Below are 140787 nucleotides of genomic sequence, written 5' to 3'. Positions count from 1 at the left end.
CTCACCAGGGGTGATGGTTGGATTTGCGTTTATAGTTGAAGGAATGAGCGTTACACCGAGGCCTGTACTCTGGAGCGGGATTGATTTGGAGGTGGAGGGTCCGTCATGGTCTGGGGCGGTGTGTCACAGCATCATCGGACTGAGCTTGATGTCATTGCAGGTAATCTCAACGCTGTGCGTTACAGGGAAGACATCCTCCTCCCTCATGTGGTACCCTTCCTACAGGCTCATCCTGACATGACCCTCCAGCGTGACAATGCCACCAGCCAAACTGCTCGTTCTGTGCGTGATTTCCTGCAAGACAGGAATGTCAGTGTTCTGCCATGGCCAACGAAGAGCCCGGATCTCAATCCAATTGAGCACGTCTGGGACCTGTTGGATCGGAGGGTGAGGGCTAGGGCCATTCTCTCCAGAAATGTCCGGGAACTTGCAGGTGCCTTGGTGGAAGACTGGGGTAACATCTCACAGCAAGAACTGACAAATCTGGTGCAGTCCATGAGGAGGAGATGCACTGCAGTACTTAATGCTGCTGGTGGCCACACCAGATACTGACTGTTACTTTTGATTTTGACCCCCCCCTTTGTTCAGGGACACATTATTCCATTTCTGTTAGTCACATGTCTGTGGAACTTGTTCAGTTTATGTCTCAGTTGTTGAATCTTGTTATGTTCATACAAATATTTACACATGTTAAGTTTGCTAAAGATAAATGCAGTTGACAGTGAGAGGACGTTTCTTTTTTTGCTGAATTTAGTTCACAGATTTTGCTGCAATGCATGTGCTATATAAGTAGGGAAATTTGTTTTTTCTGACCTTAAAGTGACCTCACTGGGAAAACACATTAACTGATAACAGAGGGCTCGTTTAAGTGGTGAGGCAAAAGCAACTGACTGTAGACAAAAGTCAAAGAGTGAAGTCGGCAATATGCATCTGCAACAGTTGAAAGTTGGACACTATAGGGACAGGTCGAAATTTACTGAGGGGAGGGTTGTGTGTATTTTTATTGGGTACAAGGGAGGGTAGTGCGTTTTTTCCTTGGTTTACATTCACTCTTCTGTTGGAAGCAAGTCCACGCAGAAATGTTCCAACATCTAGTGGAAAGCCTTCCCAGAAGAGTGGAGGCAGTTACACCCAGCAAAGTGGGTGTAACCGGTGTGAAATGGCTAGCTAGTTAGCGGTGTGGCGCTAATAGCATTTCAATCGGTGACGTCACTCGCTCTGAGACCTTGAAGTAGTTGTTTTCCTTGCTCTGCAAGGGCTGCGGCTTTTGTGGAGCGATGTGTGACGATGCTTCATGGGTGAATGTTGTTGATGTGTGCAGAGGGTGCCTGGTTTGAGCCCAGGTAGGGGCGAGGAGAGGGACGGAAGCTATACTGTTACATTGATGCTGTTGACCCGGATCACTGGTTGCTGCGGAAAAGGAGGAGGTCAAAAAGGGGGTGAGTGTAACCAGTGTGAAATGGCTAGCTAGTTAGCGGGGTGCACGCTATCGGTGACATCATTCGCTCTGAGACCTTGAAGTAGTTGTTTCCCTTGCTGTGGCTGCGGCTTTGTGGAGCGATGTGTAACAATGCTTCAAGGGTGACTGTTGTCTTTGTGTGCAGAGGGTCCCTGGTTCAGTGCAAAGAGAGGGACGGTAGCAATACTGTTACATGGGGACCAACAGATCCGACCTGCCTCTGGTTGAATCTGAATGCATATGGATGTCTATGACATTTCTCAAATGTCCGGTAAATTAAAATGTTCCTTGTCGTGTTGTCTGGCACCAAATTTTTCTAAAGGAAACTCTGATATGGCATATTTTTTTTGAAGATTTTAGAATATTCGCATGAAATCTGTCACCAATTGGATGGAAACCTAGCTATAGACACCCTAAAGACGCGCTAGTCCAGTGTCACTTGGATTTTGTCTGCACATCATGGTTTACCAGCAGCTCCAAACATCTAAAAAATAAGCTACCTGCCAAACAAGCTTGTAAGAACTGTACTTAAACTGCCCCCTCATACTCATCTGTAATGTGTCTGTATCTATGTAATTGTACATGTATTTATGTAAAGAAAATAGGGACAACATTGGAAATAAGTCCGCGACTTTATTGTGCAATCCCTGTCACTTTTAAAATTCTTTGTGTGTACTGGATATATAGTATGTATTTTTTTAAATGACAAATAAAATCTTTCTATCATTCCAAACTGTGCAGCGGCCAATTGATGAATGGAAAGAGACTGTTACAAACACCAAAAAGTTTAATGAAATTCGGAGATTGTCAAGCCAAGCCTTCGATACTGGATAAGCCTGCATGGTAGGGAGGGATGTATTTTCTTTTTGTCGAGATTGACATGGTCTATTTGTTGTGGTGCTGAAAACGCAAACCATGATACTGAAGGTCCCAATGTCAGTATGCTTTGTTTATTGGTTGTGTGGTGCATTGGCTCAGAAACCTGCTGGTGGACAATTCATTGCATATATTTTATATAGTTATAAATATGGCATCAAAATTTAGATAATCAGATTTCCCCCTAGCTGATCAATGTTTGCCGCAGGCTCTGATAGTGAAGTAATGAAACAGGCAGGGAGGGTGAGCTTGACTGTGGTGGTTGGCGAACCCTCAACCTTCTGGCCTGTAACCCTGTGTGGCATGGACTGTGCCACAAAAGCATGCTGAAGTGGCAAAGTCGATATCCATGTTAATAAACACAGGGTTGCTAGTTATTGTTATTTTTTTTATTTTATTTTATTTATTTTTTTTATTAAAATTTTTATCCCATTTTCTCCCCAATTTTCGTGGTATCCAATCGCTAGTAATTACTATCTTGTCTCATCGCTACAACTCCCGTACGGGTTCGGGAGAGACGAAGGTCGAAAGCCATGCGTCCTCCGAAGCACAACCCAACCAAGCCGCACTGCTTCTTAACACAGCGCGCCTCCAACCCGGAAGCCAGCCGCACCAATGTGTCGGAGGAAACATCGTGTACCTGGCCCCCTTGGTTAGCGCGCACTGCGCCCCGGACGACGCTATGCCAATTGTGCTTCGCCCCACGGACCTCCCGGTCGCGGCCGGCTGCGACAGAGCCTGGGCGCGAACCCAGAGACTCTGGTGGCGCAGCTAGCACTGCGATGCTAGCTGTGCTCTAGACCACTGCGCCACCCGGGAGGCCCGTTATTGTTATTTTTGGTCATAAATATTAGTTTGAGTTTGTAATATTTGTGTTGTGGAGAAATGACCAGGCAGGAGACGGGAGTACAGTTAGTTTTCGTTTAGTCAAAACCTCTCATGCTCTACAGCCCCCGGCACAATTGTGCGCATGTGCATTTCCTATTAGGTGTAGTAACGTCACACTGCCGTAATGCATCACTGCTTAGTAACAGCATAGTAACTAAAATAAACAGATGTAGATCCCAGATACTACAGAGTTAATTCTATGAGGAGGGAGGGTGTTCAGTTTATTTTACAATACAAGGGGAGGGTCATGTGAAAATATGTTTTATGTTGGGGAGGGGGGTTCATTTTTATTTTGAGTTGTACCAGCCCCTCCCCCCCAGTAAATGTTGATCTGTCCCTAACCACGTTTCCAGCCACAGTTTTTATGCAAGTAAAGTCATACATATAACACACATCACAACAGCTGTGCCTGTGATGGAAAAAAGGAAGTTACGGTACAATTTTGTAAATGCTGACAGATCATTTGTTCGTTCAACATGGTGGAATATTTTGTGTCTTTTTAAATTAGTTATGCGAGAGATGGTGGTGAAAACACTGTAAACTTGGAGTCACGCTATGATATGGTGTGTGGTCCTCCCACTACTACTTGGGAAACCATGCAGTTTATTAGGCAACAGATGAAATAAGTTATGAACTTCAGAAAACTTGCTTTTTTCAGAGAATTCATTTGTAGACACTGAATTGATCTGAGGGTCAAAGGGCTATGGTGAAGCTCATATAATTAAAGATGGAGTTTAAAATATAACTCTGACTTGTGTGTGGTTTGTAAACTCTCATAATTTAGTAATACAGGAAATTACCACGACAGGTGTAATTGTAATACAGGAATACATACAGGAATTCAAGTCCTTTTGTTCACCCAACCTAGAATACCTTACAATCAAATGCCGACCGTATTATCACAGCTGCGTATATCCCCCCTCAAGCCGATACCACAACGGCCCCCAAGGAACTTCGCTGGAGTTTATGCAAACTGGAAACCATATATCCTGAGTCTGCATTTATTGTAGCTGGGGATTTTAACAAAGCAAATTTGAGGAAAAGGCTACCTAAATTCTATCAGCATATCGACTGTAGTACTCGCGCTGGAAAAACACTCGACCATTGTTATTCCAACTTCCGGGATTCATACAAGGCCCTCCCCCGCACTCCTTTCGGCAAATCTGACCACGACTCCATTTTGCTCCTCCCTTCCTATAGGCAGAAACTCAAACAGGAAGTACCCATGCTAAGGACTATTCAACGCTGGTCTGACCAATCGGAATCCACGCTTCAAGATTGTTTTGATCATGCGGACTGGGATATGTTCCGGGTAGCTTCCGAGAATAATATTGACGTGTACACTGAGACGGTTAGTGATTTCATCAAGAAGTGTATAGGAGATGTTGTTCTAACTGTGACTATTAAAACCTACCCTAACCAGAAACCGTCTATAGATAGCAGCATTTGCACAAAACTGAAAGTGCGAACCACTGCATTTAACCATGGCAAGGTGACTGGGAATATGGCAGAATACAAACAGAGTAGTCATTCCATCCGCAAGGCAATCAAACAGGCAAGACATCAGTATAGAGACAAAGTGGAGTCGCAATTCAATGGCTCAGACACGAGACGTATGTGGCAAGGTCTACAGACAATCACAGACTACAAAAGGAAAACCAGCCACGTCGCGGACACCGACGTCTTGCTTCAGGACAAGCTAAACACGTTCTTTGCCCGCTTTGAGGATAACACAGTGCCACTGACGCGGCCAGCTACCAAGGACTGTGGGCTCTCCTTCTCTGTGGCCGACGTGAGTAAGACATTTAAACGTGTTAACCCTCGCAAGACTGCCGACCCAGACGACATCCCTAGCCGCATCCTCAGAGCATGCGCAGACCAGCTGGCTGGTGTGTTTACGGACATATTCAATCTCTCCCTATCCCAGCCTGCTGTCCCCACATGCTTCTAGATGGCCACCATTGTTCCTGTACCCAAGAATGCAAAGGTAACTGAACTAAATGACTATTGCCCCCGTAGCACTCACTTCTGTCATCATGAAGTGCTTTGAGAGACTAGTCAATGATCATATCACCTCCACCTTACCTGTCACCCTAGACCCACTTCAATTTGCTTACCACCCCAATAGGTCCACAGACGATGCAATCTCCATCACACTGCCCTATCCCATCTGGACAAGAGGAATACCTATGTAAGAATGCTGTTCATTGTCTATAGCTCAGCATTCAACACCATAGTACCCTCCAAGCTCATCATTAAGCTCGAGGCCCTGGGTCTAAACCCTACCCTGTGCAATTGGGTCCTGGACTTCCTGACGGGCCGACTCCAGGTGGTGAAGGTAGGAAACAACATCTCCACTTCGCTGATCCTCAACACTGGGGCCCCACAAGGGTGCGTGCTCAGCCCCCTCCTGTACTCCCTGTTCACCCATGACTAAGTGGCCATGCACGCCTCCAACTCAATCATCAATTTTCAGACGACACAACAGTAATAGGCTTGATTACCAACAAAGGCGAGACAGCATACAGGGAGGAGGTGAGGGCTCTGGGAGTGTGGTGTCAGGAAAATAACCTCTCATTCAATGTCAACAAAACAAAGGAGATGATTGTGGACTTCAGGAAACAGCAGAGGGAGCACCCCCCTATCCACATCGATGGGACAGCAGTGGAGAAGGTGGAAAGTTTTAGGTTCCTCGGCGTACATACAGTTGAAGTCGGAAGTTTACATACACCTTAGCCAAATACATTTAAACTCAGTTTTTCACAATTCCTGACATTTAATCCTAGTAAAAATTCCCTGTATTAGGTCAGTTGGGATCACCACTTTACACAGCCTGGAGGTGTGTTGGGTCATTGTCCTGTTGAAAAACAAATGATAGTCCCACTAAGCACAAACTAGATGGGATGGCTTATCGCTGCAGAATGCTGTGGTAGCCATGCTGGTTAAGTGTACCTTGAATTCAAAATAAATCACTGACAGTGACACCAGCAAAACACCCCCACATCATCACACCTCCTCCTCCATGCTTCACGGTGGGAACCACACATGCGGGGATCATCCGTTCACCTACTCTGCGTCTCACAAAGACACAGCGATTGGAACCAAAAATCTCAAATTTGGACTCATCAGACCAAAGGACAGATTTCCACCGGTCTAATGTCCATTGCTCATGTTTCTTGGCCCAAGCAAGTCTCTTCTTCTTATTGGTGTCCTTTAGTAGTGGTTCCTTTGCAGCAATTCGATCATGAAGGCCTGATTCACGCAGTCTCTTCTGAACAGTTAATGTTGAGATGTGTCTGTTACTTGAACTCTGTGAAGCATTTATTTAGGCTGCAATTTCTGAGGCTGGTAACTCTAATGAACAGCCTCTGCAGCAGAGGTAAATCTGCGTATTCCTTTCCTGTGGCTGTCCTCATGAGACCCAGTTTCATCATAGCGCTTGATGGTTTTTTTTTATTCTTGAAATGTTCCAGATTGACTGACCTTCATGTCTTAAAGTAATGACGGACTGTCGTTTCTCTTTGCTTATTTGAGTTGTTCTCGCCATAATATGGACTTGGTCTTTTACCAAATAGGGCTATCTTCTGTATACCACCCCTACCTTGTCACCACACAACTGATTGGCTCAAACACATTAAGAAGGAAAGAAATTCCACAAATTAACTTTTAACAAAGGCACACCTGTTAATGGAAATGCATTCCAGATGACTACCTCATGAAGCTGGTTGAGAGAATGCCAATAGAGTGCAAAGCTGTCATCAAGGCAAAGGGTGGCTACTTTTGAAGAATCTCAAATGTAAAATATATTTAATTTGTTTAACACTTTTTTGGTTACTACATGATTCAACGTGTGTTATTTAATAGTTTTGATGTCTTCACTATTATTCTACAATGTGGAAAATAGTAAAAATAAGAAAAATCCTGGAATTGAGTAGGTGTGTCCAAATTGTTGACTGGTACTGTATATATATATATATATATATATATATAGTTATTATTATTATTATATATATTGTTATTATTATTGCTATTTTTTTATTGGTACACGGGCCTACATAAGGGTGGGGCAGCCAGTTGCCCATCCCTGCTCTAAGTGGTAATTCATGACGTCTTATGTTTTTGAATATGGTGTGATTTTTCATTTATGCCACAAGATGGCGTCATGCTCGCTTTTGGAGAAAAGTCTCTCCTGGACACACTCAACATGACTAGGTATTCTAAACTATAAATTTATTTTGGTCCTCTGTAGTTAACATGTGGTTTGACGTAGACTCCTTGGAAATGTGCTCCTTCATAGAGATGTAGTATTTGTTTATTTGCCAAAAGCTATTTGAAACTGAAGGCATGGGGGGTAAATGTAATAGCACACAACAATTTCATCAGATCAAGGCTATGGTGAAAACTCTAGTAAAGAAAAACGTACTGACCTGATGATTTATGAAATTCCAACCTCTTCTGGATCCCTCCTAAATGCAGAGAGAGTGAGTCAAGCATACACACTCACTCATTCACAGAATAACACACATGCACACACTTCCCGTTATTTCGTTTCTTACATCACTATTGTTTGGCTCAGCAGTTCCTTAAATGTGGATGAACTAGTAATTCATGATATACAATGCCTCTCACATTATGCCTGAGTCATTCAACACTGCACTGCCAAGGTTTTAAGTGGATAAAGCTGAAGAGGTGTTTATGTGAAATTGACAGAAAACATCCTCAGTCTTTGAAGTGCTAGTCAATATTTCCTAATAAAAAGCATTTGTTAGTCTACATTTTTTGTTTTCAGTTTGATCAGGCTAACACATTGAAGGGATATTTTGACAGAATTGGAAACAGAAATATGTAGACGAATGTCTGAAGAATAATCGTTTTAAATGATTTACTGTGTGCGTGTGTGTTTGTGAGTGAGAGAGAGTCTGGGGTCTGAAGAACAAATGAATGGAACGCCTATACTTCAAATGACTAAAAAGTTAATCAGCAGGTGAATTTAACTTGGGTTTAGCTCTATTTCTCTGTAGGACTTAGCTGCTTTAAATATAATTTACGATGTGGTATGACGATGCACTACAACTTTTACGCGACAGCATCATCTTTTATGTCGCATCTAATAACAATATCGGATGGGGCGTTAACTTTCAATTGTTTCTTATAATGAACTGTCACTTAGCCAATAGGCTATCTCAGTATAGGGCCTTTGTTGGTTTGATCATTTCCATCTCTGGTTTCTCAACGAGACATTTCAACGAGAGAAGAATTATGTTTCTCGTGCCAGCTATTGTCATTTTAGCGCCATATCTGTGGAAATTCAGACGAATTTCTATTATTATCCGTTTTTGTTATTGAAACCACACAACGCGTTTTTCCGCCATGGCATTGGACCTGTTTCCAATCTGAATACATGCGTGATGAATTTGGCAAATCATCTGCAGCTTTTGTCGGTAACGTAGCCCACCCACACCAGCCCAGTCGCCCGCTGCCCTGGGGTATCAATAGGAAATGTGGAAATCCCAACAAAGGACTAAATCATTAAACATAAACAACCCAGGGCCTTCGAACAATACAAAAGTGCCCTCCGCTTCTGGCATTCCTTTTATGTATTGGCAAGTGCAAATCTATTACTTTCAGCATAATACCAGTTTATTCTCAGTTGGCTATTAGGCCTATATAAAAGGCAATTTAACAGTGTCATTACGGACTGTTATATATTTAAAGGTGTGTGTTTTCAATTGAGTAGCAGGCCGATGGTTTCCTTGTTAATGAGAAATAAGGCATATCAATTACATTTTTCTCAGTGTGTCATTTATGACATTAAGACCGTCCTGTTACCTCTCGCTAGGCTACTATCCATTTCTATAGGCTACATTTCCCTCTATAAATTGTAAAAGTTGCAAGGCGCCGTAAATTCTTTATCTATAGGGATAGACACCTTCTGAAGGTGACCTATAGGCCGACTGGTCCACCAATTGTTTCTGCCACCATAGGTATAGAATATGGAGGTGGCTCATACTTCTCTTCCGTCACTGCAAGTCCCCAATATCAACACAACTATTGTTAATCTTCACTCTCCTTTGATTTGCCTCACTTACCTTGGCTAAAACGAATAGGCCTACCACATTTATTTTTGATCGATCTAGATTGATTGATTTAATCTAGCCTTTAAATTATTGTAGAATTTTGAATGTGGGCCTCGCTGTAGTATATGAAGTGATATTTTCACAACCATTATGCCTTTATCCAAAGCACATCATTTCTTGAAAGAAGCATTAACCTAACAAAAATTATTCCTCACTTTGATTTTATTAAACTTCATGTCAAACTTCGTATTATCAACATTTCTAACTCAACACGCTTCCCTACATTATAGTTGTTTAGTCAGTGCCATTTGTGCAAAATGTTCGAATTTATGCCTCGATCACACCTATAGTGTTTACGCAAAATGTACGCAGCATCATCTGGATATGTGTGCATCAAAAGTTCAACATTCACCATCTGCTACTGTTTCTGTCAAGCCGTCTATGCATACAATAAGATGCACATGTTCAATAAATCCAGCATATGCACCACACAGAACGCACTGCAACTGCCTCTGTAACACAATGCTGCAAGGTAAACGCAGAGTTCCATTTGAAAGGAATGTACTTTTGGTGTACCAAAACACAATAAAGCTGTCGGTGTGATGGAGGCTTTAGGCAAATTTTTATTGTGTAGCCTTTCATTCATACTCATACTTCAATTCATACTCTCCTCCATGTTTTGCACATGGGCATATGTTGCTAAAATAGTACAAGAAAAATGTTCGAAGCGGCCTTAGTAGAGCATTATTATTTATTCAGAAAAAAGCTTATGTTGAGTTATCTTTGCTTTTGGCGCTTCACGAAATTACAATTATAGGCCATTTTGTTTTTGAAAATGTGTTATTGATGTGGTGATAGTTCAAATGATCTAGGGCGGCTATATGTCTACTCCTACATATATTTGATATTTCGAATAGCCATCTACAAGTAGGCCTTGGTCTAATAGGATAACATAATTTCCCCCCACCATATTGATATTATAGTTGTCCCTTATTAAACGAATGGTAATTTACTGAATGGAATTTGAAATATGATGTTGATTTTGGAGTGATGGGATGATGATAGTTAACTTTGGTACCGATTGCCTTGTTTCGATTGGTTAAGAGCTTCTCCTCGAGCATAACCATGACATCACAGTCACCTGATCCAATAGGGTTACAGTTCCAACAGGAAACCAACGGGAGAGGATGCTGGACATCTTGGAAGACTCACGGTGCTTCAGAACTTTCTCAGCCTCCCTTTTCTCCGTTTAAGGATAAAAAGTTGTTCCATTTCATGTTTGTTTGGAGATAAAAAGGCGTTGGATTTTTTGAAGGATTGTTTTTTAAAATCTTGAATAACTAACGTGAGAGGGGGCTGAGCGCACATATTTTAAGCTTGTTTTTTTTTTGTGAATGGAGAGGGCAAAGCCTTGCGCGTGAGCATCTATCCCTTTCAAAGAACTGACCCTTTCCCATCTGTTGTGGCAGGTGGTATTGGCTCTGCCCGTGGACAATGACATTGGACTTGGAGCCCATGGAAGATTTTGTTATTGACGTAGTAGGAGAGGGACTCAGGGATAACGGAGAGGAGCATCTCGTGTCCTTACCTTTGGAAGAGGCGAGAAGCGCAGAACATGAACCTGACACTTTTTTGTCTTCGAGCGGGCAGGACGAGGATAGGGACAACTACTCACCCACATCGAAGTGTCCTCCAGCAGCAAGTAAAAGCCCGGCGTCGGTAAAGCCTCCGTACTCCTACATCGCTTTGATAACCATGGCCATATTACAAAGCCCCAAAAAGCGTCTTACCCTCAGCGAGATATGTGACTTTATCAGCCACCGATTCGCTTATTATCGTGAGAAGTTCCCTGCCTGGCAGAATTCCATCAGACACAACCTTTCGCTCAATGACTGCTTTGTCAAAATGCCCCGGGAGCCTGGTAATCCAGGGAAGGGAAACTACTGGACGCTGGACCCCAATTCTTCGGACATGTTTGAGAATGGGAGCTTTCTGCGCCGAAGGAAGAGGTTCAAACGCCAGCATTTTCGTTTCGGGGTGCTCAAGGAGCAACCCCTTGAGCCCAGTGGCTTTCACAACTTTTATGGCACTTATGGACTTGGCACAGCGGGTCTTCAGCTACCCAGTTTGGAGATATATCCTTTCGGCTTCCATCACCATGCACACTCGTCATGCGCGCCCACCATCCCACCTGTTAGCTGCCTGCTACCGGCTTTGTCGAGCCTGTTTGCCCGGAACACTTTCGCTGCCAAGGCTTTTCTTCAATCACAGCAGCCTGTCACTATCGGGTCCTTCAATCCGAGCCGCTGTGCCACCTTTTCTTCCGCTTTGACCTCCAGCGCTCCATACGCGTCCCCTGCGCTGTTCCACTCCGCGGCGTCTCCACATCTCGTCAGTTTACATCAAGAATATCAGAAATTACAAACTCAGCGCAGCACCTCTGACCTGGCTAAATGAGTAGTGCTTGTGAATATTTGAGTTGTGTTTCAGACTTTAAATTGTTTATTTGTATCTCAGGTGATAGAGATTTTTGAAGCTCTTGTGGAAAAAGGTATTTGGCAAGTGATAATTGGATGGACTTTCTTGTTGATCTAGGCCTATTTGAAAAGTTCTTAAGTATGCTGTAGATTTATGCCTTGCAATGATTACATTTTTCATAGCATCTTGCTTTTTACTTTCTAAAGTATGAAATTACATTTGTCAATTGAAATGCAAATATTTAACTGACGAGTTTCCTTTTACATTCGGAAAGAAATAAAGGGAATTATTTAAAACAATATATTTAACTCAGTCATTTTCTTATAGGCCTTTGCGTCACTGACCTGTCAATGTTAGCACAATTGAAGATCTGTAATTGATGGCTTTAACAACTGATTATTGCATAGCGTATATTTTTCATCAATGGAAATATAGCTGCATTTAAAAAATAAAAATAAAATATAGTAGGCCTAAATGCGCAGTGAACTTGATTGCATCTTTCAGCAGGAAAACCATTTAATTCAACATTTTGTTGATTGTGTAGATGATGTGTGGGTTAAATTATGTTCAGAATTTTTTACCAAATTAGGGTAAATTTAGTTCGGCTGATTAGCATTTCTCAAATAATAAAATATAATTTTATTCAATTATATGATGTTTAGGCCTACATGTAAAAATGTAAGCCTATATTAAGTCAAATAAAATTCTTAAAATAATTGTCAAATTTTGACGGTTATAGCTTTAAAAGTGTCTGTCGAAACAGGGACTGAGGATCAAGCGATGTGCGGAATCAAACGATATAAAGATCACATGAACGAGATGCAATATTGTGTTGACTTTAATCTATTCTAAATCAAGTATCCTGGAATGTTATGACTACATGTTGAGGATTTTCTGATACTACAATTGAAACATTTTATTTTTGTTCGTGTTTTTTATGCCTACAATATAGGCCCTACTGCAATTATTTATATATCATAAAAATCTCTCAATGTGGTTGTTCTACAGCATCTCGCTGTCGTTTGCCATTCATCCCCAAAAACTGACGCTTAAACACATTGTAAATTAATGCTCTTTCTAAATTTGAAGTCTAGAAGTAACGGTCTGTGCAGCTGCGCAGCTTTCAGATTGTCAGTTGAGTTACACCACATCCATCCATTAGTTCAACATCGTATTATAATTGCCTGATTTTGCGTCATTCTCCACACAGCCTGCTCGTTCTCAAACCAAAAATAGAAAAAATCTGTACAACACATTCAAAGACTTCATATTTTCATGTCAGATTATGAGGTAATTTCTAAACCCGCATTTGGTTGTCTCTTTCCAAAGCATTCCTTATAAGATTTTTTTATAGAAATGTTTTAATATGTTTGCATGGGAGATGTAGCTTGAGCCTATAGCTTACTATTCAAAGAGGTATACCACAAACGAACCGTTGCCAGTTGAGGATTTATTCAAATGTGTTTAAATAGATATCGACAAGACGTGATTTAACTCGGTTTTGCTAGAACCAGATTCGTGGAATATAGATCTATTAGTCAGAAAATAAAAGCAATATTACATTCTAAGAAAATTAAAGCCATATTAAAGCCCTGAGAATTATGGATGTTTTAAAACAATATTTTTAAGTAATTAATAACAAATAGCTTTATAATTTGATAGATATCACAATCAAGTAAAATTGTGATACTGTGTGCTATATATTTGTAAACATAAAAGGAACAAAACATAAAAGGAATATAAAGGTTTCCTTACCCTCTTAATATCGTTTGAAATATCTGGAGCCACATTGGAGATGATTCTAATGCTGTTTCAACCCAAAGTAACAGACATTTCTCATGGATTATAATGAAGATTGAGTATTTGAGACAGATTATTCATGTAAATGTTGAATTATATAATTAACCATATTTGTTGTTTTCTTTTAATGTCCTTGTTTAGATTTATTGTGTGTTTTTCTTTTACTTCTATGCCAGACCGTGCTGTGTTACACTGAAAATGACAGGAAGAAAATAATGTTAGGTTTCATGGGAGGAAAGTATTTATTTAATTATATTCTAAGTCTAGTTTAGATTGATGACTACTCTAAAGCTTTTGGAAAGGGCTGATGGATAGAAGTACAATATCCAAATCAGTCTAATGCCGTTTGGCAACCATTGAAGGAGTTAAATAAATAAAAAAGATTGTTGCCTGATGGCGAATTGTTAAGTTGCTTGACTGAGAGCGAAATACACAATGATTTTCTTTGTGGGTCCCCGTTTGAATAAGGAATACGTTTGATTCAGGAAATGTACAGACTCGCTCATAGTGGGTCACACTGTTTATTTGATCCTTTTTTGTGGTCATATATTTTTTTGCACATAAAACACTAAACGTTTATTATTGCTATTGATAATCTTAAACAGTGTGGTGGGAATTGTGGTGAACTAACCTTAATAGATTCAGCATGAGATTCGTATCATCTGACAGTAAATATTTAGTGTTCGAATGATACTTATCTGCTTGAAAGAAAACTGAAAATATCACTAATGGGTAATTTTAGCCCATGTATCGAACAGAGACTGTATGATAACAGTGTCAGAGCGGTAATGCCATCTTTTATTATGTGGTCAGTCATGATTCATCTCAGAACTCTGGTAAATTAGAAAATAGATCAAGTGTTAACTCTGGGACAGCCAGTGCCTTCATTGATTATACTAGCATCCTCAGGCCTCGGCACATATACAGTTGAAGTCGGAAGTTTACATACACCTTAGCCAAATACATTTAAACTCAGTTTTTCCCAATTCCTGACATTTAAACATAGTAAAAATGTCCTGTCTTCGGTCAGTTAGGATCACCACTTTATTTTAAGAATCTGAAATGTCCGAATAATAGCAGAGAGAATGATTTATTTCAGCTTTTATTTCTTTCATCACATTCCCAGTGGATCAGAAGTTTACATACACTCAATTAGTATTTGGTAGCATTGCCTTTAAATTGTTTAGCTTGGGTCAAACATTTCTGGTAGACTTCCACAAGCTTCCCACAATAAATTGGGTGAATTTTGGCCCATTCCTCCTGACAGAGCTGGTGTAACTGAGTCAGGTTTGTAGGCCTCCTTGCTCGCACACGCTTTTTCAATTCTGCCCATACATTTTCTATAGGGTTGAGGTTAGGGCTTTGTGATGGCCACTCCAATACCTTGACTTTGTTGTCCTTAAGCCATTTTGCCACAACTTTGGAAGTTGCTTGGGGTCATTGTCCATTTGGAAGAGCCATTTGCAACCAAGCTTTAAGCTTTAACTTCCTGACTGATGTCTTGAGATGTTGCTTCAATCTGCCCACATCATTTTCCATCCTCATGATGCGATCTATTTTGTGAAGTACACCAGTTCCTCCTGCAGCAAAGCACCCGCACAACATGATGCTGCCACCCCCGTGCTTCACGGGTGGGATGGTGTTCTTCGGGTTGCAAGCATCCCCCTGTTTCCTCCAAACATAACGATGGTCATTATGGCCAAACAGTTATATTTTTGTTCCATCAGACCAGAGGACATTTCTCCAAAAAGTACGATCTTTGTCCCCATGTGCAGTTGCAAACCGTAGTCTGGCTTTTTTATGGCGGTTTTGGAGCAGTGGCTTCTTCCTTGCTGAGCGGCCTTTAAGGTTATGTCGATATAGGACTGGTTTTACTGTGGATATAGATACTTTTGTACCTGTTTCTTCTAGCATGACAAGGTTCTTTGCCATTGTTCTGGGATTGATTTGCACTTTTCACACCAAAGTACGTTCATCACTAGGAGACAGAACGCGTCTTCTTCCTGAGTGGTATGACGGCTGGGTGGTCCCATGGTGTTTATACTTGCGTACTATTGTTTGTACAGATGAACGTGGTACCGTCAGGCATTTGGAAATTGCTCCCAAGGATGAACCAGACTTGTGGAGGTCTACATTTTTTTTCTGAGGTAGGCCTTGAAATACATCCACAGGTACACCTCTAATTGACTCAAATTAGCCTATCAGCCATGACATAAGCCATGACATAATTTTCTGGAATTTACCAAGCTATTTAAAGGCAGAGTCAACTTAGTCTATGTAAACTTCTGACCCACTGGAATTGTGATACAGTGAATTATAAGTGAAATAATCTGTCTATAAACAATTGTTGGAAAACTTACTTGTGTCATGCACAAAGTAGATGTCCTAACCGACTTGCCAAAACTATAGTTTGTTAACAAGAAATGTGTGGAGTGGTTGAAAAATACGTTTTAATAACTCCAACCTAAGTGTATGTAAACTTCCGACTTCAACTGTAGAAGCTGCAAATGCGCACCTTTGAAACGTTTACATTTTAACCAGGCGTTATGGTTGAGTCACTTTCCCTGGTCAGGTATGAGACCTCAAAGTCAAGCGCTCCTCATGCGTCAGTCAATGGGTCTGTGTAAAAGCTTTGTAGATGAGGCAGAAGTCAATCCTCTTTTATCAAGAACAAATAGAGAAAGAGACAAACAAACTATCAGAAAAGCAGAGGAGTGCTTTTGATTGACAGAGAGAGAAAGGAGTCACTGCACCTGACAAAATAAGCAAGACAGAAACTGTGCATGTATGTCCTCTTGTATGTGTTCAGCTGTCCTTTATCATACATGACTTCTCCATCCCTGTTGTAAGAGAAGAAGAAACTTTCCAATAATCAGTTGTGTTTGCCTTTATTTTCTTTCCTTTCCATCCTTCAAGATGGCTGTCTAACAGGATGTGAGAGAAACTGTTACTACCTCCTCTCTGTCTGTCAGTGGAGACCTGTTGCATTAATCCCTGGTCAGCACCACCTCTCTCCTACATTCTCTCTCTTATAGTCTCACTTTTGTTCTTGTTAAATGGCATGTGAAAGAATGTTCCTTGAGACTGCCAATTCATTTAGAAATTAAATATGTAAAAGGGCTCAGCAATTGTAACAACAATGACACTGGGCCTTAAATTGAATATGTCACTACAGAAGACTCCAATCGATGTCACATTATGGTTATTCATGACATTATGAACTTGATGAATGTAGGTTTATGTGACTCCTATCAGTGATGCGTGCCACTTTACCGCTCCAGGTTTCTACTCAGTTCCACGTGGATGATCAGTTATGACTTATTATAACTCACATCTTCCCTCTGATGTAGAGGCCATTTCCTGGGAAAAGTCTGTTGATTTAGTCAGAAGTCCATTCATGCCTGACACGGTTGCTATGCCATGCTTTCATTCTAGCATTATTAAGGCCAAGCCAAACAGGCAAGGTAAACTCATTCCTCCAACACCCACCCTCCCCTTTCTTCCTTTCCACAGCCAGATCACGGTGCAGAGAGTGGTGCATTGTGGGATAGCCTTAGCTAATTCAGTCATTAGAGGAAAAACAATGTTTCAATGTTATTCCTACATGTTATTTCTACATTTGAAATGCATCATTTGGAATGAGTTTCCTTGAATGTTTTTATTTTCCTGAACTGTTGAGAGTGGTTTGTAAGTTATTTAAACTGATTGAATTGAAATTGATTGAAAGAGACCAAAGACAATGCAAGCATTTAAGTGCAGCACAATTTCAAAGGGATTATCTGTTGGCTACAGTGATCAGAATTGAGGGTGTGGGAGTATCGATGTATAGAGGGGGAAGCTACAGTAAGTAGGTGGCATTTTTAGTTAGCCTTTGAAAAGCTAGCCCTGTGCTACGTTTGATCAGAGCGGAGGTTTTCTTCTCTCACTTTAATGGCTGACTTCCACAGGCCCGGCTTGTTGGCGTTTGCTTTTCCTGGCAGGGCTGATCCCTGCTGCCCCGCTTTTCAGAGTTATTCAATTATATATCTTCCACCCTCCGCGTCTCCCTCTCTCCCCTGCTTCACCGGTCTGTGCTTCACCCTGCCAGGCCCAGTAAAAAAGGGTGCTGCATTGGTGCACCGTTCTCAAGTCTCGTGCCCAAGAATTTATGTGTGTGGGGCGGTGGAGGGCAGTGCAGTGTGTTTTCGGAAAAGGGACCCCCCCCAACCCTCGGTGCCAGCAGATGACAATGACATATAGCAGGAAAGCCACCCAGAAGGAGAATGATCTCACACCTCAGCCACGTGCTGAGAGAGAGAGGGAGGAAGAAAAATAGGGAGATCTGGGTAGAGAGAGGGAGGGAGAAAAATAGGGAGAGAGGGGTAGAGAGAGGGAGGGAGAAAAAGAGGAAGAGAGGGGTAGAGAGAGGGAGGGAGAAAAATAGGGAGAGAGGGAGCGAGAGAGGGAGCGAGAAGGCTTTATAGAGATGGAGATAAAGAGATTGCAAGGCAGGAAAAGACAAGTAGGCATAGGGTCTGATTAGGTGCCTGATAAGACACGGGTGAAGTTCTCTGAGTTGGTGTCGAGCCTTAGATTTCCTGGTGTTAATCATAGAACCCTAATGGACTTTGCCTCTATACCCATGAATTGACTAACCACACCCTCCACCCACTGACTCCCTCTATGTTCCAGAAGAAATACCCAACTTCTCTCACGAAACACCAAGATCAAAAATATTCTCGCAAACAACATCAAAATATCCACAGTTGCGCTCTGGGTTTTATTGTTAATCGAATCAGCCTCATTATAACATCTGTGAGACAAAAACACAGGCCCTCTAATGCAGCCATTATGCAGTTCAATGGGTGGCATTTGGTCATGACCCCCCTACTCTTCCCAATGCCCCCCTTCAATCTTCCTGGTACCCTGCTGCGTCCCAGCTGGCGACCTCATGCCCTCACCATTTTCCTGCAGCCTGGCACCTCTTAGGACTGGTGGGTAAAGAGAGCTCTACCCAATGTGCCCAATGATTGGGCAACAAGAATCGGGCAATGTCATGTACTCTACCTTCTTGTCGTCATCAAGTCCAGACCCCCAGGTATGGACCAACAGCTCTAACCCTAGCACAACCGTGGCCAACAAGAAACGCTAGCTAGCGTATCCTCAGAGAGCTCAGATCAAAGGCACTGAGGGGTGATGTCACCCACAGCAGCCCCTTAACCGCCTATTGCACCAAATGAGCGCCATTAGCCATACAAACAAGACTAAAACGTGCTGTCATTTAATCAAAAAGAAGCAGGAAGCACAATTAACATCTGGTCCAAGACGTGTCAGAGTGGGGTCAGGCTAGCCGGGCTCTGATTACAGTTGTAGTAGGCCTATGGCTTAACGAGAATAACTCAGTAACCCCAACCTGGCCATGGTCTGCTCTGGCCAACTGATCTCTGAGCAAGACAGAGTGGCCTGCCTGCTCCACCAGACATCACCATGGAGACGTGATGAAATTTGGAAACTGAAGTTAAAGGGTAACAGTAGGGGATAGGTCTCTCCTACAACCCCTCTCTGTCCAGTTCTGGTTTTCTTTCTTCTCTCAATAACGTCTGCAGTGGCATATTACAACTTGGAAGTGGATTTTAAAAGGGCATTGAAAATGTTGCCAGAATGGGAAAAACATGGACTGGCTCAATCGAAGCAGATTAGGCAGGCGAGCCAAACCTCACGCTTTGTAAAAAACGTTACGTTGGTGCTCAGACCAACCGCATAGCAGGGAAGCCAAACCTAGCCCTCTCCCTTTACTGAAAAGAATGGCATCAATGACATAAAGAGAGTACATCCATTGAATTGGCACCTCATATCTCTCACCCTTTGCTACATAATGTCAACAAAGTCACTGCATCCCTGAGGGTGCTGGTATTGGAGCAAAAGCTTTATTTTATCAGTGCTGCAGGTCTGGGTTGGGGAAATTACAAAGCTAATTCAAAGGCTTGTAAACAATGGAACAGTAACATAAGTCCAGTAATTCTTACTGTATGTAATGAATGTTGTGTTATACTATGTAGCAGTGATGTGATAAAGCTGATTGCTGTGAAGATCAGAGATTAGAGAGTAAGCGTAAAAGCACCGCCCTGCCACCCAATCTGTCGGCCGGCGAGCTGTTCATCCCATGTTGCCTCCGTTGGTGGTCCCTGGTGTAAGCTACATTTTCCCCTTGCTTCTCTCTCCCCTGTTTCTTTTTTTATAGCAAACACAAAATTGTTCCTAATTCGCTGCTGCTAGAGGGGGGTAATTTGCGGCTTTTGGCTGAGTGTCGCAAGCCCCAAATTTGAAAAAGCTGCTCTGGGGAAGGCATTCTATAAGGCAGTAGAGCTACAGTAGGGAGAATCACTTCAATGCATCCAAAGGAAAACAGACACAGCAAAACATGATGATCTCCATACTCAAAAGGCATTTATGTAATAATAACTTGGGGAGACTGAAACCCTTCCTTCTGAGCTTCTGCCAACAATCAGAGCTCTTTTAATTCATTGATCATTGTAATATGTGCTCACTCCAAGTAACTCTTGTTTTTAAATTGCATACACAAACATTGTGTTTGAAATGCAGTATGGAATCACCATTGTATGTCTGTTACTTTCATTTTCATAGCAGACTCTTACTTTTGACAGTAGAGCAGCAGTAGAGTTTGTAGCATTTAAAACCAACTGGCAAAACGTAAAAATTCTGGTTAAGATACATTTGATATGTGATCGTTCCAATTTCCGGAAGGATCTATCAGATGCCAACTGAAGTCCTCCCTCATTGTGCTGACAAATGTGAGAAAACAGTTCTTCATCATAAATAGACTATTTAGTCATTTCTAGCAGGATACACTGACAAAATATGACGTCAATATCAATATTCAACGTGTTGGAAAAGTAAGCAAAGAAGAGAAAACAATTAATACAACAGAAACCTACAATTGGTTGGGGTGATATCTTGTCTGTGTGTGCGAGAGAATCTGGATCTCTCTTCACACTCTGAGCAAGCAGAGACTCAGCCCAGGGGTTTCTGAGCGCTCCTAGCTCAGTCGACACAAAGGCCCTAAGAGGTGCTCATTCATTTTGATTAACAGGGTCCTCCTCTCTCTCATCCTCTCCTCGATGGCTTCCTCTCTCCTCAGGGAAAGCCTGCAGGGATGTTTGTCTTTTTATCCGGCATGGTTTTTCACTTCCACAACAGCACGTCATTACCCAGAGTGTTTAAACGCTTAAGTACGGTTTAAAGGGGAGAGAAAAAACACTTGCAGTGCACAGCTCTACATTAACTCTACATCACTCAGGGGAGAAGTAAAACCTGCCCTCTGAGCAAAATGAAGTCAATAAATAAAAGTAGCGGTTGTCAGATGTCTGGAACAGCTTGAGAGGATTTGAACAACAGGGTAGCCCACCGTGTTGAAATGAGCACTGCTAAGTTTGGGCCGTCTCTTCAGAACTCCCCACTACCAGTTGCTGAGCGCTATTGACTAATGAGGTTGGGCCTGGTGCATGATAAGACAGAGTTAGAGGAGCATGTAATCCATTTAAAACACAGTCTGTTGAATGACACAAAGTCGCAGCAGGGCAGAAAGGGAAGAGAGAGCAACATCTTAAAACAGATGGGGTAGGTAGAGCCTGATTACTCCATTGCAAGAATATAAGAGGAACATAAAATGTGTTCCTGGGTTTAGTTTGATGGGAATAACACTTTGATAATTAAACTGTGCTCAGGATGTTGTTCATCCACAGGTTGCCTGGAACCACAGGCAAAACTCATAAAGCATGGGGCTGCAGCTGCTCTGCTACTATTTTCCCAAGTCAATGCGATTGATCATAGGTCTCAGGGTAGGTCCAGAGGAAGCTGCAGGTGTGGGGAAGGGAACACACAGTCACATCTCAAGTCAAACAAATGGCGTCTCCACTGATGGAGATGGATGGAGGAGCAGCATTCCAATCGATGCTGGAGATCTCCACTCCTCAGCCCTGGGTGCACTCGGCTGCATGGGCCAAACATCTGGAGAGGGAAGGAGGGAGAGAGGGAGTGAGGGAGGTGAAAGCTGTTAACTGATCGGCTGTGTTTATCTAAAGAGGCACGGGACTCCTGCGGAGGAGGGAGCCCACGAGTGAGCCTGTGTCAGGGAGGAGAGTTCACGCCCTCGTCCCTTTTCTCTCTCTTTTTCTCTGCATCCTCATCCCCCACACCCTCCTGGTCAGCTGAATGGAGGGAATGCCAGTCGAAGAGGGGATGCTGGTCTGGTCTCTGGTGCAGACACTGGTGGCAGGCTGCTGCAAAACACAGCATGACCACTTCATCAGCAAACTGCTCCTCTCTTCTCCGCAGTTCTTCCCTCTTCGTTCCCACTTTCCCTCCCTCTATCACCCTCCTCATGTCTCTCTCTGATGCTCAGGGAGCAGGAGACTAAACCATACTTTTCTCTTTTTTTGGGCCTTTCCCCTGCCTTTTCCCCAGCAGCCCTATAAAAGGCTGCCCCGGTCTTGTTTTCTCTACAAGTCAAGGGATGAGCTGGGGCTCATAAAGTGGGAGCTCAGAGGGCAAGCGGAGGTCTCAGGCTCTGTAAAAGAGTGCATTGGTAGTGGGGGGGGGGGTCTGGCAGAGGGAAAATATAGAGTTATACGTAGGACACCTTGGGAGCATTTGATCCCTGCGAGCGTGCGCGGTCTGGGTAGGACACGCTCTGTAAATTTCCCTCCCATGTGCTGTGTTCTCAGTAACGGCAGCCCGCGCTCGTAAAAAAGGAAACAAAAAAATATAGGGATGACAGGTGCCAAAAGCGGGAATGTGAAAAAAGTTAATGATGAAAAACTATCACTGTGTGTGTTTCTCTGTGTGTGTGTGTGTGTGTGTGTGTGTGTGTGTGTGTGTGTGTGTGTGTGTGTGTGTGTGTGTGTGTGTGTGTGTGTGTGTGTGTGTGTGTGTGTGTGTGTGTGTGTGTGTGTGTGTGTGTGTGTGTGTGTGTGTGTGTGTGTGTGTGTGTGTGTGTGTGTGTGTGCATGTGTGTTTATACTGCTGATGGCACTGTGGAGGATTTATTTAAACAGATGTGAACCCTCAGTGCCAGGTTGACCTCAGGTCCTACTTGGCTACACTGAGCCTGATCTATTTGCCCTGGAAAAATAACACTCCATTTAACAGACTGACCTGTGGAAAAAGAGCTCGCAAACACATTGTAACAAGTCCAGAAATAAAAGACTACATTCGCTCAGTTTCATATTTTGCACATTCTACTTTTGTAATTGAATTTTAATATGACCCAACATACAGTATACTGGATTGCAGACAGAAACTATATATGAGTCCTTCTTTGTCCTTGTCCTCTGTACAGGATTTGAGCAGAGTTACAGTAAACCTGGGAGGTATATATCCTTTCAGACTCAAATATAAAACACTGGATTTATACACTCATTGACCGACGACAAACTTTATACCAAATGCACTGCACGTTAACCACACTGAGCATGAGAGTGGGTAGTGCAGGGGCTGCAGACAAGAGCCATAAAGAGAGGAAATTTATGTGGCGGTGTGGCAGAGGGGAGGTCAGAGCAAGAGTGAAGTGTGGAGGGGTCAAAAAGAATGGGGAGACAGCAATGTTTGGAGAGGAGACAGGAGAGAGCAATGCTAATTTATACCCTGCTAATTGGAAACAGCACAGCTCTCCACCTGAACCGCATTCCGGGGCCCTATGGCCAGCCTAGCACTGGGCCCAGGCGGGCAACGTGGGAGGGTGATGAGGACCGGGGGATGGAGGGGTGGAAGAAGGATGTTAGGGTCAGTGTCAATGGCGGCTTTGTTATTGGGGAGGATTGCTCCCTCGCCCTACAGATGAGACAGGGGTGAGTGTGTGTTGGAAATGTTCAGGGGGTCACGTTATTGTGACAGTCCCAGACACTAGGCTGTAGAGGGACCACCCTGCCTCAAATAAGGAAAAGTCGACACAATCTGTTACTTCTTCAATCTGACACGATCTAACAATCTACACGACGCAGTGAGCGCACTGACCAACCGACTTCAGCAGTCTAAAATTACTAGGCAAATAAATATGACAGCCTCCATAGATAATTACTGTTGTACAGAGACCATGTTGAACCACGTTGAGTCATGGCAATAGACGTGAATACACAGATGAATATTTCAAACTATGGCTGTGAGTTACAGAGCTTAGTGTCTGTAATATTTCAATGAATGATGAAGTGTTCAGATGTTGGCTGCAACTCTAGTCTGGCGGTGTGATGGAAATGAAGTAATCTTGGAATGTAGATTGAAAAAACATTGACGTTTCTTGATGTGCTTCATATCTGAACTGCAGTTCTACATGATCTGTTTACAGGGCTCTGTCTGTGTCTAATGTAGGCCTATGGCCCCATTTAGGCCCATTTTCCTAATAGTGCTGTATGTGCTATTGATAAAGCAAACCATACAGTCACTGCTAAGTGATGGGCTGTCAGCATCCACACAAAGACAGGCTTCACTTAATACACTGGGTATATAAGAGCAAAGAATAGATAAATAGATATGTGCAGAAAAGCCAAATTCCTCCAAAACAAAAACAAGACCAGAGTTGAAAGACACAACGCTGAAGTCAGACATATGGGGAGCATATTGGTCGCAGATTTCTGATCACACAAATACTACTTTTCCTTCTCCTTCTGGAGGGAACATAATACAACAAAGATTGAAATGTGGTGGAGGCTGTTTTGATGCCCTTTAAAGGCGTGTCGGTTGTCTGTCTCGCTTGAGGATATTTGGGAGAAAAAGGGTTTTCTTCTTTTCTTTTTTTTTCAGTTCACGTGATTGACAACTTGAGTCTGCACACATGGATGAGTGTGAGTCTCTTGTGAGTTATTGTGCGACACACACACAGTTCTACTGTAGTGGTCTGTAGACAAACATTTGTCCATTGAATCTGCGATGTGTGCTTTTTTTCTATCGAGCATCTATTCCTAGCAGCACCGAAGCACATCAAAGTAGCCCGATCTGTCTGTTTCTCTCACGGTTTGTCTCTCACACTGATTTCTCTCCCTTTAAACAAACCATGCACAAACTGAAACACATTTGTGTAAGAATATGCTATGTGAGGGATTAAACATTTTCTTTAGATCATGTTTTGATTATATTTTCATGGCAGTCTTGCAAACGCTTTATCTCAGACTGACACATTGATTTAAATGTGACCAAAATGAACGTGCCAAAGCATGGACATCAGGGTAAAATTATATTGGACAAAATCAGGAAGGACAGATTACTACCATATTGATTATTGACTATCACCAATAATGTCTTTAGAATGTTGCCTTAAAGTGATGCTACAGAGGTGTGTATCATTTCAGCCAATAGATTTGAAAGTAGCGGTCACGAGCCAAAGCGGGTCCCCGGAAATTGTGCAAAATTGGTGTACAACCAGGACTCTAAAGTCAGCCATTTTGGTCGCAAATTCTCCTCAAAATTTGTTCATCATTCGAGAAAATCTAAATGCATATTTCCATGAAACTGATTGAGATAAAATGGCTGGCATGCAGTTGCAGCTTCGACGTTTCATCTGTAAAATGGGAAGAATTATCATTCACTATAGACAGTGATGGGATAATATGGTTATTATAAACAGCTATAATGTTGATACAAATACCTGTCATTGAAAGTCATTTGTGGAATATTTGGATTCTACAAGGCCCAATATAGGCTATATCTCAATTGATGTCAAAATATTTTCTGGTATTCCGTAATTTTGTGTTTTGCTACTATCTTTTAGAAGTTAGGAGCACCAGTGCTACCAATAAAAGCTGTACATTTTGTGTACAACTTCATCAACTTCGTATGATATGTTCCCACTAAGCAATTTTTTTGGTGCAGTCGCGACCGAATTTGATTTCAACGTCCAAGGACGTTGATTTTTGATCCGGTCCATACCTGCCTTTATTTGGCCCAAACATAGACGTCTATAATTTGTTCAGATTTGGTCCGGTCCGGACCAGCCATGATTTGGCCCAATCATAGACATCTATGTTTCACAAGTTTGGACAGCATAGCACAATACAATACATTAGAGCACAGCAGAGTACCTACAGTACATTACAGTGCATTAAATAAAAGTAGAGTATTGTACAGTAGAGTATAGTAGAGTACAATACAGTAGAGCACACTAGAGTACAGTAAAGTATGGTGTATTGTGTTGTACCCTACTGTACTTTACTCTAATGTAGGCTACTCTACTCTACAGAACTAAACTGTACTGTACTCTACTGAATGAAACTATACTTTACTGTAATGTACTCTACTGAATTAAACTGTACTGTTTGGTACTGTACTGTACTGTACTGTACTGTACTGTACTGTACTGTACTGTACTGAATTAAACTGTACTGTTTGGTACCGTACTGTACTGTACTGTACTGAATTAAACTGTACTGTTTGGTACCGTACTGTACTGTACTGTACTGAATTAAACTGTACTGTTTGGTACTGTACTGTACTGTACTGTACTGTACTGTACTGTACTGTACTGAATTAAACTGTACTGTTTGGTACCATACTGTACTGTACTCTACTCTGTACTCTACTCTGCTGTATTAACTGTGCCATACTGTACTGGGATGTTCAAACTTGTGAAATATAGCCTAGACGTCTATGATTTGTTCAGATTTGGATCTGGTCAGCACCAACCAAATGTGTACTTGTTTGGGGGTGGAGCTCATTAGAATAATACCAAGCATTCTTTGCAACTGTTTGTTTTTGCATTTCAATTTTGGTCATTCAGCAGACGCTATTATCCTGAGCGACGTACAGTCAGTGCATTGAACTAAACAATAAGTGGTCTGTTGATTTATTTTGAAGGTTGGACTGTCAGTTTGAAAGATTCTGATAAAGCTAACACACTGTAAGTGTATGTGTGACAAGTTGGAGCAATACTAATTATTCTGTTGTGTTTTTCAGCTGGCTACTCTTCCCATATAAAAAAGTATTATTGTGATATAATGCTTACTTCGTCTGGAAAAGACATCTAACGTCATTTTGCTTACTGGCTTGTGTCCTGCAAATAAATAAATGCAATTTGTATCATGTGTTACGAATTCCAATTCGTACAATATGTTACAAATTCGTAAGTGCTTAAGATCCCCTTCAACCTCTTTAAAGAGAATAGTATTCTAATTGCTATCAGAAACTGTACGTTATTGTGTTTTAACTGTACGTTATATTAGCTTATCACTCTCAGCTTGACTCCCTTGCCCTCTCTGGGGAGGCTGTGACCGAAGTGCAGCAATTGAAGCTCCATGGATTAAAACCTGTTTTCCCCAAGACCTGTCTCTGTCATCTTTTATTGTTTCCCTCTCTTCTGTAGGATGCATGCTATCAAAGGAACCACAGAACAAATCAGAGGGTCGTCCCTGAGTGCCGACGGCCTGTCTCTCATTTCAAACTCAGCTTAAAGCCCCCTCCCCCCCTCCGCGATTATCAGGGGCCTCAGTAGCACCCACCTCTCCGGGACCCCTGGTTTCAACTGCGTGGGAGCCGGACCGAGTCACACACCAAACGGCAACCAACCGCAACCACAACCGCCGCTATCCGCTGCCTGCTGCGCAGTCACTGGAAAAGCCTGCCTCGCCCGGGCCCCGTTCTCATTAGCTAGCTCAAGGTTGAGTGTGAGTATGTTTTGTGTTTGGCCCCTTTGAAATGATAATACAAGATAGGGCCTTTGAACAGGAGTTATTATGTGTTTTGGGATGGAATTTGGATGTTTCGCAGAGTGCTCGGAGATGCCTTAGTTTAGTCATAGCTCACAGTAAACGCCTCATAAGGCTCTGCTGTTTAGGGACGGTTTGGCGCATTATTCCTGGGAAGAGGTGTGATGGGTCAGCCACTAGTTTATCTGGTGCAGTGTAGGCCTACAGTAGCCCTATGTGTGGTTGTGGCAATGCAACCTTCAGAATTTCTCCAGAATAATGGTCCCCCGTTTCTAAACAGTCAAATATGAATACCCATGTCGAACCAAGTACGACATGTCAAACCGTAGCTCATGGTTTACTAGATGTTAACAGGCTCTCACATTGCCTCTGGTGGACAAGTACTTGCCATGTTAATACATCAACTTGCCACCAAGTAACTTCAGCATTGTAAAAAGGCATGGACAGAGTGTAATCCACTGAATCTTGGGCTGGGTTGTGGATCTGTGCAAACAGCAGAGCCACAGAGCTCCAAGTTGATTCTGTGTCAATGTGGCGTGGCACCATTCGTCCTACTTGTCTGTCTTCTCCTCTCGTCTCTGTAGATCTCAGTTAAGCTCTCTCAACTTTCAGATGAAATGGTATCATCATGAGCCACATGACTTGAATGTGGACCAGAGTGACATTTGACGTATGCGGTAAGAACGAGTGCGTCGCCCCTCTGTGTCTTATTCATGTGGTTGAGGCAGGATTATGACTTGATCCAATGAGTTGAACTGGAGAAGTGAGGCTGGGGTCAGATCTGCCTTGAATTAAACCAGTGTTGTAGCAGAAATAATACCATCACCTCCCCCAAGCCCAGTAATACAATTGGAGGAAAGTGTGTGCTTGTGTTGGCCTGCCGGAGCCCCTGATCGAACCACAGGTCGGTGTCCATTACAGAGAGCAGGGTCTCTGCTGATGGTTCAAACACAGCCCACGGCCCCAGCTTCAAAAGGCTCTGCTCACCGCACCCACTTATAGCCAACGGCGCATGTCAGTTAGTGTGGACCACACTATTCATCAGTTATGGCCAGCTCTGGGGCCATCCAGCACCCACAGCCCATAGTGAGTCGTCATTAGTCCGGAGTCAGGCCCCTCCCCTCCTGTAAATTCTCAAGCACTGGCTTTAGTAGGAGGTGTGGTGTAAAACCACAAACTCTTAAGAACTGTCACACAAACAACAACCCAGCCCTCCCAGCCCTTTATCCCAAATTCTAAAACTTTCACCGCAACACAGATAACTCTTTTTAAAACTCTTTCCAAAGCTGTTGGGAAATTTGGCCTGGATGTGTGTCTTTTTAAGATGGCTCAGTTTTGCCTCCTGCTCCTCCTCCTTATGTAATTGCCTCTTGTCCATCCACACCCCTCTTCCCTCCTGTGGTACCGCTCTCACACACATTAAACATCTCACAGTAGGACCATATACTGTACACTCCTCTTGACAGAGATGCAGACCATCTCTCTCTCTCTCTCTCTCTCTCTCTCTCTCTCTCTCTCTCTCTCTCTCTCTCTCTCTCTCTCTCTCTCTCTCTCTCTCTCTCTCTCTCTCTCTCTCTCTCTCTCTCTCTCTCTCTCTCTCTCTCTCTCTCTCTCTCTCTCTCTCTCAATTCAAGGGGCTTTATTGGCAGGGGCTTTATTGGGAAACATGTTTACATTGCTGAAGCAAGTGAAATAGATAATAAACAAAAGTGATAATAAACAAAAACTCTCCCCCTCTTCTGTCTCCAATTCCATCTCTCTCCACATCTGGCTCGGGTCCAAGGCAGGCCAGCAATGTGTGAGGGGATGAAAGGTGACTCTCATATTGGCTGGCTGCACCAGTCCACTTCCACCCAGTTGTGCTTCTCCCATCCTAAACATCAGTCCAGCTGTTGATGCGTGCGTGTCCCCCACTGGATCGTGCTAGCTCCCTTAACCTCGGCAGATGTACGTGATTGTAGGCCTACAGTCATGTTGGCTGTGGTCTCTTCTTTGTCCTGACACTTACATTGATTTGCGTGAAAGCATGCACTAATTGTACTCCTCTAAGGAAATTAGTGCTGTCCTTTCTTTCAATTGTGCATTATAATACATTTTGTTAATAACTACAGAATATGTACTGCATGCTTTACCAATCATAGCAATGTCAAATGGTCTGGATAACTGAAATAAACAGATTCATTTGGAAGTTCTATGTTGACTGTTCCATGTGATTATTGAAAGAGGTAGGCTTACCCCTTCTAAGGTAAAAGATGTCAAAAGCCATAATAGTAAATCATGTGTTTGGCATGACATATCACCTCATGAAGCAATAAACTGATACTACCATTCAACGTCAACTACTTTAATATTGCCAGCCAGCTATAAACATCTTCAAACCCTTCAATGCGCCATTACAATGGACACATCTTCCTTGCATTATTATTTGCTAACTTGGCCGAAGCTTTCATCTTGGCTTTATGAGTTGTCGCACCAACCCACACACGGACAGGGCAAATGTTAGCTCCTCACAGTGCTCCGTAAACAACTGCAGACACACACACACTCACGCTACAGGGAGGAACATGAAAACAGCACTAATAGGAAAAAGATGAGTGGACTTAGAGCATGTGCCGTGGAGAACACTTGGTGAGGAGAGAGGAGAGCAGGCAGGCATGCTGCTGGACCTAACTTTTTAGGCCTTGCTCTGTTGGAAGGGGAACAGCATGGGCTGTGATATAATTATTACAGTATGCCTCGCTATATGCAAAGCAAAAAAATCTATGAGGCAAAGTAACAATCAACCTTAAATTTCCAAGTTGGCATATCACTTGCTACCCACCCAGTAGGCTAGCCACCATCAAAAGGCCTTTCTAATATCTAGACGCACCATATCACCACATTATTAGCCCATATTTTTAATTAAAGTTTCTGTCTACCTTTCTCAAAACTTATTTTTGTAAATTCTGGTTGGAATGTGTAGTATTTGTTATTTCCTCTGTGATTACCTTCAGGGATGAAACAGTCTCTTTTTATATGGTCCAGATTAATTTAGCCAATGCCTTTGTAGCCTGCTGTATTTTTATTCAGATGTTCTTCTCAACAAACCACAAAGAGACCATACAGTATTTGATGTGTATTAGAGGGTATACTGTGGTTGTAATCAGTCCTGTCCTGTTGATATTTTGAGCAGTTTACGGTGAGTGCTGTGTAAGCTAGCAAAGGGAGAGGCCTTGTCTGCGGTGGAGGAAAAAGTGTGTCATCCTGTTTATTTTCCTTTGGTTTGCGCGATGATAACAAAAAAATATTGCCGTGTCCACGACTCACAGCGAGCTGCCCCCACTTCAACGGGGGACCACAAGGTCTTTAGAACAACATCTTTGCTCTGAGGGAGAGCTTCAGAAGTTACAGCCGTTGTGTTAATGATGGGTCACTAGTGATTCCATGAGCTGTTTGTTCAGATTTCTGGCTTTGGTTATGCATAAAGGCACAAATCAACTCTGCATCCTTTGCCGTCCTGATGAGGCTTCAGCCTCTGAGGACCAACCCTGGGCCACAACTGTCTACACAGACGAGATACAGCCTCCCTCTGATTTAGGCCTAACGACATGGTTGCCTCTACTCACATTGTCTGCGTATGGAAATCCATCTCCCTACTTTCTACCCCTCTCTCATCCCTTCTTATTCTTTCTTCTTATCTCCCTCTATCATTACTCACTGTCCTCTCGCTGATGCATATCCAATAAGACAGAGCAATATTTGGACAGGTGTTCTTTTTTATATGCATTATCTTCAAGGGGTCTACTGGACGGGTGCACCACGTCATTTCATTGCAGTTTCATAAGGAATGAACTGGCATCATACCCTGGTTCACTGTAGACCGCTATACTGTAGTCCACACTGTACTGTATGCGTAATTCTTAACAATAAAAAACTGTTTAGCACCAATTTTCCTTTACTTTTAAACTTTCTTTTTTTCCTGTTTCAGACAACTGTGGAGGCCACATCTGGAAGACAGATGTAATCCCTGAGCATGTTCTCTCTCTCTTTCTCTCGCTTGCGCACACATATTCACTCTCTCCTCTTTCTTGCTCTCTCCCCACTCTCTCTTTCTCATTCCTTTCCTCCCTCTCTTTTCGGGAAACATGAGAGCTGGACTAATTCTCTCTCTCCCTCCCACCCCCGGCGGACCACCCACATTCGGAAACGCCTAGCTGTTCCACAGGCAGGGTCTCTGTCAGCTTAGAGCGAGAGGGAAACTTAGAGAGAGATGTAAAGATGGGTTTGACTGATGGTTTTAACAGAGTATCAATTACATCAATGTCAAACCCGTAACCTACCCTTGCATAAAGAGAAGAGGAAGCTTTGAGAGCAGTGCTTCAGTGTTTTCCAAAGTCAGAGGCACTTTCACTTAGGACTCCACACTCATCACCACTATTATTAACACCCTCTACACGCTCCAGCAATTGTCCTCAGCTAACACACACTGCTGCAGATGGTCCACCTATAGCGGAGGTCTCCGTTATCTATCATGCGGAAATCTTATTTTCGAAAAGCATGCCTATACTCAACTCCTAAATATAGTGCTTGAAAATTTTGGCCAATAAATGGGCAAATTCAGTCTGAGGGAAATGTGTAATTGTATGCTTTAAAAGTATCAACTGTGTGACATATACAGGACACAACAAAATGCCTTAGAAATTGTATTTTTATTTCCTTTAGTTAGCAGTAAGGTATTCATTTTCAGTTGAGCTCAAATATTTAATGTTTAACTTCAATGTTTTGGTCAACGTCTCCACCAAGTGGATCATGTATGTAACTTCCCCTTTATTTGAAGTCTTTAGTAGACCCTACCATACCTTCTATAATAATTGGTTTTGAAAATATGACCAGTCAAAATAGGCATGCCAGCAGTAAAACAACAAATATTATAACAAGTATTGGGAGGACTGTACGTTGGTCAAATACAAGCCAATTGTGTTAATGCTCAATAAAATAAGTGCAGTGAAATGACAAAGGGAAACTAAAATTGTTCTACTTCATATTCACCATTTCCAGCACCACCCCAACAACAACATATGTGAAAATGGTACGTTCCTATGTTTTGTAGTAAAAAAGAAAGAGGAAGATGATTATGACTAATTGTGAGTAGGCATTATTAAAAATAGTAAATGGTTGATGTCATCATTGGAAAACACTTATCTTTCTCAATATTTTTTACTACAAGACATAGAAATGCACCATTTTCACATATGTTGAGGTGGTGCTGGAGATAATGAATATGAAGTTGAAGAATTGTGAAATGTCCCTTTAAGGTTAATAACTGGAGATATGGATCCCATTGCCATTATTTATTTTTCTCTGTCTTCGGGGTCTTCCTTCTCCCCACTTCAGTGGCTACTGAGCCCACAGTGGCCCCCAGCATCCGCCCAACGGGCCCACCTACAAACAGGCCAATGAAAGACCCCAGCAGAGACTCCATCCTCAGCATCTTGGGCAGCCTCCTCAGCCACCCTGTCAACCCCTGCCACAAGGACGAGAGAAATGAGGGAGAGGAGGAGGCAGGAGAAAGAGAGGCAATACCCTCTGTGTCTATGTTCAGGTTGTGCACACTCCTCTCTGCCTCCTCCCTAACTCTTGCCATCTCTTCATCATCTAACTCTTGCTCTGGAGGTGAGGCTGAGGAGGGCACCTCTTCATTAAGCTCCTCTCCCCCTCTTCTCTGCCACACTATCTCTGCCTGCTTCTCTCTCACCCTGGCCTCAGCCTCCTGGTAGAGGGGGCAGCTGTAGAACTCCACCCCGCTCTCTTTTACAGTCTGTTCAACCTTCTCCAGCAGCTCTTCCACACTCTTCCTCTCATCCTTCTCTCCTCTACTCCTCCTCTCCAGAGAGTGATAGCGGTCTCCACACATCACCACCAGCTCCAGTAGGTCTTTGCGTCTGGTGGCGATGTACTCGTCCAGCTGTTGTCCCAGAACCATCTGGTCTGTGTGGGTGAAGAGGACCAGGGTGTGTCCACTGACTGCAGTGGGGCCAAAAACCTTCTCCAGGGCCTCCAGGGCCCGCAGCTCCATGTCAGCCGGCCGGTCCACAGGGACACACAGCAGGAAGGCATGAGGCCCTGGGGCCGACAGGGCCACGCAAGAGGAGACATGGTGCCTCACCTCCTCCGGGGGGCGCTCTGAGCAGAACCAGTCTTGGGCGACTACCACTGATACCTGCAGGTAAAAACAGTGTGTAATGTTAGATCCTCTGGTTGACATTTAAGTCATTTGATCAGTGTGTAGGTTACTGTCCTTTTAAAGTATCAACAAAGTATCTTACCCATCTCCCTGCAATGGTTCCTCTGTGCTTCTCACATTCCTGAGTGACAGCTGGCTCACTGGCAGTCTGGGTAAAGAAAGCCTGGCGGCCCAGTATGGCGTTTCCAGCTGCACTCTGTCCTGCTCTTGTACGGCCAAGCAGAACCAGCCTCAGCTCTGCATTGGGACAGGGCGAGGAGATGGAGTGTTCTTAGAAAGGGAGGATTCAGTAGCCCGCACACATCACAAGCTTCGGTCATCTGACTGCTTTCATTTTCCGTTTACATTAGTACTGGTCAATAAGAAAATGCTTTTGTATCTCTGAAAGTTCTGCCAAAATATGTATTGTAACAATGGAGACATTGTACATATTTTTCCTGTGAGACAAAAAAATATATTAATAGAACACTCAAATCACAAAACATCTCATAGGATATACCAGGGTTTCCCACACTCGGTCCTGCCCCCAACCCTGGGTGCACGTTTAGGTTTTTTGTCCTAGCACTACACAGCTGATTCAAATAACCAACTCATCATCAAGCTTTTATTATTTGAATCGTCTGTATAGTGTTAGTGAAAAACCCCAAAACGTGCCCCAGGACCGAGTGTGGGAAACCCTGCGCTATAAAATGTAGAATACGATAAACACGTTTCATAACATTCCAAAATACAGACATCAGCTCAATCGCAGTGCGGAGATAGCCTCCCTCACATTCTAAAAACGGACAGGCCGTGAAGTGCGTTTGTGGCGAGTTAACAGTGCACAAGCGAGTATGAAGCAGTCATAAACAAACGCGAAGTCAACACTTCCTGAAACCTGCGTGAATAATTTGCAGGCTACACGTACCTGTTTGTGGGGGACCTGATGCCATCTCTTGCTTGTGCGATATTGCCAGATATTCTTGCCGTATTTAGTATGCACTCTAGTCAACTTCCTCGTTCCTACGTCCTGGCTCACTAGAAGAGGGATCGGTCTGTGCGGTGTGCTTCTGTAGTCATTGCTCTTCCAGAACAGCCTGTTTTAGCGTGCTACGTTTTTGTAGGATATTTTGACGCAGTGACAAAAAAAGTCAAGTAGGCTGACTTCAAATACCAATTATGCAACATCATTAGAATCAATATGTTCAAGGCATACTTGCTCAAACTTCCAAAAATCGAATCTGTGTAGGCCGATAATCTGCCAGAATTGAAAGGGATGTGCAATATATTATGTCGGGTATTCAACCGCGGTACTGCAGGGGTACAAGAAAATATAAATATTGGTATTTCAATGTTTTTATGAATATTGCTAGCAACAACAGAATAAACGAATTTTGAATGACACCTGCAGTAGAAAAGAGAACACTTTATTTCTCAAGTCCTAATATTTGGCAGATTAGATTAGTTTATTAATCACAATGACAGGGTCGCAGATGTAATTGCAGGGTACAGTGAAATTCTTAAGCTTCAAGCTCCAAGCTCCAACAGTGCAGGTCAAAAATATACAAAATTACACTGTCTTTGGTATTACACTCACTGGAGTGTCTGACATATGCTTTGAAAAGCACCTGCAAATAGGCTACCAGTGCCACGCTTTTTTTTAATTTGGACATACATGTTTGACAACACATGACTAACCTTTGTTTAACCAGTTAAACAGTTGCTCTTGGAGAAAATGTGTTACCTTTCTACATAATAGACTATGCTAGAGTTTATGTGGGGAGGTCAAAATAATGAAAAATGATCAAATCTATTAATTTTAAAATGTTGATTACTTAATTCACCTAATGATAAGACAAAACGTGATATTTTTCAGGGGCTAATGTAGAATGGGAGTCCCTGGAAAACCGGTTTGCCTGGGAGGGGGTCCCTGGGCAAGAACATGTTGAAGACCCTTGTGTTATGTCGATACTGATTATTTGTCGCCACTTTCGTATACACATACAGTGATTGGTCGCCACAAATGGTTTGTTTACATTTCTACCGTTGTGGCTAGATGAAGTATAACTACAGCACCATCTAGTGGTCGCATCGGGGACAACAGTTGTTGACTGAGCCCTTTTCCGAACGCCTCGATCATACCAACAGTTGTAAAACAAAATGGTACGCGGCATCATCTGGATATGTGTGCAACAAAAGTTCAACATTCACCTTCTGCTACCATTTCTGTCAAGTCGTCTATGCCTATAGTTTGACTCATACGTTCGATAAATCCAACGTATGCACCACACAGAATGTACAGCAACTGTCTCTGCAACGCAATGTTGCAAGTAAAACGCAGCGGTCCATCGGAAATGTACTTCCGATGTACCAAAATTCAAATCCGTGTCAGTGTGATCGAGGCGTAACCTTGACATCGTTCTCCTAAACTGCTACATCATTTCACCAAACCTGCTGCGTTGGTTCTCTTAACCTGACACGTTAATTATCCTAACCAGCTATGTTAGTTCGCTTAACTTGCTATGTAAACAAACCACCTGTGGCGACAAATCATCAGTATCACCAAACGTCCACTCAATTTCTAAAACGTATGAACACAAAGCTAATCACACAGTTGACCAAATTATGCTAGATTTGACTTCTTGGTTAACAGAGAATCCAAAGCACTTCAGTAGGGAATGTTTTGCATTCCTCCCTGGCTGGGGCATAGAGGCTTGTGGTAGCACAGACATAGTGTTCTAGTTGTTGTATGTGTAGAGAAAAGCATATCATCCTCAATCTGACAAGGATCCTGAAGATTCACAGCAGCTGCTGCAGTTCATGTACAATTCCCTTTACTCACTTAAAAATAGCAATTTCAGTTGTAGGTATAACTGGCCTTAAAATGTAAATTATCTTGATACACTACAATGGTTTGTTACAATAAATATAAGCCTTATTCATTCATTGGTTTGTGTAGGAGTCAGAACAACAGCTGTAGTTGAAAAAAGGTGGTGGTGGTACATACCAGTCATATAAGTCTGCTATGCTCAGTCTGCATGTTGACACTGTTATTTTTATTTTCAACATTTCCATACTGTATACTCAGAGGAAGAAATGTATTAATGAAAATGTGGCTTACAGCTTTGTGCTTCAAAAGCTACAAATACCAGAACAGTAGTTTGATTGCAGTTGCCTCAAAATGTTTCTACCGTATACAAATTTCATTCTACAATCAAAATCTAAACCTTAATACTCAGTAAAATAGCATATATACAAAAGAGCAAGTCATTATGCAATTAACTGGTAAAACAAACATGAATAGTTGTCAAAATATATTATTTTCATGGTATGTTGATGGAAGAGGAACAATGGTGGACTTGGGCCCTGGCTTGTCCGTTTGAGTAAAAACTAGCCTCTGGAGATACTGTATACACACAGAAAACACACACGCCCGCACACATTCCCACACGCACAACAACATACAGTTAAATCTGAAGATGCTAACAGACATGCCAGAGGGAAAGAAAAGAGTGTTCATTAAAATGGTTTCAGTAAAAAAGAAGAAATTAACACATTTTAAAATACATTTAAAAACATGTTGAAACTATTAATATCCACATTTTCCAATGCCTTGCTGCATAAATAATAGTCTGCATCCCAAGCCACACTTCTATAATGGGCACTCTCACTCCAAACGTTTAACTTCATGGCGAGGACACTCAGTAGACGGGAAAGGAAATGTTTCTGTTGGCTTCACAGCCCTGGCATGATGTAGGCAATGTTGTCCAAGGTGTTGGACTGAAAGAGACATAAAAGAAGGAGAGAAATGTTTCAAGCTGGCCTTATGCAACACACTTGCTGTCACACAAAGTGCTGTCACTACAGCCACATATTTTTACTTTACAGCCCAAGTGGGAGATGAAACCTTTCAGAACAACATTTCAAATAGATGGCACGGTGTGAGTGATTTACCAAGACTTGGCGGGGACATCCGTTGAGCTGGGGGATCTGTGCTGTGAGGCAGGTCAGGGGTCCCAGGGCACACAAGATGGAGTCCAGCAGTACAGAGAGACTGCCTGACACCGCCACCATCCCCTGAGTGAGGTGAGATCAGAGGCCGTTAGTCTAGTGGTCACACACACAAATCTTTGTTCAGTCTTTACTCATATGAACGTGATAATGAGACATTTCTGTTATAGGTGAAGAGAGTACGTTTGGACACAACAGCTAAGTTAGAAGATACAAGGAATAGGTGGTTGGTGTGTGTGTGTACCTCTGTCTCCTGTAATCGGTGGCCGATGAGGGACAGGGACTCTCCCAGTAGTTGCAGGTGGGCGGCCGCATCGATGGGGTCGACATCAGGGACCCGTGCTGGTGACAGGGACACACCCACAGACGCCCGGTTGGGGGACACCAGCCCTGCTCCCAGCCCCATGCCCTTCATAGAGCCTGAGACACACACAAATACAACACACGCAGTGACCAACTGACCATGAGTGTCCTGTGGGCTACTGAGAGAGAGATAAAGCAGCATAGAGAAGGGACAGGACTACTGATTGACTTGGTATCACTGTCAAAGCTGATAGAGCTGCAAGGCCAATGTGGCTGCAGATGGGCTCTTACTAGGGATGCACCGATATCACATTTTTGGTCGATACCGATATCTGATATTTTCCTTGCCCAAAAAAACCAATAGCGATATTTAACATTTTAGCGGCCTTTTAAGCATTCTAGTACAGTTAAATAGTTAATGCACACACATGGATGCAGCGGTCTAAGGCACTGCATCTCAGTGCAAGAGGCATCAATACAGTCCCTGGTTCGAATCCAGGCTGTATCACATCCGGCTGTGATTGGGAGTCCCATAGGGCAGCGCACAATTGGCCCAGCGTCGTTACATTTCACGTAAACCCTGTTTGTCTGCATCAAAGTAGCAGTCCTTGTACCTAGCATTGAGCATGGTGGTGACAGTAAAAAGGCTCAGAGAGAATGCCACCGAATTGCTTGTTCACAGCCTAAGTTATAACCCCACGGTCGGTGTGGGCAGTTTTGTTGAGCAGGCGTTTCAATGCCGTGACAGAGGGTATCTGCTGCAGACAGTTGATTAGCTTATTTTTCCAGTCAGTTGTTCGAATGGCACTAGGGGTGGGTTCATGTTTCCAAGTTTCAAACATGTTCTCATGTGCCATTGAAATGGCAGCAGCGGTATGAGAACCAGCACATTCTTGAGCATGCAATACAGCTTTCCTCAGTAGGAAATCCTCGTTGAAACACTGCTGTCAGACTCAGCATGCTCATGGGGCTGACATCGCTGGTCCAAATGTCAGTCGTGACACACATAGCAAGTAGCATAATGAATTCCATTATCTTGGCGTTAATATATTTCGCCTTTGAGTTGTCTCGCTGAAATGTTCTTACTCTTTCAAATGACTGCTCAACTTGAACTTGTTTAGTTGTTGGAAGTGTGCGCTTAGTATTTTTCTGCTTTTGTTCTGTGTAGCGCTGTATTTTTTGTGGCGTCATTACGTCATCTACTTATATACGTATGCACGTCAGCTTTGACATCGATTTTGCACATCGGCATTAAACTAGACATCGGGCCGATTCCGATGGTGGCATTTTTAGCTAATATCGTTCGATTCCGATATGCTCACCAATTTATCGTGCATCCCTAGATCTTACCTTTGCTTTTGACTCCATCTGTGGAGCTCTTGCGTTTGACTGTGGTGGCCTCAGCTTTGTTCTGCTTGTGCTGCAGGTACTGAGCTTTCTGCTTCCACACCTACGTGTATATAGAAGCAATTTAGGCCATGGACCATGACTCATAGCATAGTGCTGGCGGGCCATTCTTAAATTGATTTCAAATGTTTATAGAATTATCAATCAAATCTCTTTTTAAATTGGTAATTTCAAATGAAACTTACCAGTTTATCTTTTTCTGGGAGCTGTTTCCACACCTCTGCCAACTTTTTGCTCAGCTCTCCAAACACTGCAAACAGTAAAGTCTTTCTTTAGGTTTTGTATAGCATATGTACCACAATCATTAATAGTTACAATGTAATTATAAAAAGGGATAACTCTGCCCACCTAGTCCCGGCTGCTCTGCATTGATGTTGACCCTGTACTCTTTACAGAACACCTGGTACGCTGTTGTGTTCTTCTTCTTGGGCTGAGAGAAAGGAGAAGAGCAGAGTATATAAGCATTTCACTACACCCGCAATAACATCTGCTAAATCTGTGTATGTGACCAATCAAATTTGATATTTACTGTACATATATATACTGTACAAAATGCAGGAAACACTGTCTAAAAGCCTAAACTACCAATCTGTTTTGGTTCTTACCTTATCTTTCTCCTTCTCGTGCTTTTCCCTTTCCCTCTCCTCCTTCTTTTTCTTCTTCTCCATCATTGCTACTTCATTACTTTGATGATGGTGAGTAAGGATGGGAGTAGGGATCGGGGCCCCCATGGCATACATTCCACCAGCTGCAGAGTGATTGGCTGAGCCATGGGTATGCGTGTGGCCTCTCGATGGGTCCCCTGGAGAAAGCATACAAGGAGCACATATTAGAATGCATAATAAAAGTAACTGTTGAAGTAACCAATGTTAAACATCTTTCTGCAATAGGACTAAGGCAGACTAGAAGCAGCGTTCCAAAAGTTTCTAATCACCTCCTGATCCTTTGCTGTGCTTCTTCTCTCTCCCGCCTTTGTCTTTCTCCCTGTCCTTCTCTTTCTCCCTTTTCTTCTTGCTTTTCTTGCTCTTCTTCTTTTTCTTTGACAGATGCTTGTACGAGTCGTCTATCACCAGCTCTCCTGCCTCCAGTTCGCCCCCCGAGGAGGAGCTGTCTCCCCCCATACCCCCACCGTAGTGCCCTGACACACAAGAGAGAGGACATAGGGTTCATGCAGGAATCAACACAAATACAGGAAAAGTGGTTAAGGGCACATACAAATGTGTTTCTAATAATGTCTCTCATAGCGATAAATCTAGCCAAATGCCCTCTTACCCTCCACCTCCACTTCTTTCCCCACAACAGGCAGTGGATCTCGGCTCTGCTGCATCTTCTTGGGGACTTTAGAGAGCTGCTTCCGGTCTCTGTCCTTCTCCTTTTTTATCCCCCCTTTTGAGGATGAGGAGGAGTGGGGAGGGAAGGGAAAGCCCTCTCCTTCGGCCTTCTCCTTAGGCGAGACCATGAGCTTCATCCTCAGCCCATCCGGCTCACGTATGTTCAGGAGATCTCCTTTAGGGGTACCGGTACCACCATGGAACAGAGACGATGACTTGGAGGAGGAGTGCTTTTTGGAAGAGGAGGATGAGGACATAGGGCGGGAATGAGAGGAGTGGCTGCCTTTGCTTCCTCCGGTGCTCCCATCACGTTTGCGGTCTTTGGAGGAGTGGGAGGAAGAGAAGGAGGGGTAGGAGGGCTTCTTGTGCAGGTGTGGGCTTGGGTCTGAGCCAGTGGCCATAGGGGAGGTGATGGCCTGTAGGAGCCCCATGGCTGTGTCTGTGGGATGGGAGGAAGACGAGGAGGACAGGGAAGGGGAGTGGTCTGACGACTTTCGCTTCTTCTTGTGGGGAGGTGGGCCTGAGCCTTGCTGGTCTGGTAAAGAACATAGTGAAGGGAGAGTGAGAACATAATGAATCGGTTCAGCATAAAATTCACGCAAATAATTCAATATTTTTTATTGACAGAGCAGAATTCCTTCCTCCCTTACCTCTGTAATAGTAGTCTTCATTGTGCTTTTTCTTCTTCTTGTGGGAGTCCCCTCCCAATAAGAAAAGTTCTGAGTCCTAAATGAAAAAGTCAGGATTTGACTAAATTTACAACCAACAGAAACTACATGGCACTACATTTTGAAACCAGTGTTCTGCTGTTACCTTGGGCCGTTTCTTGGAGGACTTGCGGACCTGTGCAGCAATCTCCTCCTCCTCTCTAAGCAGGTCCTTGTATGATCTCCTCTTCTCTCTCTGACTGCGACCAGCCACAAGGCCCACTTCCCCTTCCATCCCTACCTCTGAGAAAGAGAGAGTTGTAATGCACACTGAGAACATCAGGCATTGCATGACAATTGGAATGATGATGATGACTTTTAATAACTAAATTATTGACAGATTTCTTCAAAATAACATAAGAGGCACAAGAGGAAAGAACTGGCACAAATTACCAACTACTCCTTTCTTCTTGATCTCCTCAAAAGCCATGATCTCTCTTTTCTCCTCAACAGGGTTGCTCGTCTTTCTGTGTCACTAACAAAAGCAAGATATTAGAACACAGTCATAAGGATATGGAGGAAACATCAACCACTGACTCAGCCAATATAACACTGACATGCAACTTGTGACTTGGAGCAGTTTTACTGCAAAATACAGGATATTTACATTTCACTGTGAATGGAAGGATGTCAAAAATAAGAGACAGACAACAATAAAGAAGTATTTTAACACCAAATTGATCAAACTGAGTAAGCCCCTTCAAAAAGCAATTACTGCCTTGTTACAACTCGCCACCACATATGGGTGATGAGAGAGGACATTCAATTGCTGTAATTGCTGTATTTGGATAACCGTATACACTGATAAATGGCATGCTTGAGCCTATAGTAATAATAGATACATTACAAAACTGAAGTGTGTTTAGGCAATTGAAGGATAAATTCCCGCCTACTTTCGAAAAAATACACAAACACACCCCCTTTCATTAGCTGAGAGTCCCTAACTCCCAAAATTTGCAACCTCTTCTAACTCGTATTGCTGATTATGTGCTGGGTTATCCGGAAGGTACTGCAATAGCAGTCCGTGGCTTCTGGTGCAGCTAGGCCTATGTCAGTCTAAACGGACAAATAAATAAATTTTCATGCATTTGGTTCATAAATTCTGTTTTAGCATGCTGAGGTGAAAATATGTGAATTTTACTGTCGCAAAGAGAGAAGAAATGTAAATTATATGTAATTTTACTACCTCTCCGGATTCACCAATTTACGCGGTTCCAGTCGCCATCTTTGATATCAGTCTACAACGATGAGTGTCGGCAGGGGGAGGGACTTGACTGGGATGTAGCGAATCACAACAATGAAATCGTGTACGTTATTGCAGTGCACAATGTCAATTGGCTGGAAATATACATTGCGTCTATTAATTTCAAGATATTGTAACCAATATGTAACAATTACTTTCCATTTACTAATTATATGAATGGATAATGATAACTGCATTAACTGACAATGCATATTGATGTTACACCGTCTTTTTCTTATAAAGCAGAGGCAACAAATATTTCCAAACATTTTTATTAATCCATTAACTCAGATTGTTACAACCATTTACAACAATGACCATGATTAATTTTTACAGTAAACATTAATGTACAACACATGCAAGGCAACAGAAAAAAAGGCAGGTACACAAAGATGTTGAGAGGAAGACCAACACAACAATCAAGGGTAATGAGTTCATAAAGATTTTTTTTATTTACTTTATCACAGTAGTATTCCCATTACCCCGCCATAAACAAAAGAATGTATCCACAAAGAGATCCCCCTCTACCTATCCCCCAAATTCTGCTTCTGTAGACTGAGTGACGTGAAGCTGGCCAGCAAGTCGGTTACCTCATCAACCTGAAACAGAAGAGAAGCCATAATTGTCACCAATGAAGACTCATTCATTCTTGTAATAAGAATGATACCAATTGGTTGTGTTACCATTTGGTTCAATGCCCAAAAAAATCAGGTGTGTGTGTGAGAGAGAGTGAGTTAAACACAAATGTCTCTTACCTGTTCTTTGGTGCGTGTGTGCTGCAGCTGTGTTGAGATATGATCCAGTCTCTCTCTGGCCTCACTCTGTCCCATCACATTCAGGTACTCCCTCAGCATTTGAATGATCTACAGAGCCATGGAGAGAGAGAATTTCAGACTGCACAAATAAATGTTGGTATACTAATGTTTACATAGTGCTGTTGTAATAACCCCTTATTACCTGTGTGACCTCCCCTCTAAGAGTTTCTATACTCCTCGAGTCTCCTTCCTGCAGGATGTTGAGTTTGGAGCGTGCTAGGTGCAGGGGGGTCCTTCCTGCTCGGTCTAGGGCATCCACACGTGCTCCTGAACAGAAACACAACATTAACAAGTTATCATTAGCAGGTGTACAGTATGTATGTCCATGTGTCTTCATACAGTATGGCTTCTCACCTCCTCTCAGCAATGTGGTAATTACAGGCACGTGGTTGGTACAGGCCGCTGCAGAGACAGGGGCAGAAGTGGAAAGATTGTGGAAAATATACATTATTCAGATATGGAAAGGTTAAATCAAAATAAATTGTTCATCTTTTACTTTTCTGCCATTGGGACCTAAAGTAGCAATGTTGTACACCCCTGAACCAAATGCTATACTTTCAGTGCCATGTGTTGTTCTTACCCAGATGGAGAGGGGTGTTCCCAAGGCCATCCCGCTGGTTAGGGTCAGCGCCGTAGCTCAGAAGAAGTTGCACTGGAAGGAAGGGGACAAGTTAATACTTTGTTCACAGTAATGCTGCTGTGACTATTATTAGTTCATAACAATGTCATTACTGTTGAGTAATGAATCATGAGCCCCTTGCACTTCTCAGTTTGACTTACCGATGCTCTCGTTGCCATTACAGGAGGAGAAGTGGAGGGCTGTTCTTCCTTTGTCATCTGCTGCACAAGGGTCTATGTCTTCTAGAAGAAGCCTGCGCACTGGATAAAAAAAGAGACAGAAACGTTAAACACCTGAAAGGGATACCATATATTACTTGGTCTTGTTGAGTCTCACAATAGTTGATGTTCCGATAGTTCTCTTCAGTGCCTACCTGTATCAATGTCGTTGCCATTGGCAGCCTCTCGGAACCTCTTCACCGCTAGAGAGAATGAACAAACAAGCCAAAGGTTAGGTAAACATCAGGTAGAATGCTAAACTCTGTGCTTTGAGTGTTGACATGCCTATCACCGTCTGATGTATTAGGCTAGTATAATGCATACTGATGATACTTTTGTCAAAGTTCAGGAGCCATAGGCAGATGCCTTGCATGACATCCCGTCCCTCCACAACATTCATACAGCTTTATACTATTCACACCTCATGATTGCAACATTCATACAGCTTTACACTATTCACACCTCATGATTGGGTGTGTAATTCACGGCTCTCTCCATCAACACAATTTTTTTCTCTCCAATTTTGAGTGTGTGGAGTTTCTGTACCATAAATATCTTTTCCAATGGGCCCCACATGTCGCCGAGCTCTCCCGTGTCGCCTCGCTCTACACCCTGTCACCTTCCCGGGTTTGCTGCTCGCCACACCCGCCACTGATCCAACTCGACTGGGTTCCCATAACAAGTGGAGGTACCGAAGTTCTTGTTCAGCGGTCTGTCCCGTACGACTCAATCTCACGGTGCCCTCTCCAAAGCCAGTTATCCCAAATCCCTCAGCAGCACCTCCATCCATCCTCTCATCATTTATCTTTAGTTCACCCTCTTTCTCCTCCGCTTCTTTTGGTTCAGTCCCCACGGTGCATTCACCCTCCGAGCTTGAACGTTCATCGTCAGAAGCTGTTGCAACAATTGGACTCCACCCGTCCATTTTCACCGACTCATGTGGAATATTTATTTTGGCGTTTCTCTCTTCAAAATGATCCTCGTTCGCAAGCCAGTACTAGGAGCTACGAAAATAGTCATTTATGTTGATGAACTGACTTGCAACTTTGAATACGTCGTTTATTTACTCGGTTGACATCGCTGGCTCTAGAACATCAATACAGAATCTATTCTACGCATATTTACCATTGTGGCTCATATGTTCATCCTTTGAATTCAAGATGCGTCCCTGTTACAAGAACCAAAATGTCTCCTGTTTCATTATTTAAATTCTCACGAGAACAAGCCGTAAAATGCGCTCCCATTGTAAAGAGGGACGTTGACAAGGACCATTACCAATCAGAGCCTACGTTGTTCGTTCTCTCGACACAAAGCACCCACCCCCGTGCTAAATAAGCCAATGAGCAAGCGGGACACGCGGGATGTGTGATGCAGTATTCAATTTCGGGTTAGTTCTACGTGAGCTCCTTGGGACCATAACCTTTACCTTAACCATTATGCGTTTCATCTTCAATGTGTGTGTGTGTGTGTGTGTGGGGGGGGGGGGGGGGGGGGAATAGCAAAGAACATTAAATATCTTTCATAAAATTTGATATTATGAATAAAATCATGGATGATTTTACACTCAAGAAATCTTGAGAGCAGATACGATTTAGAGTGAAGAAATTCAAGATATATTATTTGCCCATAACCGTGTAAGCTGTATAATACTACAAAAACATGGAAACATCCAAGCTTTATGTTCTCTCTCTTTAATGTCTTACATCTGTTAAAACAGAAAATAAAGTAAGCAGATAAATAACAGTAGTAGGCCTACACAAATAGTATAAAAAATAAATAATGCATAATTCATAGATCACCATGTAATGAAAACCCAACATCACCCATACTGTTTGTACACACATTCAAATCTAAAGTTTCATCATATAAAACATTCCACAATTTAGTGTAATATAAAATATGATTTAAGGAATACAATGGGATAAGCAGTCAACTCTCAGAGGAATCAGGATGGTTGTTAAATCAAAATATTTGGAATATACAGTCAGTTTGGACACACCTACTCATTGAAGGGTTTTTCTTTATTTTACTATTTTCTACATTGTAGAATAATATTGAAGACATCAAAACTATGAAATAACACATATGGAATCATGTAGTAACCAAAAAAGTGTTTAAAATATAAAAATATGACAGCTTTGCACACTCTTGGCATTCTCTCAACCAGCTTCACGAGGTAGTCATCTGGAATGCTTTTCCAACAGTCTTGAAGGAGTTCCTACATATGCTGAGCACTTGCTGGCTGCTTTTCCTTCACTCTGCGGTCTTACTCATCCCAAACCATCTCAATTGTGTTGAGGTCGGGTGATTGTGGAGGCCAGGTCATCTGATGCAGCACTCCATCACTCCCCTTCTTGGTCAAATAGCCCTTACACAGCCTGGAGGTGTGTTTTTGGTCATTGTCCTGTTGAAAAACAAATGATGGTCCCACTAAGCGCAAACCAGATGGGATGGCGTATCGCTGCAGAATGCTGTGGTAGCCATGCTGGTTAAGTGTGCCTTGATTTCAAAATAAATCAGTGTCACCAGCAAAGCACCCCCACACCATCATACCTCCTCCTCCATGCTTCATGGTGGGAACCACACATGCGGAGATCATCCGTTCACCTACTCTGCTTCTCACAAAGACACGGCAGTTGGAACCAAAAATCTCAAATTTGGACTCATCAGACCAAAGGACAGATTTCCACCGGTCTAATGTCCATTGCTCATGTTTCTTGGTCCAAGCAAGTCTCTTCTTCCTATTGGTGTCCTTTAGTAGTAGTTTCTTTGCATCAATTCGACAATTGCCTGATTCATGCAGTCTCCTCTGAACAGTTGATGTTGAGATGTGTCTGTTACTTGAACTCTGTGAAGTATTTATTTGGGCTGCAATCTGAGGTGTAGTTAATTGCGATTTCTGAGGATGGTAACTCTAATTAATTTATCCTCTGCAGCAGAGGTAACTCTGGGTCTTCCTTTCCTGTGGCGGTCCTCATGAGAGCCAGTTTCATCATAGCTCTTGGTTTTTGCAACTGCATTTGAAGAAACATTCAAAGTTCTTGAAATGTTCCATATTGACTGACCTTCATGTCTTAAAGTAATGATGGACTGTCATTTGCTTATTTGACCTGTTCTTGCCATAATATGGACTTGGTCTTTTACCAAATCGGGATATCTTCTATACCAACCCTACCTTGTCACAACACAACTGATTGGCTCAAACGCATTAAGAAGCAAAGAAATTCCTCAAATTAACTTTTAACAAGGCACACCTGTTAATTGAAATGCATTCCGGTGACTACCTCATGAAGCTGGTTGAGAGAATGCCAAGAGTGTGCAAAGCTGTCATCAAGGCAAAGGGTGGCTACTTTTGAAGAATCTCAAATTTAAAATATATTTAGATATATAATATATTTATTTTTGTTTAACACTTTTTTGGTTATTACATGATTCCATATGTGTTATTTCATAGTTTTGATGTCTTCACTATTATTCTACAATTTAGAAAATAGTAAAAATAAAGAAAAAACCTGGAATGAGTAGGTGTGTCCAAACTTTTGACTGGTACAGTATATACAAACTGAGTGTACGCAACTTTAAGAACACCTGCTCTTTCCATGACACACTTATTGGTGTCACTTGTTAAACCCACTTTAATCAGTGTAGATGAAGGGGAGGAGGATTTTAAAGCATTGAGACATGGATTGTGTATGTGTGCCATTCAGAGGGTTAATGGGCAAGACAAAAGATTTAAGTGCCTTTGAACAGGGTATGGTAGTAGGTGCCAGACACACAGGTTTGTGTCAATAACTGCAACACTGCTGGGTTTTTCACACTCAACAGTTTCCCGTGTGTATCAAGAATGGTCCATCAACCGAAAGATATCTAGCCAACTTGACACAACTGCGGGAAGCATTGGAGTCAACATGGGCCAGCATCCCTGTGGAACGCTTTCGACACCTTGTAGAGTCCATGCCCCGAAAAATTGAGGCTGTTCTGGGGGCAAAAGAGGGAGGGGGGGGGGGGGTGCAACACAATATTAGGAAGGTGTTCTTAATGTTTTGTAGACTCTGTATACTGTATATATTCATGGACATTATAATGAGAGGTAGAGAATGTCTTGGGACATCAAAACTGTCATAGGCTTAGTTTTAGGATCCTTGGGTAAACAATCAGAAGTCGAGGTTTATTGCAGATGACACTGAGGTTCCAGCTCGTGTAAGGTAATCAGGGAACGATGGGTCTGTGTCTGGGGATGCAGAGTCCTGTCTTCCAGGCATTAGCCCAGCATCATGGGCATGCTGCCACAGCTGACTATTCCTAACAACCCCATGCTTCCTCAGGTATCCCTGACGACAAAACAGGGGTGGCTTTTGATTGGTAAGGGAAAAGCGGAAACATGACTCTGTGGGGAAAAGAAACAAGTTCAGTTTTACACACTGTAAAACAATAATCAAGTAATAAAATGTCTCATGAACTGAGTGGGCAGAACCATAATAAAACAGTAATAACACAGATCCTGTATGAAAGTATGTCACAAGTGAACAAACAAATCGTGTGAGATAAATAGATGAGTAGGAGGTACTGTATATGGAAATATAAAGAACACATCCTAAGGGCATATCTACCCTAGTATAATAAGGTATTGTAATGAGGGATCAGGTAAGGACATGCTCTACCTGCATAGAAGGCCCTGAGGTCAGTGTGGAGACAGTGTTCCAGGAAGCGCCGCAGTGGCTGGCTGTGGGAGATGGGCCCATCCCACTCAGTCAAGAAGTCCTCGATCATGTGATGCACTGCCTTGGGCCGTGGCAATGGCCAGCCAACAGGACGGTGTCTCATGTCCCTCTCTGTTTAGGATGGCAGACAAATGAAAGAATAACATGTATTTGTTTTTACATACATGCGTAGGTTTGAGTGCTGACGTCCTACCACAAAGATGCCTTGTACTATACACAGACATACTCTTCATTTGAATGTCATTACTTAACTTAGTCTTTAACACAACCATAAGGCCAAACTGTTTTGTACTCTTCATAAGGTTTCTAACATTCTCACACTCACCAGTGGGAAGTTTGTCGTAGTAATATAGAACAGGGTGGAGGAAGTTGGACCTCCAGGCACGGGTCCACTCTGACTCTGCCCTGCCAGGGCCCAGTGAGTCTGTGCGGTTCAGCCCGTACTGTAGAACCAGAACCAGCAGCCCATGCTTGGAGAGCTGGTGGCCAGACAGAGAAGAGAACTGGGGCAGGGCCTGGAGGGGAAACTCCTCCAGATACTCACAGTGAGAGCTGACAGGAAAGGAGAAGATTATTCCAAATTAAAATGGTTCACAAATGGATGAATTTAGGCCGCGTTTACACAGGCATCCCAATTCTGACCTTTTTTTTTTTACACAATTTTTATTTATTTTTTTATCACATTAGATCTTTTCACATCAGATCGTTTTCAGGGCTGCTCAGATTGGTCAAAATACAGATATAAAAATATCAGAATTTGTCTGCCTGTGTAAACACAGCCTTAGTGAACATAAATCGGGATATCTACAGGCAATCAATCAATGTGAGATTCATTGGTAGAGATAGGTAAATTTCCATGAGGGACAATAATCATGAAGAAAAATGTGCACAGTGGTTCAGCACTACTTACCCTCTTAGTAAAATGATGTCTCCAAGTACCCCAAACATTTGGTACGGTCCGGAGGCCTCATTGACCCTCCTCAACAGCCAGGACTGCAGCTGACTGATTGACAGTTTGATTGCTGGCCAGGAGTTGCTATGGTAACGCAGCTCAAGGACTCTATGTACAGCACGCACTAGAGTGGAACACAACAAAGTTACAACAATAAATAGTCAAAAAACAAACACATTTTGTCTATAAAAACATTATTTTATTGACAAATTTGTAATTTCAAAGTTTTCCCCCCTTTACAGGCAGTTACTAACTAAATCAGATTTACTCTGTCTACGTTGTAATACCAGCAGTTTGAATGTTTACCTGTGTATCGGAAGCCATGGATGAACCCCCCTGCAGAAGAGCGATAGTCTCTTGAGTGTGCAGCCGTCCCCAAAACAAAAAGGTCTGGGGTTCCCCGCCCCTCGTACCATGCTGTCACTCCTGGCAACCGCCCCCTGGCACCCTCACTGCTTGGTGGGCGGGCAGAGCTGGAGAGATTAACGGGATCATTAGGACAGGCTGACATTATCTGACTGAAACAGCATGGCTTTTCCAATGAAAATTATAAAACAGAAGATCCACCACTTCCATAGAAAACAATAAGTTTAACAGAACTCTTTTTTGCATTATGTAAAGACATGCCACTGTAAAGTATTCATTTACATACCCATCAAAGATGCTGAAGTTGAACCGGAACCCCAGGCAGCGGATCACACGATCATATGGCTGGCGGAGAGAGAAGTTGTCATTGTGGTACACAGGCAGGTTTGTCGCTGTGACCTTTGAACTGTTCCTCCCATCCGAACTGTCCAGTAACTCAGATAGAGTAAGGAACAACTTGCCACGCTTTTCCTTCCCACTGGATCTGCACTTCTTCTTTCTGCCTGAGCACTTCTTTTCATCCTCTCCATTTCTGACGATAGCAATGTCCTCAAGGCCTCCCTCCACCAGCCCATCAAGGGACTTTAGTTGGTACGTGTCTAGCAGCTCATTGTTCACAGCTCTGTGGAAGAGAGAAAATAGGTCACTTTGATATGAACAGATTATGCTAAGGGGATAGCAACATACTCTGATCTAAAACACTAATGCAGGAGTACTAAATCAGTGAAACAAAAGAAAGATCAATTGGTAGGAGAGGACAATATGGGAGTCAAAACCTGATGATGCCTCTCAGTACCTGAGGTCTCCGACGTAGTGTGTCTGCCAGGCTAGGCGGACCGGGCTTGGGCTGTAGAGATGGATCCGGCTGGCCCGACCCAGGATGCTCTGAGCTGTTTCAAATGCTGAGTTCCCCTTACCCAGGATCAGCACGGCCTGGTCCTTATACTCCTCTGGGTCCACAGGGATGGACTCATAGCCCTCCACCAGGTCTGAGCCCTCAAACTGGACCTTCTGAGGATCCCACAGTCCTGTGGACACCAGTAGGACTCTGTGGGTCAGAGAGAGAGAATCATCTCTTTAATGGTATGCATAGTGGAGAATGTTTCCATATTTCCATCCTTTTACATTAGATATGTGTATAGATATAACACAGTACCTGCATGTATAGTCCAGTCCACGCTGGTCAGTCAGTATGTATCCCCTGCCTCTAGGTGATTCAGACTCTGAGGCCCTGATCTTCCCGATGTCCACCCCATACTGGACCTTCAGCCCCAGCTCCTTCACATACATGGAGAGGTAGCGGGGGAATGAGTCTGCATCTGGGTAGAGCTCCCGGCTGACTCGCTGAAGCAGCAGGTCGGGCCTGTCACTCAGGAGGGAGTTCCAATCGTGACGAAGGTTGAACTCGCGGTTCCGCCTTCCTGTGTAGATCTTGTTGATGCTGATGAGTTTCCTGTGTCGAGGGTATCTTTAAAGGGAGAAAAAAACATCCATGAGATACAACACATGTTCATGTACATGGTGTAGGTCAGAACATATTTCTATGAGCAGGGCAATAGAGAAAGTTGCATCATTGTTGCACTGTCACAAAATACTTTGCTGAGTTGGAAAATTGATTCGGCAAGTGCAATACCCGATATAGTCGACACCCATTACTACAGAGGCACTCACATATTGAAGAAGCTCCCTGGCCCCGAGTTCCTCTCCAAGATGATGTAATCTCTCTGACTCTTGGAGAGAAAGTGACCCATCTGAAGGCCAGCAGGCCCGGCTCCAAGCACACAGTAGTCATGGTGACGGGTGCTGTTGTGACTGTGGTAGTCATCAGGAAAACATTGGATCAGAGCGATCAGGAGGGCTAGGAGAAGAAGGATAGGGGAATCCATGACCTATGAACGAGTAAAAGGCAATGAAGGCATTTATTGGTGGGAGAGTGGGTTTAGTGAAGGTCATTGCAATACCCTGGTGACAATAATCAACGGCAAATTTAAGTTTTGAAAGCGGCAATCTGAAAATATCCACTGAGAGAAGCAACCATATTGTAATGAAACAGCAGGGAGCAGGTCTCGAACCCTCGACCTTCTAGCCCGAAGTCCAGCGCGCTATTGACTGTGCCGCAAAAGCATGCTCGTGCGGCAGAGTCGATTTCCGCGCTTATAAACCCAGGGTCGTCACAATATTATTGCCAAAGTCATGCAACTCTTTTCAATGGCTTTACCAACATAAGAAGGTCAATTGAAATGAAATATCAGATAGCATTGTTCAAGTGAGTGGAAGAACAGAGAAAGTACGACAATAGCGGGCCTTCATGGGGTGTATCCCCGTGCTTGCCTTGAAACTCTGGCCCGACATCATAACTCGACATGAGGGGATGCAGCTGCACTAGACCGCTGGTTGAGAAGCGCTCCACGAGCACAAAATACACAGCATATCTATTAAAGTAGGATGTTTTACCTTTCACTGCAGTGGTTCCCTCTATTCTAATCCCATATCATTTTGCATTTGGTCTGTAAATAAAACTCTCCAACAACCTATAGTCGGAATTTCATAACGGAGCCCCATCCCTTGATACGACACTCCAGCATACCACAGTACTCTGCTCAAACGCTGCTCTATTCTGGCCAATAAGAGCTTGTGTGTAAAATAGAGGGCGTGATAAACCTTAAAGTGATGGACAAGAAATGTTCCATACTTTTGATACAAAAGTATCAAGTAGCAAAAGTAACACATTTGACCTTCTTTATTACATTCTTTATTAAAATGTTATAAACTTTGTAATGTTGCAATTTTTGAGATAATTGTAGTAGTTTGATATTTTTTTCGTGAAAGACATACTAATCATCATCAAATATTAATTAAGTGAAACATAGCATGCATATTACTATAATATCATAAACACAATTAACTATTTATAAAATTCTCATGCCTAGAAATTGCTTTTATTTTTGCCTTCTACAACTGCAACATACACTTCTGTTGAGTCATGGTATCCCCCTTCTCTATTTTGTTGAAACCTGTTGAATCAGGTTATCTATAGATTGGTAATAGATCAATAGATACATAATAGACAAATGTAGGGTAAACCATACAAATTGAATGTTGAGCACAAGAGTTTACAATGTAATCCCCTGAAATGAATTTTGACCTGCAGTTGGTCATTTGGGGCTGAAACTTTGTACCAACACAAAGTTCAATGAACACAATGGGAGAGAGAATTGGATTAAATTAGATTAATTTAACCATTGAGTCCTGCCTGCAGTTAAATCAGCATATTGAATCACTCTTGTTATTCAGTCGTGAAGAGGGCACGACAAAGCCTATTCCCCCTCAGGAAACGAAAAAGATTTGGCATGGGTCCTCAGATCCTCAAAAGGTTCTACAGCTGCAACACTGAGAGCATCCTGACTGGTTGCATCACTGCCTGGTATGGCAACTGCTCGGCCTCCGACCGCAAGGCATTACAGAGGGTAGTGCGTACGGCCCAGTACATCACTGGGGCTAAGCTGCCTGCCATCCAGGACCTCTACACCAGGCGGTGTCAGAGGAAGGCCCTAAAAATTGTCAAAGACCCCAGCCACCCCAAGTCTAGGACAAAAAGGCTTCTCAACAGTTTTTACCCCCAAGCCATAAGACTCCTGAACAGGTAATCAAATGGCTACCCAGACTATTTGCATTGTGTGCCACCCCCCCAACCCCTCTTTTACATTGCTGCTACTCTCTGTTCATCATATATAAGCATAGTCATTTTAACTATACATTCATGTACATACTACCTCAATTAGCCCGACCAACCAGTGCCCCAGCACATTGGCTAACCGGGCTATCTGCATTGTGTCCCGCCAACCCCTCTTTTACGCTACTGCTACTCTCTGTTTATCATAAATGCATAGTAACCATATCCACATGTACATACTACCTCAATCAGCCCGACTAACCGGTGCCCGTATATAGCCTCGCTACTGTTATAGCCTCGCTACTGTTATTTTTCACTGTCTTTTTACTGTTGTTTTTATTTCTTTACTTACCTATTGTTCACCTAATACCTTTATTTTTTAGAAATTGCATTGTTGGTTAGAGCCTGTAAGTAAGCATTTCACTGTAAGGTCTACTACACCTGTTGTATTCGGCGCACGTGACAAAAAAACTTTGATTTGATTTGATTCATCTTCAGAAAACTAAAAGGTACATACACTGAGAGCACAAAACATAAGAAACATGACATTCCAGGTGAAAGCTATGATCGCTTATTGATATTACCTGTTAAATCCACTTCAATCCATGTAGATGAAGGGGAGGAGAGGATTTTCAAGCCTTGAGACAATTGAGACATGAATTGTTTATGTATGCCATTCAGAGGGTGAATGGGCAAGATAAAAGTTTTAAGTGTCTTTGAACAGGGTATGGTAGTAAGTGCCAGGCACACCGGTTTGAGTGTGTCAAGAACTGCAACGCTGCTGGGTTTTTCACACTCAACAGTTTCCTGTGTGTATCAAGAAGGGTCCTCAACCCAAAGGACATCCAGCCAACTTGACACAAATGTGGAAAGCATTGGAATCAACATGGGCCATGTGGAACGCTTTCAACACCTTGTAGAATTGAGGCTGTTCTGAGGGCGAAAGGGGGTGCAACTCAATATTAGGAAGGTGTTCCTAATGTTTTGAACACTCAGTGTTTATAACTTTGTTCTCACCTGTAGTCAACATACTCTCCCTCAATAGCAGAAGGAACACATTCACTTCCTGTAGTTCATGTGACTGTGTTTAATGATTTCTACCATTCCATCTGATCACTCATGCTCTCCCCTCACTGGTAAATCTGCCCTGTCATGTTAAGCTTCAGCATAAGGGAAATGAGTCAACACTCTCACTTCCCATTTGATTTAGCTGACAAACATTGGGAGAGAAGGCGAGGGAGTCAAATATAAAGACAGGGACACAGGTCAAAGAGGACACAGCAACTCTAAACCCGTTTGAGAAGGAGGCAGCTTTTGTTTACCAGCTGTATAACAAGACATCAACAAGGAAATACCCCACAGGTAAATTATCAACTCTTTCACTGACTTGTTTTTTAATAAACTGTAACAGTTGGTCACATTTGGATAATAATGTTATAACCACCATATAAAAATTCTGGATTACAGACATGGAGACAGTCAACTCGGCACGGAAAGTTGATATGCAGAACCCTGGCAGGTACAGTCATTTTGTAACGAATGGTCGATATGTTTACTAGATTATTGTATTTCAGACCAGGTCAGGGCTGATATATGGTAAAGTAAAGGTATTGAACATACAGAACACAATTACTAACTGCAAACTCTGTGCTCACATTTACTGTACTCTGGTAAATCAGGATGTCCTCCTTCTAATGTTCTCCATCTCTCCTCAGTGATTTGTCAGAACAGATAAAAGCAGCGACTAAAGAGATCCATGTCAGGGCAGAAAACACCCAACTGATGCTGAGCTATCAGAAGGGACAGATAACTCTTCCGCAGTACAAGGTGACAATAGCCAATCTGAGAGTAAATTAAAAACCACTTGCCAAAATAATTGACAGTGGTTTTCATATTATGAATGGCCTAGAATGCCTTTTGTTTAACTTTCTACATAGTCATGGAAAATGAGCACTCACTGTGTACTAAGTATTAATCTGTAACCCGTCTTTTCCATGGCAGCTTCTTCTGTGTTCCCTCTACGAGATCTACAAAGCACTGGAAGAGGAGATGGACAGAAATGCTTCCCACCCAGGTGTTGCACCGATATACTTCCCTCAGGAACTGGCCCGACTGGAGACACTAGAGAGAGATCTGGAACACTTCTTTGGACAGGAGTGGCGAAAGAGAGTCATCATTCCTGCTGCAACACACAGATATACACAGAGACTTCACAAGGTACAGGCTATAGATATACCAACATGCAGGGTAGGCACACTATCTTAATTGTGTACCTGCTTAGTAATAACAATTTATTTGTTTCCCTCTTCAGATCGGTGAAGGCAATCCTAAATTGCTGGTGGCCCACGCCTATACCCGTTACCTAGGTGACCTGTCAGGAGGTCAAGTTTTGGGGAAGATTACCCAGAAGTCAATTGGGTTAAGCAGCGGAGAGGGACTGTCGTTTTTCTCCTTCCCCGGAGTGTCAAGCCCTAACCGCTTCAAGCAGCTGTACAGGAGCAGAATGAACAGCATCGAGCTGACCAAGGAGGAGAGGGGGGGGTGCTGGAGGAGGCTATCATGGCCTTCGAACTCAACATCCAGGTGAGTGAAAGAGAAGAGGGAGGAAGGGAGAAAGCAAACTGGGTAAGAATATAGGTTATGGGAACTAATACAGTAATGAAAAGTCACTATGAAAAGTTATACAGCTGTACCATTGAGAGCATCTTGACTGGCTGCATTAGAGCTTGGTATGGCAATAGCACCGCCCTCGATCGCATGGCGCTACAGAAGTTGGTGCGGACAGCCCAGTACGTCACTGAGGCCGAGTTCCCTGCCATTCAGGACCTCTATATCAGGCGGTGTGAAAGGAGGGCCTGGAAAATCGTTAAAGACTCCAGCCACCCAAGTCATATACAGTTCTCTCTGCTTCTGCACTGCAAGCGGTACCGGTGCATCAAGTCTGCCATCAACATGCTCCTGAACAGGTTCTATCCCCAAGCCATAAGACTGCTAAATAGCTAACTAAATAACTCACTAAATAACTAAATGGCTAACTAAATAGCTAACTAAATGGCTACACAGACTGAGTTGACCCTTGTATTTTATTTTTGCACCGTCTGTATGCACACTCACACACACTGACACAAACACTCACTCCATAATTTGCTCACACAAATAATATGCACATACATTTATACTGACTCTACACAGACGCACTCACATACTATCATCATATACAATGCTGCTACTCTGTTTATCATATATACCTACACATATCACTCCAGTATCCATGCACATTTTAAATATGGTTCTGGAACTGACTGATCCTGTATATAGTATGCTTTCTCGTGTTCTTATTTCTTTTTCTCATGTTTTTGTTCTACTTTATTTTTAGTATTACATTCTTATTTATTACTGCATTGTTGGGTTTAGAGTTAACAAGAAAGGCATTTCACTGTACTTGTGCACGTGACATTAAAACTAGCTAAACATAACTGTGCAGAGGAAGTGAAACTGGGAAGGTCTAGTGAACGATGCAGTGTAAACGTGTTACTGGATGCCACCGCCATAGCATATTGCTGATGATTGTATTTGTCTTGTTCAATGAAGACATCCTGTGTTATTTCTCATACAGGTCTTTGATGATCTACAGAAAATGTTAAGTGTCACAAAGGAAGCTTACGGTAAGTACAAGCTCATATGTTGATTGGAAATCTGTGATCTTTCAGCTTACTTGCGTGTTATAAAAAGGTATTACTTTGCTTTTGCAGGGGACCAAGAAAAGGCCAAGACGCCAGCTATCACCCCCTCTTTGTCCATCGTGCAGTTGTCACTGGGCATTTGTGTTGCTTTAGCAACAGTCGCAATGGGTATCTATGTATTCTAAAGCCTTGAAATAAGTCCTTAAATATGTATATTTATGTAGTTGACAGAATCACTTCACTAATCATTATTATCCATTTAAGGGTGTGTGCACTTAAAGCACTTTGTCATGACTGTACTTTTTTAAACGCCGAAGGCAATCTTAAAATGAAAATTGACATGTATTAATTGCAATATCTTTGTACATAGTATGTTTCATTAAAGACTATGCACACCATTTCAACATAAGAAATGTCTAAATAAAGAAGTTTGGTATTTATTTTCAATACAAAATACCTTACACAATGATTTAACGTTAACAATCTTTAGGGCATTCTCATGTCAATTTTCTTGCCCCAAACAATTCAACAACAATACAGTTCATCCAAACTGCCTCCATAGCATCATTTGTTTAGTCTAAAAAGAATAGACACCAAAATACTTATGAGGGCAATAGAACAGCAAATAACTGTTGTTGGCTTAACTTGGCAAAGCAACACATGAAAAGGTATACATCAGTGGCTCTGTAGGCGGACCATGGCCTAGGATGGAGAAGACGTATCGACGTGACTTCATGAAGATGTCCACTGGCTTGTGAGGAAGAGTGAATTGATGAGACGCCTGTCCCTTCTACTATTTACAAAGCCCATCGTGACTTAATCTTTGTGCGTATGCATCTTTTTGTGAGACTACTTGACTCTGTAGAGCACCTTCCTCTGCATGCGGTGCTGCAGCTCTCCCCTCCTCATCATCAGGTGAAGAACCTTGTAGATGGCCTGCTCTGGATACTTCTGTATATGGGAGAGGGTAGAGAGAGATTCTGGTCAGTGGACAGGTAAACAGGCTACAGGGCAACACGTAGGCCAACTGAGGACAGCACTGAATCATATAGACAAATGCCAAACATTCCAATGCCCAAAGTACTTTAATCTAATTGACCAAGTGGTCCCGTCTCTGTTCAACACAGTATATGTTCAAAGTAGACTAGTGTAACTGACCTGCTTGGTGAAGTCCTGGACAATGCTGTGCTCGGACACCTGGGAGCCAATGGCAAAGCGCCTCTTCAGCTGCTTCTCAACACGGGAAATCATCTCCTGGTCCTCCTGAGTGGTGAAGCCCTCCACACCCGAGAGGCTGCCGGACAGCGCAGCGTCCAGTGTGGACACCTGGAAGAGCCGCAAGGCCTCGTCCACCTCCTCCTCTCCAGCCACAGCCTGCAGCTTCATCTTGGCCAGGGACTCAGAGATGCGCACCACAGCCTCCAGCTGCCTGCAGGGGACCACGGAGTACAAAGCATTATGACACTGAAGATGGACAGTATCCTGACTGGTAATGACGTTGGCAGGTGAAGTATCATATCATACCTGACAGTGATGGGGATGGAGGCTCTCCTGTCGCTCTCCCTCTCATGTTCCCTCGCTCCACTCCTCATCACCACATATCTGTTCTTCAGCTTTTCAGCTGCCGCCGCAGAGAGACGTGGGCCGCATTTTCTGTCATGGCACTTTTGACCATTACAAACTAAATCCCTTCATGTGTACATACTAGTGTGTACTATTGTTTCTCTGAGAGTAGAGTTCATGAACTCAAACTAAACAGAATCTAACATACACAGAAGAAATCTGCAGAAATAAAGGAATTTTCAAGACTCACGTTCTGGCATAGGCAATATACTTCTTCAGTGTGGCCAGTGTGATCTCTCCCTCCACACCCTCAGTCTGAGTATGAGCACTGAGATGGACGTTCATCACGTGGCGGGCCAGAGTCTGAGAGAAAAGAAGGTCAATAGTGTTAACACTGTGCTAGCCTGGGCCGTGTTCAGTATCCCTGTGCGTAAACCTTCCCACACACAAACAAACCCAGAACAGACTAAAGTGTGTTCCCTCACCATGTCTCTCTGATGGTCGTGGATGTCCTTGATGATAAAGATCATGTCAAAACGGGACAAGATGGTAGGCATGAAGTCGATGTTGTCCTCTCCCTTGGTGTCGTCCCAACGGCCAAACACAGAGTTAGCAGCGGCCAGCACCGAGCAGCGGGAGTTCAGGGTGGTGGTAATGCCAGCCTTGGCAATGGAGATAGTCTGTTGCTCCATGGCTTCATGGATGGCTACTCGGTCATCCTCTCTCATCTGAGAAGAAAGAGACACAGTTAAGCGTCTGCAAACAAACTAGTCAAGTATTCAGCAATTTATGTACTCTCTTGTCCATGTTTCCTTACTTTGTCAAACTCATCGATGCACACCACCCCACCGTCAGCCAGTACCATGGCTCCTCCCTCCATGATGAAGCCACGGGTGACGGGGTCCCTCAGTACAGAGGCTGTCAGACCAGCAGCACTGCTGCCTTTACCTGAGGTATACACCTGACAGAGGAAGAGAAAGAGAAAGAGAGGGAAGAAACAAGTTAGCGCTTTCGATAGGGGTCACTAGCATGCTGATAAATTAATTGTCAGCAAATGAAACTTCTGGAATCCATCTTTGTAATTCTGGTTTAAATCTATGTTGAGGGAGTGTCATGATTGCTCTGAAATATATATATCTATCTTTCAATTAATCTTGGAATATATACACACATACAGTGGGGCAAAAAAGTATTTAGTCAGCCACCAATTGTGCAAGTTCTCCCACTTAAAAAGATGAGGCCTGTAATTTTCATCATAGGTACACTTCCAACTATGACAGACAAAATGACATTGTAGGATTTTTATTTGCAAATTATGGTGGAAAATAAGTATTTGGTCAATAACAAAAGTTTATCTCAATACTTTGTTATATACCCTTTGTTGGCAATGACAGAGGTCAAACGTTTTCTATAAGTCTTCACAAGGTTTTCACACACTGTTGATGGTATTTTGGCCCATTCCTCCATGCAGATCTCCTCTAGAGCAGTGATGTTTTGGGGCTGTTGCTGGGCAACACGGACTTTCAACTCCCTCCAAAGATTTTCTATGGGGTTGAGATCTGGAGACTGGCTAGGCCACTCCAGGACCTTGAAATGCTTCTTACGAAGCCACTCCTTTGTTGCCCGGGCAGTGTGTTTGGGATCATTGTCATGCTGAAAGACCCAGCCACGTTTCATCTTCAATGCCCTTGCTGATGGTAGGCTTTGTTACTTTGGTCCCAGCTCTCTGCAGGTCATTCACTAGGTCCCCCCGTGTGGTTCTGAGATTTTTGCTCACCGTTCTTGTGATCATTTTGACCCCACGGGGTGAGATCTTGCGTGGAGCCCCAGATCGAGGGAGATTATCAGTGGTCTTGTATGTCTTCCATTTCCTAATAATTGCTCCCACAGTTGATTTCTTCAAACCAAGCTGCTTACCTATTGCAGATTCAGTCTTCCCAGCCTGGTGCAGGTCTACAATTTTGTTTCTGGTGTCCTTTGACAGCTCTTTGGTCTTGGCCATAGTGGAGTTTAGAGTGTGACTGTTTGAGGTTGTGGACAGGTGTCTTTTATACTGATAACAAGTTCAAACAGGTGCCATTAATACAGGTAACGAGTGGAGGACAGAGGAGCCTCTTAAAGAAGAAGTTACAGGTCTGTGAGCCAGAAATCTTGCTTGTTTGTAGGTGACCAAATTTCCACCATAATTTGCAAATAAATGCATAAAAAATCCTACAATGTAATTTTCAGGATTTTTTTTTCTCATTTTGTCTGTCATAGTTGAAGTGTACCTATGATGAAAATTAAAGGCCTCTCTCATCTTTTTAAGTGGGAGAACTTGCACAATTGGTGGCTGACTAAATACTTTTTTGCCCCACTGTATATGAATTAATATATTCATTCATCTAGCCCATCCTTACCCCAATGGGAGAGCACCTCTCCACAAACTTGAGCAGCTGAGACTTAGCAGTACCGGGGTCTCCCAGCATTAGCAAGTTGATGTCTCCTCTACGTGTCAGCCCGTCAGGCAGCCTGAGACAGGAAAGGTCATTATACATACACACTGGAGAGAAATGTACGCACATCAAAAATCTATTAAAATTCTACATGCCATTTCCAATGTTTGACTCACCTCTTCCTGGAGCCGCCGAACAGCAGGCAGGCGATGGCCTTTTTCAGGTCATCACTGCCATAGATGGAAGGAGCGAGGGAACGGGCGAGGGAGCCGTAGACGTCGGGGGAGGAGGCCAACGCTCTCAGCTCCTCCTCTTCCTGAGGGGAGACTGACCCCGTGGCCCCGCGACCTGAGAGAAAAAGATAGCATTATATCTATAACACTATCCCACATAGGACATAATGTTGGATAAGTAATCTAACCTCTAGTAGCCTTATCGTGCCTACCTGCTCCCTCTGTGTCCTGCTGAATGCCCACCACACGGAGGTAGGAGGAGCGGATGCCCACGCCTGCACTTTTATCTCTACCCTTGCCCTTAGTTTGGGCCACCTTCTTGATGGAGTAGATCCCCATGATGGTCACTCTGTTCCCAGGGACCACACGGTCACACAGGTACCTGAGGGGAGGCAGAACACAAGCTGTAATGTGGTATGTACTCGTCGGTCTCACTTTGCACTGTGTGTATATATCGGGCATGTGTTAATTGCATTTCATTGAGAATATTGAGGCACACAGATGATGATGTGTGAGTGTTACCTGTCACAGTAGAGCTGCAGGTGGCGGGGCATCTCTCCGTGTGGCACAGCATCTGGAGACTCCTGCAGACGGAGGGTCTGGAAGTCCACACAGACACAACGGTCTGGAATTATGAAGTAGGGATCTATAGGACACCTCACCCTGCCTGCCTGCTCACTGAGAGAGAGATGTTTAAGAATGAAATCACACACAATGATGAAGCAGATGACTTTACACACACACACACGATGACTTTATGCATTTTTTTTCCATGCACTGGAGTGTGCACACAAACATTCAACAACTCAGAGGGTTGCACTCACGTGTTGCACTTTCGGGGAAGAGCGTAGCCCTGCAGGCCTGGTGGCAGGGAGATGTTACTGATGACAGAGCGACAGCCACGACACTGCAAACACACCCTGGTGGCCTTGGCCCTCACAGCCGTGGCAGAGATGACGATCCCAGGGACCTTCACCAGCCTGGACACCTGCTCTGACTACCAGAGAGAAAGAGATGGAGAGTTCAGAGTCATGGCATGTTACATGGATGGAAAATTGAGGGAATCTTTCATGCCACCTTCTACATGAACCAACTGAAAGGTGAAAGGCCCAGCATTGCATCCTCAGAGTCTCTTACCTTGAGGTTGCGGATGGAGGCAGGATGGGCGTCACTCTTTAACATGACCTGGATTTCCTGCACTGTGTCCTCTCCCAGGGGCCTGGGACGGGTCACCTCATCAGCCACCTCCTGGGCAGCCTCCTCCAGCTGTCAATCATAATGGCAGGGCTCAGTTTAAAGGAATAATTTTCAGATATAATTATTTGCCAAATAGAATATAAGATCAGTATGATACGATCAGCAACAGAAAATATAGGAATCTATAGGAATCCATCTAATCCATGAATTATTCAGCCTGCAATTGCTCCAATTAAAACTCCTCAAATTATTTGTCTGTTATTAGTCTATTCAATCTTCTCACCAGCGGCAGGTTCTCAGAGGGCACCTTGTACAGGCAGTCTGACAGGTCCTCGTCAAAGCTGGCCAGGTCTTCCATCTCCACCTCCACCCAGTACTCCCCCAGAGTGTAGTGTCGCTTAAGGGCATCTCTACACAGCAGAACACATGTCAACAATCCAAAATGAACAATAAGATAAATATCTTAAAACAGAATGCGAATATAATCATAAGGCAAATAAAAACCTACTACAAACTCAATCACAGGACCATGAAGAGTCCAACTTTATTCCTTCAAGACCATTGTGGTGATCAGTGTTAGTTAGCTAACGTTACAGTAACTGGCTAACTAACTGTTAGCTAACTGGCTAACTTAACGTTGGGCATCTGTGGAACATCACATCAACCGGCGGTAGCCATCGACAATGACTTCGTGGCACTTAACACAATCTCGATCTTACCTGTATTTATAGGTGAAACCGGTGCGATCGGTCCCAACTCTGAACTGCCGAAGAAATTCACGGAATCGTTTCTTGATCTGGCTCCGTTTAACTCCACCTTCATCCCCTAGTCCATCTCCACCGCCGAAGCTGTCACTGTAATAAACTCCCGGGTCGTCGAAACCAGACATAATGCACCGATTATATCTACAAAGTGCTGAAAATTAAGTTAGCGTGCGCAAAGTGCAATAATCCTAAAAGCAAAACAGTTTTTGGTGATTAACGCCAATGATCTTCCGTGGACAATGAATTCCACGCTGACTCTTTCCCGGCAAAAATATCGTCACTTTCCCGCGAGGTCGAACAGTGACGCCTTGCCATTGGGAGATATGATCGACTAGTGATAATGATTGGCTGAATACATTGCAGGAGGCGTATCCTGATTTTAGAAGGGTGGGACTTGCAAGAGTTTGTGGCGGGAAAAGAACGTGGATTAAAAAAAATACGACCAAGCCAGGGACATTACATTGTGGTGGCGCTACAACAACCCTGTTCGTTGTGTTTACAAAGTTACGGTTGATGCAAGCACACGTTTATTGCTCTAAATAAAAACATGACTTTAAAATATATTCTAGCATTACAACCATATCTAGCTAGCTCCATTGGAAAATACTGTAATGAATCAGCAGGGAGCAGGCCTCGAACCCTCGACCTTCTAGCCCGAGGTCCGGCGCGCTATCGACTGTGCCGCATGTTCGTGCGGCAGAATCGATTTCCGCTCTTATAAACCCAGGGTCGTTAAACTACTACCTCCTTTCAAAGAGCGCGTCCTCGCGCTAGCTTGCGACTCCACGTCTTACAGGAACGCGCTCACCAGCCAAGCACACGTACTGTCGTGGATGCAAGGTCCGATCACTTCTGACACCAATGTAATGAAACAGCAGGGAGCAGGTCTCGAACCCTCGACCTTCTAGCCCCAGGTCCGGCGCGCTATCGACTGTGCCGCAAAAGCATGCTCGAGCGGCAGAGTCGATTTCCGCGCTTATAAACCCAGGGTCGTTACAATAACAACGTTTTGTTAACAAAGGTATTTTATTCATTCAACTGCAACACAAACGCAACACAAATAGTATTGACCACAATTGAGCTTCATCTGTAACACATTACCCTGTATGTAATAAATTATCTTTGTCGCACTGTCATTCATAGGCCTCCTGTGTAACCTGTAACTGCAGTCCAAACTCTGCAAGCTCCTTGTCTTTTAGACTTGCTTATTGGCAGCAAAATGATCCACGAGTTCTTCTATTTAAGACAGAACTCCATGCTTCCTGCCTGTCTGTATGAAAGCATCCACAGCGCGGTCAATGTCCTGGTCAGTGTGGGCCGCTGAGATCTGGACGCGGATTCTGGCTTTGCCCTTTGGTACTACTGGGTAGGAGAATCCAATCACATACACTCCTGTGGGAGACAGAATAATGGGTACTTGTAGTAGATAGACATAACACTGAAGACTACAGTTCTTCAAGAAAGGGCAGATTGGAGGCCTGATTCAAATGAACATTTTTTCCCAGTCCTTGTATTCAAGCAGTGTAGTTTGCAGCTAATAACCTATTAGGTTGAATACAAAATATCAATGAGTATATCTGTCTCCCTCTACAGGTTGATGTGTGTCCACTCATTTGTAATTCCACAGAAATCTTTTTGATCAAGCGTTTCAAAAATAGTTCAGTTCTATAAAATGAGTGGACAAAATCCATAGAGTATTTCTATTTATTATTATTTATTTTTTTTACCCCCTTTTCTCCCCAATTTCGTGGTATCCAATTGTTAGTAAATTACTATCTTGTCTCATCGCTACAACTCCCGTACGGGCTCGCGAGAGACGAAGGTCGAAAGCCATGCGTCCTCCGAAACCCAACCCAACCAAGCCGCACTGCTTCTTAACACAGCGCGCCTCCAACCCGGAAGCCAGCCGCACCAATGTGTCGGAGGAAACACCGTGCACCTGGCTACCTTGGTTAGCGCGCACTGCGCCCGGCCCGCCACAGGAGTCGCTGGTGCGCGATGAGACAAGGATATCCCTACCGGCCAAACCCTCCCTAACCCGGACGACGCTAGGCCAATCGTGCGTCGCCCCACGGACCTCCCGGTCGCGGCCGGCTGCGACAGAGCCTGGGCGCGAACCCAGAGTCTCTGGTGGCACATCTAACACTGCGATGCAGTGCCTTAGATCCATAGAGTATTTCAAACCAATATACAGATTGTGTTGTAATGTTTGATAATGCTTGAAATCTGCTTGTGCTCCATTCATATTCAGCCTGAACTGTTGCCTCACCTAGTTTCAGCATGTCATCAGCCATCAGAGAGGCTGGCATCCCCCAGCATCACAGGACAGATAGGGTGGTCAGAGCCTGAGATGGTGAACCCAGCCTCTGTCATTTTGTTTCTGAACCTACGAGAGGGGGAGAGAATAAAGACATTACAGAAATAACACTCGTTCCTTATACAGTATCAATGCCTTCAACTTTCATTGTTGCTAACTGGGTTCTCTGGGAAACATGTAGTGCTCTTGAAACTGTAAACACGTGTGGAAGGACACTAGTGGAGGCTGCTGAGCAGAGGACAGCTCATAATAATGTCTGGAACGGAGCAAATGGAATGGTTGATACCATTCCACTAATACCGCTCCAGCCATTACCACAAGCCCATCCTCCCCAATTTAGGTGCCACCAACCTCCTATGAAGGACACATTACAGATAAGAGATGAAACAAGCAAAAGTGTTTAATGCAGAATAAACACAAATCTTGTCACTTTTTCAGCACAAGGGATTAGTCAATCTCAAGGTCATTCTTTCTGTCCAAAAATGATGCAGAAAAATTAATCCATGCTTTTGTCACTTCTAGGTTAGACTACTACAATGCTCTACTTTCCGGCTACCCAGATAAAGCACAAAATAAACTTCAGTTAGTGCTAAACACGGCTGCTAGAATCTTGACTAGAACCCCCCAAAATTATCATATTACTCCAGTGCTAGCCTCTCTACACTGGCTTCCTGTTAAGGCAAGGGCTGATTAAGGTTTTACTGCTAACCTACAAAGCATTACATGGGCTTGCTCCTACCTATCTTTCGTATTTGGTCCTGCCATACATACCTACACGTACGCTATGGTCACAAGACGCAGGCCTCCTTACTGTCCCTAGAATTTCTAAGCAAACAGCTGGAGGCAGGGCTTTCTCCTATAGCGCTCCATTTTTATGGAATGGTCTGCCTACCCATGTGAGAGACATAGACTCGGTCTCAACCATTAAGTCTTTACTGAAGACTCATCTCTTCAGTAGGTCCTATCATTGAGTGTAGTCTGGCCCAGGAGTGTGAAGGTGAACGGAAAGGCACTGGAGCAACAAACCGCCCTTGCTGTCTTTGCCTGGCCAGTTCCCCTCTCTCCACTGGGATTCTCTGCCTCTTAACCCTATTACAGGGGCTGAGTCACTGGCTTACTGGTGCTATTCCATGCCGTCCCTAGGAGGGGTGCGTCACTTGAGTGGGTTGAGTCACTGACGTGATCTTCCTGTCCGGGTTGGCGCCCCCCCTTGGGAGATCTTTGTGGGCTATACTCGGCCTTGTCTCAGGATAGAAAGTTGGTGGTTGAAGATATCCCTCTAGTGTTGTGGGGGCTGTGCTTTGGCAAAGTGGGTGGGGTTATATCCTGCCTGTTTGGCCCTGTCCGGGGGTATCGTCGGATGGGGCCACAGTGTCTCCCGACCCCTTCTGTCTCAGCCTCCAGTATTTATGCTGCAGAAATGTATGTGTCGGGGGGCTAGGGTCAGTCTGTTATATCTGGAGTATTTCTCCTGTCTTATCCGGTGTCCTGTGTGAATGTATGCTCTCTCTAATTCTCTCTCTCGGAGGACCTAAGCCCTAGGACCATGCCTCAGGACTACCTGGCATGATGACTCCTTGCTGTCCCGAGTCCACCTGGCCGTGCTGCTGCTCCAGTTTCAACTGTTCTGCCTGCGTTTTTGGAACCCTGACCTGTTCACCGGACGTACTACATGTCCCAGACCTGCTGTTTTCAACTCTCTAGAGACAGCAGGAGCGGTAGAGATGCTCTGAATGATCAGCTATGAAAAGCCAACTGAGGTGCTGACCTGCACCCTCGACAACCACTGTGATTATTATTATTTGACCCTGCTGGTCATCTATGAACATTTGAACATCTTGGCCATGTTCTGTTATAATCTCCACCCGGCACAGCCAGAAGAGGACTGGCCACCCCTCATAGCCTGGTTCCTCTCTAGGTTTCGGCCTTTCTAGGGAGTTTTTCCTAGCCACCGTGCTTCTACACATGCATTGCTTGCTGTTTGGGGTTTTAGGCTGGGTTTCTATACAGCACTTTGTGACATCAGCTGATGTAAGAAGGGCTTTATAAATACATTTGATTGAATTTGATTGATTCAATTGCTCTTTTCAAACATGTCCTGTTCATGATTTTGCTCATACGTATTTTTCACAAAGACCAACACAAAAAGGCTTATCTGTTTTTGTCCGTGCTCCTATGTTAAACCGTTCCATAAGCTTAGATGGTGTCTACCACATTCACCAAAACAGAGGCCCCAGTCCCCTCCCCCGATTCCCACCTCATGGTTTTGTCCCCGACACTCTGAGCAATCTCATTGGAAGCGAGGAGCAGCTCGACAGCCCGGGTAGCGCAGCCCACGACAGGAGGGGGTAGGGAGTTGGAGAAGAGGTACGGACGAGAGCACTGCCTCAGCAGGTCAATCAGAGGTTTAGGACCCACTGTGTACCCACCTGAGAGAAAACAGATAGAAACCCATATCCACCTTATACAGTGCATTCGGAAAGTATTCAGGCCCCTTGACCTTTTCCATATTTTGTTACGTTACAGCCCCCCCCCCAAAAATATATAATGAAATATCACATTTACATAAGTATTCAGAACCTTTACTCAGTACTCTGTTGAAGCATATTTGGCAGCGATTACAGCATTGAGTCTTCTTGGGTATGACGCTACAAGCTATGCTTGGCACACCTGTATTTGGGGAGTTTCTCCCATTCTTCTCTGCAGATACTCTCAAGCTCTGTCAGGTTGGAAGGGGAGCGTCGCTGCACAGCTATTTTCAGGTCTCTCCAGAAATGTTCGATCGGGTTCAAGTCCAGGCTCTGGCTGGGCCACTCAAGGACATTTAGAAACTTGTCCCAAAGCCACTCCTGCATTGTCTTGGCTGTGTGCTTAGGGTTGTTGTTCTGTTGGGAGGTGAACCTTTACCCCAGTCGGAGGTCCTGAGCACTCTGGAGCAGGTTTTCATCAAGGATCTCACTGTACTTTGCTCCGTTCATCTTTCCCTCGATCCTGACAAGTCTCCCAGTCTCTGCCGCTAAAAACATATCCACAGCATGATGCTGCCACCACAATGCTTCACCGTAGGGATGGTGCCAGGTTTCCTCCAGACATGACACTTGGCATTCAGGCCAAAGAGTTCAATCTTGGTGTCATCAGACCAGAGAATCTTGTTTCTCATGGTCTGAGAGTCCTTTAGGTGCCTTTTGGCAAATTCCAAGCGGGCTGTCATGCGCCTTTTACTGAGGAGTAGCTTCAGTCTGGTCACTCTACCATAAAGACCTGATTGGTGTAGTGCTGCAGAGATGGTTGTCCTTCTGGAAGGATCTCCCATCTCCACAGAGGAACTCTGGAGCTCTGTCAGAGTGACCATCAGGTTCTTGGTCACCTCTCCTCCCTGACCTACTACTTTAGGCCTGTTTAATACAGTGGCACAGAAACTGTAAAGACAGACCACGCAACAGAACATTATAAAACAGTTAATCGCATGTTAATGTATTCAAGAATCACAAACCTCAAATAGCCTTGCGTTGGCGTCAAAACAGCTGGCATATAGGATGCAGTCCTCACGCTCATGGAACTGAGCCAGCTTCTGCTCCAGATCTTTGTGAATGTCCTGTGGATCATATGGTAATACGAGAATGAGAGGAGACACCATCACAGAGTAATGTGAACTCACACAGAACCACCAGAAACACTTGAGCAAGCAGTCTTTAGGTTACCTGTGTGCCACAGATGAATCTCACTGAGCTCAGCCCAGCACCATACTTCTTCAAGGCATCTATCCCTGCCTCCACTACATGGGGATGGCTGGAGATGCCCAGATAGTTGTTTGCGCAGAAATTCAATATGTCTGCATGGGGAGAGAGAGAAACAATAGGTAAGCATATATAAGCCAGGTTCTCCAGAGGACATGCACACCATAACAATACTGACCCAACTGCCAGAGAAAGCTTGATTTACCAGTAACAATTACCACAGTGACCTTGCATGACTGCTGGGGGGAGTATGAGTGGGATTTCTGCCATTGTGTACTTACTGGTGTTGATGATACATTTACTAGAAGAGTGAGACCAAGTTGAGATGCTGGACCAGGTGGATAAGGTATGATATAAGGCAGTTTATTAAAGTGTAAAGATATCTGAAATAGCGTGCACGGACCCTTTCATCAAGCTCAAATGGAACTCTCTGAAAGAAGCCCAGATAACAGAGTGCATATACATTTTATACAAAGATAGAAAGTAGGTTGAGTCTGGAAGTTCTTGTCCTCTGGTTGGTCCTGATGAGTTGGGCGAGGTCCCCTTCAGGCTAGTATCACTGTCTCATTGGCTCTGAGTAGATTTCTTTGTCTTCAGAAATGTTCAGCTAAAACAGGAGATTAGGTGTGTGCGTAGATGTTCCTATTTTGACATTTCTGTGTGTCTCTGTAAAATGTTCAGACTGAAGAGGAGATTTTGTGTGTGCGTAGATGTTCCTGTCTTATCAGTGTTTATGAAAGGTTTGCGTCAGCCCTCTGTCCTTGGGTATGTGTGTGTCTCAGTTTCTGTGATATGCAGTACCAGGCATCCTTTTCTTATCAGTCTTTATGAAAAGGCCTGTGTCAGCCATCTGTCTCTGGGTGTGTGTGGGTCTCAGTATCTGCTAATGAGTTTGTGAGAAACCCTGTTTGGAAAGAAGTTAGTTATAACAATGTAATAGCAAATATGCTTGTGTTATAATAAATGATATTTATTACAAATCCCCCTCTTCACGTCTCCAAAGAGACGTGACATAAACTAGGTAAAAGTAAGAAAAGCACAAGTAAACAACCAGGGAAACTTTCTCAGAGAGAAAGTTTTATTCCCCCTCTTCACGTCTCACAAGAGACGTGACATAACTTTAAGCGAATCCAGGCACAAGAAGGGAAACTTTTTCCAGAAGAAAAAGTTTCATATTCCCTCTTTTCACGTCTCCTAAGAGACGTGACATAAACATGGGATCAAGCAGGAGTAGTATATGCAGAAACTTTCTTGAAGAGAAAGTTTCATATGCCCTCTCTTCACGTCTCCTAAGAGACGTGACATAAACTAGAAAAAGGTAAGAAAAGCAAAAGTAAACAACCAGGGAAACTTTCTCAGAGAGAAAGTTTTATTCCCCCTCTTCACGTCTCACAAGAGACGTGACATAACTTTAAGCGAATCCAGGCACAAGAAGGGAAACTTTTTCCAGAAGAAAAAGTTTCATATTCCCTCTCTTCACGTCTCCTAAGAGACGTGACATAAACATGGGATCAAGCAGGAGTAGTATATGCAGAAACTTTCTTGAAGAGAAAGTTTCATATGCCCTCTCTTCACGTCTCCTAAGAGACGTGACATAAACTAGGTAAAAGTAAGAAAAGCAAAAGTAAACAACCAGGGAAACTTTCTCAGAGAGAAAGTTTTGATTCCCCCTCTTCACGTCTCACCAGAGACGTGACAAAAGCTATGAATGGCGTTTAATTAGTCATCAGTCCAATAGCCTGGCTCAGCATCCTCCAGGGCAAGCATAGGAAACATCTGTCCCTTCTCTGCCTGGTTGGGATCAATAGCATTAGTTATGATCCTAGTGGTCAGCGTTCGAATACATGGAATGCAGCAGCATCCACAAAGCACCAGTATCGCAGTGAAGACAGATATAGATACCAGTATGGAGGAAACAAGCATCTTATATTTCCCAAACGCATCCATCCAAGAGTCCCACATAGAGGTGTCAACCCCGGAGTGGTGCTTCATCTTCTCATTAAGTGTACGAAGACCCTCTAAGGCAACAGTAAGACTACCATCAGTTGCTGTGTTATTGGGAATGAAAGTACAACATTGCTCCCCGAACATGGCACAAACACCTCCGCGTTCAGCCAACAACATATCCACCGCGATTCTATTTTGGAATGCCATCAGGGATGTAGCTGCCAATTGTCCATGGACCGCCTCGAAACCTTGTTGAGTCCAATTACCTAATTTTTAACCAAAAAACGAGAAAATGTTAAACCCTCAGGTCCATCCCTCTATACAACCTGTACCAGGTGGGCTCGTCGCCACCCGGGAACTTCAAACCTTCACAACAGGGAGGACAAACATCACTTTTTATTCATTCGACAACCTCTACTACAGCAAACCAAGGGTCCTCCTCTGTCAGGCCCACTCTCCTGCGAAAGCTTGATTCCGTATCAGCCTCTCCAACTGGAGCATCAAGCAACGGCATCATACCAGAGGTCCTTGCCCCATCTGTAACAGACTTCTTCAAACAAGGTATGATACAGGTAGCACAGCACATGAGCATAAGAAAAACAACAACTAGAGTCAGAAATCCAGTAACCATCATTGTAGTGTACTTACCAAACCAACCACCCAGCCAGGGGAACAGTCCACTCTCCTCCACACCTGCAAGACCCTTCATCTCCACTGATAACCTTGCCAACCCACTCAGAGCTTTTGAAATGCTCCCATCCGGACTAGTATTGTTTAGGGACAAACGTGCAACACTGTTCTCCAATCATTTTACATACACCTCCCTGGTTGGCCAGAATCATGTCCAGTTCTAGTCTATTTTGTCTACTGGTTTGAGAGGTAGCATCCAATCGTTCAGCCATCCCGTAAGTACTGTGTGGGTGTAGTTAACAAATCATTGTTGATTATAGTAGATATAATTGATTCAGGCATTCTGCTTAGCATCAACAATAGCTGGGCCAAAAATGGGCAATAAATGCCACAGGCCATCATTCCTGTTTGATGTCTGGTATTCGTGGGGGACCCCTATTGGGACCCCAACAGGTTGGTGTGCATGTTATCTGTACCCTCGGACCAAGGAGCGTCACGGTTCTGCCGTCTCCTGGGTTGGTACCGAGTCTCTGTGTCATGTGCAGCTCCCAGAAGTTGGTTAGCTGTAACCTCAATAATAGGCAATGGTGTTATCAGACTGGCCAAAGCACATGTGCAACGACAATATCCTTTCAAAATGGGGTCAATCGCCTGGCAGGTCCCCACATCCACCATACATCAGCAACACCTCTAGTTAATAGTGGCATTAGTGATGCAGGTAGTAGTAGGGAGCCTCCCATAGTCTATACCCCTACCTGTACTAGTGATACAGCTGTAATATCCCCCATATGCCTTAACTCCCCACGGTACCTTCTGGGGAGGGACTTCTGTGAACACAAGACTCAGAGTTTTACACAGGGTTGAATTTGGCTTAAACTTTCCAATATACACATCCAACCTTCCCCATTACTTAGGGCAAATGGGTGAGCAGCCAGAATAGGTCTGGCATGTCCACATACGACACAGTCCTTTCTATTTATTGTTTTGTAGGCCAACCACATATTCTCCCTTTCCTCATATTCAGTTTCAGTCCCCAATTGGTCACTATCTGAGATGTCTTTTACATTTATTACCTGTCCCAGATTGGAGAGCTTAGGTGGTGGTGTGGGACTTGGTCTTGAAGTGGTGGAGGAGGACGGCTGAATCCCTGGTCCGTTGGAACTGGTGGTGGTTCTGGCAGCACTGTGATGGTAACATCCCCATCGTATCCTAAACAGACAGCTCAGGACCACAAGCAGTCCTGTAAAACCCCATCCTCTCCCAGAGAACACATCATCAGCTAGAGATCAAGCAACACTTTCACTTCTATGAACGTACACAGTGAGGAAAGGTCGGGGTCAGGGAATTCTTCATTAAGGAGTTGACCCCTGAGCTTTATTAGCAACAGTTCTTCTCCTTAACTCTGTGATCATTCGGCAGTGTCAGTGTGTCTCACCCTCCAAGTGCGATATGCCCCCATGTCGAGTGAATCACCTTCTCCTTTAATTCATCTGTAATGCATAAAATCTTGGACATACAGGTTTGGTTAACAAACAGTTTCTCATTTGTTCTATCTGATTATATATTTGACTTCTATGCCTATTTTTTAGCTAGAATTATTATTATTATTATTTTTTTATTTTTTTTATTTTTTTTTAATAATTAGTTTATTATCCAATAGGCCCCATCCTATCCTAGACCACAATGTACCCATCCCCCTCTTGATACCTGGCTCTAGCGAGGTAACAACCTTACCTATTCTAAATAATGACTTAGGTAAGAATAGTAAAATATTCTTATGTTCTACATTATCATGTAGGAGTGCCCCTTTCATTTTCCACATGTCCAATTCTCCCTGTTGTCTCCATTCAGTAACTGTTATCTACCCATTCTGTTATCCATGTCCTGGCGCCCCTTCCGAAACTCCCCTCTCTGCTCTCAAACCTTCAAGGTCTCAGCAGTGTAGGGAGGGCCTGTCTGTCTGCCCTTTCCCTTATCTGTCTGTAACAACTGTTTTGTTTCCAAATTTTAACTAAATGTCTCACTGTTTGGCTTCATCTAAACTCATGGATTTTTAGAAAAACATGTCTATGGTGGCAATTTCTAGAGTCCTTACATATTAATTTACCTCAAAACCAGTATACCAAATGACCACAAATGCATTATCTACATGACCCTCCCCCGAAGCTGATCAGACTTCAAGAGACAGCCATGATGCAGGTCAAAGGTTACAACACCCCCTTACATTCGTGTTCCATACCATGTCTAGACCTATTAAAGAACCCCTTATCTTTAAAAATTAAACATTTCCTTGTCTAATTAAAACTCAGAAAATAAAACTCTGAATATTCCATATATGAGTGTGCCCCTTTAAGATACCTTGTCTCTGGGAACATGTAAATCCCCTTAACCCAAACGTTTACTACAAACAAAACATAATTACATAGTTATACCTGTCACAAGAATTTAAAACATGGCCAAGAGGATTAAGTCCTCACCACATTAAAGCTCAGGCTTGGACTTAGGTACCGAGCAGCGACCAGTTAAAAAATAGTTATTAACCTGACCCGGATTTGCCAATTCAGCACGAGCTCCCGAATGATCAAGCTCAGTTTAATTCCGATGCTACCTAGAAGGGTGTCCGAGGCGTGTACGAGGTTGCCAACAACTTACATCTTCAACTTACACTAACTTCTAGTCCCGGACACTGATACAAACTTGAACAGACACTTCAATCTTATGGATACTCCTAGTTCTAGCAACTAGCCCCATTTCTAAGATGTGTCATTACTTCTCACTTATCTTACGGATACTCCTAGTTGCAACTAGCCCCGTTTCTAAGATATATCTCACACTTTATCTTATGGATACTCCTAGCTGATCAACATATCAGCTAGCCCCATTTCTAAGATATTTCAGAATTACATAGTTATACCTGTCACAAGAATTTAAAACATGGCCAAGAGGATTAAGTCCTCACCACATTAAAGCTCAGGCTTGGACTTAGGTACCGAGCGGCGACCAGTTAAAAAATAGTTATTAACCTGACCCGGATTTGCCAATTCAGCACGAGCTCCCGAATGATCAAGCTCAGTTTAATTCCGATGCTACCTAGAAGGGTGTCCGAGGCGTGTACGAGGTTGCCAACAACTTACATCTTCAACTTACACTAACTTCTAGTCCCGGACACTGATACAAACTTGAACAGACACTTCAATCTTATGGATACTCCTAGTTCTAGCAACTAGCCCCATTTCTAAGATGTGTCATTACTTCTCACTTATCTTACGGATACTCCTAGTTGCAACTAGCCCCGTTTCTAAGATATATCTCACACTTTATCTTATGGATACTCCTAGCTGATCAACATATCAGCTAGCCCCATTTCTAAGATATTTCAGAATAAATGGCAGATATCTTTACACAAGTGCCTTCACATGTAACACAAGTAATTTTAACAGAAATTCATACTCACACTCAGTTACTGATCTTAAATTTGGATATGTCTATAATACAATATGCAGATTTTTGATTTAACAGGCTCTGCTTACCTTTGTTTAGTCGACTTTTAGATCAGGTTCCTGAGGTGAGATGAATCCCCGGCAGCTCCTTTTCAGGTCACCCGTCTCTCTGGATTTGTCTCCAACTTCTCTCTCTCTTCTCATCAACCTCCTATGGACCGAATTCAGGTTCTTAGAAAACCATCCTCTGCTACCAATTTGTTGATGATACATTTACTAGAAGAGTGAGACCAAGTTGAGATGCTGGACCAGGTGGATAAGGTATGATATAAGGCAGTTTATTAAAGTGTAAAGATATCTGAAATAGCGTGCACGGACCCTTTCATCAAGCTCAAATGGAACTCTCTGAAAGAAGCCCAGATAACAGAGTGCATATACATTTTATACAAAGATAGAAAGTAGGTTGAGTCTGGAAGTTCTTGTCCTCTGGTTGGTCCTGATGAGTTGGGCGAGGTCCCCTTCAGGCTAGTATCACTGTCTCATTGGCTCTGAGTAGATTTCTTTGTCTTCAGAAATGTTCAGCTAAAACAGGAGATTAGGTGTGTGCGTAGATGTTCCTATTTTGACATTTCTGTGTGTCTCTGTAAAATGTTCAGACTGAAGAGGAGATTTTGTGTGTGCGTAGATGTTCCTGTCTTATCAGTGTTTATGAAAGGTTTGCGTCAGCCCTCTGTCCTTGGGTATGTGTGTGTCTCAGTTTCTGTGATATGCAGTACCAGGCATCCTTTTCTTATCAGTCTTTATGAAAAGGCCTGTGTCAGCCATCTGTCTCTGGGTGTGTGTGGGTCTCAGTATCTGCTAATGAGTTTGTGAGAAACCCTGTTTGGAAAGAAGTTAGTTATAACAATGTAATAGCAAATATGCTTGTGTTATAATAAATGATATTTATTACACTGGCAAATACAGAAGAGTGCCAGCTGTACACGAGAGGATATGCCATAAGCCATTCATAAATCAGCACTAGGGGTCAGTCTTTCTCTGGTACACAAAAGTGAAAAGTAACAATTTAGTAGTTACATTGGTGGCAGAAATATGGGTTTAAGAACACCAGCAGCCACCACAAATCACGATAACACTAAGCACACGTATAACTTCCAGTTGCCAAGTAGGGCAAGTCTCGGTCATGTAGCTAGCTACCCCATCACCACCAGGCTGAAATGAATTTCCGCGAAGTTCAGATGGGGCGAACAAGACTAAACTAGTAGGTAAACTTGCTAGCGAACTTAGCTTGCTACAACTCCTAGCTGTCTGTATGCAACAAGTTCGAAAATATCTCTTATTGGGGCACTAAGATAACGGACAGCTGTTCGAAGAAGCATGGTGAATTTCTGTCCAAATATTTCCAAGCAGTTAACAGGATAACAAGACAGGATAACAACGTAGACAGGACTAGACAGGATAAGGAGACTAGACAGGATAACAACGTAAGATGTGGCCAAAAATAATGTGACGTCAGAGTGATATGTAAAGCACGTGGGCGTATCAAGGAGCACCAATCAGAAGCTATGGGAGTGTAGAGGTGTTTTCTGAATCTAACCATGTCTCAAAACATATAGCCAAAGACAGTACAGTATGAAGATATGATAAACTATCCCCGATTACACTTGTAGGCGACGTTGCCTGGCTAAGCTCATGCGTAGAAACAAGTCATCGGGTCTTAATGGTCGTCTGGCGCCGAACTACGCATGTGCAGGCAGTCAAATCAAAGGCACTCCTTCGATGTAAAATAGTTTTGACGAAAATAAAAATGTTTCAGTTTGTCACTTTCCCGATGTTGGAGTAATAACATGTTGCACTACTTAAGACATTGGCTCGAATCTAGGTTGTGCCTTTAGATTTCGAGAAAATGTACAACTAAGGAATATTTCTTTACTTCTCAAAACCCAAATCCCGGCTTGGAAGTCTCGCGATGTTGCGCTTCTGGTTTGAGAAACTCCGTCGTATTGCCACGCTCTGGGCGAGTTCGTTTCACATGGCCAGTTGTCCGGTAAGCGGGGTTCGCACATTTAATTTGCAAATAACAGAAAGTAGCCTACTTCAAATAAAACATTAAAATTTTCAATTAAACCTGTAGAAAACCGAAACCACTGATAACAAAAAGATTACCAACTAAATAAACAAAGCAGTCTCTAAGTCCGTGATTGGGAGTCCCATAGGGCAGCGCACAATTGGCCCAGTGTCGTCCAGGTTTGACCGGGTGTAGGCAGTCATTGTAAATAAGAATTGGTTCTTAACTGACTTGCCTAGTTAAATAAATAAAAGTCCTTCCACTTGTACACAGGATACAGAAATGGAGGTAAACAGCTTATTCTGAAAAAGACCAAGACAGCAATCTTGATTTATAATAAACAAAAATATAAACAACACGTAACGTGATGTTTCATGAGCTGAAATAAAAGATCCCAGAAATGCTCTCAAATTTTGTGCACAAATTGGTTCACATCCCTATTAGTGAGCATTTCTCATTTGCTGGGGACAAAAGGACACAAACATGTGCAGTTTTGTCACACAACACAATGCCACAGAGGTCTCCATTTGAGGGAACATGCAATCAGCATGCTGACTGCAGGAATGTCCACCAGAGCTCTTGCCAGATAATTGAATGTTAATTTTTCTACCATAAGACACTTCCAACATCATGTTAGAAAATTTGGAAGTACGTTGAACCGGCCTCACAGCTGCAGACAACATGTAACCACGCTAGCCCAGGATCTCCACATCCGGTGTCTTCACCAGCCACCTGGACAGCTGATGAAACGGAGGAGTATTTCTGTCTGAAATAAAGCCCTTTTGTGGGGAAAAAAAATCATGCTGATTGGCTGGGCCTGGCTCCCAAGTGGGTGGACCTATGCCCTCCCAGGCCCACCCCTGCCCAGTAATGTGATATCCATAGATTAGGGCCTAATTACATTTATTTCATGAATTGTAACTCAGTAAAATTGTCATTTATGTTTTAGTTCAGTATAGTTTAGATACCATGCAGAATAGAGATTTACAGATCAAAATGCAGTATTTCAGAGAACCAAACATTGACCTAGTTTATGCTTCACAGTGCATTTCTAAATGGCCTCTTTCATACTTTGGTTTTAGGCACATTCGTTTTTAAAACGTTGAACTTCGGATATCAATTCCTTGTATCAGGAAAAAATACATAGTTCAACTTCCTCTTGCCACAGCTGTTTGGAGCTCCTCTAAGTCCTTCGCTGTTCCGTGTAAAAGTTATGGCATCCCAGTTTCTTCAGACACCTTTTAAAGTTGATATGACAAAAGCATTAACACTCCTGTAAGTACTTGACAGATTCAACACGCTTTTTAAAATGACATTGGAAATTGCAAAACCATTGTGTTATTCAATCACAGACTAGTGGAATTATGGTATACCAATTTTACAAAACACAGAAATCAATCATATTTGCAGAACCATGAAAATCAGCCCACACGCTGAGCACCCATCTCCCAGAGTGAATAAAAACAAACTATCTTTAAGACTTCATCTGTGTTTAATGTTACAGTATTTCATCATGACATTGTGTAACAGTTGATAAACTTCAAGTACTCCAGAAACAATTAGGTTTGTATTGCTCTTCCTAAAAAAAGTGTTCTGTATTACAAATGGGATTCATCATGAGCATCACATCATTCATTTTCCCTAATTATAGCTTATTGCAATCTACTAACATTGTGTATATCATGCCTGCATTTTCTGGAATGCACACCTTTCAATGTTCATCTGAAAATATTGGGCATATTCCATTCTCTTCTAAGAAATGTAACAGGAATTAAACTCAATCATTGTGCAAATGTTTGTATCCGCAGCCACACTAGAGGAGGCTGGTGGGAGGAGCTATAGGAGGACGGGCTCATTATAATGTCTAGAATGGAATAATGGAATAGTACCAAACATAAGGAAACCACATGTTTGACTCCATTCAATTCCATTCCAGCCATTATAATAAGCCAATCCTCCTATAGCTCCTCCCACCAGCCTCTGCTGGATATCCATATACATAGTGGCACGGGACGACTTAAGTTCTTATCATAAAGCACTCTTTTAGTGTAAGTTAAAAACACTTGGTCCAAGTTCATTTAGCCTTAACATAAAAATATACATTAAGCATACTAGATAAAGACCTAAACCCAGGAGAGTTTAACATAAAGTAGTTCTGTTGTTTACCTGAGTGTCAGTAGCACAACCCAATTGTCAGGAGTTGTTGTTCCCACCAGTCATTTACTCACTGTATGTGCCAATCATACATTCATCCAGTTCAGTCCTCTCACACTATTTGGGAAAATGGCATTGGTTGTGTGACAGGTTGCAGCTTGGCCTATGACTCGGAGTAGTTGTTGTTGTCACGAGAAGAAGCTTTCAGGGACGGGAGTCGCTCCGCTGCTCTCGCCCTTTCTGCCAGAAACCTGTCAAACTCTAAAAGGAGGGAGAAAGAGAAGTTGCCTTAGGCAGGCTTTGTTGGTCTCAAAAAGGATTACTCAGGACTTTGTAATAGTACAAGGAAGCAAACTAAACTGTTGTTGGATCTACATAGCGATACCCAGGGAGTGGATGAGAGCTGGATGAGGAACTAAGAAATAGAAGCTCACCCTCACTTGTCACACCCTCTGAATCAGCCATGTCGTCCTCCTGTTACACACATGAAAGCCATGACTGTTATGGTCACGTCAACAGTCACATGTCCAAACAAAATTGAATATGTTCAAAAATCCAGGAATGTTACATTTGCTGGGGTAAAGCACCGTGCAGGCATTTGCAATTACTGTATACTATGTATAGTCCATAAAACCAAATTAGAGAGGGGGTGCAAGGACTGGCACTGGTATAACATGGAACCAATTTGGACTCTGCTTGTATACCATGACATTGAGTGAATGCTAACAGTGACCCACCTCGTCCACATCCAGCCACTTCTCAATGTCATCCATCACAGACGTCTGACTCACAGGGATCTGGGAGAGTTAGGCAAGAGATTACTGTAAGCCACTGTTTTCTTGTGACGACCAGACTCTGGAGTACCATTACCTTTAGATTTTTCTTGGGCAATCTACACATAACCACCATTCAAGCATGCTGACCCCTAGTATTCTGATTGAAACCAGTTTATTTTAGACGGGGAAACAAGGGATCCATCCACCACACCAAAGTTACGGCAGGGAAAACAGAACAGAGTGGGGAGTAAATTAGCAAGCATAGTAATGATTTAGAAGAGTCATGATTTAAAAGGGATACTTGGGGATTTTGGCAATGAGGCTATTTTGGACACAGACAAAAATGGCATTCATGAGTTCATCTGACTCTGGGGAAGTAGATAAAGGGCCTCATTGCCAAAATCCAGAAGTATCCCTTTAAGATGTGCCAATACACACCATCTATCAGTTTCAGAAATGAACACTTATAACACTCAACACATGAATGCAAAAATCAAAGTAAGAAAAAAATAACCAGATCAGGCACACCGGAAAAAAAGATCATACAACCATCTCAGTACAAAGATGGAAAGGAAACAATCATTCATTAAATACACACTAAACATGCTTGAATACAAAACATCCCAGCATAAGCCCCAGGGGTAGAATGCAAAAAGAATGGCACTGTGCCAGCCAATCAGACCCACTGTCTGGGCTGTCATCCTGGGCTGTCATCCTTTACACAGACATTTTTATTTACGAACAAAGATACCGGTAGACATGCATGCCATAACACAAAACCATTGGGTTATGAACAAGGAGACAAAACAGAGACAGACAGACAATCTTATAGCACTAACAAAATTGCCAATTTTGCACGTGAAATTGTGGCAGGACACAGAGAACATTGTTTAAACATATAGAGGCAGGGCAGACCTACACATTACCTAAGACACAGGGTTATTGTACATATTAGTGACACTTAGTAACACTCCACAGGGCATAAGGACTCCATGGACACAAGCAATGCCCTTCCTAAACAAACATCCTTTCAAATCTGTCCTGGGTTAAATAATTCTGGGGTTACTGACCGTTCCAGTGTTCTGTAATCTGGTGTTCTGTGCTTGAGCCAGACTGTCGGCAACACCTTCATTCCGCTCACTAAAACACACATTTCACTGCTTAGAAAATTATGCAGTTTACATACAGTAGTAGAATAATAGCCATCTCCACAAGTAACCATTGGCCAAAGTATGAACAACTTTATTGGAAAACCAAATAGAGGAGAAATGTTCCTTCAACATTTGTATTGCAAATGTTTGCACAGTTTTCTCACTAGCCATGTAAGCTTGCAGTTCATGTCAGACTCCATTCATAATCCTTATTGACAGAATGAATGGCACAAATATCTTGAGCAAGATAAGCAACCATCCTGAGCCAGCCAGGTTCACTTCCAGTCTAGACTAGTGCACCAGCTTAGCTGGAGCAGGACTGTTATAACCTAAACAAGCCAGGGAGTGACAAGACAACCACAGCACTAGTTAATTTGTTATACAGTACTAAGCCATGAGAAAGTCTTGACACCTGCTTTAGTAAGCTCCCTCTCACTCTTGCTATAAGTCTGAACAATCCATTCTACCATGAAAGCAAAACCTGGACTTTTGTTGGAGCTGTCTATTACCTCAGTCTCGGTTGTGTCTGTGAGATGCTCCTGTTCTGTGCAAATTCATCGAATTCCCTCATACCTATGTGGAAAACAGGGTAAGATAATGAATTGTACTTTAAGGACACATTGAGAACCTCTATCAGATCGAGGAACACTGTAGTTACTTACTGAGTCCTGTCATCTGACTAGACACTGTGTCCACTGTTGATCGGCTGAGATGGCTGTGGGTGGGAGCTGTAACAACAGGCTTGATTGCTGCACTGAGGTCAATAAGGTTGACGTAGGTCGGGCTCTAGGCGATTGGGAAAAAGGTGAAGTTGAACAGTACATATTTCTCATCCAAACATGCATTTGTGATAAGGGTAAAGGACCACAGATCCTTAAGAAAAAACACTTACCTGCTGTGTAGCTCTTAGTCTCTGAAACCTGGAAAGGAAATAATGAAAATCATGCTGCTATCACAGCAGGAATTATTGACTGTATCTGATGATGATCATTTAGGACAATACCTCTGGTAGCGAGTGAATGTGGCATTGATTTCATCATTGGCAACCAGCAGCTCCTCGGTCAGTTTCTCCTCACTGAGTCTTGGGACCAGCTCCATTATCTTATCTTGCATGTCTTTACATGCTGCATACAACTCCTACTGACAGAGAGAGAGCAGGAGATACAGAGAGTCAGCGAAAAGACAGCAATGGACAAGAGAGATGGATACAAACAGATGACATGTGTCACAGCCATGGATGAACAGCCATAGAGAGAGCCCAGCGAGCGAACCAACTAACCTGAAGCAGCTCCTTGTCTGAATGCTTAGCTGTTGCTGGATCCAGTTGAGACATCATATCTGACATCACGGTCAGGTTACCTCGAACCACTCCCAGGTCGGTCTTCAACTTTTTAACCTGGAATAGGAGTCAATGTCATCAGCACTCATATGCTAAATTGTGTGGGGTGGGGTTGGCATAATACTGTAAAGCATCAACTTTTATTATACATTCTGAATGTGAAACAAGTAACTGAAACATCCACAGTGCACAAGGTAATTGGATTTTAAAGTAATGCCCTGGAGTGAATTCAGCCTGCATGCAAAAGATTGTTGTGTTACTAAAATAAAAGCCATGCCATTTTAGAGGCCCCTGTATGACGTGAGCGTTCCAATCACCTCATAAGGTGTGAAGGTGAGGGGTCCCTGCTCGCTCTGTTGGGATGCAGGAAGCTGTGGTGATATGGGGACAGGCCTGGTGGATGAGGGTGCAGCAGATACAGTGACAGTAGGCCCGTTATCAGGCACAGTCTGGTGACAGAGCACAGGAACCAATTGAGTTAGAGAATAGTGTTAAGGAGTAGGGAGTTAAAACAGCTTAAGAGAGGTTTAGCAGAAAGTTGTAATCTGTATTTGTCAGTGAGGAAATGCATGCATTTTCACCAGTCATTGTTTGAAGGTATACCCTATTTGGAGTGTGAATGGGGGAGTATCCGTCCAGTTCAGTCATGGGAAACTCCAGTCCTTTCCGTCTCAGGTCCTCGTACACAGAGACCACGCCCGTCAGAGCTGGTGAGCTGCGGAATGCGTCTGCCCATGCCTGAACAATAGACAAACACACATCATAAACAGCACACACCCGACAATAGCTAGCTGTCAATTCCAACACAGCTCTGTGACTTACTGAAGGTATGAGTACCAATGCCATCTCTCACCTGTATAAGGCTGAGCACTCTGTCATGCAGGACCAGAGGGGGATTGTTCTTGGGTAAGATGGACCTGACCAGAACCCCCTCAACAAACTCCCTGGTTGAGACTAGCACATGGAACCTGTGGCCACAGTTCTTCACACACGCTTCCAGTACCTGAGAACCAACATGACATAAGAGAGATGGAGAGAGAAAGAAAGTTAGGTTACAAGTTCATGAAGAAAAGGGGGGAAAAAGTATGGTGAATGAGAGAGGTAAATGTGACACTCACAATCAATGCCAGCATGACCTCTCTGAAGTTCTTGTTTCCAACAATCCTCTTCTTTATTGCTTTGTATGCATCTCTAGGCCTGTAATCATTGTAGGTAAATAAGCAACTTCAAACAACAAGAGCACAATACAGTAAGGAGAAAAAAAGGAAAAAACAGTCCATTATGTCAACAGAGGATACACACCCCTCCTCTGTCTCGTTGATGATGTCACAGATGTCCATGTTGAGGGCCCAGTCCTCCGACTGCAGACTGGAGCTGGTTGCATATTCTGAGAACAAAAACAATTGAGACATTGCACTTTATTTTGCATAAAATTATCTGGAAGACATAGTCACTGTGAAACGGTCTCTGCCTCATAACACAACTCTCAATAGCTGTTTATTAGCTTACTTTGATGATGCCTCTACTCATCCATGCGAGTTAAATCCCTATTTGTTTGTCAAACTCATTCTTTCTCCATCTAACTGACTGGTTCATGTGACCAGCATTAGGTTCCTTGGCAGATGTTTACTTAAACAAATTAAATGTTCTGTCTTCATTCCTCTGAAAGGGAGGGGATAGAAACAGGATTTAGCTCAGTTGAGAAAGTAGAACAACCTCTCCTACTTGTACCGTCTCATTGTGGTCATATACATTAAAGTAGGCAGATTGTTTTTCCATCTATAATTATGTCACAGGGGGAGTTTAAGCTTATAAGATAAAATAGGCCACTTGTAGTCTACATAAAAACAAGATGGCAAGCAGATTAATTATTAATCATCAACGTTACTCACTCTGAAACATCTACAGTATATATGTTATTCCATTATTTCTTAAAGGCCCAGTGCAGTCAAAAATGTGATTTCCTATGTTTGATAAATATTTTCACACTATTAGGTGGAAATAATACTGTGAAACTGTGAAAACGATAATGTCCGTTTAGTGTAAGAGAAAAGTCTACCTGAAATTTTTGCCTGTTTTGGTGGGATGGAGTTTTGGCCTACCTGGTAAATTAGTTAATATACCAATAAGAAAGACTTCCAAACCTCTGCAAATAACAGTTCGTTTTCAGTTTTCCTCTCCCACTCTGTCCTAGCAAAATTATTGCTTGAGAAATTGCTCTTTGCTAAGAAGTACATTGTTTATTTTTGACCATTTGAATTTAAAACATTCACAGTAAGGTACTTAAATGATTTGATATCGAGATAAAAATGGCTGCATTGGAACTTTAATAAATGTCCCCTTCTTAAAATTAGGTCACGAAGGAAGGGAACAATTTTTCAACACACCACCCAGAGCTTGCCAAACGATTGGTCTATAGACCAGCAAGAATACCCAAACTGGCCAATGAAATTCAGGATTAAAACACTGTAAACCCGCCTCTAGGGTATTATTGTGCGGTGCCAGTGTCAGTCAAGTAATAGCATAATCTAAATCTCTTTTTGCACTGTCAATCTTGATCAATTAACTAACTATAAACAAGCAATTGTCACAGTTTCGTTTCTTATTAAATACATAACCAATAACGCCAATTTCCCTTTCCATAGCCTACGGATTATCTTGTGTCGTTTTATGGAGTGATAGTGTCTGTTTTCCAACAATAGCCTACCAATGTCTTGTAGCCTGTCATGTCCGATGCAACAATGTAAACTATCTACAAACTCACGCGCAAACCACTATAAACCTACTTTATTAGTTAAAATGTAACAATTACCTATTCGCTGGCCCACGGGTGTAGTAAACGGGTTCCCTGTCAGAAACTCCATCCTTCTTTCTACCAGTCAAACCAAAATCCAGAACTGCGCTTCCGTCGTTTCCACAGCAGAGGAGTTATCGCAAAGAACTGAAGCAGCACAAATGGAATTAAATTAGGTTACGTCATCTGTTAAAGTGAAAGTTACATTCACTGAACATTATTGTCTACTAATTGGGAATTTATACATTGCATAAAATGAGACCATATTAATACATGCAGAATGATAGGGTAGCCTACAATAGAGCCACCAGAACATTTGCACAGAGAGGAACAAAATAAACACTATTTAGCTAAAGGCTAAACGATAAACCATCTTCACATTCTACCCCATCATAATACGTGGACTATGAAGCTACACTACATGACCAAAAGTATGTGGACACCTGCTCGTCGAACATTTCATTCCAAAATCACGGGCATTAATATGGAGTTGGTCCCCCCTTTGCTGCTATAACAGCCTCCACTCGTCTGGGAAGGCTTCCACTAGATGTTGGAACATTGCTGCTGGGACTTGCTTCCATTCAGGCACAAGAGCATTAGTGAGGTCAGGCACTGATGTTGGGCAATTAGGCCTGGCTCACAGTCAGTGTTCCAATTCATTCCAAAGGTATTTGATGGGGTTGAGGTCAGGGCTCAGTGCAGGCCAGTCAAGTTCTTCCACACTGACCTTGACAAACCATTTCTGTATGGACCTCGCTTTGTGCACGGGGGCATTGTCATGCTGAAACAGGAAAGGGCCTTCCTCAAATTGTTGCCACAAAGTTGGAAGCACAGAATTGTCCAGGATGTCATTGTATCCTATAGAGTTAAGATTTCCCTTCACTGGAACTAAGGGGCCTAGCCTGAACCATGAAAAACAGTCCCAGACCATTATTCCACCTCCACCAAACTTTACAATTGGCACTGTGCATTGGGGCAGGTAACGTTCTACTGGCATCCGTCAAACCCAGATTCGTCCGTCGGACTGCCAGATGGTGAAGCGTGATTCATCACTCCAGAGAAAGCGTTTTGACTTCTCCTGAGTCCATCAGAGGCAACGCATGGCATTGCGCATGATGATCTTAGGCTTATGTGCTGCTGCTCGGCCATGTAAACCATTTTCATGAAGCTCCCGACGAACAGTTCTTGTGCTGACATTGCTTCCAGAGGCAGTTTGGAACTATGTAGTGAGTGTTGCAACCGAGAACAGACAATTTTTACACGTTACGCGCTTCAACACTCTGCGGTCCTGTTCTGTGAGCTTGTGTGGCCTACCACTTCGCGCCTGAGCCGTTGTTGCTCCTAGACATTTCCACTTCACAATAACAGCACTTACAGTTGACCTGGGCAGCTCTAGCAGGGCAGAAATTTAACAAACTGACTTGTTGGAAAGGTGGCATTCTTTGACGGTGCCATGTTGAAAATCCCTGAGCTCTTCAGTAAGGCCATTCTATTGCCAATGTTTGTGTATGGAGATTGCATGGCTGTGTGCTCAATTTTATACACCTGTCAGCAACGGGTGTGGCTGAAATATCCGAATCCACTAATTGTGTCATTGTTTTCTTGAGTCATGTAAACTTTAAAGTAACAATATTGTCGGCTCTGTGCTTTACAGCAATTTCAACTAATTCAGCTTTCTGCCACCAGGTCGCACTGTTTCATTATAGATCATGTAAATGTTAAGGTTATGGCAGAGATGTTAGATTTACTAGTCAGTCAGTCAGTCACTACTTATGTTATGGTATGGTTTCTATTTCACATAGGCTATTTCACTTCATTTACTGTGCACTATAAGGAGTTATAGACACGTCTATATTATTTTATTACAGTATTTTTAGATAGTAATGAGAATATGTGCAACAAAAAAAATAAATGATATGTACTGTGGATGCTATGACAATGTAATAGCATGTATTTATTGCAAAATTCCTAAAATATTGAATAGTTTGTGCATTTAAGTAAATAACCTGCAAATTACATTCCTTAAATGTTGTTTTCTTCCTCAAAGAGGGTGAGATATGCAGGAGAAAAGCCCAATAATTGACTTGTTATGCCGCAAAGTTGCTAGGAGTGACTCAGAATGACTCATGTGAGACGAAAATGAAAACACTTTAGAGGTGTTACTCTCACCGTCTCTGCCTTTACTGTTCTGTACCTCACAGATATGATTCCATAATATCACTAATAAAAATGTCATATCTTCCTGTGTGTGACTGATTTGGTTGCAGGTGCTTTGAGGTTGCGAGAGTGTTTCAGAGCCGGTCACTGCATGTGTGAGTGTGAATATTGAACGTGCAGCAGATAGTGTTTGAGAGATGGTCACTGTCTGTGGTCATCAGATGTGAGTTGCTGTGTTGCACCTGGAATAGTTGTTTTGTTCATTAATGGTCTCATGAGTCTGGGAGTAAAGAGAGAATCAGGGTAACCATCCCTGTGGTCTTCTCTGCTGCTGGCCTGTCACACCCAGGGGCTTTCTGACACAACTGGGTTCCACAGCACAGAGACTGAAAAGGCACTGGCCATTCACTGTGACATTTTGCTCCACATACAGGATGTGTATTTCAATGGCATTCAATTGTCCATCTGATTCCAAGTGTTTTTCAACTGTACCAAAGGAGGTTGGTGTCACCTTAATTGGGGCGGACAGGCTCGTGGTAAGGACTCGAGCGGAATGAGTGGAATGGTATCAAATATATTAAATACGTGGTTTCCATGTGTTTGATGCCATTCCATTTGCTGTCCAGCCATTATTATGAGCCGTCCTCCCCTCAGCAGCCTCCACTGATCTGTACCCATGAAATGAACACTAACAAAAACTATCTGGATGATTACAGAGAGAAGGAACCATTATGGCCTATGTATACCATAATCATAATACAATGGGGAATTCTTATTAGGACATGTTGGTATAAAAATGTTTAGGGAGTAATAAGCCCTTGAATCATGGTGGCCCATGCTATCTTATGTTGAACAATGGGTGTGAGAAATGGTCTTTCTTGTAAGGAAGGGTACCAGTGTGTTCCAATGCAAAGTCTTGGTGACCACTGCAGTGAACCAATAGCCAGCCTACATGGACCTGTCCAATCCACAGCTGAAAGACAGTCGCTGGCACAGCGTGATTTGTTCTCTCAGAGGAAGCTCATGAGTTCAATACAGGGACTGCAAAATGCTAGTGGTCACCAATATTGAGCCCAATTCTGAGTCAATAGACAGAAATGTCATGTAAAATGATGTCGCATCATCACTGTCAATGTGATAAGGATGAATAGAAAATATAAACAGATTCCATGCAAATTGGAAGCAAGTCAATGTCTGGCCAATGTACTGTAAATTCTTCTATCTCCGGTTATTGAGCCAATGGTTTACAAGATCTTGCACATCACATATTGAACTGGGAACTGAGACATAATCGACAGTAACTTGATACATTGAAGATCATTATTTAGCTGTTGTACACTAGATCATCCAGGTGTGAGATTCTTTTCAGAATATAAATACTGTTCAAGTTGATCAAGAAAAGGTTGCAGAAATGCATAGAATGTGATGGAGGAAAGGGTCTCAACTCTCATCAACTCTTCCTCAAACCTGAGTCAGATAACACAATTCCATAGAAGTTTTCTTTTACAGCTCTGTCAACCAGTATTGATTCAATCTCTCATTGTCACACTTCAACAGTTTTCTAATCCTCCACTAATGAATTAAATTAAACCAGTCACAGTCACAGGGCACAGGTCAATGGAGATACAGTAGAAAGACAGGCAGCAACATGCATGGTTGGAAAGGCCATCTCTTGCAACTTGTGTTCACCTATGCTTCCAAGGCAAATTTGCGAAACCAGATGATTCAAATGCCCTTCATATATAATTGAGATGCCATTATGAACCTATACTTAATTTCTTTAATGTCACTAAACGCACAGTGCTTAAGTTATTACAGGATTAATGTTGTAAAGCATATGAATTTGATATGATGTTGACTTAGATTATTGTTAACTTAAACCCCCTCACCTCAGCATGCTATCTCTAACACCATGCTTTCAATTATAAAAAGAATCATCTCACAGCCTTCATTTCTACATTTGTCAATAACAACAACATTACATTGAAAGGCAAGGTGACATGTTGCTAGGGAACAAAACTGTGAGGAGTGACTGCATCCAGTTGAAGCAGGACGCATGTTATTAAGGCATGCTGGGTTATTCTTCTGGCCCTTTGTGAGAGGCCTGAGATATTCCTCCACTCCACCAACAGCTTCCAGTGGGCAGCCTCCTGATCCCTCCCAATGTGCCACCTCCCTCCATATCTGACATGCACACTGAGATCTCTTATTTAGTTTCACTTGTGTAAATGTCAAAATCATTTGTCAAGGGAACAACATACATACAGCAGGGGAGCATACAGCTCTGACTATGGGGTTGTATTTACAAGGAATTGATTTGTCTGAACCTGCTTTGAGCTTTTCGGTCATAACAACTCACAACCAGAGGGGAAGTCCAGGTGGGGAGAGGAGGGCAGGAGGAAGAAAGAAAAAGAGAAAAATGTGTTTGCCAGAAATGGTCCCTAATTAGTGAGGCGTGTTATCTTCTGTGCAGGGATTGTTTAATGTCTCGGCCCACGCCGCATATGAGAACGAGCTAGCTGAGAATCAGCAGCTTCCAATTAGGGTGGGTTGGAAATAATGTCTCTGAATTCTCTCTGTGCAGCTGCTTGATTGTATGCTTTTTTGGCCTGCAAATGAAATGCAGTGAGGTGTCTTCACTGACGCAGAGTCTGGTAATTTGCAACCGGCTGTGCCTCTCTCTCAGCTGTCAGGTAAATGCCACAGAAATGATTCTTCACTCTTCAAGTATCTTCAATCCACAACAATATCTCGCAAAACAATAATTACATCTAAAACACCCATATCATTAGGTCCAGTAAACCAAACTATTGAACAGCGTATAGGCTACTGTATTGTCAATTGACAGTTTTCCATTCTGAAGCAGTGTGTATTATTATTTGTTAGGATCGGCTTTCCTTTGCAGATGGTCCCCAAGTGGTGGACTTTCTTTTTTTTTTTTTTTTTTTTTTTTTTTAATTTTCTCCCCTTTTCTCCCCAATTTTTCGTGGTATCCAATCGCTAGTAATTACTATCTTGTCTCATCGCTACAACTCCCGTACGGGCTCGGGAGAGACGAAGGTCGAAAGTCATGCGTCCTCCGAAGCACAACCCCACCAGCCGCACCAATGTGTCGGAGGAAACACCGTGCACCCGCCCCCTCGGTTAGCGCGCACTGCGCCCGGCCCGCCACAGGAGTCGCTGGAGCGCGACGAGACAAGGATATCCCTACCGGCCAAACCCTCCCTAACCCGGACGACGCTAAGCCAATTGTGCGTCGCCCCACGGACCTCCCGGTCGCGGCCGGCTGCGACAGAGCCTGGGCGCGAACCCAGACTCTGGTGGCGCAGCATAGCACTGCGATGCAGTGCTCTAGACCACTGCGCCACCCGGGAGGCCCCCAGTGGTGGACTTTCTATGGAGTGAAGGATTTCAGAGAAAGAAAAAGCCAGTGGATCACAATCCATCTCCCCTGAGTCCCTTGGATGAGTCATCTGTGTGCGCAGCGCAGGGGGGCTGAGGTGAGGAGGAACGTGTTCTGGGGCGAAGATACAAACAGTTGGTTCTCACTAGTGTAGAGCAACACCATCGCTCCCATCATGGGCCGTTGTCATGACAGTTGCACACGCATGTGGCAGAATGCTCTTTGTAATAGGTTACATGTTAAAGCCCAAACCCCATGCATTACATTTTCTTTGTGGTGACAGTTTAATAATGCTTGTCACAGGAGGTTGGTGCCACCTTAACTGGGGAGAACGGGCTCGTGGTACTACCCGGAGCTGAATCAGTGGAATGGTATCAAATATATCAAACACATGGTTTCCAAGTGTTTGATGCCATTCCATTTGCTCCGTTCCGGCCATTATTATGAGCCGTTCTCCCCTCAGCAGCCTCCACTGGGTCCTGTGTCTTTGTTTCCCATGCGCTCGACACCCACCCATGTCTCTGAGATGTGAGCATGGAAGAGAAGAAAAAAAACTGCCTAATTATCACACTCACTTGATAACACAAAGCATTTGTTAGCGAAGTGATTCATAGAGATGAGAGTTAGTACAGAAAGCACAAGATTCAATAAGGTAAAGATGTACATGATCTTGAAATAAATCAATTTAGCTCCTTATAACCAGCTTACAATATCCTTGCACAAGCGTTTACCTGACTTGGTGTTAATACAGTCCAGATTTAAACAGTTATTTAATAATAATGGTTTAATAATGGAGAATAAACCTACATTACAACTCTTTAATTAGACAAGCACGCTAAACCGATACAATATTTACAACCAGAAGTTCTGACATTCTAAGCCACAAAACATAATAACAAGTAGCCTAATCACAATCAACTCCCATGGCCATTAGGATCATAAATGTGAAAATACATGTTCAGTTTTCCACCCAGATAATGTGCTACTACCAGTCAGTTTGGATTAAACCATTGTAGAGAATGAAACATAAACACACAGAGCATTGTGAATGAGCTGTTACATTGAGCAGACTGTGCTCATTGATAGATGTCAGGTTAAAGAGTGTTTTGTAATAGAATAAGCAGCAGACAGTTGATTTAAAGGCATATTATCTCATTCAAAGGGGAGAAATTCTGATCTCCATTATGCTTGGAAAGTTGTCCTTGATACTCTGAGATATTTGTCAAAGCCACGTTCACAGTACATGGTTTTCACTATCACACATTTACCTCTACTGTCACAAAGAATTACAAGTATCGCAAATTGGCAACAGCAATTCCCGTCAGACCAATCAGCGTAATAGAAGGTAATGGGGAACAAAAAAAGCAAAACATGGCATTTGAAACTGAAATTGAAACAATATTAGAATTGTGAAAGCAGAGAGCTGAATGTAATTCTGGTGACTTTCCAGGAATCAGACACAGCTAATGACAGGGTAGCTACCACAGTAAAGCAGTAGTCCAGAGGGGAGATACCAAGGAGCCAAATGACAGAGAGGAGGATCTATTTTAGCTCTTTTTTCACCTGGCATGGAAGCCAAGCAAGCAGTGGCCTTTAGCAAGGTTAAGCAGTGTCATAGTTAGCCGTGACCATGTAAAATGTCACCAAGAGACAGAGTGAGGTTTGCTAGTCATAGCTGTGTAGACAATGCCCATGGGAATGACGTGTCAAGCTCTAATGCATTGAAGAGGGATAATTGCAGTCATAGCAACACATAACTGTCTAATTACTTTAATTGGACAGGGTCCATTTGAATAAGATAATTGCTATTAACCTGGTACTCAATGACTCTCCCGCTGCAGAGCTTTTAAACGGAGTCACTCACCGTTTCAAATCATACTACAGGTTTTACGGACAGCATTCCTTATTTGTACATCCGCAAATATTCCTTATTTGTACATCCGCAAATATACACCAACCATCCAAGGGTGGCCCTCTATATAGATAGTCATTTCCCGAAGCTGACCCAAATTTGATACAAAAGAATGCATCAGAATGGAAACGTTCTGTTGTCATTTTCACTCTGTCCAAAGGATAGTACCTCTGTTAATTGAAACATGGTTACAGACCAGAATACTTATTTTGACCATGGTGATGAAGAAGATATGTGTTGATTTATGGACTTGGCTGAGTCAAATAGGCTATATACTTTATCAGGAAATGATCAGCAGGGTCGTTCCACGAAAAGAGTGCCTTTTGCATCCCTTTCAAATTATAAGTAGAAATTGTTCACCAATGTTGAATTTTAAAAGCCTGTTTTATCAAATGAAGTGCCATGTGATAGACAAAATTCCAAAATTAAGATTTCTTATATAAATAAAGACTTAGTAAAGTGCAAAAAATCTGCACTTTGACATGTCCCTCCGTGCACAATCTGTGACTTCTTTGAAGATTTTCATGGGGCGGCAGGTAGCCTAGTGGTTAGAGCGTTGGGCCAATAACGGTTGCTAGATCGAATCCCAGAGTTGACAAGGTAAAAAGCTGTCACTCTGCCCCTGAACAAGGCAGTTAATTCACTGTTCTTAGGCCATCATTGTAAATAAGAATTTGTTCTTAACTGACTTGCCTAGTTAAATAAAGTTTAAATAAATTTAAAAATTTAAAAAACACAACCCCCAAAATTCACCATCATTGTAAAGCCCTAGTTATTTTGTTGCTTTGACAAAGTCATTTCTGAAGATTGTTATTTATTAGTGATTAATTTACGTCTGTCCCTCATTTTAAGGTCAACCCTGTTACGTGAACTGAACACTCATTTCAATATGAAGTTGTACATGTGCTCTTTATGACAGAATGCAAAAATTTGTTGAAATCTAAAGTCGTTTAGAGCTCTGTGTGCCCACTCAACACAAATAACCCCATCCAGAAACCAACTAAGTGTCTCCGTCTCTCCACAGGGCAGGAGTCTACATGACAGAGCATGTGAAGCCGCAGCATTCCTTCAGAAGGGTCAGACCGGTTTTGGTGACGAAGGGAGTGGACGAAGTCTGCTGGGCTTTGGAGGTCATCCTTCGGTCCTCTGTGACGTCTGGGGGAAAAAAGAGACATTATCATCCACATCAGCATTGTTAATGTTGTTATCATATTTTAACTTGGTTTATTCAATGCGTCTTGGACTAACTGCACAAAAGGAATCTTCATATTAGAGCCTTGACTAACAGCACTATGGTAACACATTTGCACATACCTTTTTTCTTCAAGGTCTTGGGGAATTTAGACTGCAAGAAATCAGCCATTTCTTTGTCCTCCTCTCTCTCCCTGTTGAAGGAGATATAGTGGTATGAGCACAGTTAACACAAGGTAAAATCTTCCTATATCTTTCACAGCCACTGTTTCCATAAAACACAGTCATACACAAGCATGCACACACAAAATAAATAAATAACCAACTGGATAGAGACAAAGAGGCATAGAGGCTCCGACATTTGTTCATGTGTGGATGGTGTGAATTCACTTTAACAATGTATCATTTTCTCTTCATGATTTTCTACTGTCAACATCACTTTACTGTAAATTATTAAGTATCTGCTCCCCACCTATCACCCACCTTTCTGAGAGCTGTCAAAAGTGTCACTCAGACTTGTAGTCAGAGAAGCAGGGATGCCTGACATGCAAGACAGCTAATTTAGCGCTGTAAACAAATGCAATGTGGAAGGGGCTTGCTTCCTCTGTGTGACTCACTGTCATTTACACGAAATATACACTGAGCAACACAACGCTCAGCCCAGCCTCTAGAGAGAATACAATACTCAATAAAACACAGAAGTGAAAAATACACTTTTAAATCCACCTCAACAGATCGATCGCGTGGGTTTAATTCACATTGACATGGAAGAATGTTCACCAACTGGCTCAGATACAGTATGACTCAGAGGTGACAACAACTGAGTCACGAATATTAATGGCCACTAGATGCTACTTCGGCAACATGGATAGTTACGGTAGCCCTTGCCTTTAAGAACATGGCCCAACCCTCCTTGCCTTTAAGATCATGGCAGCACTCACCTGAGCCTCTCAAACTCCACGTCATCCACCAGGAAGTCCCTGGTCTCCACCAGCTTGTGGATCTGCTGCAGCAGTTCCTCCTCCCTCTGCCGGTCCTCATTGGATTTGTCTGTGTCTGGAGTCATACAGACAGTATAGTCATGGAGTGGTCATACAGCAGTCACAGACAGTTCATATAGTAATCATAGATGTTAGGAATCATTAAGCATTCATACAGCTCCAGTTCAAGATTAAGAACCAGGCAAATTCATCTTAGGCTGATGGATCTGTAACCACCAGATGACTGTGCATGGTGTTCCTGTTATAATACTGAGAAAGTGGTGTGGACAGCATTACCACTGGATCTAACTTACCAAATGTGAGATAATTCAGAGAGAGGCTGGGGCTGAAACATTGAAATGATAAGCTGAGATAATGAGGATGTTGTGCTCCAAATCTTCTGCTTGTTTGTCCTGCAAATCTTTTATTATTGGCTTTCCTAGAGCACTACCTGGACCATAAGCCCTTTTGATGCAGATATTCCCTCATTTTCTGGCACAGCGAGTGTGTGTGCTCTCTATAATGTGAATTGAACACCTCACACAGAGAGTCACCTCACACAAAAAAGATGCCATCTAGAAACCAAAAGGGTTCTTTGGCTGTCCCCATAGGAGAACCCTTTCCACAGAGGGTTCTACATGGAACTCAAAACGGTTCTACCTGGAACCAAAAAGGTTCTACCTGGAACCAAAAAGGGTTCTACCTGGAACCAAAAAGGGTTCTCCTTGGAACCAAAAAGGGTTATCCTATGAGGACAGCCGAAGAACCCTTTTGGAACCCTTTTTTCCCCTAAGAGTGTATGGTAGCCTACCTGAAACAGACACCAGCTTCTGAAGTTCTTTTTTCAGCCGTGTGATTTCCTTGCAAAGCTGAATGTCGTCCATCCTGCGGAAAACAAATTGAGGAATCTATTTCATTCTCAATCATAAACCACATTGATATACTTCAAAGGCAATCTCTTCACAGCCGTTTAGTATGACCCAGGGGAAGAGAACCCAGGACGAGGTGAGAATCGGATCCTGTCACGTATCGACTCTCAGTACAGTGGCTGTTCTTCTCCATGTACCACACTTAGGTCTGACACTCAGGAATCAATCCTAATTGCTCTTATTGACAGACCAACTGAATCCCATACAGAATGCTTCCATACAGAGGACGGAGAGATTGTAGTCTTAAAGATACAATCATGCTGGCTCCAGTGTTGAGTGGTCTCTCTGAAGACACTGTGGCTTGCATGTATAACCCCACACTAGGGTTAACACTTAAGGACAGACAGTCACTACAGTCAGACAGATCCTGCTGGGCAGTAATAAGGGTTGTGACATAGAGGACCTTCTGATGTGATCACCCTTCCTCTGGGACCACAATGTGCCAGACAACCCTACAGGTGTCCTGTCTACTGAGGCATAACTTTCCTCAAGCTCTCAGCTTCTGCAATAACTCCTCTATTAGAAAGTGATCAATATAACGACAGCGAATTATAGCAATTAAAAAATAATTGCTGCTGAGTGAAAAAAACTGTCTGACAGGCAGGCAGGCAGAGCTAGGAGAGATACTCTACATGAGTGTAAAGATAATGACTTTTATTTAAAAATAACTTTTGGTGACTCGAACACAGTACATTTAAATGGCCAAATACATAGTAGAATGTAATGTTATAGAATTTAAGCGATTTCCCATTTCAGCTTGGTAAACAGACATGATAACAATAACCATATTAGCCTATCCTACAGACAGAAACCACTTCAGTGGAAATGGCGAACTGAATTAGCTTTCTCCTCTTCTCAGGTGGACTGAAATTATTGTTGGCTGAGGGTTTATTAGCTGAATTAACTCTGATACCACAGGGCCTCTGAGAATGAGTCACTCCCAATCTATCGGAGCTGCAGCTGCATCATATCTCATTTCACTAATTGACTCAGGTAGGGAGGTTTAAGTAAACAATACTGGTCAGACACTGAGGCTCTGGATAACTGGGCTTTTCCTTCGGACAATAAGAGGAAAATTAACTCCTAGATACACATGCCCCAAGCCCTTTAAGCACAGGAAATGTGTTATTATTTTCAAGCCACTTCACAGGAGTGACCAATACAGTACCTGCATCACAGCTTATTTGCATTGAAATTGTGTACGTGCTTTAATATGGATTCACTTTGTATTGACCTGTCATTGTGTCTGAAGCTGCATCCCACATTACACATTCACAATAAAGCACCTTGTGGTGCCTACAGCATTAAAGAATACACGCTGAACTGCATACACCTAACGCACTGCATGCAAATGAGAGTTCTCATTTAATTCCATAAGTAAACCATGTCATGTTGTTCGTTTTTAATTTTACTTCCACCTACGTAGATAAGGAAACAAGCTACTTTACACATCAGAAACCTAACAGTAATTACTTTTCCACATGAACAAAGGTACATTGCTTGTTATTATGCTATCACTGTTCAGTTTCTCTCTGTTACAGCTGTGGTCAGCCTTGAAAAGACCTTGAGCTCTGCAGCGACTGGCGTCAATATGCTCCTGTCCCTGGAGATGAAAGACAAGGAATCACAGATACAGTAAGAAGTGAGAAAAGCTCTCTGTGCCGCTGTGCTCATCTACTTAATGGTGAGCGGAAGTGCGGTTATTTACCAGGCCAATAGTGATTATTGTTCGTGTAGAGCAGGGTTAGTGTTCAGTAATCATACTGATTCTCACAGAAATCCCATAGGATGTTTTACTTTGATTAAAGGGTTTCTTATATGTAAGCTCCAACCCAGAAAGGTCTTGAGGAGGAATAGTGAGAATGTAACCTACTGTATGCATCGGTGCACATCTCCCCAGCAACTGGACCTCCCCATACCCAGCATCATTATCTTTTCTCTGAGTCTCTCCCCTCTTTCCCCTGCACCTGTCACAATAATGAAGAAGAAACATTACAGCCAAGGGGATCGGACTGAGAGGAGTATAAAACCGTTTGTTTTTAAAACAAAGTCCATGTGCAGTGTTGAGACAAGTGTACGAGCTGAGCTGGTAGACTAATAGGACAGCAGACAAAGTGCTGCTGTCCTCTACACAGTATTCACCTTCATGCACAATCGCTAGGTGCTGTCATATGTGGAGCGTCACCAAGTCTGAGGTGATCAACTCTATTGAGCCCTGTGAAAACCTACTACAGTTCAACCACAACCCATTCCACAAGGAGCCAGGGCATGGATGTTATGTGTGAGACTGAAAAGGCCCAAAATGTGTATCCTGTTCTTCTACCTCATACTAGAGGGCTTTGATAAATCACCAAAAGATGTCAGAAACTGAGTGTTGGTGTGATTGGATAGTTATTTAAAAAAATGCTCACATGTATCTTAGTTCTGATTCCCTCCGTACTAGAACATCACGTATCCGCTCGATTCTGAAAAGCTCCCCTTCAATGTGATCTATTGTGATGGTGGAGTCCGCCATTGAGACAATGTCTTCCTCTGCTGGGAGAGAAACAAGAAAACAAAGATACACTATATATACAAAAGTATGTGGACACCCCTTCAAATTAGTGGATTCAGATATTTCAGCCACACCCACTGCTGACAGGTGTATAAAATCGAGCACACAGCCATACAATCTCCATAGACAAACATTGGCAGTAGAATGGCCCGTACTGAAGAGCTCAGTGACTTACAACGTGGCACCGTCATAGGATGCCACTTTTCCAACAAGTCAGTTCGTGAGCAGCCGCACAGAAGCCTAAGATCACCATGTGCAATGCCAAGCATCGGCTGGAGTGGTGTAAAGCTCGCTGCCATTGGACTCTGGAGCAGTGGAAACGAGTTCTCTGAAGTGATGAATCACGCTTCACCATCTGGCAGTCTGACGGACAAATCTGGGTTTGGCAGATGCCAGGAGAACGCTACCTGCCCCAATGCATAGTGCCAACTGTAAAGTTTGGTGGAGGAGGAATAATTGTCTGGGGCTGTTTTTCATTGTTCGGCTAGGCCCCTTAGTTCCAGTGAAGGGAAATCTTAACGCTACAGCATACAATGACATTCTAGATGATTCTGTGCTTTCAACTTTATGGCAACAGTTTGGGGAAGGCCCTTTCCAGTTTCAGCACAAAGCCAGGTCCATACAGAAATGGTTTGTTGAGGTGTGGAAGAACTTGACTGGCCTACACAGAGCCCTGATCTCAACCCCACCAAACAGACCTAATCGCCAAACATCAGTGCCCGACTTCACTAATGCTCATGGAAGCAAGTCCCTGCAGCAGTGTTCCAACATCTAGTGGAAAGCCTTCCCAGAAGAGTGGAGGCTGTTATAGCACCAAAGGGGGGACCAACTCCATATTAATGCCCATGGTTTTGGAATGAGATGTTCAACCAGCAGGTGTCCACATACTTTTGGTCATGTAGTGTATTAGCAAGTTATTCTACTGCTAAATTGACATAGTACTGTGCATTAGCACGAAAATGGGAACAAATGACTGCTTATTCTGCTCACGCCACCTATCCCAGCACAACATGATTGTGTCATAGAAGAGAGGCCAGAACAGAACTCCTGTCTTTTCAAGTTAAGTTTCATTTGTCACATTCACAAGTACAGTGAAATGCTTAACTTGCAAGCCCTACCCAACAGTGAAGTATTCAATATCAAAATAGTATAACTAAGAAAAAACTAAAACATGAGAAAAAATTAATTTACTATATACAGGGTCAGCACCAAATGTACAAGGATACTGGAGTATTGAGGTAGATATGTAAATGTAGGCAGGGATTAGGAAAAGTGACTGGTACCTGGATAAATAATAATAATAAACAATAACAACAATAGTAAACAGTATGGCAGCAACATAAGTGGTGTGTGTGTGTCTTCAGCCTGCCTTAATTACAGCATGTGTGCAGCACGCTTCCTGGGTTTCCTCCCCCAGTGGGACAGCATGAAGGGAACGTGCCTTTCTGAGTGGCACACTGCCAGGCTGGGCAGAGACTCAGTGGTGCGGAGACTGGGATGGCATGACGGCAGATCTCGCTAAACAGTTGACTTCAGGATATTGATACATGCCTGAGTTTCATGAACAATGAGAAATAATCTCAGACAATGAGAAGGAAGACAGAATCAGTGACAATTAAAGTAGGAAAGAGATGCTGAGCACCCATGGACTAGTACATTTCTAGAATCTATAATGAACTGGTTAAGGTCATCAGTTAAGTAGACTCGTGCAGTCTCATTAACATTTCCTAATTTGGCAGTGGTGCCAGGAGGGGGCCGGTCTGTTTCATTGGTCATAGTCTGTGAAGCGCTGTGATTGCTATCCGTGAGGAGATCCTGGTTTACCAAGATGATATGACACACTGAATATAATCATCCCCATTATAGTCATCTCAACCTGCAATGGCTTAGAACTGTCAAACACTATACATATGTAAACAACGCATAACTAACTGGTGCATGAACGTATATTGGGCAACTACAACAATAAATCATTTGGAATTAGGACTAGTTTACAATAACTGATAATCATGTACAGTGGGCTCCAAAATTACTGGCACCCCTGACTGGCAATGCACAAACAATACTTAAAAAAATAGAAACAATATAATTATAGAGAAACTCAAAATACCAACATGTGAGAAATACTGTACTTTATTAATGTTTCAATGGAACCCACCAAAATCATACAATTATTTAATCAAAATACATTTCACCAAAATCAAGGTTTCATAATTATTGGCACTCATTTAGTACTTAGTGCCACCACCTCTGGCAGGGATAACAGCATGGTCTTTTCCTGTAATGTTTGACAAGGTTAAGGAACACATTTGGAGGGATTTTGGACCATTCCTCTATGCAGATCCTTTCAAGATCCATCACATTCTTGGGTTTGCGCTTATCAACTGCCCTCTTCAACTCAGCCCACAGCCATGGCAGAACATTGATTTTGTTGTCACATAACCATTTCTGTGTGGATCTTGAGGTCTGTTTTGGGTCATTGTCTTGTTGGAAAGTCCACATACGGCCAAGTCCCAGCCTTCTGGCAGAGGCAACCAGATTGTCAGCCAAAATTGCCTGATACTTGGTGGAATACATTATGCCATCAATCTTAACCAGTGCCTCTGGACCTCTGGAATTAAAACAGCCCCAAAACATCACTGACCCACCACCATATTTCACCTTGGGTATGAGGTGCCTGTCCTTGTATGCATCTCTGTTTCAACGCCAAACATGCCAATGCTGTATCTGACCAAAACGTTCAATTTTGGTCTCATCTGACCAGAGCACCTTCTTCCAATCATAATTTAAATGAACTCCAAGCACTTGCGTCTGTGTCTTGGGGTCATTAAGGGCTTTCTTCTGGAAACCCTTCCAAAGAGCCTGTGGTTGTGGAGGTGGCGTCTGAAGGCCTGCAATTCTTTCACAGTGATTCTTGGGAATTTTGTTGCTTCTCTCACGATCCTCCTCCCTATCCTGGGGGGCAAAATGCATTTGCGTCCTCTACCCGTGATCATTTCAACTGTTCCATATCTTTTTAATTTTTAAATAATTGCCCTGGCAGTGCTCAGTCATATATTCAATCGTTTGTGGATTTTCTTGTAGCCATTACCAGATTTACGAAGGTCTACGACCATCTGTCCCTTTTGAACTGCCAGTTCTTTTCTTTATGGTGTTGGATGACAAAGGGATATTGCATGCGTGTTACCTAATTTTTATACCCTAGTGAAAAAGGAAGTGATGTAATGGCTCAATATAGTTCCTTAACACTTAGATCAACTTAAATAAGTGGAATATAATTCCTGGTTTAATTTTGGTAGATGTTATTTACAATAATATTTAAGGGTGCCATTAATTGTGAAACCTTGATTTGGAGGACATTGATTTTTAATTAAATCAATAAATGATTTTGGTGAGTTCCATTGAAACATTAATAAAGTACAGTATTTTTCACATGTTGGTATTTTGAGTTTCTCTATAATTATATTGTTTATATTTTTTAAGTATTGTTTGTGCATTGCCAGTCAGGGGTGCCAGTAATTTTGGAGCCCACTGTAGATTCCTCTTCATTTGGACTAGAATTGTTCCATCCTACAATAGACGATGGGTTGGATAATTGGAATAAACCATACATTGCTCAGTGTAACGCTCTACAGACTTGCGCTACACTGGCTGGGGATAAGTGAAAGAATTGAATATGATGGCGAGGGGAATTTGAGGCAGCTTGATGACAAATGACTCGGATCTCAGTTTTGGATTAAAGGCTGAATGTCCTTCTTTAGTCTATTGTTACAGAGGGGCTTTTCTGATCCAATGCTATTGTGTTCTTAGTTAACATTAGTTTAATGAGGCAACTCAAGACACCTCCCATAGTGAACTGCCCTGAAGAGTCAACAACTCCCTCTGACCTCCAGACACCCAGGTAGACTCCTCACCACTATGTAATCCTGCAGCCCACTGAAAGCCCAGTAATGCACCACTGCTGTTAATCCTGCAGCCTCCTCACAGACCAGCTATGACTCCTCCAACAGTGCTGCAATTAGCTCTTAATTACTTCACCTTGTCAGAAAAGACAACATTAGGTGAAAACAGAGGCCAAATCACCAGGCTAATGCCATCAAAAACACACACATCATCATTAGCGTTTTAGCAGCTCCTGCTAGTTTCTTTTTTCAATGGATCTTCACTAATTACACATTTTGAAGAAATCCTCAGTGCAAGCTTGACGTCTGTGTTTTGATCGTGGGTTGCCTGCTGTGTGTGCCTTCCCCGGAGGCAATATTCTGCCCCTATTGTGAAAATTGCTCCTCACAATTGGATTTCAAAATGTCATTTTGGATTACCAGAGCTTTACCAGGGCTGTGTGTGTGTGGCTGGCTGTACTCCGTTCCTGTTCACCTTTTTAGAGACTCATCACTGTCTCTTCCTATGTCACCTGTGAAGAGTCACAGCTAGAGGCAAAGGTGAGTCATATCCTCACACTGTACAGACAGATTAACACAATGAGTTAGGACAGCAGTTTCACGTCTTCTTTTAGGATACCATTCCACTATACTGAGCCCCTCTGCATACCCCAAAAAACTAAGAGCAAGTTAAAAAAACGACTACTTCAACCTCAGCTCTAACACCTTCGATTTTCATAATTTGCCTACTAATTCCAAGCAAGGTCGCCTTGCCGCCCCCAGCCTTCAGATGTCATTTTAAAGTGTACTCCCCTGCCTTCTGCACTGCACACCCACTACCGGATTACGTAAAGATCCTGTGAACGTTTGCTCTGTTCTATGCCTTGTTGCACCAACTTCTCTTTTCAGAAAATAATTCTCACTCTCAGATCTAATCTATCTATCTTTCATCACGAGTCTTCCCGTCCTGGCTTTTACTCCTAAAGGCAGTAACATTATCCATGTTCATGTAATGATTCTACTAGTACAGAAGAAAACAGACATTACACAAGAATATCAGATCACTAGTCCATTCCACTCACCAATGAGTGTCCTTAACCCAGTCAAGTGTTGTTCAAGGGTTGTTCATTTTATGATCAGCACATGGACCAGAGTAACATTAAGCCTTATAGCCATGAAGAATATGACAACACTTTGATCTAATCTGAATTATTGCAAGTATTCAATGTATAGGTGGAGCTCAGTTTGAGTATCATATAAATCTCCATAAAGTCTCCAAATCACAAAACATTTTGGATTTTTGTAAAGAAAATAGACTAAAACGTTACGATTTCAGCACCACGTTCTATCAAACTCAATTTTTCCTCATGCAAAACAAACTCACACTAGAATAGATAAAAAGGCAGCCCGCATATATACAACTTTCTATGGCATGTACTGTATATAATTAAGCATTTTGCAAAGGCTCACCCTTCTTATCGGCTTGTCGATCAAATTTGGTTCGTTCCAAAGACCCATATTGTTTGAAGGATTTTCGCTCCTTTTCCATTTCTTCGGTTTGAACGACTTCAGGCTTGATAATGATAAATCAGTAGCAGATTAATACCCTTAGCCTACTTTAGGCAATTTGAAAATGAAATTACACGGCGCAGCCTATTTATTTACGTGGCCACAACGAAACACCATCACCACGTGGAGAATACATGTTGAACGTCGGCTGTGTATTTGCAGAATACAGTGTGATTTCAGCACCACGGACACAGCTCGAGTCGGATCACGATAGTATAACGTGAAGCGCCACCTTGTGACGTGCAAAGATTTGGAGGGGATCAATATTCCACCACCTCAAAACATTTTAAGAATGAATAGCATTCACATGTGATATCAACTTCCACCATTCATTTTCCATCATGCCTGATTGAGTTAATGCAGGAGCTGACATGATTTCATCCTGCAGGGCCCTTGAGGACTGACTGGTGAGGGAGCAGATGGTGCTGCTGTATAGGAAGCATCATCTGTGTTCACTGAATGGGGCTGTCAGCCAGCTCTGTCTGGTCTGTCGAGACTGGGCTGGCAGCAAGTGCTGCCTCTGGCCAGTAGGTGGAAGCACTCCAAACCCAGGGCAGCGTCACTTACCCTATAAGCTGATCCAGCAGCTGTGTACACACAGGGACTTCAGACTAAAGTCCTCAGTAGAGAGCAGTATCCTATAAGTCTACAGACAGATACAAATATAAAAGACTTCAGTCAATTTCATGAGGTGACAATCCCCCCCCCCCCCCAAAAAAAAAAACATCTCTGTCTGATAAGGTCAGGATAGTGCGTGAGTAAGTCTACAGTATGAGGTGGACGTGAACAGAAGGACCCCCATCTGGGACCGACTGGTCCGGTTGGAAAACAAATATTTTACTTATGGCGCCTGCTCAGGCTGATAGCTCCTTATCACTCAACTGACTGTTCTCCACAGTCATGAGTCATGACAGACAAGGCCAAATACAAAGATTCAAGAGGAGTTCCACATACTGCTGACCTTTGCTTTGTTACATTAAGAGGCGTATTGATATTGACACAAGAGGCATTGGGTTTCCTGCTTGTGTTCTTTAAAAACACTACAAGACATTTGACGTTTGACACTACGCTGTTGTGAGGTATTGACATATACTGTCCACTGCATTGACTTACAATGTATCAATAAATATACTATAAACATTAGATAAACAAAATGTATTGTAATGCCAGTCATCAATATTTGAGAATGTCTTCAAGGCACAATAATACTAATCTTTTTATTGATATACTACTAGGCATTGGACATGTATATCAACCACTATGTAATGTATTGTTATATCCACTCCAAGCATTGTAAATTAGACAGAGGTTTCAGGGAGAGGTGCTAAACTATATTAGTGTCTCTGGCTGATATGCTGAAGCAACAGTCAGGTCAAAATGGGCCATGTCACCTGTGGCAAGTTTGGCAAACATCCTTTGAAATACAAGATTAGCAAACACCATCTAACCTACAAGTTCAGCAACCAACCACAAATAGCTTCTAATACTTCCCCCACACAAGAGGCACTTAATGTTTAGTTAGGAAATTGACCCAAGGGGTGATTTCTACTACAGTTGAACAATACATAACATTTTCACAGTGGACTCAAGAGAGTAAGTATCCGTCATGTGAGAGCAGGCTAAACCACACATACAGGATGAGTCTGTTAGTCCAGAGTTTTGTCTCACTCAAATACCACACCTGCACTCAAGTGGCCTTATGTTACAGACAGTAAAGCTGCCTAACGTGGACTGTAGTAACACTCATAAGGACTCGCACAGTCACCTGCCAACACCTAATTCTTCGTTATTTGCTATCCAGAGTTTCTTGATAACTTATGCAAATGACAGTTTATCCTCATTCTGCATTCACAGTAGATCAACCTCCAGTGCAATAGTGAGGCTTGCAGTCCATGTGTTTAGTTTAACTGAAGAATGCTAAACGCCTTCTGGGCAGGTGGGGAATGCTAGAGCATTAGCACTAAATTAATAAAGCTGCAGTAATGGAGAATTAAAAAGCAATACTTGGTTTTCAATGAAACCAGCCAGGGACAGATTCACTTAGCAGTTTGTGGAGCAGCAAGAAGGCAGACTAAATGAAGAGTGACATGTCTGTAAGTGGTGGTGGAATCCTCCAGGAGCAGAATTGATACTGTCATCCTTCCATTATGTTGCATATTGTTCCTTAGGTCTAATGATTTATCCTCCTGCCCATGTTATCATTGCTCATCATCCTCCATGGCTTTCTCCAGCCAGTCTCTCTCCTGCTCCGACTCTGATTCGCTCACTTCACTGGTGTCAGCAGCGAGGAGGCGGGAGTAGTTGATCCTGCGTTGGCGTGGGGCTTTCCACTGGAGCAGGGGCAGAAACAGGCACCACAGGAGCAGAATCACCGCCACACCTCTGAATAGCACAGATACCCCAAACCTGTGGACAACAAACCCCCCGGCCATGCTGCCCAGCCCTGCCCCCAGGTCCAGAGAGAGGGCCTGGTAGACCCTCCTCACGCTCCTCTCCGTGCCCGGCGTGGCCACGTCCTCGCACTGCACCTGCACTGCCCACCAGAGGGCGCCACTGCTGAAGCAGCTCAGCACCTGGACAGGTATTGCAGCCCAGGGGCCCCACAGGAAGGAGTAGTAGAGGCACTGCAGGGCCAGGCAGGCCGTCCCCACCAGCAGCACCCTGCCTGGGCTCAGGAGCTTCGACACCCGGCCACTCAGCAGAGGGAAGGCGGCCCGGGAGAGCAACGCTACGGCTAAAGAGAGTCCCATGTGCAGCTCGCTGCTCCCATGGTCCTGCATCTGCCACAGCAGGAAGTCATCCACCGCAGACCCCGCCAGCCCCATTAGGAAGGTAGTGGCAGCACACAGCAGGGCACGGAGGTCCCCTCGCACCAGCTGTAAAGCTTTGAAGAGCCCAGTGGAGCGACTACGCTTCTTGTTTAGGTAGAGGGGCAGGAAGGCCACCACAGGCACGGCCAGGGTTGTCACAGCTGCATAGGAGTAGAAGTGGACAGCGCTCCTGGGTGTGTGTGAGCCAATGAGGCAGTCCAGGTGGCTCACCAGCAGTCCTGCACCACTCACCCCACACACTGCCCCAAGCAGCCCCCACACTCCTGTGCTACCATAGCGATCAGAGGCATCCACAAAATCCAAATACTCATACAGCCCATCGTCCACGGTCCATTCCAGAGGGGCGGCCATCAGCTCCCATATCGACACCACGATGAGGAGCATGAAGAAGAGCTGGTGCTGGACGTCCATAACTTTGAGGTTTCCCAGGAACTCTAAGCGGGCCTCATCCTTCTCCCTCTGCTTCTCCTTTTCTGCTGACCTGCTAACCCTCCTCACTGTGGGTGAAGTGTTGGAGGCACCATGGTGGGACTCTAAGCCATTTCTCTCCCCTCCTATACTGTGGTTGGCCACAGATACATTCACTTGTGACCATTGAGTAGTCACATTGTTGGAATGTTGCAGCTGGAGAGTAGTCACATTGTTGGAATGTTGCAGCTGGAGAGTGTAGGTTGTGGCTTTGCTCATTGAAACAGCGGAAGACATAGTGTCACTGGTTGTCTCTGTAGGTGAAGATTCATGTGCTGCTGACTGGGACACAATGGTAGTGTGGGTGGTAGGCATTTCACTGCCAACAACACGCACATAGTCACTCAGCTCTTCAGTGGGGCTCACACTGAGGTGAGAGATGTTGCAGTGACTGGTCAGCGTCTCGACGCCTGTGGATGAGATAAGCAGGACGATGAGGGCTGCCCCTGCTGAACAGACCAGAGACCCTGTAATCACTGCCCTCCTCTTGTTGTAGTGTTTGGACAGAAAGCTGGCCAGAGGGCTCCAGACCAGGGAGATGAGATGTTTGGTGCTCATGAGAAGGCCCGTCATGGAGGGAGTGAGGCCCAGGTATCTGAGGTACAGGGTGAGGAAGGGGAGGATGCAGGCTCTGGCACAAGAATACAGGAAGTGGAAGATGCTGGAGAGGACTAGAGCACCCTTAATGTCGATCTGCTTGTTCCTCTTCATGGCTGCCAGCCAAGTGAACTCGCTGTCTCACAGACTATCTTCATACAGAACACACACTGTGAATAAACACAAATAATATGTATAGAAATCCATAAACATATTTCAAACAGTAGCTAACATGTACATTTACTATTTAATAATGCAATATAGCTTAAAATCAAGTATAGGTACATAGCAATCATATTTAACATTGAGGATGTAATCATGTTTTTATTTAACTTTATTTATTTAACGAATGCCTATTAGAAGAATTACTAAAATCACTGAAAATAAAGATATAATGGGCCATATGTCCCTAATCAAACCTTCAATAAAAAAACTGTAAGCTAATTCAATAGAGCCAAAAACAACCACTAACATCAGTAGTATACAATGGCTTACCGTCAAAAGGATGAATAAATTTTTCAGCGCAGCTGGTGTGTTTGAGGCTAGTCAATGCACCTGTTTCAACCGAAGCATGTCCACTCCGTCCATGTCCACGTCATATTTTACGGTAAACTGTTTTACACAACTTATTATTTTTGAAAGTACTTTAATTAGCGTATGGTTATTCTTTGTGCGCGGGGATTTTGTCTCTGACTTTTAACGTCTCTTATATCGTTCTTGGCAGTTGTCACGAGCGCATACCACCTGATATCACCTCTCTGTAGTTGAAAAAGCAGTCGTACACCTTGCACGCATTAAGCTGTTTGTCTGCAGCGCCCTCAGGGCGTGAGGATGACAACTACGCGAGACAGGTAAAAGAAAAAAACAGCTCAGGTAGTGAGTTTGTCCAGCCCTACATGATTAAATGAACTCAGTTTATTCATACAAAATATCCACACAGTCAAACTATGATATTCATTCTAAACATTTAAATCGGGTAAGATATAAGAAGAAATTTCCTCTGTGTTTACTAACACAGTGTACTCCTTTTATAGCATAGTGTAAACAGAACATTTATTGCAAACAAGCACTGTAGAAAGCGATCCAAATGAAATACATTCAAAACATCAACAATTCACTGGACTGTCCATTAGGAATTTGCATGGAAATATACAACTGATAAATATGTCTTTATACAGTCAGTATGCTGTGTTACAGAAAATTACTAAAGTTAGTTGTGTTTCAAGAATATCTCTGCACTTTTATAGACAGGAGTGACAGCTCTAAAAAAAAAAAATGTACTGTGCCTGTTGAGCCCCACCCACACTACTAGGCATTGGCATTGATTAAGCTGAACCACAGTGCACCTGTCTATGGCCCATGACGTGAATGGGCAAATGTGGTGAGGGAATGAGCGTAATTCTCAAATTGAACAGTAATCTGCTCCGTCATGTCGTCTACTAGGCAGATGTTGCATCACTCAGAAACAAATAACCAGGGTGTTTACAGACACAAGATCATCCACATGTATTGATCACATTTTTACTAATACTGTAGAACTTTGTTCTAAAGCTGTATCCGTACCCATTGGATGCAGTGATCACAATATAGTGGCTATATCCAGGAAAGCCAACGTTCCAAAAACTGGGCCTAAAATAGTGTACAAGAGATGATATAAAAGTCACAGCAAAATATTTTGTGTGGATGATGTAAAAAAAAAAATTGGGGTCTTACGTGATTAATGACGCTGCACTTAATGAATTTATGAAATTGCTTCTTCCAATTATTGATAAACATGTACCTGTTAAGAAACGGTCTGTTAGAACTGTCAAGGCTCCATGGATTGATGAGGAATTGAAAAACAGTATGGTTGAAAGAGATGAGGCAAAAGGAGTGGCTAATAAGTCTGTCTGTACATCTAACTGGCTGACTTACTGCAAACTGATAAATTATGTGACTAAACTCAACAAAAAGAAGAAGAAACTGTATTATGAAGCCAAGATCAATGATATAAAACACTGGAGTATTTTAAATGAAATTATGGGCAGAAATTCAACTCCATCTTTCATCAAATCAGATGGCTTATTCAGCACAAAACCATTCGATGTTGGCAATTATTTGAATGATTACCTCATTGGCAAAGTGGGCAAACTTTGGCAGGAAATGTCAACAATGAACAGTGAGCCATCATATTCATGCATAAAAATAATGAAAGAAAAGCATTGGAAGTTTGAATTTTGTAAAGTTAGTGTGGGAGAGGTGGAAAAATTATTGTTATCGATCAATAATGACAAACCTCCTGGCAATGACAACTTAGATTGAAAGCTACTGAGTATGGTAGCAGACTCTATAGCCACTCCAATCTTTCATATCTTTAATCTGAGCCTAGAGGAAAGTCTTTGTCCTCAAGCTTGGAGGGAAGCCAAGGTAATTCAGCTACCCAAGAGTGGTAAAGCGGCCTTTACTGGTTCTAACAGCAGACTTATAAACTTGCTGCCAGCTCTTAGCAAACTGTTGGGGAAAATATGTGTTTGACCAAATACAATGCTATTTCTCTGTAAACAAATTAACAACAGACTTTCAGCATGCTTATAGAGAAGGGCACTCAACATGTACTGCACTGACACAAATTACAGATGATTGGTTGAAATAAATTGATAAGAAGATTGTGGGAGCTGTACCGTTAGATTTCAGTGCAGCCTTTTATATAATTGACCATAACCTGTTGTTGAAAAAACATGTGTTATGGCTTTTCAACCTCTGCCATATTGTGGATTCAGAGCTATCTAATAGAACTAAAAGGCGTTTCTTTAATGGAAGCTTCTCTAATGTCAAACATGTAAAGTGTGTTGTACCGCAGGGCAGCTCTCTAGGCCCTCCACTCTTTACTATTTTTACCATTGACCTGCCACTGACATTAAACAAAGTTGATTCAACCATATACACATCAGCAACCACAGCTAATGAAGTCACTGAAGCCCTAAACAAAGAGTTGCAGTCTTGAGGTGCCAGTAATAAACTGGTTCTGAACATCTCTAAAACTAAGAGCATTGTATTTGGTACAAATCATTCCCTAAGTTCTAAACCTCAGCTGAATCTGGTAATTAATGGTGTGGCTTTTGAACAAGTTGAGGAGACTAAATTACTTGGAGCTACTTTGGTTGTAAACTGTCATGGTCAAAACATATGGTCAGAACAGAGCGGCATGTCTTCCTCTTCATTGTAGTCAGAGTGTGATGACCGACGCTGGAGATGAGAAGCAGGTACGGGGAGTCAAACATTTAAACAGGAACAGACAGGTAACAGAACAGGAACAGCGTCAGCACACGGGTAAACAAAGACAAATGAAAATGAATGCAGAAGCAGGGAACAGAGCGGGGAACCAGATAGATATGGGGAAGGTAATGACAGAGGTGATTGAGTCCAGGTGAGTCCAATAATCGCTGATGCGATGTTGAAAATCCCAAATTGTTTGCATAGTCAACTTACACACACACGTACCCCAGCAGACATGCCACCAGGGGTCTTTTCACAGTCCCCAAATCCAGAACAAATTTAAGAACGCGTAAAGTATTATATAGAGCCCTAATCTTATATTGCTCAAATGAACAGCAAACCTGGTTTAAAAAAACAGATAAAGCAACCCCTCACGGCACAACACCTCTCCCCTATTTGGCCTAGATAGTTTGCGTGTATGTACTGATATGTAGGCTACGTGTGCGTTCAAAAAATAATAATTTGTTGTAGTTCTGTGCTTGAGCTGTTCTTGTCTATTAATGTTCTGTATTATGTCATGCTTTGTGTGGAACCCAGGAAAAGCAGCTGCTGCTTTTGCAACAGCTAATGGGGATCGTAATAAAATTAAAATTAAAATACATACATCTCTTTTTCATAAAACATATGTTAGAATTTTAAAACTAGATTTTATTGGGAAGGCAGATAAAACACTTTTTTATCAAAATAAATCCCTTTTGCATGTGAAAACACAGAATCTTACTCATTACTCCACGTGCATAACCAATGTCACTTATGTTTTTAGCTTACTTCGCCATTGGCCAAAGCGGGGCACCTGGCTCACGCCCGGAATGGAGCCCGGGCCAAATAATCAAATCCCTTCAGTGGTTGATGCCAGTGAAGGTATTGATTGGCAGAGGCAGGATCTTGCACATGTATTTGCTCAGCCCCGCCTCCCTCTCCTTTCCCACACTGAACTTGGACTTGGAACTTGTCTGGAGGCAATACCCTGGATCCAAACATGGAGAGATCTCAATGCTGTAAAAGAGTGTTAGTTACTTAGTTATTTCAGTTTGAGCCCAGGGAAATTCTCTGTAAAAGACAACACAATAACTACTGTATATTATTCATCAATAGTAGAGATGGTAGAGCATCGTGGCATTCTATTGCTGATGAGTGTGATCTCTGACCTTTGGACATGTGTGTATTTCCTGCGACAGTCTTTGTCCAGACAGACAGTGAAGGTCTTATCTTCCAGGATTCTGATTTTAATGTTTTGGGTTCTGATCTCCTGTCAACACAGCATGGTAAAATTAAATATCCTGATAGGTTAGGAGCAAAAATCATTGTGAGATGTGACTACAAACTGCAGTACCGTATGCCTGCCTTCTTTGCATTTATGGGCTCAACTCAAACCTCTACCATTATATATACAGTATATCACAAAAGTGAGTACACCCCTCACATTTTTGTAAATATTTGAGTATATCTTTTCATGTGACAACACTGAAGAAATGACACTTTGCTACAATGTAAAGTAGTGAGTGTACAGCTTGTATAACAGTATCAATTTGCTGTCCCCTCAAAATAACTCAACACACAGCCATTAATGTCTAAACCGCTGGCAACAAAAGTGAGTACACCCCTAAGTGAAAACTGTAATTGCCTTAATCAATAATCTACTTTGAAGGTGAGACATGAGGATGAGATCAAGAAACCACATCTGGCAGTGTGTTGCCTGACTGACAGTATTAGTACTTTTCCATATGGTGTTACTGGGGTCTCAATGATTTATTATCACACATTCAGAAATATCCTTACCGTGCAGCATCTTGGATTTGTACTGTCAAAATTGACAGTGAGGAATTCAAGAACTAGGGAAAGTAGGGATGACAAATTGTTGATTTGATTTAATGAAACCAAGTTGCCATTGAGAACAGCTATGTAGTTACTATATGTTTTAATGCAAACCTTCTGTTTCATTGGGTGATATTGCACTGATGCCCACTCCACATGTCATGACTGACATTCCCTGAACAACCTCTTGTTTGCTCAAGGAGACCTGCAGAAAGCATTTGAGACACATACACATTTGGTACTGTAGTTAAGACATTATGCCATACGGATTTAAAGGATATGTAGATATTTCCATAGTTGTTACTTTTCATTTAAAAGTGTACTACTTGTTCCTAAATTATTACAATGATACTGTGACTACACTAACCAAGCATGAACACATTCACTAACCACTAATCAAATACTCTATAACACAAATAGGGAAGAAATCCTTCAGAAAGTACCTTACTGTAATTCACAGAAACCACCGCTCCACAGGTTCCTTGTGTCTTCCTTGTTCGTCGCCTACTAGATCTCTCTGCAGAGAGACATTATGCAATCACCAACAGAAGCAGTAACAGGACGATCTAGTTTCTGTCCCTGTCCTGACAACACGGTTCATGCTGCATTCACAGTTGTGACAACAGTACCTTGTCTTAGATTTTCTCTGAGTGTTTTAAACTCCGGGAACTCAGCATCCAGGTGGGACACAAACACCTCGTCCACAGGGCTGCCAGTCTGGCCAGAGACAGAGATCTAAAAACACAACATGGCAACAAGAACAAGCTCAAATTAGGGATAAATTGTGTTTTTTTCCCCTTAATGATAACAAGTGGTTAAATTGAGCCGGAGCTACTCGAAGCAGGGCTCCTGCACCTTGGGTCAAAGCGAAAGCCAAGCTCCAGCAATCTACGGGTCCAAAGAAAAAAGAAAAAGTATGATAAAAGTATGATAAACCAAGGTTAAAATTAAGGCTTGGGTACCCTAGGATGACAGCAATCATAAACCTAGCTTCATGTACACATCCTTGTTAAACCCTAACCCTCAACCACAACCCTAACCCTAGATTCATGTCTACATCCCAGTTCAACCCTTAACCTAGCCTCAACCACAACCCTATTCCTAGCCCCATGCCCACATCCCAGTTCAATCTAAACCTAGCCTCAACTCTAACCAAAATGGTAGCTTCATGTCCACATAAACCTAGACTCAACGACAACCCTAAGCCTAGCTTTACATCCACATTCTGGTTCAACCCTAACCCTGGCCCCAACCACAAACTTAACCCTAGCTCCTGCCCTAACCCTAACTTCAACTCCAATCCTACCCCCCCCCCCCCCCAAATAGGGCTTTCCAACCTCCAAATTCCCAACTTAACCCCTGATGATAACCGTAATCATTATGTTATACTGGGCTATGAACTATGTATGAACTATTCATGGGCTGCCATATGTTGGTGTTACATCCTGCTGATAACACACATGCACACACGTGACTATGACATGTGGATGTATCTCAGGGAGCTGACCTTGACAGAGTAGAGTGTGAAGTGGACAGGCTGTAGGCCACAGCGAAGGTAGTAGGAGAGGACATCCACAAGGAAGTGGTTGGGTTCTGATGACCTGCTGTGACTGGACTGCTGCAATGGCACATAGTAGACACAGTATTAGGTCTCACTGTGACATGACTGGATGTCTATTTCTATCTTAAAAACCACTTTCCATTTAGGTATCCTTGAACCCATTTGATGGATCTTTTTGGACAATCATGATCAGAATTAAATTACTTTATAAAACAATGCATGTATTAGTACTCATTACCATTCCTGCCAGCTTTGGAATCATGGCTCCCAAACTGTTGATGTTGCTTTCGTACCAGGGATCGACCCTTCCTAAGAACGAGGCTAGAGACAATCTGTCTCCAACTTGTGATGTGCTTTCCTGAAAAAGAGAAAAGACTGGTTCCATAACCTAGCAAATCATACCGGTTACTGTACATGTGCAGCGTGAGATGGATGTTTATTTTACATTATTGGTATTATTGTTGTTTTCCCTCAGGAAACTAAAAAGATTTGGCATGGGTTCTGAGATCCTCAAAATGTTCTACAGCTGCAACATCGATAGCATCCTGACTGGTTGCATCACTGCCTGGTACGGCAATTGCTCGGCCTCTGACCGCAAGGCACTACAGAGGGTAGTGCGTACGGCCCAGTACATCATTGGGGCTAAGCTGTCTGCCATCCAGGACCTCAACACCAGGCGGTGTCAGAGGAAGGCCCTAAAAATTGTCAAAGAACCCAGCCACCCCAGTCATAGACTGTTCTCTCTACTACCCCATGGCAAGCGGTACCGGAGTGCCAAGTCTAGGACAAAAAGGCTTCACAACAATTTTTTTTTACCCCAAAGCCATAAGACTCCTGAACAGGTAATCAAATGGCTACCCGGACTATTTGCACTGTGTGCCCCCCCCAACCCCACCCCATCTTTTACGCTGATGCTACTCTCTGTTGATCATATATGTATAGTCACTCTAACTATATATTCATGTATATACTACCTCAATTGGGCTGACCAACCAGTGCTCCCACACATTGGCTAACCGGGCTATCTGCATTGTGTCCCGCCACCCGCCAACCCCTCTTTAACGCTACTGCTACTCTCTGTTCATCATATATGCATAGTCACTTTAACCATATCTACATGTACATACTACCTCAAATCAGCCTGACTAACCGGTGTCTGTATGTAGCCTCGCTACTTTTATAGCCTCGCTACTGTATATAGCCTGTCTTTTTACTGTTGTTTTATTTCTTTACTTACCTATTGTTCACCTAATACCTTTTTTGCACTATTGGTTAGAGCCTGTAAGTAAGCATTTCACTGTAAGGTCTACACCTGTTTATTCGGCGCACGTGACAAATAAACTTTGATTTGATTTGATCATTGGATTTTGGACTGGATTATTGCTCACAGGTGAATTGACGATAGGCTCATCAGTGACAGGGATGTAGTATATCTGTAGGTTCACTCTCTTGGTCAAGATGAGATGTTTTGCCTCCCTTTTTCTGCACACAAAAGTAATGCACATTGTAAAATAGTTCACTCACATTTCTAAATGACAGAATTACAGTGTAATTACAGTGTACAGTAGTCCTCTGTATCTCAGATGGTAGAGCATGGTGTTTGCAACACCAGGATAGTGGGCTCAACTTTCAGCACTACCCATACATAAAAATGTATGCACGCATGACTGTAAGTCACTTTGGATAAAAACAGAATTTCACATGTATGAGGATGGAACTAGGTATTAAGGGACATTAAGGGAAAGTAGAAGTACATCCTACCGGATGGAGTGATACACCTTGGCCAGTCTCCCCAGCACCCTGTCGTCTCCCATCATCACTATGCGTGCGGTATGGTTCCCCTCCTCTTTAGGGAGAGGGGTGCTACTGGTGGGCCCCTTGATGTTTTCCTGTACCAGAGCCATTTTGTCTTCTGGCTTCATTCTCCCTCTGAAACACGGTGACCGTGACCGAGTGAATGGATTCCTCTGTTCCCGCTCCTCCATGTCAGACAGGTCCTTCTCTATTCCACTATCAACAGACAGGAGGGAAACCCTCTTAGAAACATCCTCCTCTTCCTCCTCCTGGTACATAGAGTTCCGCTCAGAGGTGGAAACGTTTAGGGTGAAGTTCACCAGCTCATTCCCTATAGAAAAATATGAAAGATTCAAGATTGCAACACTATCTATTAGTCTGATTTTACAGAATTTTCAAGTCTTTATAATGGCCTAGAAACTAAGGTTCTCTTATGTTGACTCACACAGCTCCTCTTCGTTTGTCCACAGGTGGAACTGAATCTCTGGCGAGGGCAATGGAGTGTTAGAAAAAGAGCCACCGGCCTTTGGGTCTGAACAGAGAGAGTGAACATAACACAATAAACAGTGAATATCTTGTTTGTCACAGTCAGCAAATCTCTTTCATTATTCTCCTTTAGCCTTTGGTGGTATACCATATACACCGTATGCCAGGGTATTTGGAAATGGCCACAGGATGGTTTTTCAATACCGTCAATACTGTTGAAATGATTTCTTTGAAGTTTTTCAATACATTTTAATGTTTGTAGCTACTCTTTAAGTAAATACCTGCAGTAAACTTGTGCAATACCTTAGGAGATAAAGCAGATCGCGTTCTTCATTTCACCTGTCACACTATTTTACATTATGAAGCTTACTGTAGTTCCCCAGAACAGTTAAGCCAGTCACGTGGTTGTTTGTACAAAGGGTGAAAGAGGGAGCAGGTGAGTCCATCTGTGTATTGACAAGGGTATTATATTTCACTTTGAAAGGCAACAGTGTTTTTGCTTCAAAAGAGTGAGCAGGGGCATGCAACTATAGTTTTCCTTCACAGAAAATACATTAGTGTAAGAAAATAGGTGAATTTTTATCAAATGACAAAGGAAGTGCAACACCTTTTGGCTGGCAGCCACACAACTAAATGAGCTTAGTATGAAAAATCAAGGTCTTTTAAAACATATTTCTAATGTTTTTCATAGAAAGAATGTAGCCAGCTACATTTCCTAATGTTTTGCTTAAAGTTAATCTAGCATTTTACCGGAGAAAAGTAGGCTAAAAATTAAAAGTACCAGAGAAAGGTAGCTACACATTATAGAATGTGTGAATGCCCTTTTGTGAATTCTCATCCGAGTGGAGAAGTGCAACTGAAGCACAAAATTAGTCTGATGCCGGTCAGAAATGACATTAAGAAACATTTTAGATCTGCGTTTATAAAACGCATCAAGGTATTTCTTATGAGTTTTGTCTTTTCTTTGTGAAAAACGCAGAATTCTTTGTTAACACGACCCCTAAGTTTAACTTGCTAGTTATCAAAGTAAGTGGCTGAAATAATTAGGTAACAGGGCATCATATGGTGTTAGCTTTCTGCCATGTTTGAGAGACCTGTACAGCTGCCAATGCTATCTTGATTTCCTTGCGTTTTTCCTCCTCTAAGTTCTTGGCTGTCTACTACTACGTCCCTCTTCTCCAAGCAGAGCAGGCAGGCCCATTGCCCTAGCGACTCCAGACTCCACACAGACACAGTGTGTACACATGCTGCTCCAGAGCCAGTACTGTTCTTCCTTCAAACTAGCATGCATCAAAACTTTGTTCCTTTGCACAATGTCTCTCATTCACATTCACTTGTAAAATGTCCAAACCCACGAAAATGACATTCGGTAGCTCCTACCTATATACAGTACTAGTCAAAAGTTTGGACACACCTACTCATTCAACGGTTTATCTTTATTTTTTACTATTTTCTACATTGTAGAATAATAGTGAAGACATCAAAACGATGAAATAACACATATGGAATCACGTAGTAACCAAAGAAGTGTTAAACAAATTGGTATATATTTTATATTTGAGATTCTTCGAAGTAGCCACCCTATGCTGAGCACTTGTTGGCTGCTTTTCCTTCACTATGCGGTTTAAACTCATCCCAAACCATCTCAATTGGGTTGAGGTTGGGTGATTGTGGAGGCCAGGTCATCTGATGCAGCACTCCATCACGCTCCTTCTGGTCAAATAGGCCTTACACAGCTTGGAGGTGAGTTGGGTCATTGTCCTGTTGAAAAACAAATAATAGTCCCACTAAGTGCAAACCAGATGGGATGGTGTATTGCTGCAGAATGCTGTGGTAGCCATGCTGGTTGTGTGCCTTGAATTCTAAATAAATCATTGACAGTGTCACCAGCAAAGCACCCCCACACCATCACACCTCCTCCTCCATGCTTCACGGTGTTAACCACACATATGCAGAGATCATCCGTTCACCTACTCTGCGTCTCACTAAGACACAGCGGTTGGAACCAAAACGCTCAAATTTTGGACTAATCAGACCAAAGGACAGATTTCCACCAGTCTAATGTCCATTGCTTGTGTTTCTTGGCCCAAGCAAGTCTCTTCTTCTTATTGGTGTCCTTTAGTAGTGGTTTCTTTGCAGGCATTTGACCATGAAGGCCTGATCCACACAGTCTCCTCTAAACAGTTGATGTTGAGATGTGTCTGTTACTTGAACTCTGTGAATAATTTATTTGGGCTTATCCTCCGCAGCAGAGGTAACTCTGGGTCTTCCTTTCCTGTGGCGGTCCTCATGAGAGCCAGTTTCATCATAGCGCTTAATGGGTTTTGCAACTGCACTTGAAGAAACTTTCAAAGTTCTTGACATTTTCTGGATTGACTGACCTTCATGTCTTAAAGTAATGATGGACTGTCGTTTCTCTTTGCTTATTTGAGCTGTTCTTGCCCTATTTGGTATTTTACCAAATAGGGCTATCTTCTCTATACCAACCCTACCTTGCCACAACACAACTTATTGGCTCAAATGCATTAAGAAGGAAAGAAAGTCCACAAATGAACTTTTAACAAGGCACACCTGTTAATTGAAATGCATTCCAGGTGACTACCTCATGAAGCTGGTTGAGAGAATGCCAAAAGTGTGCAAAGCTGTCATCAAGGCAAAGGGTGGCTATGTTGAAAAATCTCAAATTTAAAATATATTTAGATTTGTTTAACACTTTTTAAACACTTTTTTAACACATGATTCCATAAGTGTTATTTCATAGTTCTGATGTCTTCACTATTATTCTACAATGTAGAAAATAGTCAAAATAAAGGAAAACCCTGGAATAAGTAGGTCTCCAAACTTTTGACTGGTACTGTATGTATAAATGAGCTCGATTGCCTGTCTTTGCAATTAGTTTATTTTCGTTTGTGCTTGTTAGCATATTTAGCTAGCAGCCTTCATGGAAATTTGCTATGACTTGTGCTAATTTAGTTAGCATTATGGTAATAGATGCCCAATGGGTTTTCTGGTGCCCCCTTGTGTACTAAACCTGTAATACCGTAAGGACGGTATGCCAATAGGAAAATATGGATACCGCCCAACCCTATCCTGCTTTACACACACCTTGGTTAGCAGAGGTCAGGATGTCACTGTAGATGTGCTGTAGCCTGGTTTGGTACTGGTCATGGCCGGCCTCGCCGTTCTCTATACTCTGCTCTACAGCTAACACCACCTCCTGGAAGTACTGCTCCACATCTTCTCCTAGATCCTGCGGCACACACACATGCATGCCCGCACACACGCAGGCACACACGTGATTTCATTATCCATCTGATGCACACAAATACCAAGATATGAAATCAATTAATCCAAACGTCTCATATCATCACAGCCCATTGACCTCCCTCACCTCCAGAGCTTGAGTCAGTATGGGACCATGACAAGCATTCACCAGTCCAGCCTGCAGAGTGTGCAGTAGCACCCGTCTTGCCAGTATGTCACTTTGGGGGCTGGCCAGCACCAGGTCTGCCCTCACCGCCTGCCACAGGGGCCCTGAGAACACAGCCGGGTCTGCAAACACAAATACCCTACAGGGAACACAGTCAGAGGGGCAGCCAGTAAGCACAGCTATTGTGGATACAGAACAACCTCAGAGTAGCTGACGGGAAAGTCCTCATTCAAAATCATCAGTTTGTGAAAGGGAAAGTGACACCCAAGCTCACACATAGCAAACAATCCCCCACCCTCACCTTATGAGAAATGACCATGACTAAATTAGTCAGCTGTTGCTAGTGACTACAAACTGACTTCAGTGGGAAGTGTAAAATATCTTCTGATGGCATATGTGTTCGTGGGTGTTTTAAACTCACTTTTCCTGCTGGGGAAAATGTTTGTTCCTTAGGCTCTGCTCAGCAATTACCCTTCTCTGATACAAAGCTCCTGTGGAGGAAGTTATTGTAGGGGAGGGAGCTTTAGCAGAACAAAGGGAGTAAGGTAAATACATGTTTGGAGAACTGTATACTGTATTCATATGATCAAAATGTGCTTGTGCTACAGTACATGCCACTGTGTAAAGTGTAAAGTGCTAGTGATGAGTACCTGGTGTGATCTGCTCCATCTTTATGCTTCTCGTGTATCTCAGTGCGATAGTACAGTAGGGCTCTGGAAGTGTTAGGAGCCTTTTGAAGCATTCATACACTCTCTGAAACAGGTTACATGGAATGCGGCTAGACTGCTGTCGATACACCGGAATAAAAAGAGCAGCCATCACAATCAGACACATACATCAGAGCTGATTGGAAAGTAAAAACAAACACAAACACAAAACAATCACATAGCTTGAATAGGGCATCCCAAAATAAAACAAACAAGGAACAGTATAATTATTCTAAGCAGGATAAAGATAACCAGGAAATCAACACAAGAAATATGATACGTGGAAATAACACAGTAAACTAGATGTCAGTAATACAGGACAGCTACACTCTGATCAAGGTTATTTCAGATGAAGGTAAGGTAAATGAATCTGACCTGAATAATAACGTAGTTGAGAGTGTGAAGCAATGGAATGACATGCATCTTATAGTCAAGCCTCTCCACCTGAATCAACAAATGAAGGAAGCTTTCATCATCAAATTGACAATTAAAATGGCCAATTAAACTTCTGAAGACAAAGGGCATGCCATGTGTCATTCTGCAAGAACAGAATACTCTAGTAGTGTCAGACCAACCTTCTCTAGCTCTTTGACCAGAACCCTGACCAGTGAGACACTGTTAGATGGATGGGTCTCCACCTTCTTATGAAGAGTCCACCTCAGCATACCTTCAGGAAGTCAAACAAGGCTGCTGAATTGACCACATAATGTTCTCAAGTCTATTAAATTGTGTAATACTATTAATATTCTATAATAGATAATTATGCCACGTAATAATGAATGTGATAATCGTTGACTTTTTATTGTTGTATGCACTGATAATGTACCTTTGCTGCATGAGGACGCAGTCTCTCTGAGGATGGCCTGAATACTGTTGTACATACTGGCCTCCACTGCTGACGACATACTGGCAGCTACAATAATAGAGTTATAAACATCAAATGTCATATTTTGACAAGATAGCAGCTCTGTTTAAAAACACAGTGGTCCTATGTGTGGGGATTCTTACTACTAGACGTCAGTCTACCCAAGTAATTAAAAGGGACAAACAACAGTAAAGAGCAAAGTATATATAAATAATTGAAATACTGTATGAGTTCAAAGACTGAGTAAGGGAACGTTTACCTACTGGAGGGTTCCATGGGGTTGTTTCCTTAATCCCAAGAGGTCAAACATCACATTTCAGCATCATGGGCTCCCACCTAGATAAAGGAGCAGAGGTTGATGACACCACATGTACTGTATACAGTGGATTTACAGTGCTTTCGGAAAGTATTCAGACCCCTTGACTTTTTCCACATTTTGTTATGTTACAGCCTTGTTCTAAAATTGATTACATTATTTTCCCCCCTCAATCTACACACAATAGCCCATAATGACAAAGCTTATTTATTAAAAATATAAAACCTTATTTACATAAGTATTCAGACCCTTCGCTATGAGACTCAATATTGAGCTCAGGTCCTGTTTCCTGTTTCCATTGATCATCCTTGAGATGTTTCTACAACTTGATCGCAGTCCACCTGTGGTAAATTCAATTGATTGGAAAAGTACACACCTGTCTATATAAGGTCCCACAGTTGACAGTGCATGTCAGAGCAAAAACCAAGCCATGAGGTCAAAGGAATTGTAAGTAGAGCTCAGAGACAGGATTGTGTCGAGGCACAGATCTGGGGAAGGGTACCAAAACATTTCTGCAGCATTGAAGGTCCCTAAGAACACAGTGGCCTCCATCATTCTTAAATGGAAGAAGTTTGGAACCACCAAGAAGTTTCCTAGAGCTGACCACCCGGCTGAACTGAGCAATCGGGGGAGAAGGGCCTTGGTCAGGGAGGTGACCAAGAACACAATGGTCACTCTGACAGAGCTCCAGAGTTCCTCTGTTGAGATGGGAGAACCTTCCAGAAAGACAATCATCCCTGCGGCACTCCACCAATCAGGCCTTTATGGTAGAGTCGCCAGACGGAAGCTACTCCTCAATAAAAGGCACATGACAGCCCACTTGGAGTTTGCCAAAAGGCACCTAAAGACTATCAGACCATGGGAAACAAGATTCTCTGGTCTGGTGAAACCAAGATTGAACTCTTTGGCCTGAATGCGAAGTGTCACGTCTGGAGGATACCTAGCACCATCCCAACGGTGAAGCATGGTGGTGGCAGCATCATGCTATGGGGATGTTTTTCAGTGGCAGTGACTGGGATACTAGTCAGGATCGGGGGAAAGATTAACAGAGCAAAGTACAGAGAGATCCTTGACGAAAATCTGCTCCAGAGCACTCAGGACCTCAGACTGGGGTGAAGGTTCACCTTCCAACAGGACAATGACCCTAAGCACACAGCCAAGACAATGCAGGAGTGGCTTCGGGACAAGTCTCTGAATGTCTTTGAGTGGCTCAGCCAGAGCCCGGACTTGAACTCGATTGAGCATCTCTGGAAAGACCTGAAAATAGCTGTGCAGTGACGCTCTCCATCCAACCTGACAGAGCTTGAGAGGATCTGCAGAGAAGAATGGGAGAAACTCCCCAAATACAGGTGTGCCAAGCTTGTAGCGTCACACCCAAGAAGACATGATGCTGTAATCGCTGCCAAAGGTGCTTCAACAAATGACTGAGTAAAGGGTCTTATTTTTTGCAAACGTTTTTAAAAACCTATTTTGCTTTGTCATTCTGGGATATTGTGTGTAGATTGATGAGGGAAAAATCTATTTAATCCATTTTAGAATAAAGCTGTAATGTACCAAAATGTGGAAAAAGTCAATAGGTCTGAATATTTTCCAAATTCACTCTAAGACAACCAAGGAACAGAAGCTGGGGGGACTTCTCCGCAACTCATATAAACATGAAGACTTTCTGATCATTCACTTGATAAGAGACACCTAACCTATCAGACACCAAAGTTGATACATACAGAGAAACTTTGTGAGAAATTATTTTGACAAAATATTGTAACGACCCTGGGTTTATAAGCGCGGAAATCGACTCTGCCGCACGAGCATTCTTTTGCGATAGCGTGCCGGACCTCGGGCTAGAAGGTCGAGGGCTCGAGACCTGCTCCCTGCTGTTTCATTACATTGGTGTCAGAAGTGATCGGACCGGAAATCGACTCTGCCGCTCGAGCATGCTTTTGCGGCACAGTCGATAGCACGCCGGACCTCGGGCTCGAAGGTCGAGGGTTCGAGACCTGCTCTCTGCGGTTTCATTACAATATAATTGATGAATTTATGTAATTTACAAACATACATGAAAACCCTATTAAATTCATACAAACTCAAACGGTCTAATGCTGCCGTTCCGCATCAACACAGCGTACAGTACAGTAAGCCTCCTCAGATCACACGTTGAGGCCATAATTAACCTGTTTCCTGTCTACAGAAATGTGTGGGTGTAGAGAGCATGACGACTAGTTATAAACTGAGAAGTACTCTCTGACAAACTGAAAGGCAGAAAGACCAATAATGAAAAGATGTATTAACTACACAGATCAGAATGATTTCTGGATGAATGTGACACTTCCTCTTCTGCTATGACAAATATTTTCAGAACTATTGAGTTCTCTATGCAATTGACACAATGCACATGTGAATACTGAACGCATGATAAATATCCAGATACAAGTTTAGGGTCATTCACTGTCATTGCACTAGTAATACTTCCTACTTTCAAAGTTGACTTCATGTTCCTTTCTTTCAATCAATCAAATCAATCCTAGTCTAATTGTATATAACTTTTTTGTAATTTGTCACTGAAGTGAACTTTAAAAGTGCAAGCCTAGGGTGAAAAACTCAGCATAAGCCTACATGTAAACTATTGCTGACCTGGGCTATTTACAAAAAACTTGTCATAAGCAACAGTGACATTGATATCAATGTGCAATGATCTATGACTGAGATCATTAAAAGTAACATATATGTGTTAGAGTTCTAGATGTAAAAACAGCAAACTCTACATTGCAGCAATCACTATTACAACACTATCGCAAAAGTCTGCTTTACAGGTGGTGCAAATACACTTTACTATTACAGTATAGCCTGTAATATAATGATCCAGTAGTCATCCTACAGAGACTCACCTGCCTTGCATTTTGCCACTGTACGCTGACACTGGATGTGGACGAATTGACTGATGAGCAGCAGCAGCTACACGGTACACCGTTGTTTTCGTAGATGGAAGTTTGGTAAAAAAGACAATTCATTACCCACATTCTATCATGTAGCCTCTCTAGGTTCGTGGGTCGCGCATCAGCCCTCCTGGCTTATTACAGTATAGCCTGCATCAGCCCTCCTGGCTAATCTAGTAGGCTACAGAAATTTATCAGCCTGCCTACATATTACCTTCTTTGTAATATGTAGGCAGGCTGACGCGCGACCCAATGTTCACTTCCTTTATATTATTGCTTAGCTGAAATAAATTAAACATTGTGGAATCCTGTTAAATATGTTTTCTTAATTTCAATAAATATATGTATTTATTCATGTTATACACTTGTCAATGAGAACCGAGGAGTCTACAGGGTCATTCATAGTTGAAACATTAAATGTTGACATTATAGCATAGAGAACATTTCAATGAATGAATCTTCAAACATGATAAGAATGACAGAAAATGTACAGAGCACTGCTAAATATGCCCATGGAAGCCCATGGGGACTGTACAACATCCTGAGTGAAACACATTTTCTCACAGCACCACAACAGTAAAATCCCCTTTGTCTAGTCTACATTTACATTTACATTTAAGTCATTTAGCAGACGCTCTTATCCAGAGCGACTTACAAATTGGTGCATTCACCTTATGATATCCAGTGGAACAACCACTTTACAATAGTGCATCTAACTCTTTTAAGGGGGGGGGGGGGTTAGAAGGATTACTTTATCCTATCCTAGGTATTCCTTAAAGAGGTGGGGTTTCAGGTGAGTCTAGTCTAGACATCCTCACACCAGTACAATGCATCACAAGGCATCCACTCAAGGTTGTCAAAACATTAAATAGGAGAAAAGATAATGCTTGACTATTACAGTACACAGAACACCAGATGTGCAAAAACAATACAACTTCCTCTGTAGCTCAGTTGGTAGAGCATGGCACTTGTAACACCAGGGTTGTGGGTTTGATTCTGGGGAACATACATAAAATGTATGTACACATGACTGTATGTTGCTTTGGATAAAAGCTTAATGCTAAATGGAATACATTATTATCAGAACATCATGTGGGTGTTTATGTCTGAGTGGTTTAGGAGAGGGACGTTGTAGCCTAGTCCAGTGTTTTATGACGGTTGAGAGCCACAGAAGGAGGTGATGGGCAGGCAGAGCAGGGAGCAGAAGGAGGGGTGCAGTGGCTGGACCTGACCAGGCCGGCTCCTGTGAGACCTCCAGTCAGAACCGCTGCCTGGTTTACAGCACAACGACACCTCACACCTACTCAACAACAGAATAATTATTGGGTCAGCAACATGTCATGTAAAATCATTCTGTATTATACTGTATATTGGCAGCACATGATCAGGCCTGTGGTTGGTTTAATTGATACAGTACCTGATGACACTTTGGATGATCTTCTTCTCATCCTGGTCCAGACACACAGGGAAGGTGGTCCCACTGCCACCACTCACCTGGACCTTGTCCACCTTCACCTCTGACCTGGAGATCTGCTGAGGGGAGAGGTCAAGGATGCAAGGGACACGAGTTAGTCAAGGTAAGCCACTACACATGACTGTTTGTGGGTCAATGTTTTTTAAATTTCGATGAACTGTGCTGTTGGGACAATTCTCAGCAACAAACAAGTCATCAAATTAAGATCCTATATCTGTAATTTCATGCAATTCTACAAAATGTGCCATGTGGTGGAGAGGAAAATTGCCAGTTTTAGATCTAATTTCCTGTAATTCTACACATTTTCCCATAGGGTGGAGAAACATTTTTGTCATTTTCTTAAGCTAATTTCTGCATTTCTACACATCTTGCCATGAATTATGCCATGTTAATATGATATCTGAGTCAGAGTGACTAAAGGGTCGGAATTCGACAATGATTACTACAAGTTTAGATACCTGGCTAGACAAACTTATCAATCAAATTGAGTGACTGTTAGTGACTGATAAACAGTACCAAGAGAAAACTTGCTGATGCACAATCAAATTTTTGGACACAGTTTGGACACACCTACTCATTCAAGGTTTTTTCTTTATTTTTAGTATTTTCTACATTGTAGAATAATAGTCAAGACCTCAAAACTACCCTTTGCCTTGATGACAACTTTAAACACTTTTGGCAATCTCTCAACCAGCTTCACCTAGAATACTTTTCCAACAGTCTTGAAGGAGTTCCCACATATGCTGAGCACTTGTTGGCTGCTTTTCCTTCACTCTGCAGTCCAACTCATCCCAAACCATTTCAATTGGGTTGAGATCAGGTGATTGTGGAGGCCAGGTCATCTGATGCAGCACTCCATCACTCTCCTTCTTGGTCAAATAGCCCTTAAACAGCCAGAAGGTGTTGTGGGGTCATTGTCCTGTTGAAAAACAAATGATAGTGGGACTAAGCGCAAACCAGATGGGATGGCGTATCGCTGCAGAATGCTGTGGTAGCCATGCTGGTTAAGTGTGTCTTGAATTTTAAATAAATCATTGAAGGTGTCACCAGCAAAGCACCCCCTCCTCCTCCATGCTTCACGGTGGGAACCACACATGCAGAAATGATCCGTTCACCTACTCTGCGTCTCACAAAGACATGGCGGTTGGAACCAAAAATCTCAAATTTGGATTCATCAGACCAAAGGACATATTTCCACCAGTCTAATGTCCTTTGCTCGTGTTTCTTGGCCCAAAGCAAGTCTCTTCTTATTATTGGTGTCCTTTAGTAGTAGTTTCTTTGTAATTTGACCACAAAGGCCTGATTCACACAGTCTCCTCTGAACAGTTTCAGAGAGATGTTTCTGTTACTTGAACTCTTTGAAGCATTTATCTGGGCTGCATTTTCTGAGGCTGGTAACTCTAATGAACTTATCCTCTGCAGCAGAGGTAACTCTGGGTCTTCCTTTCCTGTGGCGGTCCGCATGAGAGCCAGTTTCATCATAGCGCTTGATGGTTTTTGCGACTGCACTTTAAGAAACGTTTAAAATTCTTGAAATGTTCCGCATTGACTGACCTTCATGTCTTAAAGTAATGATTGACTGTAGTTTCTTTTCACTTATTTGAGCTGTTCTTGCCATAATATGGACTTGGTATTTTACCAAATAGGGCTATCTTCTGTATACCACCCCTACCTTGTTACAACACAACTGATTGGCTCAAACGCATTAAGAAGGAAAGAAATTAGACAAATCAACTTTAACAAGGCATACCTGTTAATTGAAAGGCATTCCAGGTGACTACCTCATGAAGCTGGTTGAGAGAATGCCAAGAGTGTGCAAAGCTGTCAACAAGGCAAAGGGTGGCTACTTTGAAGAATCTCAAATATAAAATATATTTTGATTTGTTTAACACTTTTTTGGTTACTACATGATTCCATGTGTTATTTCATAGTTTTGATGTCTTCTCTATTATTCTACAATGTAGAAAATAGTAAAAACAAAGAAAAACCGTTGAATGAGTAGGTGTGTCCAAACTTTTGACTGGTAATGTATACTGTATATGTATAATATAATATATATATATGGGTTGGGGGCACCCAGGTGGCCGCGGGGCCCTAAGTGGTCGCTTATGTCTCTTCTGCCCAGGTGTCAAGCAATGTGTCTCTATTTCACCTGATTGTAGTTTTTCTTGGATTTGGAGCTCTGTATCTTCAACACCTCTGTCATTGTCAAGTGAAGACTCTCCATTTTAGAATCTAGATACAAACACATTATCTTGAGTAGTTCATGTCATATTTTAGAACAACTGCACAGGAACTACCAAGATTAAAATAACATTTAATGGGAGTTATGTCAAGAGAAAGATATGACTAAATATGTGTAAAATATTACATCTATTTTTGTATTCATCTTTCTCAATTCATCTTCTTCAAAGCTTGCGGTAAGCCACATACCTAGCTGCTGAGGTCCCTTGCAGGCTTTCCTCAAGTTTATTGAGGTGCAAACCATGTCTGTTTCTGTCCTTTGACTCCTCCCACTTACACAAACCTAAAGGAGAATGATGGAAGGGTTGGAAAATAATGTCTCTCAAGTAATTTTGTAATTGTGTTGATTACTTAGTATTTTTGAAAAAGTGCTAAATAATACCTTGTTATAAACAATATATAGTGCTAATGGCAGGGCCTCACGATCTCCATCAATCCCAAACCTTTTGCTAGCTGCACCTGTAACACAGAGGCAGTCATGACTAGATATTACAGTAGAAGGACATACACAAATATAGATTCTAGAATAAAACACAGGCATGTTTTGTTAAATAACCTTTGCGAGTGGTGTGTGTGTTTTTATGCAAGTGCATGCATATGTGTGCCTATGCGTGCGTGTTCGAGGTGGGCAAACTCACCCATGGCCTTGACGGCTCGTGTCCCTGCTGTGTGTCCAAGCTCCAAGGAATGGATAAACACCTCTCTTCTCTTCTCTCCCCCAGCCAGGGTCAGCTATGTCACACATAATTGAAAGTACTTTAAATGGCATGCACGTGTTTGTGTGAAAATGTTTGTGTGAAAAACATCAGTCATGTGGACTCAATCATCCATTTACTGGTGTAGACAGATATGCCTGTATAGAATTTCTTGTATCCTACAATGTTTCACAGTGTATCTGAATACAGTGTTGAAATACAGTACCAGTCAAAAGTTTGGACACACCTACTCATTCAAGGGTTTTTCTTTATTTTTGCTATTTCATACATTGTAGAATAATAGTGAAGACATCAAAACTATGAAATAACACATATGGAATCATGTAGTAACCAAAATGTAATGGTCTGGGTGTAGCTGGTGCAGGAGTCAGGCGCAGGACAGCAGAGATGAGTAACACAAGTAACTTTACTCAAATATTCCAATAACATGTCGTAATACCGAGCCCACAATAACGGACCGAACATACATAAAACAATCAGGCACAAAAACCATGGGGAAAACAGAGGGTTAAATAATGAACATGTAATTGGGGAATTGAAACCAGGTGTGTAAAACAAAGACAAAACAAATGGAAAATGAAAAGTGGATCGGCGATGGCTAGAAGGCCGGTGACGTCGACCGCCGAACGCCGCCCGAACAAGGAGAGGGACCGACTTCGGTGGAAGTCGTGACACAAAAAGTATTAAACAAATAAAAATATATATTCTGTTTTAGATTCCCACCCTTTGCCTTGATGACAGCTTTGCACACTCTTGGCATTCTCTCAACCAGCTTCACCTGTAATGCTTTTCCAACAGTCTTGAAGGAGTTCCCACATACGCTGAGCACTTGTTGGCTGCTTTTCCTTCATTCTGCAGTCCAACTCACCCCAAACCATCTCAACTGGGTTGAGGCAGGGTGATTGTGGAGGCCAGGTCATCTGATGCAGCAATCCATCACTCTCCTTCTTGGTCAAATAGCCCTTACACAGCCTGGAGGTGTGTTGAGTCATTGTCCTGTTGAAAAACAAATTATATTCCCACTAAGTGCAAACCATATGGGATGGCGTATCGCTGCAGAATGCTGTGGTAGCCATGCTGGTTAAGTGTGTTTAGAATTCTAAATAAATCACTGACAGTGTCACCAGCAAAGCACCCCACACCATCACACCTCCTCCTCCATGCATGCTTCACGGTCGGAAGGCCTGATCCACGTAGTCTCCTCTGAACAGTTGATGTTGAGATGTGTCTGTTACTTGAACTCTGTGAAGCAATTATTTGGGCTGCAATTTCTATCCTCTGCAGCAGATGTAACTCTGGGTCTTCCTTTCCTGTGGCGGTCCTCATGAGAGCCAGTTTCATCATAGCACTTGATGATTTTTGCGACTGCTCTTGAAGAAACTTTCAAAGTTCTTGAAATTTTCTGCAATGACTGACCTTCAGTTCTTGCCATAATATGGACTTGGTATTTTAATAAATAGGGCTATCTTCTGTATACCACCCCTACCTTGTCACGACACAACTGATTGGCTCAAACACATTAAGAAGGAAAGTAATTCCACAAATTAACTTTTAAAAAGGCACACCTGTTAATTGAAAAGTATTCCAAGTGACTACCTCATGAAGCTGGTTGAGAGAATGCCAAGAGTGTGCAAGGCTGTCATCAAGGCAAAGGGTGGCTACTTTGAAGAATCTCAAATATAAAACATTTGTAGATTTGTTTAACACTTTTTTGGTTACTACATGATTCCATATGTGTTATTTCATAGTTTTGATGTCTTCACTATTATTCTACAATGTAGAAAATAGTAAAAATAAAGATAAACCGTTGAATGAGTAGGTGTGTCCAAACTTTTGACTGGTACTGTATGTATTAGTTAAAGTAGGACCGGGCTCACCTCAGCCTGGTAGAGTTGTAGCAGAACAGGCTGTGCTGCATTTCGACAGTAATACAGCACCAGGTCTGCCAGGAGGAGAAGGCGCTCAGAGGAGCTGTTATCTGAGTCACAATCCACTTTAGAAGTTGTCTGGGAAATTACATTCATATAGAAATACAATCCCCAGTTAGGATAATTAAAGGGCACATGATGGTCTGTTTGAAAAGGAACCCAGGTGAAGTTGTAATTGTGGTACCTGGCACAGGACATCAGAGGACAGGCTGAGGAGACTGAGCACGCTCTGTTTGTACCAGGGGTCAGTCATGCCTATCAACTGGGCGATGTCAGTGGTGCTGTCCTCAAGTATAACTGCATTTGACTTCTGGATGTGACAGCAAAGATAAGATAAGTTGTACAAAGTTAGGGTTAGGGAGAGATTATAAACTCTCATTGTCATATCTAATTGGCACGTCATAATGTTTTAGTCTTCTGTACACAACTATGAAGTCAGCTGTAGATAATGCTCTTGTCCTCTTCTGGAAGAACCAAGAAGCTGGGTATTCTCACCGTAGATGTTGGGCATTTCAGTAGACTCCCTAGGTGCCCCTCAGGCACTATGGACACTCCTCCTGGACCTCCCAGGTTCCCCCTCTTCACAGGGACAAAGTAGAACTGCAGCCTGTAGGCCGTGGTGAGGCGAGGACATCTGCTCTCCCTCTGCTGTAGGTCAGTGTAGGCCCTGGCCAGCCTCCCTGCCTCCCGGTCCCCCCCAAACACTACCACCCTGACCAGGGTGGACATCTCCACCCCCTCCCCCTCCTCACAACTCAAAATGGGCCTCTTCCGGACACACACGTGGTGACTCTGGGGAAACGGTCCATCTGAGGTGGGGGCAGGCACCCCTGAACTGCGGGGCAGGCGGGGCAGGCGGACCTGTCTAGGCAAGGACTTGGAGCGCTTGAACAGCGCCCCAGATGGGCCGTCTCTAATGACATCACCACGAGAGCCCATGCTCTGTGCTCGTCGGCAGAGGGAGGAGCTGCGTTGGGACTTGAAGAGCATGGAGAAACGCTGACTGAGGTGGACTTTTGACTTAGGTCTCCTCCTGGTCTCTGGTTGGCCGTCATCTGTCTCCAAGTCCTCGCTGAAGTCACTGTCCACCCCAGAAGACTCAGACAGGGTGGAGGGCACAGACAAGCTGGAGGACAGGGAGTAGCTGGAGAACATAGAGTCTTTGGAGCAGGTGGACACAGTGGAGATCCGGTGGTCTGTGTATCGGTTCTTTATTGTCTCCTCCTCTGTTTCCTCATCTTCATCATCCTCCTCTCCCTTGTCTCTGGGAAGGTTAAAGACTGGGAGCTGGTCCAGCTCACTCTGAAGAAGGTCATTTAAAATGTCTGAACGAATACACAGAATTACATCATTGACAATCCACAGACACAAAGGCTATACAGATTTTACAGTATGGTGTTGAAATATACTGTCTTGAATATGGAGAAAGAAGCAATGGGAAAAAAGCTCATTACCGAAGTTGTCCTTATCCCAGGAGTACATGTGACATTTGGCTAAGGGCAGCGTCAGTGTATGGACATTTCCTAATAATAAGAGAAAGAACCAAGACTAATCAGATCAAGTAGGATCAAGCATTGTATGTGACACTGTGAGTTTCTCAGAGTCATTACTCATTTGACTTCCTCATCTGTCTATCTCTAATCATCTCCAGTCCGTCCTGTTTGCCCAAAGTAGACCAGTTTATCTGTTCCAGGAACACCAGATGGTGAGATTATGATGAAGCATGTCGTAAAGTTCTCTCACCAGGGCTTGTATGGCAGTCTGGAGGGGGTATGCCAATGCTCTCCACCAGCCCCTTCAGGCTCTGCAATAGACTCTCTCTGGCTGTGTCTGGGTCCCGTGTAAAGGCTGCTGTCTCCAGGGCCTCTGTTACTGCAGTCACAAGCTGCTCCAGATCCTCTGCCCCTTTTGACTGTTTGACAAATACAGATATTGTATAACCTGTTTGCTAGCAGTATATGTATGATACAGATTATCTGCAGTAGTGTTGGTGCACCATGCATATATGCATAAATCCAAAACGAACAACCCAAAATACATTAACAAACCATGGAGCTAGAAAATGGTGAATGTAAAAATGTAATTAATTTATGACCAGATAATACAGATAATCATATAGAAATGCCTACGTGACAGTAGGTGAAGTAACTGAACTGTGAACACATCATTTAGGAAACACATATAATAGGACATACCTGCAGTGCATGATGCAGTATCTGGAGGGGGTACTTGGTCCCCAGGGCAGCCTGGAAGGCATGTTTGATCAGGGTGATGGAGGTGTCCCTCTGGGAGTGACAGACACCACTCAGCTGCTCAGAGACAGACAGGAGCTCGGGAGGGACATCCTCGCCTGGGCTCATTAACAATACCGTCCTAATACAGTCACACACACGTTATGAACACACACACACACAACAAAGAGGAGAACAGTGGTTTGTGTTTAAATGTTTCAAGTTGAAGCGATGTTGAATGATTTAATCATGGATGATCTTTGTTGGCCTGTGTTGACTTACATAGTTTTGGAGTGATTGGTGGTGGTGGTCAAGCCCTGTTCTTCTCTCACTAGTCTTTGAAATGAGATACCTGGTGGAAATACAGTATAAGTGATGGTGTTACCTCCTGTATTGTTTAAACCAGGGCTCTCCAACCCTGTTCCTGGAGAACTACCCTCCTGTAGGTTTTCGATCCAACCCCAGTTTTAACTAGTCTGATTCAGTTTATCAACCAGCTAATTGTTAGAATCAGGTGTGCTAGATTAGGGTTGGAGCGAAAACCTACAGGATGGTAGGGTTGGAGAGCCCTGGTTTAAACAATAGTGCCACCATGTGGAAGAAAATGGAACTTGAATCAGGACAGTGACAAGTGACAGATGAGATGAGACCCAGACCAACAGGAAGGCTGTATAGAGTCAAGGGTTCAATACCTGGCGCCCTGAGCTCCTGCTGGATGAGGGAGAGCAGGTGTCGGCTGGCGCTGCAGCAGGGCTCCGGCCAGGACAGGAAACAGTGGAACACCTCACAGGCCTCCTGCAGCACCCCAGAGTCAGGGGAGAAGTGAGGGGTCTGAAACAGAGGAGAGGTGTTGGATCATACTGGATCATCTGAGAACTACGCTACATTGGACTGGTCTGAGACTGTCCACACGTGGGTTTCTGGTCATGGTTGGTGATGATGCGTTTCTGTGGTGTGGCGGTCTACTGTATCTGGGCTCACCTGCAGAAGAGTAGAAGAGAACAGGAGAGCCAGTGGGACCACCAGCTCATCCTGGGACTGCTCTAGAACCTACAGAATATAGAATTACATTACAGCTCCATTACAGCTCCATTACAGCTAAATTACAGCTACATTACAGCTACATTACAGTTACATTACAGCTCCATTACAGCTCCATTACAGCTCCATTACAGCTCCATTACAGTTACATTACAGCTCCATTACAGCTCCATTACAGTTACATTACAGCTACATTACAGCTACATTACAGCTCCATTACAGCTACATTACAGCTACATTACAGCTACATTACAGCTCCATTACAGTTACATTACAGCTACATTACAGCTCCATTACAGCTCCATTACAGTTACATTACAGCTCCATTACAGTTACATTACAGCTACATTACAGCTACATTACAGCTCCATTACAGTTACATTACAGCTACAGTAAATTAAACAGATGTAGAACAGTTCATTACATGGAGAGCCATACCTCCCTAGTTTTCCTCAGAATCTGCTGCAGCAGGATGATGAAGTTTTGTGGATCTCGCTTCACTAGTTCCTCTAAACTCCAGCGGTTTATGCACAGGCCAGCTAAACACACAGACAAACACACGATGTAGGACAAATGTACTTTCTTACTTCCCCTTTCAGTAGGAATGGTGGTCAAATCCATAAAATCATACTGTGTACATAAAATTGACACTGTGCTGTCCATATTTAATACCAGTTTATTTAAGTGGGTGTGTACAAATGTAAAGTACTTATATCGCATTACAAACTGGGTGGTTCCAGCCCTGAATGCTGATTGGCTGACAGCCGTGGTATATGAGATCGTATACCATGGGTGTGATAAAACACTTATTTTTACTGTTCTAATTACGTTGGTAACCAGTTTATAATAGCAATAAGGCACCTCGGGGGTTTGTGGTATATGGCCAATATACCACGGCTAATGGCTGTATCCAGGCACTCCGCGATGCGTCGTACGTAAGAACAGCCCGTGGCCATATACCACACCCCCTCGTGCCTTATTGCTTGATTGTCACTCAGGAGTGCTGTGTTACAGCCTGATGCTTCATATACCATTTGTTCTTTTGAGTGACTTAGGCCCTAGAAATTCCCTAGAAATGATCTCAATTTCCTATTTGACGTGTGAGCTATGTCCTCACCCCCTCCTCCCCATGTGTCACCTCTTTCATTTCCCCTTTGACTCATGGTCGAAACTAGATGACCCAACATTTTAACACTGTTTCACAACAATGGGATTATTTTTTATGAATGAAAACACACATGATTGACTGCATAACCGATGTACCACATTCATTAACATTCAGATGTGAAAGTGGTGAAATTTCACACTGATTAATCATATCCGGAGATTACATTTGGATTTTGAGATGATAGAACTTCCTTCTTAAGAGATGTGCTTTTCAAAGAACATTCGATCAGTAAATCTAAGTGATGAGGCTTACCGTTCCAGGGCTGTGTGTTGGGAGAGCTGTGGCCCAGGCCATAAAGGCACCTGTCCAGGGCGTGGTGGATACGGTCCTCTGTGCACGAGGTGTGCTCCATCTTAGATCATCTCCTGCAGAAGCATCACAGGATTTTCAGTAGTTGAACAACATTGCCGTTTTTTTCTTAATTACTTAATTATTTGCAACCACAAGTGTTTGATCTGTGGATGACTAAAAGCTGTAATGAATAAATGGTGATGGAGAAGTCTATCAGAAAAGAACACTTCCATGTTTCAGCAGTGTGAACTCCCCTCGCTCTTGTTATTCCACAGACTGATGATCAGATTGGGCATATATTAAATAAGAGCCTTAGGCCCAGAGTAAAGCTGCTGTGGCCTCTCACACAGACCTGAGTCCCTATTGGGCCCTATATTTAGCCTGGAGGGTCTCTTTCTTCATGTGTGCAGACAGGAAGATGTCATTGTGAAGTACAGCTGGGGTCCAAAGGCAGCCCTGCCACTGTTGCCATGCAACAGGGACTGAGATGTCAATAGGAAACTGAGGGTCACCTGTGGCAGAACAAACAGGAAAAGAGCCTCCCTATTATGATTACTTGGAACGTGACTAAGGAAGAACTCAGAGGGTAAAGTTCATACCCTACACGAGATAAGGAGATATTTTGATGTAATGGCAGTTAAAGATCACTCTGAAACTTTGTATCATTTTAGCCAGTAGTTTTGAAAGTGATGCTCTCGAGCCAAAACGGGTCCCTGTTTTTGTGTACTATGTCATCCAATTGTGTACGGCATCATCTATTTCGTGTGATGTTAGGAATTGTGCAATTTGTATGATACAGTATTGTACAAATTTAGCAATTTGTGTGATATGTTACAAATCCAAGTTGTGCAATATGTTACATATTTGTTGTGCTTAAGATCCCGGAAGTGTATCTTTAAGGCAGGAATGTGATGACATGGAATAATAAAATGACATTGCCCTACTCACCGAAACCTTTCCTGTGCACACGTACCATATTTACAGTTCTGTTGTGTGAACTTGATGGTAGCTTTTCACGTATGCTACATGACCAAAAGTATGTGGCCACCTGCTCATCGAACATCTCATTACAAAATCATGGGCATTAATATAGAGTTGGTGCCCCCTTTGCTGCTATAACAGCCTCCACTCTTCTGTGAAGGCTTTCCACTAGATGTTGGAACATTGCTGCGGGGACTTTCTTCCATTCAGCCACAAGAGCATTAGTGAGGTCAGGCACTGATGTTGGGCGATTAGGCCTGGCTCGCAGCCAGCGTTTCAATTCATCCCAAAGGTGTTTGATGGGGTTGAGGTCAGGGCTCTGTGCAGGCAAGTCAAGTTCTTCCACACCGATCTCGACAAACCATTTCTGTATGGACCTCACTTTGTGCATGGGGGAAATGTCATGCTGAAACAGGAAAGGGCCTTCCCCAAACTGTTGCCACAAAGTTGGAAGCAAAGAATCGTCTAGAATGTCATTGTATGGTGTATTATTAAGATTTCCCTTCACTGTAACTAAGGTGCCTAGCCTGAACCAAGAAAAACAGCCCCAGACCATTATTCCTCCTCCACCAAACTTTACAGTTTGCACTGTGCATTGGGGCAGGTAGCGTTCTCCTACCATCCGCCAAGCCAGATTAGTCCGTCGGACTGCCAGATGGTGAAGCGTGATTCATAACGCCAGAGAACGCGTTTCCACTGCTCCAGAGTCCAATGGCGGCGAGCTTTACACCACTCCAGCCGACGCTTGGCATTACGCATGGTGATCTTAGGCTTGTGTGCTGCTCGGCCATGGAAACCCATTTTATGAAGCTCCCGACGAACAGTTATTGTGATGACGTTGCTTCTAGAGGCAGTTTGGAACTCAGTAGTGAGTGTTGCAACCGAGGACAGACAATTTTTACATGCTACGTGCTTCGGCACTCAACGGTCCCATTCTATGAGCTTGTGTAGCTTACCACTTAGCGGCTGAGCCGTTGTTGCTCCTAGATGTTTCCACAATAACAGCACTTACAGTTGACAGTTGGCAGCTCTAGCTGGGCAGAAATTTGACTAACCTACTTGTTAGAAAGGTGGCATCTTCTGACGGTGCCACATTGAAAGTCTCTGAGCTCTTCCGTAAGGTCCTTCTACTGACAATTTTCTACTTGACATTACTGTACTGGCTCTGGCCAGACTTCCAACCTCAGCAGAGGAAGCAGGTGTCACCCTATTGTCACCCTGTGACACTGTTCCTGTGATCCATGGTGCCGGCCGGAGGACTCCCACATAACACAGGGACAACACTGTACTGGGAGCAACAATAACTGAGTGTGTTGGAGTACATGAAGCAACACCACAACGATCATTTTGTGACTTGGTTAAGACTGTTGTTGACAGATTGTGTGGATGATATGTTGAAAGAGGAACAGGAAACGAAGGCTTTAGCAACACTTTGCCTTTGCAGCAAAATTTTTTGGAAGTTTTAGAAATTTCACACCTCTGCAAAATGGGCCCATTTTCTAAGAAATCTAAGCGACTGATCTGGGTTTGCACCAGAGGTGAGATCAGTGTTGTTGTTGGGTACAGAGGGTATCAACACTGCACACACACTCAACTGCAGCTTAAACTCAAAACTTGAGTCTCGATTATTTTCCTTTCCCAAGTCTTGAGTCAAGACATACACCATCAAGTTCTTACACAATGTCTAAATTATTCTAGGAGAAAGGACCTGTTGACATTTCATCAAAGCAGTAGACCAGATACTGAGTGAAGATTGTTAAATCTTACCTGCAGCTGTCCTGAAGCGTATGTGTCATTCAGTAATGCTTTATATCCCAGAGTTTTTTTTCCATCCAGCTGTGGCTCACCAGTGGAAGGGACACGAATACAGTGACCACATCCTTCACTGTGTGTGCTGCCACAGCCCAACGAAAATAGATGATCCAAATTCAAAGTCAAGTGAGCATGTGTAGCTAAACAGGAACTGAATGAAAGTCATGTTGAGGAGGTAGTTGGCATTGTGGTGGTATGAGGGCAGGGCATTTCAAATACATTTACCTCATTTGACATCTTGTCAAGAGATTGACAGCTTGTCAAAATAATTAAGTAGGCCTACTTCTATCTAAGTATCGGACAGATTATAATGTCTGAAAAATTGCATAACATTGACAACTTCTGGTCAACTGAAACTGTAAAACACCTTTGAAGCCTTAAAGTTAGACCCAGCGACATGACATATGAAGTAGATGCAGAAAATTAACAGCATAGTGGGTGTCCACAAGATAGCACAGCCACAAAGTCAAAATTGTCTATGTCATACAAATTCATGAAAACAAACATTTTATTTTTGGTCTTAATTTAAGGTTAGGGTATAACATCAGCAGTGTGGTTAAGGTTAGGGTTAACGCAATGGTAAGGTTTAAAATACGATTTTAAGAAGCTAAATTGCAGATATAGGACATGTTTTAGCCATAATTCTGACTTTGTGGCTGTGGTAACTAGTGATGACCAGCAGTGTGTGTCAATTTCCGCAACAACTAAGAGCGTTAAAGTGCGAGGCTCAATTGCTCTGCTGTTTTGGTGCCCTGGCTAATACGCCGTGAGCAACGTGAAGCGAACCCTTGCGCATGCGCTGTGTGTGACTGTGAAGTCTTGTATCTCGCTCCTCTCAATATCTGGGTTTTAACTAGATGGGATACCGCTTTTGTCAGATTTGACTTCTCATGGCAGGCTAGGAGAATTTACGCAGAAGGTTAGGATAATTCACGTATCAGGTTAGGATAATTATATTAAGGTTAGGAAAAGGGTAAGGTTAGCTAAAAAAAATGTATTTGATAAAAGTTGTATTCCTTCTAGCCATTACCACGTATCTGAAAAAAAATCAACATTTTTTAAAATGTGGAACATTTAAAGGGATGTGACATTGGTTTGCTTTTGGCCCATTCTTTTCCATTTTCCCAATCAAGCGTTAACTGAGCTTCAGAGTAGCCAACAAACGCGGACACAGTCAGCAGTAATGTCTCAAGGATAGATTACTA

The 140787-nt window shown here is 42.9% G+C and overlaps 11 protein-coding genes, 1 long non-coding RNA gene and 2 pseudogenes across 24 annotated transcripts; 2 read left to right on the top strand and 12 right to left on the bottom strand.

Annotated features, from left to right (window-relative positions):
- Nucleotides 1-10473: 10473 nt before the first annotated feature.
- On the top strand, nt 10474-13974 carry LOC139576125 (forkhead box protein D2-like). The gene has a single exon (XM_071401824.1). It carries the CDS (start codon nt 10795-10797, stop codon nt 11755-11757), a length of 963 nt encoding a protein of 320 aa, XP_071257925.1. The 5' UTR covers nt 10474-10794; the 3' UTR covers nt 11758-13974.
- Nucleotides 13975-31935: 17961 nt separating this feature from the next.
- Nucleotides 31936-34793, bottom strand: LOC139576121 (GTPase IMAP family member 7-like). Its single transcript, XM_071401809.1, has 3 exons — nt 34397-34793; nt 33572-33726; nt 31936-33465 (listed from the first exon to the last, which is right to left on the bottom strand). Exons 1-3 carry the CDS (start codon nt 34419-34421, stop codon nt 32593-32595), a joined length of 1053 nt encoding a protein of 350 aa, XP_071257910.1. The 5' UTR covers nt 34422-34793; the 3' UTR covers nt 31936-32592.
- Nucleotides 34794-36496: 1703 nt separating this feature from the next.
- Nucleotides 36497-42498, bottom strand: LOC139576107 (HMG box-containing protein 4-like). Of its 2 annotated transcripts, none has more exons than XM_071401791.1 (13): nt 42414-42498; nt 41621-41702; nt 41334-41470; nt 41171-41246; nt 40462-41055; nt 40124-40327; nt 39795-39991; nt 39538-39619; nt 39375-39439; nt 39133-39232; nt 37724-37899; nt 37423-37545; nt 36497-37248 (listed from the first exon to the last, which is right to left on the bottom strand). In XM_071401791.1, the coding sequence occupies exons 2-13, from the start codon at nt 41655-41657 to the stop codon at nt 37204-37206; spliced, it is 1836 nt and encodes a 611-aa protein (XP_071257892.1). In that variant the 5' UTR covers nt 41658-41702; nt 42414-42498; the 3' UTR covers nt 36497-37203. The 2 variants fall into 2 exon arrangements, with proteins under 2 accessions (XP_071257892.1, XP_071257900.1); XM_071401799.1 differs by having other exon boundaries at nt 41621-41694; nt 42414-42490.
- Nucleotides 42499-42726: 228 nt separating this feature from the next.
- LOC139576098 (ankyrin repeat domain-containing protein 54) lies at nt 42727-45338 on the bottom strand. Of its 2 annotated transcripts, none has more exons than XM_071401769.1 (8): nt 44669-45338; nt 44278-44325; nt 44066-44164; nt 43866-43937; nt 43640-43687; nt 43428-43552; nt 43226-43333; nt 42727-43069 (listed from the first exon to the last, which is right to left on the bottom strand). In XM_071401769.1, exons 1-8 carry the CDS (start codon nt 45045-45047, stop codon nt 42995-42997), a joined length of 954 nt encoding a protein of 317 aa, XP_071257870.1. In that variant the 5' UTR covers nt 45048-45338; the 3' UTR covers nt 42727-42994. The 2 variants fall into 2 exon arrangements, with proteins under 2 accessions (XP_071257870.1, XP_071257881.1); XM_071401780.1 differs by having other exon boundaries at nt 45248-45299.
- A 2158-nt stretch (nt 45339-47496) lies between these two features.
- On the bottom strand, nt 47497-52767 carry foxred2 (FAD-dependent oxidoreductase domain containing 2). The gene is made up of 10 exons (XM_071401754.1): nt 52616-52767; nt 51833-52050; nt 51318-51629; nt 50958-51209; nt 50448-50783; nt 50102-50268; nt 49754-49919; nt 49169-49395; nt 48784-48954; nt 47497-48509 (listed from the first exon to the last, which is right to left on the bottom strand). The coding sequence occupies exons 2-10, from the start codon at nt 52045-52047 to the stop codon at nt 48277-48279; spliced, it is 2079 nt and encodes a 692-aa protein (XP_071257855.1). The 5' UTR covers nt 52048-52050; nt 52616-52767; the 3' UTR covers nt 47497-48276.
- Nucleotides 52768-55037: 2270 nt separating this feature from the next.
- LOC139576086 (heme oxygenase-like) lies at nt 55038-57942 on the top strand (annotated as a pseudogene).
- LOC139576077 (DNA replication licensing factor mcm5-like) lies at nt 57939-63995 on the bottom strand. Its single transcript, XM_071401733.1, has 14 exons — nt 63665-63995; nt 63229-63355; nt 62886-63014; nt 62573-62745; nt 62271-62426; nt 61961-62130; nt 61692-61863; nt 61480-61591; nt 59898-60041; nt 59566-59808; nt 59331-59443; nt 59042-59170; nt 58676-58946; nt 57939-58468 (listed from the first exon to the last, which is right to left on the bottom strand). Exons 1-14 carry the CDS (start codon nt 63832-63834, stop codon nt 58367-58369), a joined length of 2211 nt encoding a protein of 736 aa, XP_071257834.1. The 5' UTR covers nt 63835-63995; the 3' UTR covers nt 57939-58366.
- A 721-nt stretch (nt 63996-64716) lies between these two features.
- On the bottom strand, nt 64717-70033 carry LOC139560653 (2-amino-3-ketobutyrate coenzyme A ligase, mitochondrial-like; annotated as a pseudogene).
- A 9288-nt stretch (nt 70034-79321) lies between these two features.
- Nucleotides 79322-86226, bottom strand: LOC139576059 (target of Myb1 membrane trafficking protein-like). Of its 3 annotated transcripts, none has more exons than XM_071401706.1 (15): nt 86081-86226; nt 84571-84655; nt 84387-84465; nt 84122-84271; nt 83872-84006; nt 83586-83717; nt 83209-83325; nt 82933-83066; nt 82822-82849; nt 82592-82715; nt 82439-82502; nt 81849-81918; nt 80740-80799; nt 80437-80476; nt 79322-80263 (listed from the first exon to the last, which is right to left on the bottom strand). In XM_071401706.1, exons 1-15 carry the CDS (start codon nt 86130-86132, stop codon nt 80166-80168), a joined length of 1368 nt encoding a protein of 455 aa, XP_071257807.1. In that variant the 5' UTR covers nt 86133-86226; the 3' UTR covers nt 79322-80165. The 3 variants fall into 3 exon arrangements, with proteins under 3 accessions (XP_071257807.1, XP_071257816.1, XP_071257823.1); XM_071401715.1 differs by lacking the exon at nt 86081-86226 and adding an exon at nt 84778-84914; XM_071401722.1 differs by lacking the exon at nt 83586-83717.
- Nucleotides 86227-92387: 6161 nt separating this feature from the next.
- LOC139576051 (bMERB domain-containing protein 1-like) lies at nt 92388-105251 on the bottom strand. 2 transcript variants are annotated; one of them, XM_071401683.1, is made up of 6 exons: nt 104540-105251; nt 99046-99166; nt 96517-96590; nt 95667-95781; nt 94849-94919; nt 92388-94689 (listed from the first exon to the last, which is right to left on the bottom strand). In XM_071401683.1, exons 1-6 carry the CDS (start codon nt 104616-104618, stop codon nt 94568-94570), a joined length of 582 nt encoding a protein of 193 aa, XP_071257784.1. In that variant the 5' UTR covers nt 104619-105251; the 3' UTR covers nt 92388-94567. The 2 variants fall into 2 exon arrangements, with proteins under 2 accessions (XP_071257784.1, XP_071257774.1); XM_071401673.1 differs by having other exon boundaries at nt 99046-99169; nt 104540-105244.
- Nucleotides 98022-98589, bottom strand: LOC139576055 (uncharacterized). The gene is made up of 2 exons (XR_011675052.1): nt 98508-98589; nt 98022-98237 (listed from the first exon to the last, which is right to left on the bottom strand). It is a non-coding gene; the product is annotated as an uncharacterized lncRNA (long non-coding RNA).
- Nucleotides 105252-105829: 578 nt separating the features above from the next.
- LOC139576044 (major facilitator superfamily domain-containing protein 6-like) lies at nt 105830-109350 on the bottom strand. Its single transcript, XM_071401660.1, has 2 exons — nt 109030-109350; nt 105830-108704 (listed from the first exon to the last, which is right to left on the bottom strand). Exon 2 carries the CDS (start codon nt 108646-108648, stop codon nt 106837-106839), a length of 1812 nt encoding a protein of 603 aa, XP_071257761.1. The 5' UTR covers nt 108649-108704; nt 109030-109350; the 3' UTR covers nt 105830-106836.
- Nucleotides 109351-112393: 3043 nt separating this feature from the next.
- Nucleotides 112394-125941, bottom strand: LOC139576018 (phosphoinositide 3-kinase regulatory subunit 6-like). Of its 6 annotated transcripts, none has more exons than XR_011675050.1 (20): nt 125649-125941; nt 122711-122783; nt 122409-122495; nt 122158-122249; nt 121958-122026; nt 121526-121661; nt 121297-121396; nt 120837-121014; nt 120551-120695; nt 117405-117491; nt 116927-117290; nt 116554-116647; nt 115404-115523; nt 115112-115222; nt 114234-114339; nt 114053-114121; nt 113719-113809; nt 113569-113621; nt 112938-113038; nt 112394-112785 (listed from the first exon to the last, which is right to left on the bottom strand). XR_011675050.1 is itself a non-coding variant. In XM_071401626.1 (20 exons), the coding sequence occupies exons 3-20, from the start codon at nt 122485-122487 to the stop codon at nt 112629-112631; spliced, it is 2157 nt and encodes a 718-aa protein (XP_071257727.1). In that variant the 5' UTR covers nt 122488-122495; nt 122707-122783; nt 125649-125941; the 3' UTR covers nt 112394-112628. The 6 variants fall into 6 exon arrangements, 5 of the variants coding, with proteins under 5 accessions (XP_071257727.1, XP_071257710.1, XP_071257736.1 ...); XM_071401626.1 differs by having other exon boundaries at nt 114048-114121; nt 122707-122783; XM_071401609.1 differs by having other exon boundaries at nt 114048-114121.
- A 71-nt stretch (nt 125942-126012) lies between these two features.
- LOC139576010 (phosphoinositide 3-kinase regulatory subunit 5-like) lies at nt 126013-139713 on the bottom strand. 3 transcript variants are annotated; one of them, XM_071401582.1, is made up of 18 exons: nt 139538-139713; nt 136751-136863; nt 135769-135869; nt 135271-135339; nt 134982-135120; nt 134572-134641; nt 134254-134431; nt 133802-133970; nt 133513-133581; nt 132554-133383; nt 132243-132368; nt 132008-132136; nt 130053-130146; nt 129797-129873; nt 129604-129697; nt 129323-129405; nt 127114-127229; nt 126013-126996 (listed from the first exon to the last, which is right to left on the bottom strand). In XM_071401582.1, exons 2-18 carry the CDS (start codon nt 136848-136850, stop codon nt 126846-126848), a joined length of 2595 nt encoding a protein of 864 aa, XP_071257683.1. In that variant the 5' UTR covers nt 136851-136863; nt 139538-139713; the 3' UTR covers nt 126013-126845. The 3 variants fall into 3 exon arrangements, 2 of the variants coding, with proteins under 2 accessions (XP_071257683.1, XP_071257694.1); XM_071401593.1 differs by having other exon boundaries at nt 127114-127226; XR_011675047.1 differs by lacking the exon at nt 126013-126996 and adding an exon at nt 127871-128089 and having other exon boundaries at nt 127114-127226.
- Nucleotides 139714-140787: the final 1074 nt, after the last annotated feature.

Source organism: Salvelinus alpinus, chromosome 1 (assembly GCF_045679555.1).
Source record: "Salvelinus alpinus chromosome 1, SLU_Salpinus.1, whole genome shotgun sequence".
NCBI lineage: Eukaryota > Metazoa > Chordata > Actinopteri > Salmoniformes > Salmonidae > Salvelinus > Salvelinus alpinus.
This window is presented reverse-complemented; position numbering and strand designations above follow the sequence as displayed.

Coding starts and splice junctions, on each gene's coding strand:
- LOC139576125 (XM_071401824.1), top strand. CDS start 10,795: ATGACATTGGACTTGGAGCCCATGGAAGATTTTGTTATTGACGTAGTA.
- LOC139576121 (XM_071401809.1), bottom strand. CDS start 34,421: ATGGCATCAGGTCCCCCACAAACAG. Junction 33,727..34,396: donor ATCAGGTCCCCCACAAACAG/GTACGTGTAGCC, acceptor GTCCCAATGCAG/AGCTGAGGCTGGTTCTGCTT. Junction 33,466..33,571: donor GAACCATTGCAGGGAGATGG/GTAAGATACTTT, acceptor TTTTACCTGCAG/GTATCAGTGGTAGTCGCCCA.
- LOC139576107 (XM_071401791.1), bottom strand. CDS start 41,657: ATGGCTTTTGAGGAGATCAAGAAGAAAGGAGTAGTTG. Junction 41,471..41,620: donor CAAGAAGAAAGGAGTAGTTG/GTAATTTGTGCC, acceptor TCTCTTTCTCAG/AGGTAGGGATGGAAGGGGAA. Junction 41,056..41,170: donor TGAAGACTACTATTACAGAG/GTAAGGGAGGAA, acceptor GTTCTTTACCAG/ACCAGCAAGGCTCAGGCCCA.
- LOC139576098 (XM_071401769.1), bottom strand. CDS start 45,047: ATGGACGGGTGGAGTCCAATTGTTGCAACAGCTTCTGACGATGAACGT. Junction 43,938..44,065: donor TAATGGCAACGAGAGCATCG/GTAAGTCAAACT, acceptor CCTTCCTTCCAG/TGCAACTTCTTCTGAGCTAC. Junction 43,553..43,639: donor TACCACATTGCTGAGAGGAG/GTGAGAAGCCAT, acceptor GTTTCTGTTCAG/GAGCACGTGTGGATGCCCTA.
- foxred2 (XM_071401754.1), bottom strand. CDS start 52,047: ATGGATTCCCCTATCCTTCTTCTCCTAGCCCTCCTGATCGCTCTGATC. Junction 51,210..51,317: donor GGACTGGACTATACATGCAG/GTACTGTGTTAT, acceptor TCTGACCCACAG/AGTCCTACTGGTGTCCACAG. Junction 50,784..50,957: donor CACTACGTCGGAGACCTCAG/GTACTGAGAGGC, acceptor TCTCTTCCACAG/AGCTGTGAACAATGAGCTGC.
- LOC139576077 (XM_071401733.1), bottom strand. CDS start 63,834: ATGTCTGGTTTCGACGACCCGGGAGTTTATTACAGTGACAGCTTCGGC. Junction 63,356..63,664: donor GGTTTCACCTATAAATACAG/GTAAGATCGAGA, acceptor TCTGCTGTGTAG/AGATGCCCTTAAGCGACACT. Junction 60,042..61,479: donor AGAGGTGCTCTCCCATTGGG/GTAAGGATGGGC, acceptor TTCCTCTGTCAG/GTGTATACCTCAGGTAAAGG.
- LOC139576059 (XM_071401706.1), bottom strand. CDS start 86,132: ATGGAGTTTCTGACAGGGAACCCGTTTACTACACCCGTGGGCCAGCGA. Junction 80,477..80,739: donor AGTGGCTGGATGTGGACGAG/GTGGGTCACTGT, acceptor TGTGTGTAACAG/GAGGACGACATGGCTGATTC. Junction 80,264..80,436: donor AGAGGGTGTGACAAGTGAGG/GTGAGCTTCTAT, acceptor CCCTCCTTTTAG/AGTTTGACAGGTTTCTGGCA.
- LOC139576051 (XM_071401673.1), bottom strand. CDS start 104,618: ATGGAAAAGGAGCGAAAATCCTTCAAACAATATGGGTCTTTGGAACGA. Junction 99,170..104,539: donor TCGACAAGCCGATAAGAAGG/GTGAGCCTTTGC, acceptor TTTCTCTCCCAG/CAGAGGAAGACATTGTCTCA. Junction 94,690..94,848: donor CAAGACCTTGAAGAAAAAAG/GTATGTGCAAAT, acceptor TTTTTCCCCCAG/ACGTCACAGAGGACCGAAGG.
- LOC139576044 (XM_071401660.1), bottom strand. CDS start 108,648: ATGAAGAGGAACAAGCAGATCGACATTAAGGGTGCTCTAGTCCTCTCC.
- LOC139576018 (XM_071401609.1), bottom strand. Junction 115,223..115,403: donor TTCCAAAGCTGGCAGGAATG/GTAATGAGTACT, acceptor GTGCCATTGCAG/CAGTCCAGTCACAGCAGGTC. Junction 112,786..112,937: donor AAATACACACATGTCCAAAG/GTCAGAGATCAC, acceptor ACTCTTTTACAG/CATTGAGATCTCTCCATGTT.
- LOC139576010 (XM_071401582.1), bottom strand. CDS start 136,850: ATGGAGCACACCTCGTGCACAGAGGACCGTATCCACCACGCCCTGGAC. Junction 135,340..135,768: donor TTCTGAGGAAAACTAGGGAG/GTATGGCTCTCC, acceptor TATATTCTGTAG/GTTCTAGAGCAGTCCCAGGA. Junction 133,384..133,512: donor CTGGGATAAGGACAACTTCG/GTAATGAGCTTT, acceptor GTATTCGTTCAG/ACATTTTAAATGACCTTCTT.